Source organism: Oncorhynchus masou, chromosome 11 (assembly GCF_036934945.1).
Source record: "Oncorhynchus masou masou isolate Uvic2021 chromosome 11, UVic_Omas_1.1, whole genome shotgun sequence".
Taxonomy (NCBI): Eukaryota; Metazoa; Chordata; class Actinopteri; order Salmoniformes; family Salmonidae; genus Oncorhynchus; species Oncorhynchus masou.
Genome location: NC_088222.1, coordinates 30596019 through 30740197, shown reverse-complemented (window position 1 = coordinate 30740197; position 144179 = coordinate 30596019). Strand labels below are relative to the sequence as shown.

At 43.0% G+C, this 144179-nt stretch overlaps 5 protein-coding genes, 1 long non-coding RNA gene and 4 pseudogenes across 7 annotated transcripts; 5 read left to right on the top strand and 5 right to left on the bottom strand.

Moving 5' to 3' along the window:
• The window catches only part of LOC135547853 (NLR family CARD domain-containing protein 3-like), a 10415-nt pseudogene extending 9274 nt beyond the window's left edge, over positions 1-1141 (top strand).
• A 2164-nt stretch (positions 1142-3305) lies between these two features.
• On the bottom strand, positions 3306-11281 carry LOC135548504 (E3 ubiquitin ligase RNF121-like). The gene is made up of 9 exons (XM_064978185.1): positions 11152-11281; positions 10205-10242; positions 8182-8323; positions 7748-7902; positions 6211-6318; positions 5886-6006; positions 5639-5772; positions 4941-5042; positions 3306-4174 (listed from the first exon to the last, which is right to left on the bottom strand). The coding sequence occupies exons 1-9, from the start codon at positions 11227-11229 to the stop codon at positions 4054-4056; spliced, it is 999 nt and encodes a 332-aa protein (XP_064834257.1). The 5' UTR covers positions 11230-11281; the 3' UTR covers positions 3306-4053.
• Positions 11282-32905: 21624 nt separating this feature from the next.
• Positions 32906-41548, top strand: LOC135547958 (short transient receptor potential channel 2-like). Its single transcript, XM_064977163.1, has 13 exons — positions 32906-32920; positions 34369-35061; positions 35359-35559; positions 35740-35904; positions 36054-36228; positions 37441-37641; positions 37888-38050; positions 38200-38292; positions 38400-38592; positions 38792-38919; positions 39216-39288; positions 39377-39509; positions 39710-41548. The coding sequence occupies exons 1-13, from the start codon at positions 32906-32908 to the stop codon at positions 40894-40896; spliced, it is 3420 nt and encodes a 1139-aa protein (XP_064833235.1). The 3' UTR covers positions 40897-41548.
• A 2748-nt stretch (positions 41549-44296) lies between these two features.
• On the bottom strand, positions 44297-58515 carry LOC135548503 (ribonucleoside-diphosphate reductase large subunit-like). The gene is made up of 18 exons (XM_064978184.1): positions 58286-58515; positions 56489-56577; positions 56211-56388; positions 53636-53796; positions 53503-53542; positions 53146-53308; positions 51364-51505; positions 51028-51111; positions 50650-50811; positions 50431-50510; positions 50145-50346; positions 49154-49303; positions 48814-49035; positions 48604-48680; positions 48321-48456; positions 48092-48187; positions 47738-47926; positions 44297-47483 (listed from the first exon to the last, which is right to left on the bottom strand). Exons 1-18 carry the CDS (start codon positions 58302-58304, stop codon positions 47295-47297), a joined length of 2379 nt encoding a protein of 792 aa, XP_064834256.1. The 5' UTR covers positions 58305-58515; the 3' UTR covers positions 44297-47294.
• On the bottom strand, positions 51211-51330 carry LOC135548967 (small nucleolar RNA SNORA17; annotated as a pseudogene).
• A 12316-nt stretch (positions 58516-70831) lies between the features above and the next one.
• LOC135547852 (sodium-dependent proline transporter-like) lies at positions 70832-85090 on the top strand (annotated as a pseudogene).
• On the top strand, positions 84344-112996 carry LOC135547851 (retinoblastoma-associated protein-like; annotated as a pseudogene).
• On the bottom strand, positions 92213-95009 carry LOC135548500 (lysophosphatidic acid receptor 6-like). The gene has a single exon (XM_064978180.1). It carries the CDS (start codon positions 94191-94193, stop codon positions 93108-93110), a length of 1086 nt encoding a protein of 361 aa, XP_064834252.1. The 5' UTR covers positions 94194-95009; the 3' UTR covers positions 92213-93107.
• A 303-nt stretch (positions 112997-113299) lies between the features above and the next one.
• LOC135548502 (uncharacterized) lies at positions 113300-117643 on the top strand. The gene is made up of 3 exons (XR_010456837.1): positions 113300-114473; positions 114771-114811; positions 115008-117643. It is a non-coding gene; the product is annotated as an uncharacterized LOC135548502 (long non-coding RNA).
• A 5931-nt stretch (positions 117644-123574) lies between these two features.
• Positions 123575-130530, bottom strand: LOC135548501 (uracil phosphoribosyltransferase homolog). Of its 2 annotated transcripts, none has more exons than XM_064978181.1 (4): positions 130235-130530; positions 126058-126127; positions 125862-125924; positions 123575-125635 (listed from the first exon to the last, which is right to left on the bottom strand). In XM_064978181.1, the coding sequence occupies exons 1-4, from the start codon at positions 130277-130279 to the stop codon at positions 125466-125468; spliced, it is 348 nt and encodes a 115-aa protein (XP_064834253.1). In that variant the 5' UTR covers positions 130280-130530; the 3' UTR covers positions 123575-125465. The 2 variants fall into 2 exon arrangements, with proteins under 2 accessions (XP_064834253.1, XP_064834254.1); XM_064978182.1 differs by lacking the exon at positions 130235-130530 and adding an exon at positions 130151-130227.
• Between the last annotated feature and the right edge of the window lie 13649 nt (positions 130531-144179).

Below are 144179 nucleotides of genomic sequence, written 5' to 3'. Positions count from 1 at the left end.
TTCACTGACGAACAGAAGGAGTACTTCAGGAGGAAATTTGAGGACCTGGCGCAGGCTGATACGGTGATCGCTCACCTGACCTCCTGCAGGACCCTCCACATCATGTGCCATCCGCCCATGTTCTGCTGGGTGGTGTGCAGACTATTCCAGCGCACGTTCAGGGAGAAGGGGCCGGATGTAGAGCTGCCCATGGGGCTGATGTACACCCACTTGCTCTTGGTGCACCTACGTGTGCGTGGCGCCAGGGGCTCGGCCTCTCACACCCCAGAAGAGGAGAGGGACTTTCTGATGAAGCTGGGCAAGCTGGCCTTCACAATGCTCGAGAAGAACCAGATGGTCATTGGCAAGGCCACCTGGAAGGACTGTGGGGTGGAGTTCGCTGAGGCCGTCACTAAGAGTGGCCTGTGCAATGAGTTCCTGATCGAGCAGTTTGTCATGTACCAGGAGAAGATCCAGACCTTCATCCACCCCACCATCCAGGAATACCCGGCTGCCCTCTACGTGTTCCTCATCTGGAGGTGCACAGGGAAGAACATCCTGGAGCAGCCGCTGAAAAGCATGCTCTCACTCATGTTCAAGAACCCCAGTCTGCAGTGCCATAGAGAGGAGCCTGCAGAGCCCCGATGGAAACCTGGACGTCTACCTGCGTTTCCTCTTGAGCATGGCCCTGAATGCCAATCAGAGCTGCTGCAACGCTTCCTACCCAATAAGAGCAAGTGCTCGTCAGTCTCTGAGGACTGCCTCCATTATCAAAAAGAAAATCAAAGAAAACCATCACCCTGACAGAACGCCAACCTGCAGTGCTGTCTAAAATTGCTAGGGGTTGGTGCTGAAGCTCACAGCCACAGTCGCTCTAACTTTGTGAATAACCACTGACTGGTAATACTCTGACGACAGTATTTATAAAGACATAGAGTGTTGTTAGGTTAAGGGAATTGGGGAAGAAACATATGGATACTTCAGGGTTGCTTTGTAACAAAAAAGTGATAACTGTGGAAAAGTGCAAATCTGTAATGTGAAAAGCAGCCACAAGGTGGCAGTAGCATTACACTATACTACGAAGAGAGGAAGTGAGGTCACTGGGCTACAGTGAGGGGTTATCAAAATAAGAGTCAAAGGGACGTGTGAAACCAATTAAGCCATTGAAAATGTATATTTATAGGCCATTACACATGTATTGACAATACACAAAATATAACATTGTCATTATGATGCTTTACATAAATAGTGAGCTAATGTAAACACACTTATCAATGATTGGGATGTGTTTACAAGGTATACACAAATGACATGACGCAATCTTATTTGCAATGGCTGCCTACTTCCAGGTATGGTGTTGCTTTGTCAAGATAAAACACAACTTAATCCATTTCTAACAGAGATGTGAAAGAATAGATGAACAGTAGATGAAGAGAAGTTCCCTTGAATTAAATTGTCTTTAACCTAGGTTACAGTTGTGAGAGTCAGTTCATTAAATAAATGTGTATGGTCACAATTTTAATGTATTCTTTTTCATCTGTTTTTTTTTATCCTCTAGATTATTGCATTATAATCCATACTTGACTATTGCCACAAGATACAGCAATAGAAGGGATTGTTGTCAAGTGTTCACTGTCTTTTTCACTTAACTATGGATGATACATGAGTGGACTAAGTCCATCCGTCTTCTCATTTCTTGCTCGTGTGTTTTGCTGTGATCCTTTTTCCTGTGTCTTTTCTCATTGTTCTCTCCTCGGTTTTGGGAGTGGGTGAAGGAGGGGGAAATAGAGCCTTGTGATTGGCCAGTGTGAAAGTCCTTTGGTCAAGCCCAGCTGGGCTGTTTATCACACAGGTAAAGGTGGACTTGAAGTCCTCTGCAGTCACGCTCTTAAACACCAGACTCCTCTGGATCACCCTGCCGTCCTCTGAAACTGACCTGAAACCAACACATTTATAACACTTAGCCAACACTCCTTCCACATATTATATAGTACAAGAGCTGAACAGAACACTTTGCCTACTCTACGCGTGTAAGAGTCATGGTTTGGCATAGGTTTCAAAGCTTCCAATAATGTCTGCATGTGATGCAAACCCCAGTACTTACTCTTCTGTTTCTGATACTCTGCCATCAGTGGAGGCTACATCTGGGAATGTGCCGTTGACCAGCCAGTAGACAAGGGCAAATTCATCAGGAAGGCCTGGGTCTGCCTTACATTCAATAACCAACCGCTTTCCTGTGTATGACAAGCACATCCTGTTTGCCAAAAACTGGTCCTTATCTACACCAGAATATAATGATCAGACCATACACCCAGAACCCAAGTTCTAAATCTCGGTGGTGAAGACTAGGGGTTCTGTGATTATAAACACTTCAGAGTATCCATGGCCATGATTGAGATTACCATTTTAATCAAAACTGTGAGATAGCAGAATTCCTTACCTAGAACAGCTCCTATTCTGGACCTTATGGGCTGGATAATTCTGGGAGACGGCATCTGTGTGTTATCTAGACAATAACAATTGATGTTAGAGACATTAGGAAATGTTGAAAAATCATGTAGGCAAGCAGATAAGACACACACCTGTAGAGACCTCTGAGGGCAGGACCCAGAAAAATCCCATGAAAGCTGTAGTGAAGAGATAGAGCACACCCTAAGCCTTTGCGTAACAGGCACACAGACACAGAAATGTAGATGCACACGCAGCAGAAAGTAATCATATACCTATAGCCAACATACATCAGTGAAGGTGTGTGTGAGAATGTTAGATCGCTTACCTGTGAGAGAAATTGTTAACTTCATACTGGGCTTCTGTCTGACTGCTGTGAGATGGTCAACAAATGCTGGTTCTAACAACGCTACCTCATGTACTATATATACACAATCACTTCCTCAACCACCCACCCTAAATAAACATGCACTCTGGCACACACACACACAGGGAATTCCCTGTGCGCAAGTTATTATGCTCATTCATGGCAGACTGAATAGGGTGGCTTTTGACACAATCAAGTCATGTTCATCATGCGTCCTAAATCATAAGCATAATATGAAGTGTGATTCATTTAACACATGAACATGAATCATTTAACAAATGTGAAATACTGGGGTTGAATACAGACAAATATTTTTTTAACATGCTGTATTTTCTCACAGAACTGACAACACAATATTTCAGTGGGCGACCCCCAATCCTGATCCAGTGGTTTCGGTTTGGTAAGTTTCTTTCCCAGAAATAGACATACAGGAAGGTATATACAAAATCCCCCAGGTCATGGGCTATTCTAGTAAATCGGGTCTAAATTAAGTAAATGTCTATACCTGATCTTGACTGTGTCACGTTTATTAACAGAACAAAAACATGACAAGAAAGTAAACCCAACCAAAATGATCAAATGTTATTCACCTTCTTGCAAACACTGTCTTTTACAGTATCTGTTCCTGAAGAGCCATCTGGGCTGAATAGACAGGAGAGGCCATCTGAGGGAGGCGCGAGGAGGGTATATTGGAGAAAGCAGTGCCCTTCTTAAAATTATGACTGTAGTAGGATAAGATACACTGTCTGAGACTAGTGCTCCTGAGGAACCAGAAACTCTCCCCCCAGCAGCCACATTCAACCAGGACCTTCACTAACGAAAGGCGCAGATTTAACACACAAAACGACTGTCACTCTGCAATGCTCCACTCATTCATCTGAGCAGTGTTAACTACTCGTTGCCATAGAATCCAACAAATATCAACAAGAAAAGTTAAGACAAATTATTTTGGGAAAAAGCATCTCCATGAAAAAACAACCATTTTACTAAGCTAAGAAATGTACACTGCATTTGGTTTAGTTGCGACTGACTAAACAAAAATGAAACCGACATCTAAACCCAGATTACTTGTAAAATTCAAATAAATCTTAAATACAGATACTATGTGCCTATAAATCTATACAAATAGTACAGGTATAGACACAGTTTATAATAGATGTTCGTAGAGTCCATGGTGAGGCCTCCAAGTCTCCCTCAGTCAGACCAGTGCAGTATCTTCTCCATACGGCTTGTGTGTCCCTCTCCTCCACTTTCCCAGATCACTCTAGGCCCAGGATATAGTTGATGCCTTGCACAAGTCCAATGATTACGGGTTGCCAAGCAACAAGGTAGCGGAGCCAGTCCAGGAGTTGTCCATACATGACATGTGGCTTCTCCCAGCTTCATATTATGCGTCAAGGAGATATAAACAAGTGACGATCCCACCCCCGAACCAAACCAATTCACATATCCAGTCTGTGATAATATATTGAGATATCTTTCAGGACCTTAATAGAATCAGGCTTGATAGTGGAGAATGGACAATAACATATTCCAATAACTATATCCTACCCTTTTTAAAACCATAGGAAAAATCTCTTGGCCCTAGGGTGTTGTTTTAATTCAAAGTGTGTGAAATTAAATATGTATGCTATGTTGTCAAGAAAGGATTTGGGAGGTGTATTGCGTGTTTCCCATGGTAACACGATGTGTCACCTCTAAAGCAGAAGAGGCAGCAGCTACTAAATGTTGACAGTTTCTACAGCCGCTAACAGGAACTGGGTTAAATAACTCAATGTGTCTCCATGGAGACAAAGCCACATCTGTCCCATAAAGCCACCCTTCCCAAAATGTCCTGTTCCAGTTTGTGTTTACATGTAAATGTAGGTCAAAGTTCCCATGAACAACATCAGCGTAAACTTCCCAAAACTGCAGCAATTATAGGCAACACAACCTATTCCCATCATGGTCAAGCAGAGTGAAACTAACAACCTCTGTACTGTGACCCTTTGTACTGAGTGACCCCCTGTCGTGCTAACCAACAGAAACAATGAGTCGCAATGACAGACAAATTGCAACATGAAAGCAAAAGATAGAGACATACACAATATGATAGAGAAACATATTAGACATCAAACTCTCATGAGAGCAGAAGAGCAAAGGATACGGGTTACTGAACATTCTCTTCAGGTCCACCTTCTCTTTACAGTACGGGCATGTCTGCTTCTTTCCCACAATGCACCATCCTCGTATGCAGAACTCATGGAATCTGAGGCAGATAGAGTTAAGGAGCCAGGTATAAGGTGGAGGTGTGGTGTATTCAACCCTAAAACAAAACATGAGAATAACTGCAAAATATGGCCAAATATGACTTCAGGACATATCTGGTCAAATGCTGTAGGCATAGCTCACTGCTTGGTAAAATACAGAATACTGGACGTTTTTTTCCTACTTCCCTGTGGCACACTGTAATAACCATATCAGTAAGCTCAGACCAGTAAGCTATTCAAATATGACGTCATCAATGTAAACATAGAAACCACAAATGCCATAAAACATGTGACAATTCACCTCATGGAAGACTTTTACAGGGAATCATTACAGGAGACGACATAGGGCACCATTATTTATAGAAACAGGAAGTGAGATGGGCACATGGTACAGTGTTACTGATGTTCAACAGTCACATCTCATGCGCATGTTTGTTCGGTCAATTTCCCTTTGGCTTTTGTATTCGTACACCACGTTTTCCATGACAGACTGACAGTTACAGCTTTTATGCAACAGACAAACCAGTTCTACCACAACATCACGCTCCAACATGCATATTTATCGAGAGACTATTTCTTAGATGATAAAGGATACACATGGTTGCAGGATAGTCTGTAGGTGTTCTCAATGATTCCCTCCTCGCTGACGTCGACCAGAATGGGCTGGCCACACACAGCGCAGATACTGTCAGAGAGGTGCTTGGTGGGCATTCCAGACGCACTGTAGTACTAGAGAAGACAGGGACAGACAGAGATACAATGTAATGTTGCTGGACAGATTCACAGCTTTTACAACAAATAATGTTATACAACTATCAACTTGACAGGCCCTGGATACTTACCCCCACTGTCGATGCCATGACGTCTGCACACATTTCAGCAAAGTCCCTACCCAGGACACCATAGTACAGACCATAGAACAGCAAGGACACACCAAAATCCATTGCGTCCTCTGGCTTTATTCTGAAAATAAAACAGCAATATCAACACTATTAACATGATTAAAACGTTACAACTTCTCAAATAAAGCTCTGGCGCCTCTTCTATAAATCAAAACGTATTTAAAAGATTCTGAGATAAAATGACTAACAACACAAGGATGATCCTTGTTAACCACAAGTATTGTCCATAAATACACAATTGTTCCAAGTAGTAACTAGAACTTACCTAAATATCAAGTTGATGCCAAACAGTGTAAACATGACGACAGAGTAGCCCACTATCCCTGTGGCATAGCTGATCTTGTAGAGGAGGAGGAACCATTTGTAGACCAGCCTGTCCACAGAAACAAGTGAACATTCAGACATATTTCAGCTAACTGAGGTGAATGTGAAGAGACATAGATCCGTTCTTTGACTAAAGTAGCACTTACTGCAAGACAGGTTGGGTTTGAGGCTTTTGACCTCTTACCATGACCGTTTAACCAGGCATCACCTTGGCATTCTGTATATTATGAGGTATCCAGACCTGCCAACATTTTAGAGTGCGAGACGCAATTGGCAAATTAAACTAACACGCATTGCCCTCGCCGAATTGGGGGTTCTCTTTCCCCTAACGTTTTTCTTAGCACATGCCCCCAAGTTTAGTCCCTAAAGTAGAGGAATGCTTGTCACCTCTCAAACAGGGCCAATCACTAGGGACAGCTCACAAGTATTGGGGCGGCAGTGTAGCCTAGTGGTAAGAGTGTTGGACTAGTAACCAAAAGGTTACAAGTTCAAATCCCCGAGCTGACAAGGTACAAAATCTGTCGTTCTGCCCCTGAACAGGCAGTTAACCCACTGTTCCTAGGCCGTCATTTAAAATAAGAATTTGTTCTTAACTGACTTGCCTAGTAAAATAAAGGTAAAAAATAAATTGGCTTTTTAAACACGGTTCCTAATCAACACTAGAAGCAAAATAATTTGAAAACATAAAAACAAAAACAAACGAGCCCAATGACACAGACCGCAAACTGGCTACACAAAGCTTAAGTAGGCTAGAGCAAAGAGGATCTGAACACTTCACTAGAAGAGTCTGCTGTTTCAGCCTATGTAAAGGTGCCTATTGTATACATCATTTCAGATTTGAGAAATTGATAAAATCTCAAATCTAGTGGAAAGGTATTTTAGAAGAATTGCCTCTATAGCTAATACCGAACAATCATTAATTCTTCATCTTCTAAACTCCAGACTCCATTTATTGTCAAGACATTTAGATTTATTTTGGATTATACTTCTACTTTTTTAACTTTATACTTTTTTGCTTACAGTTACAGTCTATCAGTGATAGACTGTGATCCTCGTAATGTTACGTGGAAAATACAACGAACGGGACGCAGAATTAAATATATATCACACTCGCTCAAATGTGTCCAGTTATTTTTCGCATTTGTATTTAATTTTTTCACTAGCAAATGTGATTAGTGTTTACCTTTCCACAACACAGTCAAAAATGGATTTGTCCATGCGTTTACGTACAGCTAACAGTCGGCAACAAACTCTGTACATGTCTGTGTGTTGCAGCTCGGGAATCAGGATCCATGTTAGATTTACTCAGTGGATTTTAAAACATTCAAAAAAATAAGGCCCTATTTATTTCTGCATACTTTTAACTCGGATCTTGTACATGGACAGAGAATTGCGTAGTTGGTACGCAAAATGCATGCATGTTGGCAGGTCAAATGAGTGTGTGTAGACACTACTTGGCCTTGTGTATGGGGCCTTACCTAGGCGTAGTGCACTCCAGTGGCTTACGTGTGGCCCGGTAGGTAACGTATGCAGTGACCACAGAGAAGATGAACCATGTGACAAGGAACCTCCACCAGTGAAGCTTGGTGGTGAAGTACAGAGGAACCACCCACATCTGGAACAGAGTCACCAGCTAGAAGAGAACACACATTTTAAAGTACAGACGCACACAGACACTTATAGTTCAATTTGAGGCTGAATAACAGAGAGAACCAGACTGTGTAGAGTTGAAGAAGCTGGTCTGTGGACGTTTTGTCTGTACAGTAAGTGAACTGTGATTTGGATTATTTGCCTGCAGGTATTTGCAGAACATGCTGTGGGCTTCCTCTTTTGCACGCAAGTCAGCATGTGTTTATGTGTCTGAGTGAGCATGACTGTGCAGTGTGTAGGAGAGATTGTCTGTGTGTCTTACATTGTAGGACTTGGGGTGCCTCTGTTTCCATTGCACAAGGACCAGCTGGGCGATGACCAGGGTGACAATAAGGATCAGCACCATCTCAGCGTGCATGGCCTCATGACCCTTGTGTTTTGCATGCATCCTGGCATGCTCCAACCTATGAACACACACACACATACTACAATCAACCTAGTGCTCAGGCCTGGGTATCCAATATGATCATTCACTAAGTATCTGGATAGATTCTTATAATAGTTACATTCATACTAGTTTCCATTGGTAGAAAACATTTATAAACTAAGGGTTCTACAGTACATCAAAAATCTGACTGCATCAAAACAAGATAATGTTGAACCTGACTTAACTTTTGTGACGAATAGTTGAAGTCAGAAGTTTACATACACTTAGGTTGGAGTCATTAAAACTTGTTTTTCAACCACTCCACACATTTCTTGTTAACAAACTATAGTTTTGGAAAGTTGGTCAGGACATCTACTTTGTGCATGACAAGTAATTTTTCCAATTGTTTACATACAGATTATTTCACTTATAACTCACTGTATCACAATTCCAGTGGGTCAGAGGTTTACAGACAATAAGTTGACTGTGCCTTTAAACAGCTTGGAAAATTATGGAAAATTACATCATGGCTTTAGAAGCTTCTGACTTTGAGTCAATTGGAAGTGTACATGTGGATGTATTTCAAGGCCTACCTTCAAACGTTGTGCCTTTTTGCTTGACATAATGGGAAAATCAAAAGAAATCAGCCAAGACCTAAGAAAGAATGTTGTCGACCTCCACAAGTTTGGTTCATCCTTGCGAGAATTGTCCAAATGCCTGAAGGTACCGCGTTCATCTGTACAAACAATAGTACGCAAGTATAAACACCATTGGATCATGCAGCCGTCATACTGCTCAGGAAGGAGACGCGTTCTGTCTCCTTGAGATTAACGTACTTTGGTGCGAAATGTGCAAACCAATCCCAGAACAACACAATAGGACCTTGTGGAGATTCTAGAGGAAACAGGTACAAAAGTATCTATATCCACAGTAAAACGAGTCCTATATCGACATAACCTGAAAGGCCGCTCAGCAAGGAAGAAGCCACTGCTCCAAAACCGCCATAAAAAAGCCAGACTACGGTTTGCAACTGCACATGGGGACAAAGATCATACTTTTTGGAGAAATGTCCTCTGGTCTGATGAAACAAAAATAGAACTGTTTGGCAATAATGACCATCGTTATGTTTGGAGGAAAAAGGGGGAGGCTTGCAACCCGAAGAACACCATACCAACCATGAAGCATTGGGGTGGCAGCATCATGTTGTGGGGGTGCTTTGCTGCAGGAGGGACTGGTGCACTTCACAAAATAGATGGCATCATGAGGAAATAAAATTATGTGGATATATTGAAGTAACAATCTCAAGACATCAGTCAGGAAGTTAAAGCATGGTCGCAATTGGGTCTTCCAAATAGACAATGACCCCCAGCATACTTCCAAAGTTGTGGCAAAATAGCTTAAGGACAACAAAGTCACTGTATTAGAGTGGCCATCACAAACCCCTGACTTCTATCCTATAGAAAATGTGTGATTTCAGAACTGAAAAAGCGTGTGCGAGAAAGGAGGCCTACAAACCTGACTCAGTTACACCAGCTCTGTCAGAAGGAATGGGCCAAAATTTACCCAACTTATTGTGGGAAGCTTGTGGAAGGCTACCCGAAACATTTGACCCAAGTTAAACAATTTAAAGGCAATGCTACCAAATTCTAATTGAGTGTATGTAAACGTCTGACCCACTGGGAATGTGATGAAAGAAATAAAAGCTGAAATGAATCCCTCGGCTATTATTCTGACATTTCACATCCTTAAAATTAAGTGGTGATCCTAACTGACCTAAGACAGGGGATTTTTACTAGGATTAAATGACATGAATTGTGAAAAACTGAGTTTAAATGTATTGGCTAAGGTGTATGTAAACTTCCGACTTCAACTGTAAATCTAATTTGCAGTCAGAATGAATAATTGGGAAGAGACTGACCTCCACTTCTCCTCCGGTGACAGATGGGACAAGTCGACCTAAAGTGAAAGCAAACCAAACAGACATTCACAATTATTCCAAATGCTTCTAAATCAATTAGTTAGAAATCTACATACAAATACAGTCAAATAGAACTTCTGAATTAAACAGTCACAATATATCTACAAACTACAATTATTGCATCAAAAATAGTAATTTTAAATCAGTCTGTATTCTGATCATGTGGGTTGGGAGGCTGTTGGTAGTGGACAGACATGTGAATACTAAAAGGGATGAACACTGCTGGCCAACAAAGAGCATAGGCACGGTTTCTGTCCATTATAGTTAAATGGTGAGAACACTAACTAGCCTTTGGTCCAAAACAGTTTTTAGAGAGCTCAGGCTACCAGGACAGAGGATGGATTATGCGTCAACTAGATGACCTTTGACTCTGTCTGCCACATCATCTATTACATGGCGTGACATCTAATGAGTACTAGCTACATCATTGATGCTATTGCAATAGGAAACGGGTTGTCAAGCAAAGGCAGCAATTTGGGGGCAGCTAAACCAGAATTATCAATTTAGTTAGCTATCTGTGGCTACTTATATAGCAACCTAGCTAAATAGTTAGCTTACGTTAGCTATCAGCTACCACGTATAAGACAAGGGCGTGATGATGATGGCCCTTGAAGTTGTACGTTTGTGTTTTAGCTGACTGCACTATAATATTACTTGGTTTCCTAATGCACTCAATAGAGAAATGCACTCAATGATATCCTACCTGTCTAGCTAAAAGGGAAGAGAACTGGGAAGTTAACTAGCAAAGCTAACATCGTGTGACGTTCACTTGCCGGTGCAAGAGGCAGGTCTCGTCCATATTGGCTGCAATGCAATGTGAGCACTTTACAATTCACGCTGTTCGTTGTTTTCGGATTCTACAACGGTAACACATGTGGTACCCTAACCTGATTTGGTTCATCGTGATGTCCGAGTCCATGATCGTGTTCTACACCATCAACCTCCACCTCAAACACCCCCGCCATCTTCGGGAGTGCTGTCAATTCCGAACGGATGCCATTTCCGGTTTGGAAAACACGAGGGCCAATCAAAACACTGCACGCGAGTTCTTTTCCGTTTGTAAACAGGTTAGACGAAGATTTTTTATAACTAACCCAAGATTAATGTATAATTGTGAGAATAAACGAGAATGGAGAAGGGCAGAGCCAAGCACGAGCTAGTCAGATCCTATTGTCGTATTCTAGCATTTGTTTGCATATGTCCGTTTGGGAACGCATACTCTGAGAAGCGCGTGTGTGGAATAATCCCTGGTCATCCAAATTGACACTGATCTGGTGGACTCACTAAACACAAATGCTTTATTCGTAAATGATGTCTGAGTGTGACCCTGGCTATCCATACATTTTAAAAACAAGACAGTTGTGCCGTCTGGTTTGCTTAATATAAGGATTGTTTTAATTATTTGTACTTTTACTTTTGATACTTAAGTATATTTCAAACCAAATAGTTTTAGACTTTTACTAAAGGAGTATTTTAGTGGTTTACTTTTACTTGAGTCATTTTCTATTTAAGTATTTGTACTTTTACTCAAGTATGAGTTTTGGGTACTTTTTCCACCACTGTGAATAACTCAATTCGCCCTTGCACTCCTTGTAAAAATTGCAATTTTTAGAAACTGTTTACAAAATGCAGTCCATTCTGTTACATATTCTAGTTTTGGAAACAGAAAACTGCATGGAGATCGATGAAAAATGTGCAAAATGTCGGCAAACATCTATCTGCTTCATCTTCTTGAATTGCCGGCCACTGGGCTTCAGCTCATCACCATATTGCCATATTTGGAAGTGAGTGGAAACACCAACCGGATGCTTCACATGTATACATCTGGTGAAATATTGTTATTTTATTTATATTTTGGAGAGAAACCACACAATAAGTATACAAACAGGCAATGATAACATACACTAGGGGGTACAACAAAGGACAGATTATACAAAGACCTTATAAAATACACACATATTGATTGTTTTGAAAGCTTTCTTATTTTAAGAATGTAGAATAGTCTTAATGTACTGCTCAAATTCCTCATAGAAAACATGGAAGAGTGTTTTTTTATTAGTGAATTTACATTTATGAATATGACATTTTGCCATCAGCACAAATACATTTATGAGGTAAAATTGTTTTTCGTTATCCTTGCTATAGCTAAGGAAACCAAGCAGCACATTCTCCCATAAAAAAACAAAAGTCATCAAGATTATTAACAATGATAAAACTATGAATATCTTTCCATAATTTCTTTACATGTAGACAATGCCAAAATAAATGCAAAACTGTTCTGTCTCATTGTTCTATCTGTGGTATAGATGGGTTAGCTGACGTTGTCACGAAACGATGCGCGCGCTTCCGTGGGGCAGAAGTCAGCGTGTTGTTGTGATTCTGGATAGCCAGATTGCTAGCAAGAATGTCAAGAATGTGCCATGTGGGGAATCGTAAGTGGCTGGTTTAAACTCGTTTCATCATGTTCTTCATCCCCGTCTAGTTTGACTGATTTCATGTCAATTGCTAATATGGCTAACTAGCTAGACTACAACTGTAAGGATGTATTTCAGAGACAACAAGTACTCATTACGCAAATGTATTTATGTTTTCAATAAACATTGGAGACTAAATATAGCTTACTCACCAGATAATTTTCCATCAATGGATGTCGATTTAACTTGACTGCTGATTAAGCACTAAGGCATGAGGGGATATTGTATATGGCCAATATACTATGGCTAACGGCTGTTCTTAAGCATGACGCAAAGCGGAGTCCGTTAGCTGTGGTATATTGGCCATATACCACATCTCCTCCTGCCTATTGCATAAATAAATCCCCTTTGCGCATGTGCATAACTATAGATAAATCCGACAGGAGAGTTTGGGTCATGAAAGTTGGACATAGGATCTCAAAATCTCTGAGCAAGAAACACTTGGACAAACTTTTTTTTAAAACAATGTTAGGCTATTTTCTGGCAATTATGCCGTTATTATGTGCCAGATTTTAAGACTACAAAAAGTTATAAAATTGCCCATTTCCCGAGGTTGACTTGTCATTTCAATAGGCATAGGCAGGCTACAGACTAAAATCTTGGTTTCTGATTGTAATTCAACTTTGCCATGGTTTGCTTAGATAGATGCAGATAGCTTAGAGCCTCTTATAGGCCTACTGTACATCTTCAGATAGTCTACAGTAGCCTAGGCAAAATGTATGTAAGATGAAACTGAATGATTTAGCAGCTTGCTTAGTTCAAATTAACAGACTGAAAATGAAAATGTGTCATGGATGGGTATTCCAACATGACAATGACCCAAAACAAACGGCCAAGGCAACAAAGGAGTGGCTCAAGAAGAAATACATTAAGGTCCTGAAGATTCCTAGCCAGTCTCCAGACCTTAATCCCATAGAAAATCAGTGGAGGGAGCTGAAGGTTCAAGTTGCCAAACGTCAGCCTCAAAACCTTAATGACTTGGAGAAGATCTGCAAAGAGGAGTGGGACAAAATCCCTCCTGAGATGTGTGCAAACCTGCTGGCCAACTACGAGAAATGTTTGACCTATGTGATTGCAAACAAGGGTTTTGCCACCAAGTACTAAATCATGTTTTGCAGCGGGGTCAAATACTTATTTCCCTCATTAAAATGCAAATCAATTTATAAAATTTTTGTCATGGGTTTTTCTGGATTTTTTGTTTTGTTTTTCTGTCTCTCACTGTTCAAATCAACCTACCATTAAAATTATAAAGTGATCACTTCTTTGTCAATGAGCAAACGTACAAAATCAGCAGGGGATCAAATACTTTTTCCCTCACTGTATATGTACTGAATACGCTTGTCAACAACAGCATAAACACTTATTTATTTTTGTTTACCTGAAGACTAATCTGTTACCGTCAATCTAATACGTTCTAACAACTGATCGGCAATTGCGACAGAGCTCTGATAACTTCCAATTGAATTAACTAAACATGGCCATTAACAGCCTGCCTCATTGCCTGATAGTCAACAGCAGCAGATCACAGTGAACTATATTATTTTTTAAAGAGAAATGCCATGGTGGCCACAGTGCAACTTACTGTAGAAGTAGGCCAAAAACCCACAACCCATGACCAACACATTTTCACCCACGACATCAATTTCAAAGTAACCCAATTTCCAGGAAAACCGCAAACATGGCAGCCCTGTTTTTGCCCCATAGTTGTACAGGCCTCGGTTTTGTTGCTAAACAACCAATCCGAAGACTCTGTGGCATGTATTTGTTTTCAGGTGGAGGGAAAACTGTACAAGTATGAAACTGTTCAGCTGAAGGTGTCTGACATTTTAGACAGCTAATTCATTTGACCTTACTATGGCCAAAGTGAAAATTAAACATCTTGTTTCATTCACTTCACAGGTAAATTCTTGAATTTAACTGTCAACTAGCCAGCAGATCCAACCCGCTTGCTTACAGCTGCACTAGGGTCGGACAGGCTTCCTGTTTAGATTAAGACACTGCGGAGCCGGGGGCAAGGTATGGCTCGGAAATCGTACCTCAATCCAGGGATGAGACATGCATTGTACTCCGAATTGTCCCATCATCCTAACTGTTAGACCAAGAAGATTGAACGACTGGTATCCTGTGCAAATTAACCTGCTCAATCTTCTCTGTCGAGGAAGGGGGCAAAATCGGGGATTATGCCAAAAAAGGAGAAAGTGGGGGACAATAAGCAAGAACACACCCCTTCAACTGTAAATAATGCATAACTAAGTAGCCATGTGTTATGTTGCTGTGACACAGCCCTAGGAACTGTAAATTACAACCAACATTTAGATTAAACAGTAAATTACTAGTTGAGTTTAGATTAAGCTTGAACCCGGCCATGGCTGCTCACAGCTATATTGTTAATTGGTTTTGTATTATGATGTCCAACAGGTGTCTAAATTAGTGACAGTTGCCTTGTGATTGAAATCTGGACACAAATGTAATTAATTAAACACCAATTTATCAAAGATAAATAATACTTCACATTTTCACATGAGGGGAACATTGAACATCAGGTCACACTAGATGCCATATCTGTACAAAATGTGGAAAACAACACAATGAAAGAAATGACAGGATAATGTGTGTCTCATTTTGTGCACAAGTTTGTTTACATCCTTGTTAGTGAGCATTTCTCCTTTGCCAAGATAATCCATCCACCTGACAGTTGTGGCATATCGGCATAAGCCGATTAAACAGCATGATCATTACACAGGTGCACCTTGTGCTGGAGAAAATAAAACACCACTCTAAAATGTGCAGTTTTGTCACACAACACAATGCCACAGATGTCTCAAGTTGAGGGAGTGTGCAGTTGGCATGCTAAACTGCAGGAATGTCCACGAGAGCTGTTGCAAGATAATTGAACGTGCATTTCTCTACCATAAGCATTTCTCTACCAGAATTTGGCAGTACCTCCAACCAGCCTCACAACCGCAGTATGGCATCCTGTGGGCGAGTGGTTTGCAGATGTCAACATTGTGAACAGAATGCTCAATGGTTGCGGTGGGGATATGGTATGGGCAGGCATAAGCTATGGACAACGAACACAATTGCATTTTATCAAAAGTAATTTGAATGCACAGAGATACAGTGACGAGATCCTGAGGCCTGTTGTTGTGTCATTCATCCGCCGACATCACCTCATGTTTCAGCATGATAATGTGCAGCCCCATGTCGCAAGGATCTGTACACAATTCCTGGAAGTTGAAAATGTCCCAGTTCTTCCATGGCCTGCATACTCACCAGACATATCACCCATTGAGCATGTTTGGGATGCTCTGGGTTGACATATACAACAGCGTGTTCCGGTTCCTGCAAATATCCAGGAATTTCGCACAGCCATTGAAGAGGAGTGGGACAACATTCCACAGGCCACAATCATCAGCCTGATCAACTCTATGCGAAGGAGACGTCGCGCTGCATGAGGCAAATGGTGGTCACACCAGATACTGAATGTTTTTCTGATCCACACACCACTTCTTTTTTTAAGGTATCTTGTGACCAACAGATGCATATCTGTATTCCCAGTCATGTGAAATCCATATATTAGGGCCTAATGAATTTATTTCAATTGACTGATTTCCTGCAACTCAGTATAATCTTAGAAATCGTTGCGTTTTTGTTTAGTATAGTTGTTTTCATTAACTTACCAAGTGATTAAACATTTTTTTACATTTAGAATGTTCGCATAGAAGATCGATGTGACAATTGTCTGCTAGAGTATGTTTCCATTTAAGTATCATGTGTCGATAAATACAGGTGGACGTAATGACGTCAGGGTCGAATAAAAATGTAGTGGTTATAGTGTTTCCATTACCCATTTAGGCAAATTGAGACAGCCTGTGTGCCCTCCCACCTACAGTGCAATTGGAAAATATTCAGACCCCTAGACTTTTTCCACATTTTGGAACGTTACAGCCTTGTTCAAAAATGTATTACATGTATTTTTTCCTCATCAATCTACACACAATACCCCATAATGAGTATGCAAAAACAGTTTAGAAATGTTTGCAAATGTATAAAAAATACAATATTACATAAGTATGCAGACACTTTACTCAGTACTTTGTTGAAGCACCTTTGGCAGCGATTACAGTCAAGTTTTCTTGGGTATGAAGTTACAAGCTTGGCACACCTGTATTTGGGGAGTTTCTCCCATTCTTCTCTGCAGATCCTCTCAAGTTCTGTCAGGTTGGATGGGAAGTGTTGCTGCACAGCTATTTTCAGGTCTCTCCAGAAAACATATCGCGATGGTGAAACTTGAAAAAAATTGGATGGTGAAACTTGCCAGCCAACCAGAAAAGCAAGGCGAAGCAATTCAGGCATTCTTGAAAGTCAAAACAATCCTTGTCCTGCAAAGAAAAATTATTTTTAAAGTCATTTATTTTTAATTTTGCAAGCAGAATTTTTTTAATTTACCTTAATTTAACCATGCAAGTCAGTTAAAAACAAATTCTTATTTTCAATGACGGCCACGGAACAGTGGGTTAACTGCCTGTTCAGGGGCAGAACGACAGATTTGTACCTTGTCAGCTCGGGGGTTTGAACTTGCAACCTTCCGGTTACTAGTCCAACACTCTAACCACTGAGCTACCCTGCCACCCCAGGCATTTAGCATTGTGAAATATGGTCTCTGATTTTGCACTAGCAGATATATGGAGAGCATAACCCACAGCTGAAAGAATATACTTTTTACTCCACTATGCACCAATTATTTTCAAAGATAAATTACATATTACTTTCATCACAGTTATTCCATTTAATTCAGAAGGTGTAAGTTGTATATGTCTATGCCTGATCATCATGCAAATTTATACAAATTATCAAAATGTATAACTAATGTTCCAAATTATAAAATGTATAACTAATGCTCCAAATTATAAAATGTATAACTAATGCTCCAAATCATGCAACAAAGTGGAGATTTAAACTCACTCTTAAGGATCAGCCCCCTTTTTTCAATTTCACCTAAAATGACCCAAATCAAACTGCCTGTAGCTCAGGCCCTGAAGCAAGGATATGCATATTATTGGTACCATTTGAAAGAAAACACTTTGAAGTTTGTGGGAATGTGAAGGGAATGTAGGAAAATAACACACTAGATCTGGTAAAAGATAATACAAAGAAAAAAAAACTTTTTTTTGTATTTCTTTTGTATCATCATCTTTGAAACGCCATAATGTATTATTCCAGCCCTGGTGCAATTTCGATTTGGCCACTAGATGGCAGCAGTGTATGTGCAATGTTTTAGACTGATCCAGTGAAGCATTGTATTTCTGTTCAAAATGTATTATCAAGACTGCCCAAATGTGGCTAATTTGTTTATTAATAACTTTTCATGTTCAAAACTGTGCACTCGCCTTAAACAATAGCATGGTATTCTTTCACTGTATTAGCTATTGTAAATTGGATTGTACAGGTAGCTTAAATTCTTGTTAATCTGTCTGCCAATATCAGATATGTCTATGTCCGGGGAAATGTTCTTGTTACTTACAACCTCATGCTAATTGCATTAGCCTACGTTAGCTCAACCTTTTCGCAGAGGACCCACCAATCCTGAAGAAGTTTTCATGTTGATTTCTGTAAGCAATTCAGGTCTGATTTACATCCATTTATCCTCCTCAAAAATCTTAACTAAAATAAATATTACAGAACTGGAGTCCACTTTATCCGTACTAATTTGACAACAGCATAACAGTTTCTCCGCCGAGGAGGAGACGTAATGATTAATTATCAGATCAATGTTTCATTCCTCTGAGAATTTCTAATTCATAGAGTCAGCCAAACTGATTATCTGGACGGTAATAGACCTGGCCTCCTCTTAGCTAGTAAATTACGCAATAATGATAGTCTTGCTGACATTATTTCCATTCAGTCCGATGATTGTGTTCTCTTTCAAGATGCACCATCAATCAATCTACATTTTTTTTAATTATATGAAAAATACAGTTCTGATGTACAAAATACCTCAGACAGCATTAGATCCTTTTTCAAGGGCTTGAATCTACTGCAACTCTCCTCCGATGATGCACCTATAATGCTCAATGGACTGCACAATGCATTAAAAGACATGAACCAAGGTAAATCCACTGGATGGGATGGCAACCCACAGGAATTCTATTTAACCTTTTGGTCTGAACTTTGCCCGATTATTAAGGGTGCATAGCTGGTGGCAGGGAAGTCAAACGCAGGAGAGCAGAACTTGATATTATATCCGGAGCCATTTAATATTCATAACTACCGGTATACAAAAACAACCAACACATGGGCACAAAACCCGTAACGCACCAGGCACACAAACTTACAATAAACAATGCAGGACAACGACATGGGGAAACAGAGGGAACATATACAACATGTAATTAGGGAATTGAAACCAGGTGAGTTGACAACCAGACAAAACAAATTGAACACGAAAAATGGATCGGCGATGGCTCGAAGACCGGTGACGTCGACCGCCGAACACCGCCCGAACAAGGAGAAGAACCGACTTCGGTAGAAGTCGTGACACCGATATTATTAGAAATGGTACATTCATCTATTAAAATGGGGGGTTTTCAATAGATATTAATACTGCAATTATCTCTGTTACATAAAAAAGGTAAAGACCCAACTCTCTGTTCAAGTCATAGGCCTCTCTCCCTCAGATTCCAGCCAAACGTCTTGAAAATATTTTTATCCAAAATAGTTAATCCTGATCAAACAGGTTTTGTCAAACATACTGTAGATTGGCGTCAGACAATCTAAGACGTCTCCTACATGCATTCTATATTCAAAAGTATGTGGACACCCCTTCAAATTAGTGGATTCTGCTAAAACAGCCACACCCGTTGCTGACAGGTTTATAAAATCAAAAACACAACCATGCAAACTCCATAGACAAACATGGTCAGTAGAATGGCCTTAGTGAAGAGCTCAGTGACTTGGCACCGTCATAGGATGCCACCTTTCCATCAAGCCAGTTCATCAAGTTTCTGCCCAGGAAAACTGTAAGTGCTGTTATTGTGAAGTTGAAACGTCTAGGAGCAACAACGTCTCAGCAGTGAAGTGGTAGGCCACACAAGCTCACAGAACGGGACCGCCGAGTGCTGAAGGTGTAGCACGTAAAAATCGTCTGTCCTCGGTTGCAACACAGTCTACCAAGTTCCAAACCGCCTCTGGAAGCAATGTCAGCACAATAATTGTTTGTCAGGAGCTTCATGAAATGAGTTTCCATGGCCGAGCAGCCACAAGCCTAAGATCACCATGCACAACGCCAAGCGTCGGCTCAAATGGTGTAAAGCTCGCCACCATTGGATTCTGGAGCAGTGGAAACTGGGAGCTCTGTAACACCCTGATCTGTTCCACCTGTCCATGTGATTGTCTCCACCCACCTCCAGGTGTCGCCCATCTTCCCCATTATCCTCTTTGTATTTATACCCGTGTTCTCCGTTGCCAGTTCGTCTTGTTTGTCAAGTCAATCAGTGCTTTTGTTTTCAGCTCCTGCTTTTCCCAGTCTCTTTTTCTCACCCTCCTGGTTTTGACTTTTGCCTGTCCGGACTCTGAGCTGCCAACCTGACCACTCTGCCCTGACCCTGACCCTGGGCCTGCCTGCCGGCCGGCCTGTACCTTTGCCCCACCTCAGGATTGTTGACCTCTGCCTACCCTGACCCTGAGTCTGCCTGCTGTCCGGTACCGTTGCCCCACCTCTAGTTTACTGACCCCTGCCTGCCTTGACCTGTCTATTGCCAGCCCCTGTTGGAATATTAAAACATTGTTAAATTGACGTGTCTTCATCTGGGTCTTACCTTGATTCCTGATGAACTCGCCAAGGCTGTCCAACATCCAGCCTCCTATTTGCCGTATCCCTGCAGCCTTTAGCTCCAAAAATGTCAATCACAAGATATAGGACAAATAGTAAGGACACGGTTCACCAAATCTCATTATATGCAGATTACATATTGTTGTACCTTGAGAATGTATCACAATCCCTCCATAATCTGTTAAGTATATTCAGACAATTCAGCAGTATATCACGTTATAAGATCAACCTCACTAAATAATCTCTGCTCACACTCAAAGCAATGTTCAATCTCAATATAAACTCAGAAAAAAAAAGAAACGGCCCTTTTTCAGGACCCTGTCTTTCAAAGAGAATTTGTAAAAAATCCAAATAACTTCACAGATCTTCATTGTAAAGGGTTTAAACACTGTTTCCACATGCTTGTTCAATGAACCATAAACAATTAATGAACATGCACCTGTGGAACGGTCGTTAAGACACTAACAGCTTACAGACGGTAGGCATTAAGGTCACAGTAAAAAAAAAATAACTTAGGACACTAAAGAGGCCTTTGTACTGACTCTGAAAAACGCCAAAAGAAAGATGCCCAGGGTCCCTGCTCATCTGAGTGAACGTGCCTTAGGCATGCTGCAAGGAGGCATGAGGACTGCAGATGTGGCCAGGGCAATACATTGCAATGTCCGTACTGTGAGACGCTTAAGACCGCACTACAGGGAGACAGGACGGACAGCTGATCGTCCTCGCAGTGGCAGACCACGTGTAACAACACCTGCACAGGATCCATACATCTGAACATCCCACCTACGGGACAGGTACAGGATGGCAACAACAACTGCCCGAGTTACACCAGGAACGCACAATCACTCCATCAGTGCTCAGACTGTCCGTAATAGGCTGAGAGAGGCTGGACTCAGGGCTTGTAGGCCTGTTGTAAGGCAGGACCTCACCAGACTTCACAGGCAACAACGTCACCTATAGGCACAAATCCACTGTCGCTGGACCAGACAGGACTGGCACAAAGTGCTCTTCACTGACGAGTCGCGGTTGTGTCTCACCAGGGGTGATGGTCGGATTCGCGTTCATTGTCAAAGAAATGAGCGTTGCACCGAGGCCTGTATTCTGGAGCGGGTCCGATTTGGAGGTGGAGGGTCCGTCATGGTCTGAGGCGGTGTGTCACAGCATCATTGGACTGAGCTTGTTGTCATTGCAGGCAATCTCAACGGTGTGCGTTACAGGAAAGACCTCCTCCTCCCTCATGTGGTACCCTTCCTGCAGGCTCATCCTGACATGACCCTCCAGCATGACAATTTCACCAGCCATACTGCTCGTTCTGTGCGGGATTTCTTGCAAGACAGGAACGTCAGTGTTCTGCCATGGCCAGTGAAGAGCCCAGATCTCAATCCCATTGAGCACGTCTGGGACCTGTTGGATCGGAGGGTGAGGGCTAGGGCCATTCCCCCAAGAAATGTCCGGGAATTTGCAGGTGCCTTGGTGGAAAAGTGGGGTAACATCTCACAGCAAGAACGGGCAAATCTGGTGCAGTCAATAAGGAGTACTTGCAGCTGGTGGCCACACCAGATACTGACTGTGACTTTTGATTTTGACACCCCCCCCCCCTTTTGTTCAGGGACACATTTTTCCATTTCTGTTAGTCACATGTCTATGGAACTTGTTCAGTTTGTCTTAGTTGTTGAATCTCAGTTGTTATGTTCATGCAAATATTTACACATGTTGAGTTTGCTGAAAATAAACGCAGTTGACAGTGAGAGGACGTTTCTTTTTTTGCTGAGTTTAGAATCTAAGATACCAATTATGACCAATTTTAAATACCTGGGCATAGACATCTTTCATTCTCTAAATAAAAAATGATCGAAGAACTACAAACAAGTCACAATTGAACTTACAGCAGATCTTGACAGATGGCTTAATCTAACATTTATCTTTATCAGGTCAAATTTCGATAGTTAAAATGAATGTCTTGCCTAGACTCTTTCTTTGTTAGCATGTTTCCTTTGCCCAAGCCATTAGGGTACTGGGAAAAGATTAAAAGTTGTCTTTGAATTTTTTATGGAAAGGGAAATGTCCCATAATTAAAATGACTACACTCCAGCAACCTAACGGTTTTGGGGTCTAGGTTTATCCAACTTCAAATCAAATGCTTTGTCTCTAGTGCTCTGCCCACTTAAGAAATGGTTTGATTTAGGAGTCCCATTGAGTCAACCACTCTCATTCCATCCACTTACTGAGTTTGTAGGTAGCCAAAACAGTGGAGGTTTTGCATCCAATCTATATTAGAAGCCCTCCGTAAACCAATAGGAATAGTTACGGTGTGGAATGCAGATTTTAAAGACTACAAACAAAATACAGATTGGAAAAGAGTCTGGAACAATATCCCAAAGTCCTCTTGAACTACAAATGAATTCATAGATTTTATTTGACTACGCGGAAACGCTGCCAATTTAAACGTGCTCCTATTCCAAATTGTCTGTTGTAATCACAAATAAATATTGGAACCTACATGCATGCACATGAATGCCCGAGCGTGAAGACCTTTTGGTCACAGGATGCCAGGTCTGTGTCGAGCATAGCTGGTCCTGCCATTCCCCATCTCCCCAATATATTATTGTTGAACAATGATTCTTCACTGACTCTCACAGTACCTCAGAAACTACTGTGGTTGTCGGGACTGAATGTGGCAAAAAGAACGTTAGTGACCAGATGGAAGCCCCCATATAAACTCAGCATAACTCAATGGCTACAAAACATCCTTGACGTCCTTTCACTAGAAATTTCCATAGCTTGTGTGAACAGCGCCAAGGAAACAACATTAACTCATCTATTGAATGTATCTAATCAAAATCAAATCAAATTTTACTCGTCACAAGCCTTGAATACACCAGGTGTCGTGTCTTTACTATCATTAAACTGAAGACTTCATTTTTATTAAAGATTCTCTGTAATTAGTTACTCGATTAAACTGAATAATCATGTAACTATAATTAACTTGGAAGTTGGGCCACCAAGGAAAGTATTCAGATTACAAAGTTATAATTTCCCAATATAACCTTTCAGATATTTTCATATCTGATCAATAGTCTTCTGATTAATGATTTATTTATTTTACCTCACGTTAGTCTCATTCCAAATGTTGTAAATTGTTGGTTATCTGCACGAACCCAGTCTTCACTATGAGTCATCCATACATCAATTACTAACTAAGTCATTCACAGAAATGCATAAATAAACAGTAAATATGGTTACATGAAATGATAGGAGAATGCACCCTAGTGGGCTGAACCGGCATGGTGGCTTGTTTGACAAAAGGGGAGTGGGGGTCAACTAAGAAGTCACGACAGAGTTAATAATTATAACAATTGAAATGCTAATCCTTACACATGAACGCTCACTCATTCGGGAACAGTTGCAAACAATATATATATTTACGCTCAGTGTGTCGTCTTGATCGCTGGTGAAAAGTTAATTTATTTTGCAGAATTGTCCGTCTCTCTCTCTCTCTGTTGTGGTTAGAGGGGATTGTTCAGAGTGATACAATGGATGTACAATGGATGTTTCGGCGGTTGCCGTTCTTCATGTTCAATGATGCCGAATTCCTAGCTGCAGACTAGTAATTAGTATCAAAGACTTGTTCTCATTCTGTCGGTATCGATAGTCTAAGAGGTTAACCAGGTGGTATGGTTAAAAGATTCAGCAATGGTCTACAACCTTTAGTCCCCCTCCTAATGGAGAAAAACATGGTCTGCTGATAATTTCTCAAAGTTGGGCGTTATTCGGAATGACAGAGAAGGGCTGTCCCAGGATGTCTGACCCTAACTGGCTCAGGGGCGGTCCTTTGATTTAGTTCAAAACAAAAGGGAATTGTATTTTTCTTCATTAAACAGTCCACAATCATATTACACCATTATTCAAACAGTATCATCCTCACTCATTCATCTTATAAAACAATTAGATGTAAACCTCATATCTGAGGCTATTATATAAACAGCGTTATGGGAATGTGGCCACACCGTCTCTCTTGAGCTTCCCAAGGTGTGACAAACGCACCAGTTCGTAGCTGGATTCTTCACCGATCTTTTACACTTTCTCTGGAACATGACATTTGTTCGTACCTCACGTTCTCCTTTGTCTCCATGAAAACTATTCTCTATAACTGTGTGTCCATGAGGCAGGGTCTTCCTTAGGAATTTATGACCTCACTCTGCCCACAGCAGTCTGGTTGTAGAACCAAGAGAGCGGGGGGTGGTGATGTACTCAAAGAGGGCAACATCATGACACAGGTGTAGACCTTACCGTGAAATGCTTACTTACAAGCCAACAATGCAGATCAAGAAATACAGTTAAGAACATATTTACTAAATAAAATAAAGTAACACAATAAAATAACAATAACGAGGCGATATACAGGGGTAGGGGTACTGAGTCAATGTGCGTGGGAACAGGTTAGTCCCTTTTTTACTTTTTTCAGTTTATATTTATTTTTGTTATACTTATTTATTTATTTATATTTATTTTTTATTTATTAATAATTTTGTCCAATATTTTAATTGTATTTTCTTTATCCCAGTCCCCGTCCCTTCAGGAGGCCTTTTGCCTTCTGGTAGGCCGTTATTGTAAATAAGAATTTACTTAAGTGAAGGTTAAATGAAGGTGGCCATTTGATTAATTTTTCAGCAGTCTTATGGCTTAGGGGTAGAAGCTGTTAAGGAGCCTTTTGGACCTGGACTTGGCACTCCGGTACTGCTTGCTGTGTGGTAGCAGAGAGAACAGTCTATGACTTGGTTGACTGGAGTCTTTGACATATTTTGGGCCATCATCATCGCCACAGGGAGTGTGCAAATGGATCCCGGGAAGGTGAGAGTGGTGGTGGACTGACATCGCCTAATATATATGTCCTGGATGGCAGGAAACTTGGCCCCAGTGATCTACTGGGCTGTATGCACTACCCTCTGTAGTGCCTTACGGTCGGATGCCGAGCAGTTGCCATACCAGGAGGTGATGTAACCGGTTAGGATGCTGCAGCTGTATAACTTTTTGAGGATTTGGGGACCCATGCCAAATCTTTTCAGTCTCCAGAGGGGGAAAAGGCATTTTCGTGCCCTCTACACAACTTTCTTGGTGTGTTTGGACCATCAATCAATCAAATTTATTTATAAAGCCCTTCTTACATCAGCTGATGTCAAAGTGCTATACAGAAACCCAGCCTAAAACCCTAAACAGCAAGCAATGCAGGTGGCTAGGAAAAACTCCCTAGAAAAGCCGGAACCGAGGAGGAAACCTGAGAGGAACCAGGCTGAGGGGTGGCCAGTCCTCTTCTGGCTGTGCTGGGTGGAGATTATAACAGAACATGGCCAAGATGTTAAAATGTTCATAGATGACCAGCAGGGTCAAATAATAATAATAATCACAGTGGTTGTAGAGGGTGCAACCTCAGGAGTAAATGTAAGTTAGCTTTTCATAGCCGATCATTCAGAGTACCTCTACCGTTCCTGCTGTCTCTAGAGAGTTGAAAACAGCAGGTCTGGGACAAGGTAACACGTCCGGTGAACAGGTCAGCGTTCCATAGCCGCAGGCAGAACAGCTGAAACTGGAGCAGCAACACAACCAGGTGGACTGAGGACAGCAAGGAGTCATCAGGCCAGGTAGTCCTGAGGCATGGTCCTAGGGCTCTTATCCGAGAGAAAGAGAGAGAAAGTGAGGGAGAGAATTAGAGAGAGCATACTTAAATTCACACAGGACACCGGATAAGACAGGAGAAATACTCCAGATATAACAGACTGACCCTAGCCCCCCCCCATTGAAAATGTCAGTGAAGACATTTGCCAGTTGGTCAGCGCAAGCTCGCAGTACACATCCTGGTAATTCATCTGGCCCTGCAGCCTTGTGAATGTTGACCTGTTTAAAGGTCTTACTCACATTGGCTGTGGAGAGCGTGACCACACAGTCATCCGGAACAGCTGGTGCTCTCATGCATGTTTCAGTGTTATTTGCCTCGAAGCGAGCATAGAGGTTTAGCTCATCTGGTAGGCTCGTGTCACTGGGCAGCACTTGGCTGTGCTTCCCTTTGTAGTCTGTAATGGTTTGCAAGCCCTGCCACATCCGACACGTGTCAGATCCAGTGTAGTACGATTCGATCTTCGTCCTGTATTGATGCTTTGTCTGTTTGGTGGTTCGTCGGAGGGCATAGCGGGATTTCTGATAAGCTTCCGGGTTAGATTCCCGCTCCTTGAAAGCGGCAGCTCTACCCTTTAGTTCAGTGCGGATGTTGCCTGTAATCCATGGCTTCTGGTTGGGGTATGTACGTACGGTCACTGTGGGGACGACGTCATCTATGCACTTATTGATGAAGCCAATGACTGATGTGGTGTACTCAATGCCATCGGAGGAATCCCAGAACATATTCCAGTCTGTGCTAGCAAAACAGTCCTGTAGCTTAGCATCTGCCTCAACAGACCACTTTATGGATCTTAACACTGGTGCTTCCTGCTTTAATTTTTGCTTGTAAGCAGGAATCAAGAGGATAGAATTATGGTCATAGCGTCTCTGTGTATGGAGTAAACGTTTTTTCCCCTTTGGTTGCATATTTAACATGCTGATAGAAATTTGGTAAAACAAATGTAAGTTTCCCTGCATTAAAGTCCCCGGCTACTAGGAGCGCTGCATCTGGGCGAAAGTTTTCTTGTTTGCTTATGGTGGAGTACAGCTCATTCAATGCTGTCTTAGTGCCGGCCTCAGTCTGTGGTGGTATGTAAACCACTACAAAAAATACAGATGAAAACTCTCTAGGTAGATAGTGTGGTCTACAGCTTGTCATGAGATACTCTACCTCAGGTGAGCAATAGCTAGAGACTTCCTTAGATATCGTGCACCAGCTGTTATTTACAAAAATACATAGTCTGCCGCCCCTTGTCTTGCTAGACGCCGCTATCTATACTGCCGGTACAGCGTATAACCAGCCAGCTGTATGTTGATAGTGTCGCCATTCAGCCACGACTCCATAAAGCATAAGATATTACAGTTTTGAATGTCCCGTTGGTAGTTTAATCTTCCATGTGTTGTCATCAATTTTATTCTCCAAAGATTGCATGTTTGCTAGCAGAATGGAAAGAAGTGGGGTTTATTCGATCGCCTACAAATTCTCAGAAGGCAGCCACCCTCTGGCACCTTTTTTCTCTGCCTCCTCTTCACAGAAATCACAGGGATCTGGGCCTGTTCCAGAGAAAGCAGTATATCATTCGCGTCGGGCTCGTCAGACCCGTGAAAGGAAAAATAATATGGTGAGTAATCTCAGTCCTGATGTCCATGTAACGATTTACGCTGCAAGTCGGGAAGCAAGTTCAGGGAGTGAAAACATTTAATTAATAAGTTAAACAAACACGTAACACAACCAGCGCACCAACATGAAACAGACACAGATACAATGACGACTGGGGAAGAAACCAAATGGAGTGACAATTATAGGGAAGGTAATCAAGGAGGTGATGGAGTCCAGGTGAGTGTCATAATGCGCAATTGCGCGTGACAATGGTGACAAGTGTGCGCCATGACAAGCAGACTGGCGACCTAGAGACCGGAGAGGGATCACACGTGACAGTACCCCCTCCCCGACGCCGACCAAAAATGGCGATCCCGGGGATCAGGAGTGGACCGGTAACCTCTGCTGAGGCGCGGGAAACCTGACGATCCAGCTGAGGCACGGGGGCATGGCAACCTAGAGTGCCAGAGAGAGAGAGCCAACGTTACAGAACCCCCCTCTCCGGTGCGTTTGGCTCCAGCTGTAGGACGCCAACCACAGGGACGATCCCGGGGAACAGGAGCGGACCGGTCACCTCCGCTGAGGTGCAGACACCTGACCGGCTGAGACCTCCCCAGTTGCCTCGGTCGAGGCATGGGAATCCTTCGAACCCACCGGCTGAAGCCTCCCAGGTAGCTCCGGCCCAGACACTCGGACCCGATCATCATCAATCTTGTCAATGCGGAGTTATATGGAGCCCTTTGCACAGCGATGCTGTACGGAGCTTGTTTTGGTCTCTGCATGCCTCCAGAGGTTCCACAATTACGTCACACCCTCCATACGGAGACTCCGACCACATTTTTGAATCAAGCATACACTGGCTTTTAAAGTACAGCATTTACTGCAGATGCCAGGCCTTTCATACTTCTTGCACTTAGCAGAGCAGGGCAGAGCTGTTGTCAAGGAAGTGAATTCGTGTTTATACTGGACCTCATGCCATCACCTAATGTCAACCAATCATGTCAATGCGGAGCTATAGACCCCTTTCCAGTACACAACACACTGACATCACCCACAGATGTGCAAGACTCTTGGCTGCAGTAAGAAAGCTATCACCATCTGTGCCCATTCAACATAGCCTAGATTTACGTTTTTATTACTTCTAAACAAAATAACTTTTTCGGGTTCTCATATGCTTACAAAGATGTGTTGATTCTTACTTGAACAGTTGCTAAGATTATATTTGGCTGTGATCTCTGCAAAATAACTATTTTGGATGCAGACATTGTTAGCTTGACTGCTAACGCTCATTAATATAGGCTGTAGCAAAAGCTAGCCGAAGAGCCATTTTACTGGTTGAAGTGTTAAGTGTTTTTTATTTTTTTAAACTTTATTTAACTAGGCAAGTCAGTTAAGAACAAATTCCAGTTACTAGTCCAACACTCTAACCACTAGGCTACCCTGCCGCCCTGTAACTATAAAGCAGTTGATTTGTGATGATGACACAAACATTATATTAAGCAGGATATTTATACAAGCCTTAAAATCCAATTATAGTCCAAAAGTAATGTGAAATGCACTCATAAACAACACGTAAATTGAGGCATTTTTGCTGGCATTCTATAAGAACTCCCCATGTTCTGCCACCAACTTGCATGCATTGCCCTCGTGCATCAATGTTTGCAAACACAGAAAGGGGTCTATATGGAGCCCTGCACGTTGTTACAAAATTTGAGAGGCTTATGACGATTCACACCTTCCGACCACATTTTCGGATCAAGCATAAATGGGCTTTTACTCACCTGCTTCTCTCTGTCCGCTCTTCATGCGTGTCTATTCCGCCGTCAGTCTTTTTACACTGAACAAAAATATCAACGCAACATGTGAAGTGTTGGTCCCATGTTTCATGAGCTGAAATAAAAAAAATCCCAGAAAATTTCCAGATGCACAAAAAGCTTATTTCTCTCAAATGTTGTGCACAAGTTTGTTTACATCCCTGTTTGTGAGCGTTTCTCCTTTGACAAGATAATCCATCCACGTGACAGGTGTGAGATCATTAAACAGGTGCGCCTAGTGCTGGGGACTATAAAAGGCCACATTAAAATGTGCAGTTGTCACACAACACATTGCCACAGATGTCTCAAGTTTTGTGGGAGGGTGCAATTGGCATGCTGACTGCAGGAATGTCTACCAAAGCTGTTGCCAGAGAATTCAATGTTCATTTCTCTACCATAAGCCTTTGTAGAGAATTTGGCAGTACTTCCAACTGGCCTCACAACCGTGTAACCACGCCAGCCCAGGACCTTCACGTCCGGCTTCTACACCTGCAAGATTGTTTGAGGTGAGGGTGGAAGGTGGTCAGGAGTATATCTTTCTGTAATAAAGCCCTCTTGTGGATAAATCAATCTGATTGGCTGGGCCTGGCTCCCCAGTGGGTAGGCCTAGGGCCTGTCCTTGCCATTCTAGTGTAACCAATGTGAAATAGCTAGCTAGTTAGCGGTGGTGCGCGCTAATAGCGTTTCAATAGGTGACTTCACTCGCTCTGAGACCTTGAAGTAGTTGTTCCCCTTGCTCTGCAAGGGCCGCGGCTTTTGTGGAGCGCTTGGTAACGATGCTTTGTGTGTGTCAGTAGTTGATGTGTGCAGATGGTCTCTGGTTTGAGCCCAGGTAGGGGCGAGGAGAGGTACGGAAGCTGTACGGTTACACTTGCAGCTTTACAGCAAAGAACAGCTTTTCTCTAGCCTAAACCATGCTTCAGGCTGTTTTAAACTAATCCTGGGTCGCTAATTATTGATTTGATAACAAACAACGTTGTTAAGTCTTGTTACCTAGCTATAAACAACTTGGTAACTTGACAGTAGGTTTAGGCAATTTTGTATGGCACAGGAAGAAAGACCAAGCGTCTGCTACTCAAGAGATGTGTTTCAAAGGTAGGATTCATTTAGGTATAATATAAGCCTAAACTATATTAAAACTTGATTTATTTATTGCGCTCCTTCAATTCTTAATGGTGCCTATGTAACAGTACTCTTCTTGCGTTGTGTACAATCAGTCATCGACACGGAACTCCAATATGTAGCACCAGTCATGTAGCTTTATTCTGTTAGGAACGGCACAAAATTGCACGTCATGCAATGCACGTCTCACCACCCAACTCTGCACTCACGCACGCTGGTCTGGTGCTTGTTCACTGGGGTAGTTACCAAAAGAACACAATTACAATATAATATCTTTAACAATGTACCTGTTAGGAACGGCACAACATTGCACGTCATGCAATGCACGTCTCACCATCCAACTCTGCACTCACGCACTGTACAAAATATATGAACCCCCCCACCAGACACAGTAAGTTGCTAGCTAGTACTGGCGGGAATTCTTTACAACAAAATGCACAACAAATATTCTCCAAAAACCGCTGCATCTTATATGTGATGTTCGAATAACATTTACAAACAATTTGATACAAATTGTACATTTAAATCATCACTTGAGAGTATAAAAATCACTTTTGATGTACAGTGCTTTGCAACCAATAACTTACCGCTGGTTTGGTGCTTGTTCACTGGGACGATTCTAACTGGAACATCCCCCCTCGTAAGCAAGCTACGCAAACCAGCCAATATGATGCCATGTTGAGTAGGTGAAGGCAAGACAAACTCAAACCAAAAACCCATTGGCTTAACAATAAAGTGGCTAGGGGAATCACCAATATAACCCTGTTACACCTAACGAGAGAGAGGTGTGTGTTTATGAAAGTGAGGTAGACAGAGGGAGTGTGTCTGTGTTAACTGAAGCGTAAAGCTTTAATTCAGTGTTTTCCCCTTACTGACACAATGACATGCTTGTATATTCCTTCCTCTCATTCCTCCAGCCAAATCACAGGTAGGTCTTTGCACAAATGAGCAAATCACCCATTCTATGCAGTATCCTATTATATACTGAACAGCGTGAAGTTAAATTCAATGTGTTGTATTGAGTAGAAGTGTACATTTCAGTGAGCAGGTTTTTTGAGAACGTTTAGAAAATGTGAACAAGCGGCCGGGGGACGGGGCGAACAGGATGCTAGGCCAATTTTTTTTTCTTTCACTGTGGTATTTGCGATACTACTTGGTATCGTTTGTAAAAATGTTGGTATCATGACAACACTACTGCCCTTTCTGCTCCTTCAGGTTCCCTCTGTCCCACATCCAGATGGAGACCATGTGGACTCCCATGTCAAATGGGTGGACTAGGAATGACTGCATTGTATATTTACACGTTTCTGCTTTTATCTAGTGGGCAGTGCTGCAAACGTGGATATGCTATCGTTTTTAATATACTGTATGTACATTTGTATTTTACTGACTATTTCTGTAGATATATACCCGTTGAAAATAATCTCTCTCTGCCTCCCTTTATTCCCCTCTCTGCTCTGAGTGATTGGTTCTCTCCTGAGCTCATTGAAGGCTCAGTTTGTTCTTGCTTGCACTGTTTACACATGTCTGCTAATGATTATCTATTGCATATTGTATAGTATAAACAACAACAATAGACTGTGTTCAGTACATTTATTTCGGAAGTAATCAATCATAATCGGAATGATCAATTCATTGATTTATCTTGTCTTGTTGGCTGCTCCTTGTTTTTTTTCACCACTCTGAACTTGTCCCACGGGGAACTTTAATGACTGCTGCTACCTGTTAGTTAACAGCCATCTCACCTGCAGCGTTTCCACTGGGGAACATTGCAGTGTTCATTTTAATAGAGGCTTGGTAAGGAAGGCAAGGGCCACTGCCTGGTTTGGGCCTAGCCAGGCATGAAACACACTGAAATGGTTGCTTTTTAATTGGTCCTGTCCCAGGGGAGTAGAGATGTGTTATTTGGTTTGTGGGGAGTCATTCTAACCTAGCTCTGTGTAGTCAGCCGAGAGCACATGACCACAGTGATCCATTTTCTGCACACTGACGGAGCCCAAAACAGCAGTCAGCGGATCCCACTGCCGTTCTCGTCTACTCTTCTCAGCCTCAAGAATAACCGGGGAGCTTGGATTTCCACCAATAATGTGAGGTCATCTTCACACTAGGGACAATTACTCCATTATCGGTCAATTTTCCTGAAGAAACATGGAAAACCTCACAGTGAGTGTATTTGAAAAACTTTTCATAGAAAAGAAAGATGATGTTAAGAAATCGATTTGAAATGTGTCTGTATTCTAACATAATAAAAACAATTATGTAATAGAATTTGTCTGCTTATAATACTCTAATAAACTTCAATTGTAACGCTCCTTTCTTACATTATTTGCACGTTGCAACCCAAAGTGCTCTACAAACGATTAAAAAGATGCAAATATTTGTTGTATGCAAATAATGAAAGAAAAGGGCATTGGGAATTAATATGACAAGATGTACTAGAATAGAAACCATTATCACTGATGGTCTTGGCGATATCTTTCCATTCTATCTAGGGATTGGCCTCAAAATAATATTACATGTTTTCTACTTATGTTCTCATAGTATATATTCCTGTTAAATGCTCAGATAATAATTCATTTAATTTGTAAAGTGATTTTTTTTCACACCCAAGGCACTAAATTATTAATTGCATTATAATGCAATTGTCCTACTGTATAATACCTGCTTGGTAATCCCATTTATGAATGTGAATGTTCTTGTTTAGGCTACCCAGGGCAGACAAATTATTAGTGATTTGTGTCCTATTGTATAATACACATTTGTATTAATTAAAGCTAGAATCCTTAATTGGAATCAATAACAAAGCATTTTCCACACCCCTGTTAAGCAAAAAACTTAAGGGATTTGGATGGAGAAATGTAACCACCCCCAAATGTATAGACGGAGCGATGCACGTAAGGACTGACTACCCATGATATCAAATCTATAGACGGAGCTATGCACGTAAGGACTGATTACCTATGATATTTAATGTATAGACGGAGCTATGCACGTAAGGACTGACTACCCATGATATTTAATGTATAGACGGAGCTATGCACGTAAGGACTGATTACCCATGATATTTAATGTATAGACGGAGCTATGCACGTAAGGACTGTCTACCCATGATATCAAATGTATAGTTTTTACTATGTATTTTTTTTTTTTACCTTTATTTTACTAGGCAAGTCAGTTAAGGACAAATTCTTATTTTCAATGATGGCCTAGGAACAGTGGGTTAACTGCCTGTTCAGGGGCAGAACGACAGATTTTGTACCTTGTCAGCTCGGGGATTTGAACTTGCAACCTTTCGGTTACTAGTCCAATGCTCTAACCACTAGGCTACACTGCCGCCCCACTGCCGTTTTGAAGATATACAGTGATTGTTTACATTTACGTTGTTTACAAACAGGAGTAAAACAAGCTCATATTTAGGGTTCTGATGGGGTACGATAGTTAAACTAAGCTCATGAGGCAGTTATAAGTAATTTTTTTACAGAATCAATGGGTATAAATCATTAATTTATACATTAAGCAAATTGATGTAGCAACTAAGGATTCTAGTTTGGATGAATGTCATTTAGATTTGGAGACATTAAAGCATTAAGCTCCTCTCCTTGTGGTTTTAGCCAGAGCAATGGCGGGAGATAGTGAACAAGAAGATGCGCTTCCCTCTGGAGCTGATCAGTGCCATCCAGGAGGGGAACATAGTGATGATGTGTGGCCTGCTGAATACTGGTGACGGTATCATCCGCCAGCTGGACGACTCCGAGGACCGGCTGTGGAGAGAGGCCCTGAACCTGTCCATCCGCCTGGGCAACGAGGACACCATGGACGCCCTCCTCCAGGGCATCAAGTTTGACTTCCGCCAGATCCATGAAGCTCTGCTGGTTGCCGTGGACACCAACCAGCCCCGCGTGGTGAAAAGGCTCCTCGACCGCCTGGACCAGGAGAAGGGCAACAAGATGGATGTGCGATCCTTCTCCCTGGCCATCTTTGACCACTCTATCGACGACTCACAGTTCGCCCCAGGCGTGACCCCGCTGACCCTGGCCTGTCAGAAGGACCTGTATGAGATTGTCACCATGCTGACCCAGAAGGGCCACATCATCCCACGGCCACACAAGATCTCCTGTGCCTGTCTAGAGTGTAGGAACGGGCGACAGTATGACCTGCTGAAGTTCTCCCTGTCTCGCATCAACACCTACCGTGGCATTGCCAGCCGGGCCTACCTGTCCATCACCTCAGAGGATGCCATGCTCAGTGCCTTCGGCCTCAGCAGGGAGCTACGCAAACTCTCCAAGAAGGAACCTGAGTTCAAGGTTAGATCCTGTTTGTGCTTATGCCCATATAGTCCCTCTGCACAAAGTATGTGGTGCATTACCCTGGAACAAATCTCACGTGGACAGACTACGTAAACATAAATGACGCACAAATGTAGTTCTGGGTTCACTGAGATTACCCTTGAACATGAATATATCTATCCTGGGAAATAAATGTTTTCATTGTGAGTAACTATAACTTGTTACCATACCGTTACCATTTTATTCGGTGCTGTAATGTGAAGTGCTATTAGATTGTTTATCTGCGTGATTGTTTGTGTTCTCTCTCTCCCCCAGCCTCAGTACTTGGGTCTGGAGGAGCTGTGCCAGGAGTTTGCGGTGGAGCTGTTGGGGATGTGCCGTAACCAGAGTGAGGTCACCACCATCCTGAACAGCTGTGGAGATGAAAGCCAGGACGCCCTTGACCAGCAGGCCTTCGAGGAGGGCATCCCCAACCTGACCCGCCTGAGGCTTGCCGTCAACTGCAACCAAAAACAGGTAGAGCCACTAATATACAGAGCTAGTAGACAAGACCATCCCTGGGTATTTTATACTGTACATAGACCTAGATTCTGAGTGGCGTTATTTGGGTTGCTGAACATGTTCAGTGAGATGAAAGGTGCATTCCTCTCCATATGTCCTGTTTGTGAATTGTGGCCGCTCTTTCTCTCTTTCTAGTTTGTAGCCCACCCTATCTGCCAGCAGGTGCTGTCCTCTATTTGGTGTGGGAACCTGTCTGGCTGGAGAGGCAGCAAGACGGCCTGGAAGCTGCTGGTGTCTGTGGGGATCTTCTTCACCATGCCCCTACTCTGCCTCGTCTACTGGATTGCACCCAAGTCCAAGGTCAGATGGCCTCAAGTTCTGTAAAGGTAGTGATGTTGTATGGGCCTTGTGTGACTCTGTGTGGGTCTGTCTTGGGCCTGCAGATGTATGGGTACATTTTCTCATGTATTTGATTTTACTTTGTATGTACTCTACTGTGTTTCTCTCAGGTGGGAAAGATACTGAAGATTCCGGTGATCAAGTTCCTTCTTCACTCTGCCTCCTACATGTGGTTCCTTATCACATTGTTGGGAGAGTCCATCACCATGGAGTTGTACAGAGATCAGTTTGCTTCGCGTCAGCAGAATATTCTGCACAGCTCATTCCACATGGTGTGGGTGGTCGGTGGGTTAGCTATTTCTCCCTTAACCTGTTGAAACTCCCCATCCCGGATCCGGGATCGTGACTAAAGCCTCAGGCTCATTAGCATAACGCAACGTTAACGATTTCTGAAAATCGCAAATAAAATGAAAATAATGCGTCTGCTCTCAAGCTTAGCCTTTTCTTAACAACACTGTCATCTCAGATTTTCAAAAAATGCTTTTGAACCATAGAAATTGACTAATTTGTGTAAGAGTATGCTAAGCTAGCTTAGCATTTTGAGTAGCATTTAGCACGCAACATTTTCACAAAAACCAGATAACCAAATAAATAAAATCATTTACCTTTGAAGAGCTTCGGATGTTTTCAATGAGGAGACTCTCAGTTACATACCAAATGCGCAGTTTTTCCTGAAAGCGTCTGTGTGTAGGAGAAATCGTTCCGTTTTGTACATCGCATTTGGCTACCGAAACGAACCGAAAATTCAGTCACCTACAACGTCAAACTTTTTCCGAATTAACTCCATAATATCGACCGAAACATGGCAAACTTTGTTTGGAATCAATCCTCAAGGTGTTTTTTCACATATCTCTTCATTGATATATCGTTCGTGGAAGCTTGCATTCTTCTCTAAATTCCATGGAAAAATACTTGCAGCTGACTTTTGCGCACCAATTTCGGCGCAGGACACCGGGCGGACACCTGGTAAATGTGGTCTCTTATGGTCAATCTTCCAATGATATGCCTACAAATACGTCACAATGCTGCAGACACCTTGGGGAAACGACAGAAAGGGCAGACTTACTCCTCTCGCATTCACAGCCATATAAGGAGACAATGGAAAACAGAGCCTCAAAAATCCTGCTCATTTCCTGGATGCCGTCTCATCTTGGTTTTGCCTGAAGCTCACGTTCTAGGGCACGCACAGAAAATATCTTTGCAGTTCTGGACACGTCAGAGTGTTTTCTTTCGAAAGCTATCAATTATATGCAAAGTCGAGCATCTTTTTGTGACAAAATATCTTGTTTAAAACGGGAACGTTTTTCATCCAAAAATGAAATAGCGCCCCCAGAGCATCAAGAGGTTAACACAGACTCTGTTATTACTATGAATATTGAAATACCAATATTTATACAGTTTTTCCTTTATGGTCGAATGGGGAAATTGACAATTGGGCATACAGCAGTTATCAGTCAAGTGACAAGTCCTCCATATTGTACTGTCTATCATCTACAGGGTTCTTCTGGTATGAATGTAAGGAGGTGTGGATTGAAGGTCTGCGGAGCTACTTCCTGGACTGGTGGAACTGCATGGACATGATGGTGCTCAGCATGTACTTGGCCTCCTTCACTCTGCGTGTCCTCATCATGCTCAAAGGTCACTTCCTGTGCCAGGCCCCTGACGGGACTGAGGAGTGTGCCTACTTCACCCAGACTGGTGAGAGAAAGAGGCTTTATTCAACCAGAGACATGGATTTGGGTCATTATCATGGTGTTAGATTTGAAATTGACGTTTTACCAGGATGGGGGTCCATTCCATTTCAATTCAGGAAGTAAACAGTAATTTCAGTTTATTTCCTGTTCCAGAATTGACTGAATTGAAATGGAATTGACCCCAATCTTGCAATACATGTTCATGTTTCCTGGAGTAAACTGGCTAATATTGTTTGCCACTGCCCTGTAGTGCGCCAGGACTGGCATCAGGAGGACCCCCAGCTCATAGCTGAGGTACTGTTTGCAGTGACCAGTATGCTGAGCTTCACCCGCTTGGCCTACATCCTGCCTGCACAGGAGTCCCTGGGTACACTCCAGATCTCCATAGGGAAGATGATCGATGACATGATGAGGTAGGATGAAATGCTCAGGCTATGCTGTCCACTGAGATGTTGTGCAATATATACTGTGAGGTACTGTCTGTATGTGATTGTGCTGTTTTCCTCACAAAATGAACCAATATTGGTTGGTTGATAGATACGAGTCTCTTTTCTCTCCCTAGGTTCATGTTCATATTGATGATTATTGGAACTGCTTTCCTCTGTGGTATCAATAACATCTATGTTCCTTATGTCACCCAACCATATCTTGGAAGGTAAAGAATATTGTAAAGTAAACTATACTTAACTACATAGCTCCATAATTATCTTATTAAATCATTATGACAATCATAAACCTCTCGACCCTAACTCCATTCCTTAGGTTTAACGAGACCTTTCGTTTCCTGTTCTGGACCATGTTTGGGGTGGCCAACCAGGACTATGTGGACATGCCCGAGTTTGTGGTTGCAGAGTTTGTGGGCAGAATCCTTTACGGCATCTTCACCCTGGTGATTGTGATCGTGCTACTCAACATGCTCATTGCAATGATCACCAACTCCTTCCAGAAGATTGAGGTGAGAAAGATTGCACTCAGGAAACTTGGCTCTGAGTTGGTCCACCTCAAGGGCAGGACAGATGCCTTTGAATGGAAGAAACTGCATTCCACAACTGTTTCAAAGCTCAAACTCTAGACCTTTATGATTACACAGTAAAGTTTAGAAGGGATTCTAGAATGTGCCCTGACTGCTGCTTTCTGTACCTTTCCTCTCTCAGGATGATGCTGACGTTGAGTGGAAATTTGCCCGATCCAAGCTCTATCTGAGTTACTTCCGAGAAGGTCTCACTATGCCTGTCCCCTTCAACATCATCCCCTCACCTAAGGCCTTTTTCTACCTCATACGGTAGGTCAGGGGTCTCCAACCCAGTTCCTAGAGAGCTACCCTTCTGTAAGTGTTCGCTTCAACCCCAGTTATAACTAACCTGGTTCAGCTTATCAACCAGATAATTTTTAGAATCAGGTGTGCTAGATTAGGGTTGGAGTGAAAACTTGCAGAACGGTTGCTCTCCAAGAACAGGGTTGGAGAGCCCTATGGTAGGTTATACTGTTATACAGCCAACTTCCTCTACCTACAATAGAACAACCTCTATCTCAAAGGTCAGTTTCGTCTCATATTTCCTGTTTTCATGTTTATCCCAGGGGTATTTTTCGTCAGATCTGCTGCTGTTGTACTTTGAACTCGACACCAGACTATCCCCCCATAACCTCCATGGTAAGAACTCCACCTCAGCTCATTTGACATGGCCTTGACATACAGAATGCAGACCAATGAGAATGTGTCTGTTCCCTTCGTTGTCCAGTCGAACGGGAAGGAGGTGGATGGTGGAGGGTCGGGGGAGAACCAGATACCTTATCGCCAGCAGGTGATACGGGCTCTGGTGCAGCGCTACATTGAGTCTGAACGTCGGAAGTTTGAGGAGACCAAGAGAAAAGGTAACACATCATGTTTCCTGACCCAGCCTTAGGGCCTTCAAGTCTTCAGTTAAGACATGTTTATGTGTTAAAGGTCAGTTAAACAGGGAGGAAGTACTGACTTGGCCTCACACACGCATACTCTGTTTAGTACTGTATGTATGTAAATAGCATTGTGGTGCATTCAGTGTCATTGGTTTGGTCTGTTCTTACCTCCTCAGATGTGGGTAATCGGATCACAGAGCTAAACAAGGTGGTGGGCAGGCTGCATGCTGAGATGAAGGCCATCATGCAGGTTCTGGTGGACTCTGGCCAGGCTGCAGGAGACATCCCCAACACTGATGGCTCCTCCATCCTGGGGAAATACATAATGGGAGCCAAGAACAACTTCAGGGGGTTCGACAACAGGCTGGACAACAAACACACACCTCTACAGGTGTCTGTGGAGGTGGGGCAACAGGGAAAAGTAGCGGAAGAGAAGGCTGGAGCAGTGGTGATGCTAGATGACAAAGGGATGGAGGTGGAACACGACAGAAAGGTGGATATAGGAAAGGATGGAAGGACAGCAATGGGACTAGACAAAAAAGTGGAGATGGGAAAGGAGGCAAAGGATGGAGGGATGGTGGCAGAGGGGACGGCAGAAGAGACGAAACAGGTAGGAGACATGGATGTTGTGAAGATGGAGGAGGGGAGAGCTGATGGAAGGAAGGGAGAGAGAAGGGTGGAGGAGGTAGTGAAGGAGTCAGAGCAGAACATGGAAAATGGAGGAAAGGGAGAGGTAAGAGTGGAAGAAATGGTAAAGGAGACAGAGCACAAGATGGAAAGGAGAGGCAACAGTGACGGGAAGGGGGAGAAGGGGATAAATAAGGCATGCACCAATAAGATGGTGGAGAAAAGGGTGGAGGGAGAGGCCAGTCCGGGTAAGGCAGAAGTAAGGATGGAAGTGAAAGACAAAGGGAAAAATGTAGATAGCAGTGTGGATAATACAATCAGGGACAAAGGAGTTGTAGGAGGTGACAAAACAGTTAATGAAATGGGAGTATGTGGGAATGAAAGTAAAGTAGACATGGGATTGGAAGATGTGAAAGAGGTAGAGAGGAAGGTCAAAGCGATGGAACTAAAGGAGAAAAGAGTGGTGGGGAAGATCAACGTGGCAGAGAGGTGGAATAAGGGGGAGGGGAGGGCAGTGGAGGAGAATGTGACTGAGAGGAAGGCTGCCAAGGCTGGCATGGTGGTGGTGGAGAATACTGCCAGGGCTGGGGTGAATATCCTGGGGGAGAAGGTGGTTCCTTCCCCGACCGGCAGCAGCAGCTCACAGGACACTGGCTTCGGCTCACAAGAAGGGGAGGGGTCCATCAATGGAGGACCAATGAGACCCGCATATCTGAGTGCATCATCTCCAGATTAGAGGTGTCAGCCAGTTAGCATTGTTTCAGTCAAATCCATAGTACAGTAATTGGTTGACCACATGAGATGCTTTACATCAACGCAGCAATATACACTTGCAGTTGGTAGCATAGGAACATTTTGCTGTAAAAGGAGGTACAAACCATTCGAAGGTGTGTATACTGAACAAAAATATAAACGCAACATGTAAATTGTTGAATGTTCATTTCTCTACCATAAACCGCCTCCAACGTTGTTTTAGAGAATTTGGCTGGACATCCAACCTGCCTCACAATCGCAGACCACTTTTAACCACACCAGCTCAGGACCTCCACATCTGGCTTCTTCACCTGCGGGATCATCTGAGACCAGCCACCCGGACAACTGATGAAACTGAGGAGTATTTCTGTCTGTAATAAAGCCCTTTTGAGGGGGAAAATGCATTCTGATTGGCTGTGCCTTGCTCCCAAGTGGGTGGGCTTATGCCCTTCCAGGCCCACCCATGGCTGCGCCCAGCCCAGTCATGTGAAATCCATAGATTAGGGTATAATTTATTTATTTCATTTGACTGATTTCCTTATATGAACTGTAACTCAGTAAAATCTTTGAAATAGTTGCATGTTGCGCTTAGATTTTTGTTTAGTATATATTACAAACAGCTATCTCACTTTAAATACAACTTTTCAAACCAATATTAAAATACCCCAAATATACATTGTGTCCTTGTGTGTTTATTATAAATTAAAAAGTAAATTATTTCAGGAAGACTGGCTACAGTGCATTTGGAAAGTATTCAGACCCCTTGACTTTATCCACATTGTTATGTTATGTTCGACATTGTTACGTTATCTACACACAATACACCATAATAGGTTTTTAGACATTTTTGCAAATGTATTAAAAATTAAAAACAGAAATACCTTATTTACATAAGTATTCAGACCTTTTGCTATGAGACTCGAAATTGAGCTCAGGTGCATCCTGTTTCCATTAATCATTCTTGAGATGTTTCTTCAACTTGATTGGAATCCACCTGGTAAATTCGATTGATTGTACATCATTTGGAAAGGCACACATCTGTCTTTGTAAGATCCCAGTTGACATTGCATGTCAGATCAAAAACCAAGCCGGGAGGTCGAAGGAATTAACCGTAGAGAGCCCGAGACAGGATTGGGTTGAGGCACAGATCTGGGGAAGGGTACCAAAAAATGTCTGCAGCATTGAATGTCCCCAAGAACACAATGGCCTCCATCATTCTTAAATGGAGGAAGGTTGGAAACACCAACTTTACCTATAGCTAGCCGCCTGGCCAAACTGAGCAATCGGGGGATAATGGCCTTGGTCAAGGAGGTCCTCTGTGGAGATGGTAGAATATCCCAGAAAGACAACCATCTCTGCAGCACTCCACCAATCAGGCCTTTATGGTAGAGTGGCCAGACTGCCAACCATCACGTCTGGAGGAAACCTCGCACCATCCCTATGGTGAAGCATGGTGGTGGCAGCATCATGCTGTGGGGATGTTTTCAGTGGCAGGGTCTAGAAGACTAGTCAGTAAGTTGTATTGTCATTTTTATTTTGTATTTAAATGCTACTTTAAATGTGTACATGACACTGCAACAAAATTTCCCCATGAGGACAATAAAGTCAGTAACTAAGTCAGGATCGAGGGAAAGATGAACGGAGCAAAGTACAGAGAGATCCTTGATGAAAACCTGCTCCAGACCGCTCATGCCCTCTGACTAGGGCAAAGGTTCACCTTCCAACAGGACAATGACCTTAAGCACACAGCCAAGACAACACCAGGAGTGGCTTCAGGACAAGTCGTTGAATGTCCTTGAGTGTCCCAGACAAAGCCCGGACTTGAACCCGATCAAACATCTCTGGGGAGACATGAACATAGCTGTGCAGCACTGCTCCCCTTACAACCTAACAGAGCTTGAGAGGATCCGCAGAGAAGAATGGGAGAAACTCCCCAAATACAGGTGTGCCAAGTTTGTAATTTCATATCCGAGAAGACTCGAGGCTGTAATCGCTGCCTAAGGTGCTGAGTACTGAGAATACTTATGTAAATGTGATATTTCAGTTATTTTTTTAAATTTCTAAAAAACAGTTTTTGCTTAGTAAATATGACGTATTGTGTGTAGTTTGAGGGGGAAATTATTTAATACCTTTTAGACTAAGGCTGGAACGAAACAAAATGTGGAAAAGGTCAAGGGGTCTGAAAATGTTCCAAATGCACTGTATACAGCTCTGACAGTCTCTTCCTTGTTGGTAAAGATGATTAATCTTTCCTCAGTCCCCCTTGCCCCCTCATCAGGCTGTGTTAGTCTGTTTGTATCTTTATGTTGCCTTGCGCAGGTCTCAGCTTGCAGAACACCTTCCTCTCCCCAGAGGTTGCCGCAGCAGCTCATTAATTCCTCACCTGGAGCATCACATTCCCTCCTGTTCCCAGGCTTCACAAAACACCGGAGTTCCTCCACTGTGGAAAAACCCCACCTGGCCTTTAGCTCCCAGTGGCACAGTAGGCTGATGTAGCATCAGGGACGGGCTGATATCATCCCACTGTTCCCATCACGGAGCTCTAGCTAAACATCTAGACCCTCCCTAGATTTGATCAGCACTTGCACTACTATGTATTGGATTATTGTAGGCCTTCATATGCGGATGTATACATAACTTCCAACCAATAGGACATCTTACAATACATTTCTAGGAGATGCCGCCATCTGTACATTATGTTGAGTCTCACTTGTAGAATGTCTCACACAATTCTGGGCTTTTACCTAGGGGGCTTTGTTGTTTTAGCTATTATCTACTTAATCCATGTTTATCTTTATTGCTGCATTGGTCTCTAAGGTCCAGTTGTATATTTTTTCTTAATTTAACATTTGTCTAGCAATGGTTTCACTTTTTATTTTTGCTAAGCACTTTAAACTGCATTTAAAAATAAAAAAATACGTGTGCTTGATAAAGTTATTTGAATACCTTTGTTAGGGTTTTGTCATAGAAATGAATGCCCAATCCCAAATGGATCCCTTACCATTTATGAAGATCAGAGGATTTGACAAGTGTAAGCAATATAGTAATAGCTCCAACTTGCCCTCTGATATTCTAGGTGGAAGTTTTGCCATATTTCTGTCATGGAAATTTGTGCTTTTCTTATAACTAATTTCTGTGTTCTATTTAAGTGCTGTTCTATAAACCAATTTCTGTGTTCATGCAAGTGGTTGACTGAACAAATCCTCTTATCAGTAGCTGCAATTTGGCAGTATGCCCAGACCTTGTTTTGAGAACAAACTCACATTATGAAACCGTATTGGTCGGTCGCATGAATGAAAAAAAAAAACGGTAATGATGAATTAATTATTCTAAATCATGTGTTAGGTTCTAAATATCAGAGTAAGAACTCTACAGACACTATGAAAGCTTAAACCAAGTTTATTCACGCCAAAGGATCGAACAGCTGAACAAAGACATATCTCCACCGGTGGTAATACATACACCCCAATTTGAGTGGTCTCCTCCTCTTTAAACATTACATCTTTATTACTAGGCAGGAAATGGTTATACAGGCAATAAACTGTTCCTTCTCCCGTAAGGTGACCTGACCTCTACCCCCTTCCTCACTCATCCACAGGTCTCTCCCTTTATCAGTGCTGCCACATGTGACTTTTTTCCCCTGCACCCACCATAAACATTCCTCCTACAGATAACCATTAACTTCTGGTATAAACCCTATGGCACTGCTCATGTATCTAACATAACTAATGATTAATAATATTTAAAATCCAAACCCATCACATGCAAATATAACTTGTCTGTTTATAGCCGTATAGAAGACAACTGCTGGGTCTACCCAGGAAGAGCTTCTGACAGACGTGTACTATGGTGCATTGAGTTGATTGGAACCTCTCCAGCATGCTGATAATTATTCATTTACGATTGACTTTGAGTATCCCGGTGTAAGAACCTTTCCATGACATTTCTAATATCAATAACATTCTCAGATCTCCACAAGTGCATAGGGGTCCATTTGGGATTGGGCCCAACACCCACTATAGCACTTCTGGATTTCGGTCTAGAAGATCCAGAGTGAAAGAAGCCCCATCTTCCTAATGCAATGCCTCCCAAGTACCTTGTGCCCATGTATTGGTATTGCTTATCAACTGCAGTGGTGACCCGTCATTCAGGGCAGAGCCCTACCGGTTTAGCTAAAGTAATAAATAATAATTAAAATTCAATTTATTTTCATGTTACCTGTTTTGCATGTTATTTTGGCATTAATACATGTCACATATCAGTTTGCAATAAAAAATATTCAGTTAATAAAGTTGCATACAAACATGGTCTCTTTTTTGCTTTCTTGAGTAAGGCAGCTACAAAATGCATGTGTTTCAGCCTACCGCAGTGCTTTCTGTGGTGGTTTGGCAGCCAGAGGAAAATACAGAGCATAGGGGTTGGTAATGTTCTCTAGTTGCGCCGTGATTGGCTCAGTGTTCTGTCACTCATGGGGACACTACGTCACTGCAAAATCTACAGGGAGAGCTCGAATATTCAAGCAAGCCCCTTGGGTGCTGCCAGAGTTACATTAGAAGTGCCCAACTAAGAAGGCTCAAGGTCATTGGCGACAGATAAAATTACATATCTACAGTAGGTTTGATTGGACTGATCATGTCAACATCATACTTTCAAAATCTTAACTAGCAAGCTAGCAGTCATCTTGAATCAAGTCGACAATCTACTGGCAAATCCTTTTCAATCCTTGTCATATCAAGAGAAATTATAGCTAAAATGTATCAGTGCTCATCGGGCATAAACATTACACAAGTTAGAAATCGCAAATTCAATAATGAGTGGTTTGGAAGGAATCATTGGCTAACTGCAAGCATCGCAAAGCAATCACTAACATGCTATTCAGTGGAGTGGATGTGTGGTCCAAGTCTGGGTTTATGGGCCTCTTTTCCAATCTTAATAAGGATAAACATTCAACATTGGCCATGCTGTCATTCCATCATGACTTCTGCCGCTTTCAAAACTGGAAACTCGGAACTGTAAAATCTCTTTCTAGAGCTCAGATTTGAAGATCACTAACGTCATGATTCAACCTTGTTTTATTCCAAGTTCCCAGTTGTTTTGAAAGCACCAAAAATCCAGAGAATGCCAGACTTATGACAGTTTGACACAATTTGCCCACAAAGGACAGCCACGCCACTTTCCTGTTCAAGTGAGCACAGTACAATAAGGTGAGTCCAAACATGTATACCGCTGCATAAATGTAATGTCAGGGAGATAGTATTACTTAGCTACAGTCTGTTGTGTAATAAGCTGTTAGTAGCCCATGTTTCTCACCCTAATAATTTGGTCTTTTTTCACCTCATAACATAGCCTACAGTTCAGACTTGGTGATGCACATGTAGCCTATAGCCTCTTTTAGAGTAATGTAATCAAATATTGTAAGAGCTTTCATGGTCTACTTATATGTCCCCTTTATTTATCCTACGGTTGACTTGGTACACATGGAGAACACTAAGGGCCCATGTTTTGAGTTCTGTCGCTGAAAATTTCAAAAGTGCTGAGCAAATAGATTGACTAAGTCCATCCGAGCTTGTTCATTGTCTTAATCGGAATTATGGATTGCCTCTTATCCGCTCGTTGTCCCCTTATGCCATAGTTTGTAGATCTCAATTGTCAGTAGAACCCACATTTGTTTAAGCAAGTCAGCTATGTTTATAAATTATTATTTTTATTTTTTAAAAACAGGTCAGTAAATGTGCCTGAATGAACTGTTTCGCTGCCAAACAAGGCTCCGCTGATAGCTAGGTGAAGCAGTGGTAACATGCTAAAATGGTCACTGAAGTACTGTATACCTTACCATAAGTACCACAGGACATTGCATGAATGTCAAAACTTAATTACAAAGCACCCATCCCACAGGTAAAATACAAAGAATACACCACTGAAGTTCTCCTTGAATGAAATTCAAATTATGAAATCCTTAGATTTCCTTAGAAATCCTTAAATTCAAATTATGAAATCCTTAGATTTACATACTAACAATGGAGTTCACACTTTCATTATTTTTTTTTTTAAACACAGAATTCTATACAAATCAAGCAGACAGTATACCCAAGAGCAATAAATAGAAAACTGCTTACAGTTAATAATCTGTGATAAGGCAGACAAAAGCGCACCATGTACAGCACTACATAGGCTACAGTAGCATGCCCACAAAACAACCATAATAGCCTGATCTATAAACCCCAAGCGTGAGCCGATAATCTGACATCAGGGCAGATAACTATGCCATTAACTGGCCTAAAGATAATCAGAGTGGGGTTCAATGATATTGAGGAGTTCAGGGGTCCACCGCAATAGTTAATTAAGTAAAAGTGAGGATAGGAGAAGGAGTTAGGGGCCGGTCTAAGAGCCACACATCAGGCAGTCGTCACGGTTCTCCAGGGAACACACCATAGCGGCTCTGTTGAGCTCCTTGATCTCCTCCTCGTTCTTCACCGACAGAGACTCTTTCAGCTTCTCCTTGTTCAAGGTGAACTGGATGGGGTTGGCTGCAGGCTTGGTCCTCAGGTAGTACATGCCCGTCTTCAGACCCTGAGAAAAGAACAGCAGCATTCGGTTTATATTTAGCACTGCTTTGACCCCCCCCCCCTGTAAGTGCTATCAATCACTCCAAGTGCCAGCTGTCCAGGGTCCTCGGTGTAGATGTCGGCCTGTCACTCATGACACAGGCTCGACACTTAGTCGGACTGCAACGCCTCGAGCAGCCATTTTAGCCCAGGGTTGAGGATAGCCCTGGGCTGGGACCACGTAGTGTTCTATAGATTTCAATAGTCAAGCAGACTCACCTGCTTCCAGCCGTAGAAGTGCATGCTGGTGAGCTTGCCGTAGTTGGGCTCAGCGATGTGGATGTTGAGGGACTGGCTCTGGTCTATGAAGGCACCGCGGTCAGCAGCCATCTTCAGAATAGTCTTCTGGGAGATCTCCCACACAGTCTTATACAGCTCCTTCAGGTCATCTGGGATCTCAGCAATGCCCTAAATAACAAGTAACAATGTAATTAGAACAATGACTACTGAAAAGGATAACACTTCAAATCTAACAAAAAGTCACATGACATAACATACAGTCAATAGGGCATAATTGCACTCCAATTGCTCTTCATTGATTAGAGCTGAAATGTGATGGGTCTGGGTTCTCACCTGGATGGATCCGTTCTGACCAATCAGCTGGTTTTTCATCTCCTCGTTCCACAGCCCTCTCTCTGTTAGGTCCTTCAACAGGTGGGGGTTCACAATCTGCAGGTGACACAAAACCAAAACATTAGCGCTCACACACACCCCCCTACTCAAATCCTTAAAGTGTTTGAGTATGCTGTGTATGTCAGCAGAAGTCTAAGTGTCTGTGGAACCCCCAGAGAGTGATACTGACCTGGAACTCCCCAGAGAGGACTCTGCGGGTGTAAATGTTACTGGTGTAGGGCTCGATGGACTCATTGTTGCCCAGGATCTGGGCTGTGGAGGCGGTGGGCATAGGGGCCAGCAGCAAACTGTTCCTGACACCATGCCTGGAGAAGGGGGGGGGGGGGGTAAGTGAAGTTGTGATGAGACAAAGGCTAGGACATAAGTCCACATGGAGGGCTTGGTTGATAATGTATGTGTTGAGACTAACTGTCGTTGCATCGGTAAAATGGAGGACAAGGTTGATAACTTACTTGGCAATCTTTTCCTTGAGAAGTTTCCAGTCCCACAGGTCAGTTGGGGTTTTGTCCCACATGTCATACTGAAGGATCTAAGGAAAAATGATAACTGTTTAAGCACAAGACACCAACCAGAAAGGCCTGAAATTAACAAGTTAGCCAAAAACAGAAATCCTACACACACTATCTAACATCCCAGTTAGGTTTTAGTGTGGTGGTACTCACTCCTTTGCTGACAGGGGAGCCTGGGTAGGTTTGGTAGGCACCAAGCTCAGCAGCCAGCTCACAGCTGGACTCCAGAGAAGCGTAGTAGATGGTCTCAAATATCTGAGTGTTGAGCTTCTGGGCCTCAGCACTCTCAAAGGGGAAACGCATCAGAATGAAGGCATCAGCCAGACCCTGGACACCAATACCAATGGGCCTGTGGCGCTTGTTGGAGTTCTCAGCCTAGTTAGAAAGAACCGGCATGGGAAATCAGTTACAGGTCAACATGAAGACATAACTTGTAGAACCATCTGTCTTGCTGATCATTATTAGTACCACTACATTTAATTATAGACCATACCTCAATCACAGGGTAGTAGTTGATCTCGATGATCTTGTTGAGGTTCCTAACGATGACCTTGGTGACATAGGCCAGCTTGTTGAAGTCAAATGTTTTCTCTGGGGTGACGTACATGTTGAGGGCGATTGACGCCAGGTTACACACTGCCACCTGAGATTGGGAAACAGGAGCCAGATAGATTAGCATCACACTTTAAAAACAGCTGTTTTGTGTGATCAACATTTATATTCAACAATATACAAATCGAAGGACGTCATTCAAAATGTTTTGGGATTAAGTATGGATATTCTCAGAAAGCAGCCTTGGGTGATAGATAGTAGGGATGGGCATTTTAATTTTTGACTGAGTACTCGCATAATTTTCTTCGGTGTACTAGAGCAAAAACAATTACATAAAATCTACAGTGCATTCGGAAAGTATTCTGACCTTGACATTTTCCACATTTTGTTATGTTACTGCTTTATTCTAAATTTGATTAAATATTTCTCAACCTACACACAATACCCCATAATGACAAAACAAAAACAGGTTTTTAGAAATGTTTTCAAAATTAAAAAAATATGACATTTACATAAGTAGTCAGACCCTTTACTCAGTACTTTGTTGAAGCACCTTTGGCAGCGATTACAGCCTCAAGTCTTCTTGGGTATGACGCTACAAGCTTGGCACACCTATATTTGGGGAGTTTCTCCCCACATATTTTTGGCAAGTAGGCAAACATGCTGCCCCCCAAAAATACACAACACGCACCCTCTATCATATACATACACACATCACCTAGTGCCTTTACATGACATTACATTCACTGAAGGGTTCCAGCCTTTAAAGGTTTCCATTAGCCGTTAATAGCCAGCTTTTGAGGATAATAATCATTTAAAAAAGCCGATGAAAAAAATTGGCACCTGCCAATTGTCTGGGAGAAAATACATTTTGTGCCATTTCAGACACAGCCTCAGTAGTTCCAAAAGTTGAGGTAATCTGTTTCCCTCACCTCATCATGGCTGGTGTACTCTACAATCTCAGTACAGAGGTTACTGGACTTGATGGTTCCCAGGTTCTGATGGTTACTTTTCCTGTTGCAGGCGTCCTTGTAGAGCATGTAGGGGGTGCCCGTCTCAGTCTGGGACTCAATGATGGCGTGCCACACCTGTTGGGCCTTTACCACCCGCTTCACGCGACCCTCTTGCTCATACCTGGGGTAAGACAGGACCAGTGAGACACTGCACACAAAGCTGAAACTGGTATATATCTGGTATGTATCTCTATACCAGTCTTACCTGGTATAGAGATTCTCAAACTCCTCCCCCCAGCACTCGTCCAGTCCAGGGCAGTCACTGGGGCACATCAGGGACCAGTCCTGTGGGTACAATACACCATGAGTACTGATATCTTGAAGATATCAGAAAGAAATAAAACCATTCAATATTCCTTTCTTTATCACTAAATTCCATATCCCGTTTGAACAATTCAGTTTGTACACGGATGTTGCTGCATACCTGGTTGCTCTCCACTCTCTTCATAAAGAGGTCAGGGATCCACATGGCGTAGAACAGATCTCTGGCCCTCTGCTCTTCCTTCCCCGTGTTCTTCTTCAGGTCCAAGAAGTCAAACACATCAAAGTGCCATGGCTCCAGGTACATGGCAAACGCACCAGGTCTCTGAGGAGAGGGGAATGAGCAAGGGAGTTAACTGCCTGATGAATGTACAGTAAACACAGGCCACAGTCTGAAAGACAGTATGCATGTTCTCAAAGCCATCAGCCTTGGGTGTAGAGGATGGGTTATCTCTGCACAGAAGGCTAATGCACATCTGTGAGGTCATCCTGTGGCCAGAGTCAATAACACAAACTCTAGCAAAACTAATTTCTTTCTCACCTTGTTGCCTCCCTGGTCCACGTAGCGTGCTGTGTTGTTGTACACTCGTAGCATGGGAACAAGCCCATTGGAACTGCCATTTGTCTGAAAAAGAAACATGTAAAAAGCCTTAGTTAATGAGAGACTTGCCAAGCGTTACAATGAAAAGGCATTTCTGGTTATTTATAAAACGCCTTCCCCCACCATGTCGGAGCAATCAATCGTCCACTGTTCTGGTTCGTTGGAGTAGACATAGCCATCACTCTCTGCCCCTCATGACACAGGCTCGACACTTAGTCAGACTGCAACGCCTCAAGGGCCAGTCTTATTTATAAAACGCGACCGTGTGATCCTCACCCCAGCGATGTAGCTGCCCGTGGCTCTGATGCAGCTGACTGCCACTCCGATGCCCCCTGCTGATTTTGAGATGAGGGCACACTGCTTCAGCGTGTCGTAGATGCCCTCGATGCTGTCGTCCTTCATGGCCAGCAGGAAACAGCTGAAAATCAACAAGGACAACCCATATAAAACCCATCAAGCACTTTTCTGGTTTGCACCTGAAACGGTCAATGTCTATAGTTTCTAAACTCAGCAAAAAGAAAAAGAAAAAAAGAAACGCCCTCTCACTGTCAACTTTACTTTCAGCTAACTTAACATGCGTAAATATTTGAATGAACATAACAAGATTCAACAACTGTGACAAACTGAACAAGTTCCACAGACATGTATGTGACTAACAGAAATTGAATAATGTTTCCCTGAACAAAGGGAGGGGGGGGTCAAAATCAAACAGTCAGTATCTGGTGTTGCCACCAGCTGCATTAAGCACTGCAGTGCATCTCCTCCTCATTGACTGCACCGGATTTGCCCGTTCTTGCTGTGAGATGTTGCCCCACTCTTCCACCAAGACACTTGCAAGTTCCCGGACATTTCTGGGGGGGTGGCGGCCCTAGCCCTCTGATCCAACAGGTCCCAGACATGCTCAATGGGATTGAGATCCGGGCTCTTTCTTTGCTGGCCATGGCAGAACACTGACATTCCGGTCTTACAGGAAATTATGCACAGAACGAGCAGTATGGCTGGTGGCATTGTCGTGCTGGAGGGTCATGTCAGGATGAGCCTGCAGGAAGGGTACCACATCAGGGAGGAGGTCTTCCCTGTAATGCACACCATTGAGATTGCCTGCAATGACAACAAGCTCAGTCCGATGATGCAGTGAAACGCCGCCCCAGACCACGACGGACCCTCCACTTCCAAATCGATCCCGCTCCAGAGTACAGGCCTCTGTAACGCTAATTCCTTTGACAATAAACACAAATCTGACCATCACCCCTGGTGAAACTAAACCTTGACTCGTCAGTGAAGAGCACTTTTTGACAGTCCTGTCTGGTCCAGCGATGGTGGGTTTGTGCCCATAGGCGATGTTGTTGCCGGTGATGTCTGGTGATGACCTGGCTGACAACAGGCCTACAAGCCCACAGTCCAGCCGCTCTCAACCTATTGCGGACAGTCTGAGAACTGATGGAGGGATTGTGAGTTCCTGGTGTAACTTGGGCAGTTGTTGCCATCCTGTACCTGTCCCGCAGGTGTGATGTTCAGATGTACCGATGTTGTTCCACGTGGTCTGCCACGGCGAGGACGATGAGCTGTCCGCCCTGTCTCCCTGTTGAACTGCCTTAGGCGTCTCACAGTACGGACATTGCAATTTATTGCCCTGCCCACATCTGCAGTCCTCATGCCTTCTTGCAGCATGCCTAAGGCATGTTCACGCAGATGAGCAGGGACCTAGGGCATCTTTCTTTTGGTGTTTGTCAGTCAGTAGAAAGGCCTCTTTAGTGTCCTAACTTTTCATAACTGTGACCTTAATGGCCTACCGTCTGTAAGCTGTTAGTGTCTTAACGACGTTCCACTGGTGCATGTTCATTAATTGTTTATGGTTCATTGAACAAGCATGGGAAACAGTGTTTAAACCCTTTACAATGAAGATCTGTGAAGTTACTTGGATTTTTACAAATTATCTTTGAAAGACAGGGTCCTGAAAAAGGGAAGGTTCTTTTTTTCCTGAGTTTATAATTCAGTAATCATAGCCATTACACTGAGGAATGGTTTATAGTAGGATGGCTGTTAGTAAGCGCTTACCTAGACAGCTGTGGGCGGTTGGTGCCAGCATTGAAGAGTGTGGGGGAAGCGTGAGTGAACCACTTCTCTGACAGCAGGTTGTAAGTCTCAATGGCAGCATCAATGTCAGTCTTATGAATCCCAACTGCCACCCTCATTAGCATGTGCTGTGGTCGCTCAGCAACTACACAATAACAGGACAGATCAGCATGACGGCTGGAGCTCATCTGAACCACATATTTCCACAAGTTGCTCCGATAATGTGTCTGTTTGACCAAGTGTCACTGGTGATGAGCCCTAATCCAACGTAGCATATGTTCATGTCATGAAAATAAGTCAATTCTGACAGGGAGGTAATATATCTATGAGCCAACTCACCTTTCCCATCAATTTTCAGCAAATAGGACCGCTCAAGTGTCTATGTAGAAAAACACACATTTGTTTACTCTCCTACAATTGCAGAATTGACTTAAATTGCTATTGCTCATAAACCATGTACTGTAAAAATTACCTTGAATCCAAAGAAGTTATAGGAGAAGTCCCGGTCAAAGATAATGGCCGAGTTGAGGCGGTCCTTGTTTTCTAGGACAATGTCGAGTGTTTCCTTGGCGACCATGGGAGAGTGCCGTTTGTTTAGCGGGTTGACATAGTTGTATAGATCCTCCACCACATCTGCAACAGCATTGACGAAGAAAATAAGATGGTTAAAAATTGATTTTCCGGATACACTAGTTTGCAGTGCTGTAGTACGCAAGCCCAGGACTGACTCGAGTTCCGATTTTCATGACTTTTGACTACCATTGGTGAATCGGACTTGCATTTGCACTGGAAAGGCTACTATGATAAGCAGAATATTAGCAGCATTTGGGTACGCAGAGCAGCGAGGGTTGTTCTCTAGCTAGTAATAGGACTGATGCGCCACACCGGCACATGCAGCCCATATCAGAAGGTGAACTTCGGTGACACAAGCAATGAGTGTGGGCAGACAGGCTCCACTCCACCACCAACCGTAGGCTAGACATTACGCAAGCAACTCACGTCCCTGTAACCACCAGCCTACTATTTAGCATTGCCTAGTTAATACTATTGTTTTACATTTCATGAAGCTGTTTGTTTCTTGAGTTTAAAAGTAAAAGTCTCTTCCCATAAGTATTGAAAAGTAGGCTGTCTTTGAATGTGTAGTGTCTCTCTACGCTCCCACTTCCCCATGTCTCCCTTTAGTTCACACTCTGGAATAAACATAAAAGAAATATAAATAGCAGAGCGAGCGCCTGTTACAAATATTGCAAATAATACTCTAATCAATCTGACAGGAGAAATAGCCAATTCAGTCTAGAGAACATTCATCCCATCAAAACACCTGTACAAATTTGACATAACTATTGAACATTATATTGGGGCGGCAGGGTAGCCTAGTGGTTAGAGCGTTGGACTAGTAACTGGAAGGTTGCAAGTTCAAATCCCCGAGCTGACAAGGTACAAATCTGTCGTTCTGCCCCTCAACAAGGCAGTTAACCCACTGTTCCTAGGCCGTCATTGAAAATAAGAATTTGTTCTTAACTGACTATATAATCATTTAAATATGTGTGAGAACGTGATTTTTTTCATAAGCTATTGCATATTTCAGGCAAATATGACCATTGTGCAACAGAAGGAAATGCTCACATGAAAAATCATCCCGCCACTAGTTGTTGACAGACACGATTTCTGCCAAATCAATACAGGCACAAATCGAGCAACAGATGATCATCGAGCCAGCAAACAAGCAAGCAAAAAATAAAACAGCAGTAGGCCTAACCAAAACACCAAATGTCTAAAGAACAAACAGTTGTTAAATATTAATGTGGTATACTTTGTTAAACTCAGACTTGAGCACTTGGACCAGAACTTGAGCACTAGGCCTGACTTCAGCCATTGGGACTCTTAGGTGCTTCTAGCAACGCAGGTGTATTTACAGTGCAGCCAGAAAGTATTCAGACCCCTTGCATTTTCCAAATTATGTTACATTAGCCTTATTCTAAAATGTATGCATTAATTCCCCCCCCCCTTCAATCTACACACAATGACAAAAACTCAAAATATATATTTTTTATTACAAAAAATATCACATTTACACAAGTATTCAGACCAAGTCCAGACCTGAATCCAATCGAGAATCTGTGGAGCTGTTTTGCAAGGAGGAATGGGAAGAAATTTCAGTCTCTCGATGTGCAAAACTGATAGACATACCCCAAGCGACTTACAGCTGTAATCGCAGCAAAAGGTGGCGCTACAAAGTATTAACTTAAGGGGGCTGAATAATTTTGCACGCTCAATTTTTCGGTGTTTGATTTGTGAAAAAAGTTTGAAATATCCAATAAATGTCGTTACACTTCAAGATTGTGTTCCACAAGGTGGTGATTCTTCACAAAAAAATACAGTTTTATATCTTTATGTTTGAAGCCTGAAATGTGGCAAAAGGTCGCAAAGTTCAAGGGGGCCGGATAATTTCGCAAGGCACTGTATGTGTATATATATATATATTTTTTTAAAGTCAAGGGGTCTGAATACTTTCCGAATGCACTGTACATACACTAGCATTGGTTTCAATTGTATTGGGTTTCACAAAAACAGTCAGTGGGAAGCCAGAAATTAAATACAATTCCATTTCAATTGCGCCGGTGGGCAGGATTGTTGATCAATATGGTGCAGGGAATTTGAGTCAATATCTGAATGAGCATATTATTAAACATACTTTCCAAGCATGGGTCTGTTATATACCATATTCCCCTCTGCTTACCTCCTGACAAAAATAAAAGTCAATTTGTGAACAAAAAATGTGTACCTGGTCAGAGCTTTTTTCCCTTCTTGCATGAAGTAAGCAGAGATACAACAGGGCACACCCATGGCTTAGACTTACTTTTACACACCATGTTTTTCAAAAACCAAAGTGAGATTGTCAGCTCACTGGCAAGTTAGATATCTGAGCCAGTGAATGTGGTGGCTTAAAATATGCTACTTTGACCGAGCCTGAGCAGTACGCATAACTTTTAGAACAAAGGTCAGAAGAATTAGTTTGAGAGAGAGCAAGTACGAGAGAGACTTACCGCTGAAAACCTTCTTGGTCTCCTTGTGCAGGTTGGAGACTGCGATGCGGGCAGCCAGGATGGCATAGTCTGGGTGTTTGGTGGTGAGTGTGGCAGCGATCTCTGCAGCCAGCGTGTCCAGCTCCACTGTGGTGACCCCATTGTACAGACCTTGGATGACTTTCATGGTGATCTGGGTCTGAAAGGTTTAACAGGCAGAGTATAGGGTTATGGCGCACACAGAAAATGCTACAATTGACAAACATTAGAAATACATTGAACATAAAATGTCAACTTACTGGATCGACAAAGTCAGAGTTGAGTCCATAGCACAGCTTCTGGATGCGGGAGGTGATCTTGTCAAACATGACACGCTCTTGGCGCCCATCTGAAAATTATGTGAAGACTGAAGTGTTAGTCAGAAATCACTTCAATAACATGAATGTCTGCCATGGAAAAAGAACATTGAAGTGAATGTCAGTCACATTTTCCCAAAGCTTTAAAACTCATGACTAGTATCTATGCAGAATAAAAATATAAAAACACAACATGCAACAATTTCAAAGATTTTACTGGGATACTGTTCATAAGGAAAATCAGTCAATTGAAATAACCTCATTAGGCCTTAATCTATGGCTTTCATGTGACTGGGAATACAAATATGCATTTGTAGGTTAAATACCTAAAAATAAAAAATAAAGTAGGTGCATGGATCAGAAAACCAGTCGGTTTCTGGTGTGACCACCATTTTCCTCATGCAGCGCGACATCTCCTTCGCATAGAGTGGACCGGGCTGTTGATTGTGATATGTGGAATGTTGTCCCACTTCTCGTCAATGGCTGTGTGAAGTTGCTGGACATTGGCGGGAACTGGAACACGCTGCCGTACGCGTCGATCCAGAGCATCCAAACGTGCTCAATAGGTGACATGTCTGGTGAATATGCAGTCCATGGAAGTCACTTTCAGCTTCCAAGGATTGTGTACAAATCCTTGCGACATGGGGCTGTGCATTATCATGCTGAAACATGGTGATGGTGCCGATGAATGGCGCGACAATGGGCCTCAGGATATCGTCACGGTGCCTCTGTGCATTCAAATTGTCATTGATAAAATGCAATAGTGTTTGTTGTCAGTAGCTTATGCCTGCCCATACCATAACCCCACCATGGGGCACCTTGTTACCGACGTTAACACCAGCAAACCGCTCACCCACACGCCATACACATTGTCTGCGGTTGTGAGGCCAGTTGGACGTACTGCCAAATCCTTTAAAACGACGTTGAAGGTGGCTTATGGTAGAGAAGTGAACATTCAATTCTCTGGCAACAACTCTGGTGGACATTCCTGCAGTCAGCATGCCAATTGCACACTTCTGCAAAATTAACAGGGATGGTAACACATTTGTGCAAATTTGAGAGAAACACATTTTTGTGGCATATGTACATTTTCTGGAACCTTATAACACTTTACATGTTGCGTTTTTATTTGTTCAGCCAGCTAACGTCCTGTTTTGTAAACCAGAAAGCTGTTTTGGGGAAAAGTAACAAAATTGAAATACTTGAAAATGTTAGTTAGCTACTGTATATATGACTACTTAAGTGATGGGATAATAAATCACTACCAATCCAATGTAGAGGTTAGCTAACCAACATTTCTAACAATTAGGCGCCAAGTTTGACCAAGACTGAGCATTCCTGTCTTGATCTAGTTAACGCGTTCAGTTCGATTTCTGAATTGGTGGGTGAAGTTACCTAAGCAACTAAATTAGCTACGTGGTCTTCAAAAAACATTTTCAATTAATACTGACATGTGTTGACTACTGTAAGCCAACAACATTACATGTGTTATATTATAGCTAACTAACCTTAGCTAACTAGATTACTAGGTTAGCATTATAGCTACGCAGAAAGCTAGATTAGCCAACTGACAGTAGCTAGCAACCAAACTAGGCGAAGTCATTCAACGTGATTAATTTGAAAGTATATACTAACTACAGTAAAATACTCAAGCTTGCTTGTATGAAGAAGCATGAGATCAAGACACAGACGAATGACAAGTACAGTAACTTGCTATAATTCCTACCATAAAGGACCTACCTCGCTTGAGCACATGCATGTTGACAAGGGTTGTTTTCTTGCCAGAGAAAGTGCGAAATATAAGAATAACACTAATACTGTATACAGCTTAGAATGTAGCGGTACAATAATACAATATTTTACGCTAGCAACCACCGCTGACTTCAAATGAGGAGGATAAAGCGCGAATAATTGAAATAACCCGCCACAAAATCCTTTTGCACAACATTTGTAGCCAATCAGAGGAAGGAGGAAGAACGACGCCACAGAACAATGGTTGGTTATAAAACATATTTGGAGAGGCCCAACTCGGCGTAAAATCTGTCTCCATCCAGCAAGTGATATTTTTTTCGTCCACCAAGCAAGGAGCTGTTGTATGGAGGTCAATGAGTTTTTCGAATTTGTTCAACAACAAAAAATGAATGGCTTCTTTTCTACGTGATGTTTATTTGATCAAAAATAAGTTTGGTAATGCTTTACATTGTTACGAGTGTACTGATATAAGTAGAACACGTGACAGTCTACAGCATATTAATGGCATGCGGCTAGTAGGATAGGATCTCTCCATGGAATACAGATAGTTTACAATAATGAGATGTATCCACCAATCCAAAGAAATTATAGGCGGGCGCTAGACACCCCACCGTGCCGTTTTGTGGACAACGACTCCCATTCGTATCTTGTCAGTTTAACCAAAATCTTTGGTTAAACCAATTACAGCGGCTAGTTCTTGTTAGTTTCCGTGTTTCAGTCAGCTGTCACCATAAACAAAATCTGGCGGGATATTTTGAAACGTAGGCTAGGTAATTTGCTTTGTGGGTTGGTTATCTTTGTTTGGCAAACACTGAATTAGACGACATCATCAACCTACTCTACTCAAATAAGGATGATGAATGCTCAGAGACATTTCTTAGAAGACATCTTACAGTAAGAGGACCATAAAACTATTTTAATAAGTTACACCCTTGAACAACATACCGGTATTCACCTTTGCACAAGTCTACTTTAAAATGTTTCCCAGCAAATACACAAATTGTTAGATTCTTTGTTATTCTATCTAAAAATGGGTATATTACAATAGACAATGTGGTTATGGTTAATTTTTAAAAAACGTAGTTAGTGACTGCATTGCTCCTCGTTTTGACAAAATGAACATGGACTCACATGAACAGTGAATTGGGAACATGTGTAATTTTATAATGAAGGTACAATACAACTTTATATTATAAAATACTGTAGCGACCCGCACAGACAGCTGTGTGTTATGTGTTAGGCTAGGAGGTGGTTGTGTTGTACTGACCAGTACCCGGTTTTCGTGGGGTCCGACATGTCAATCAACCTGCTATCTGCCAATCACGGGAATGCCTGGAATGTTCTGATGCCGGGCATCCTGGTGGTTGGCGGAGTGGCGTGGAGGGGGGTTGGGCAGGGGGGTGGAGCATTGGAAGTTAAGACCAGGTTCAGCTTGTGTTCTCTCTCTCTTACATCTGGGCTTCCCAAGAGAAGGTCACGATTGGCTTGTGGGTTATCTGTTATCTTTTTGGCGTGTGCTACGGCCCAAACAGTAGCCTGTGTAAAGTTGGTTTAATAAACCGTCAATTCGCAAACTCAAGCCTCTGTCTGGACAATTGTTAATTTATGATCTAGTCAGGTCATTACATTGGTGTCAGAAGTAAAAACGTTGATACAAGTTAGCCAGCTAGCTAGCTGACTTATGTGGCTAGCTACCGTAGGTGAGAACGGGGATTGAAAATGCGTCGAGGGAATCCGAAAGTGAAGGTGGAGGTAGGGGACGATTATGGCCAAGGAGGTGCGTGTGAATGGACGTCGGGGGTTCTGTCTGAGGAGATCGCCAGGGCGTCGGAGCGCAGAGGCCGCTTGAGGGAGAACGTTAGAGCGATGGCGGCTGAAGCGGGCATGAGTGCTTCGTCGACTGTATTTCGCGCGGATTCTGGTGGGCGGACCGAAGTGGCGACGTCGACGCGGCGTGACGAGGAATCTGGGGCTCAGGATGTAAACAAACATGGCGGCGCCCAGTTCCCGGCTGCGTCCGTATCTGTTAAGACCCCGAAGTATTCCGGTAAGGCGGATTGGGAAGCTTTTCATGCTCAGTTTGAACTGTTAGCTCATTTTAGGGGGTGGTCGGATGAAGAAAGGGCGCTGCAGTTGGCTTTATGCCTCACGGATGAAGCTCTGGCCTGTTTGATATTGATTAGCCCCGAGGACAGGCATGATTATGGTGCTTTAGTGGGAGCACTGAGGAGGCGCTATGGACAGTGTGTACAGCCCGGGCTACTGCGCTCCGAACTGAGTAATAGACGCAGGCAGCCTGGAGAGCCTCTACGGGTGCTAGCTAATGACATTGAGAGCCTCTCTCGGCGGGCATATGCTAACATGCCCCCCTCCGTGCAGAGCGAGCTAGCACGGGACCAGTTCATACAGGCGCTCTCTCCTACGGAGCTGCGCATACAGACCCAGCTGGCTCATCCTGAGTCATTGCAGACAGCCTTGGAGATGGCTTTGGAGAGGGAGCTGATGTGGGCTGGGGCTTCAGCTGGGGCTTTGGTGGGGGTGCAGGGAGACACACCCTCTGTGCGAGCTGGGGGGCAGAGCAGCCCGGAGCCGGAAAAGCCTGCTTGGGTGGCCGAAATGACAAAACTCATTCGGGGTGTGTCGCTACAGGCGGCACGAAACACAAGCCCTGGTCCCAGGGTCTGCTGGGGTTGTGGCCAGCCAGGCCATCTGCGCCGAGATTGCCCCATGTCCCCCAGAGCTCAGGGAAACGCTTCGGGGTCCGCATAGACCGGGTAGTGCAGACCCCTGGCTTTCTATCCCAACCACCATCATCTTCAGGAGGAGCCCACCGGCACAGACGGGGAAGCAAGGCTCCACTTCCCCCAGAAGCAGACGAGGGCAAGCGGATGGAGCCTGTTGTTGTGGTGGGCCGGACCTGTGTTGGGGACTTTTGTCATGTCCCTGTCACTGTGGAGGGGGTGCCCTGCTCCGCCCTGGTGGACACTGGGTCCACAGTAACCCTGGTGAGGCAAGATATTGTGCCAGGTTGGACTCAGTGTGAGCCTACAACTGTGCAGCTCCGCACAGTCACAGGTGAGCTGGCACCCATGAAAGGGAAGGGAATAATGACTCTGACAGTAGGGGGCAGGACTGTGCGTCATCCTGTGTGGGTGGCGGCTGTGCAGGACCCTTGTATCCTTTCTTAGGAGCACAGGCTGCCAGTTAGACCTAAATAGGGGCACACTGAGCTTCCAGGGAGGGACGGAAGTCACCATGGCCCCCCCTAATGTCACATTCACTCAACCCAACAAACCCTTTACTCCAACAGTTAAAGCAGCAGAGACTCATGGCTGCGCCCCCTCCCCCACAGCTGTGTGTGACTTTTCCCCAGTCCCCCTGTCACCTACGGCGGTGTGTTACATTCCCCCAGCTACCTCCATGACACAGCCCTCTGTGAGCCCGGGCCACAACCCCCCAGCCCAGCTACCCCAGATGGGAGAGGAGAGGACACTGTCTGCAGTGAGGGAGATATGGGGGAGGAACTGTGTTGGTCTTGACCCCGAGCAGCAGGAACGGTTGTGGCAGTTGCTGTTTGAAATCAGAGACAGCTTTGCGTTGAGTGAGGAAGAGGTGGGTCAGACTCATCTGGTGCAGCATGAGATCGACACAGGTGATGCTTGACCCATCAAGATGCGTCCCCGCCGCATCCCGCTGGCACGCCAGGAGGCGGCAGACAAGGCTGTGTTGGAGATGCAGCGGGCAGACTTCATTGAGCCCTCAGACAGCCCCTGGGCGGCGCCAGTCGTCATGGTTCTGAAGAAGGGGGGCAAGCTGAGGTTCTGTGCGGACTACAGGCGGCTGAATGAGGTAACCAGGAAGGACTCATACCCCATACCACGTATCGATGAGTCGCTGGACCTGGTTAGGGGGTCCTCCTGGTTCTCCTCACTAGGCCTCCGCAGTGGCTACTGGCAGGTGCCCCTCTCCCCAGAGGCCAGAGCCAAAACTGCGTTCTCCACTAACAGAGGACACTGGCAGTTCAAGGTCCTGTGCTTTGGCCTGTGCAACGCTCCAGCTACTTTTGAGCGTTTGATGGACAGGGTGCTGGATGGCATCCCCCGACAGCAGTGTCTGGTATACCTCGATGACATCCTGGCCCATGGCAGCTCCTTCCAGTCAGCCCTGGGGGCGCTACGGCGTGTGCTGGAGAGGGTGGCTGCCGCAGGTCTGAAGCTCCACCCCGAGAAGTGCCACTTCATGAGGAGAGAGGTGTCCTTCTTGGGCCACCGAGTGGGGAAGGAGGGGATCAGCACCATGGAGGACAAGGTAGGGGCTGTCAGATACTGGCCCACCCCCACCGACCAGCGTCAGCTGAAGAGCTTCCTGGGCCTGGCCTCGTACTACAGGAGGTTTGTACGGGGCTTCTCAAGCGTTGCTGCTCCACTGAACCGCCTGCTGCCGAAGGACAAGGCTTTCACTTGGACAGTGGAGTGTGAGGAGGCGTTCAACACCCTCAAACGTGCACTGATCGAGGCCCCCGTGCTCGCCCCCCCTGACCTCACCTTGCCCTTTATCCTGTACACAGACGCGAGCAATGTGGGCATGGGTGGGGTGCTGGCCCAGGTGGGGCCAGAGGGGGAGAGAGTGGTGGCGTACTTCAGCAAAACATTTGACAAACATGAGCGCCGCTACTGTGTCACCCGGCGGGAGCTCTTGGCTGTTGTGGCTTCCGTCAAACACTTCAAGTACTACCTGGGTGGACTGCCCTTTACTGTAAGGACTGACCACTCTGCTCTCCAGTGGCTCATGTCTTTCAGAGAGCCAGAGGGGCAGGTGGCACGCTGGTTGGAGGAGCTTCAGCCGTATGACTTCACGGTGGTGCACAGGGCAGGGGCACGCCACTCCAACGCCGACGCCATGTCCCGTCGGCCCTGTACTGCAGACGGCTGCCGCCACTGTGAACGGAGAGAGGGACGGGAGAGAGAGCTGCGGGCAGAGGAGGGTGTCTGTGCCACAGTGTGTCGGGCGAGCGGGCCTGTCTACTGCGAGCTGCAGACTGTCGACGTGGCTGAATGGCGGCAGCAGCAGGGACGGGACACAGACCTACAGCCAGTGCTACAGTGGGTAGAGGCGCAGGTGAGGCCACCATGGGAAGAGGTGACAGCGCTCTCACTCGCGACCAAAGGGTTGTGGTCGAAGTTTGAGAGACTGCGGCTGGCTGATGGCGTGCTACAGCGGGCATGGAAGGAGTCAGCTACGGGAGAGGTGGCAGGTGGTGGTCCCAAAAGCATTGCGGGAGGCTGTGCTCCAGAGTACTCATGGGGGGGTGGGGACTGGACACTTTGGGGTCACAAAAACACTGCGCCGTCTCCGTCAGGGCTTCTACTGGGGCAGCACAAGAGGGATGTGGAGGACTTTTGTCGCCGCTGTGACAACTGCACAGCGAGAAAGGGCCCCCAGGCCGCTCTCATGCTCAGCTCCAACAGTTCCCAGTGGGGGCTCCCATGGAGAGGGTGGGAGTGGATGTAGTTGGGCCGTTCCCCACCACAGACAGTGGAAACCGCTGGGTGCTCACGGCCATGGACTATTTCACAAAATGGCCCGAGGCCTATGCTCTGCCTGACCAGGAGGCAGAGACCATCGTCGACGCCCTGACAGCGGGGATGTTCAGCAGGTTTGGAGCTGCAGAGTCCATCCACAGTGACCAAGGCAGAAACTTTGAGTCCCGTGTGTTCGCCACCATGTGAGAGGCTGGGTATGCACAAGACCCGCACTACTCCTCTCCATCCTCAAAGTGATGGCCTTGTGGAGCGCTTCAACAAAACGCTTGGACAGCAGCTGGCCATCGTCTCTTCCAAACACCAGCGTGACTGGGACAAGCACCTGCCTATGGTCCTCATGGCATGCCGCTCCGCTGTCCAAGACTCCACCTCCTGCACGCCTGCCCTCCTCATGCTGGGGAGAGATCCGCACCCCTGCGGAGATGGCGTTTGGTCGGCCCCTGGATAGCCCTCATGTTCCTCCGGGGCCGGAGTATGCCCGGAGACTCCAGGACCGCCTGGAGACAGCCCACACCTTCGCCAGAGAGCAGCTGGTGAATGCAGGTGTGAGGCAGAAAAGGAACTATGACGTGCACACCCGGGGAAGGCACTTTGTGGCTGGGGAGCTGGTCTGGGTCTACAGCCCCCTAAGGAAAAAAGGCAGATGCCCCAAGTTGGACAGTCACTGGTGGGACCCTGCAGTGTCCTGGAGAGGGTAGGGGAGGTTGTGTACCGGGTGCAGCTTCCTCCCAGGGGGAGAAAGGTGGCACTGCACCGGGACAGGTTAGCCCCATACAGAGGGGCCTCTTTTCCCCAAACCCCAGGAACCCCCACAATTCCCCTCTCTGGCAATGACATTCTCCAGGCACCCACCCTCAGGTGCCGCAGACAAGGCTCCAGACAGCCCACTCCCCCGGTCTCCCCCCCTGTGTCACCGCGTGGTTCCCCAGAGCCACGGACTGTATTACCCGTTCCCGCTTCCTTGTCCCCTATATCCCTGCCTTCATCCCCTGGTTCCCAAAGGGGCACTCTGCGACCATCACGGCCACGCAGGCAAAGGAGACCTCCGGGTCGCTTCAGAGACTTTGTTTGTTCCCTCGGGGACGAGGGACTTTGTGGTGGGGGGGCTGTGTAGCGACCCGCACAGACAGCTGTGTGTTATGTGTTAGGCTAGGAGGTGGTTGTGTTGTACTGACCAGTACCCGGTTTTCGTGGGGTCCGACATGTCAATCAACCTGCTATCTGCCAATCACGGGAATGCCTGGAATGTTCTGATGCCGGGCATCCTGGTGGTTGGCGGAGTGGCGTGGAGGGGGGTTGGGCAGGGGGGTGGAGCATTGGAAGTTAAGACCAGGTTCAGCTTGTGTTCTCTCTCTCTTACATCTGGGCTTCCCAAGAGAAGGTCACGATTGGCTTGTGGGTTATCTGTTATCTTTTTGGCGTGTGCTACGGCCCAAACAGTAGCCTGTGTAAAGTTGGTTTAATAAACCGTCAATTCGCAAACTCAAGCCTCTGTCTGGACAATTGTTCATTTATGATCTAGTCAGGTCATTACAATACTAATATAAATATATTATAACCTTCATGAGCATATCTTCCACAATGGCTCCCCATCTCTTCCTGTCCTGGGCTATTTGAATTAGGTGAGTCTTATCTGGTCATGAGCTCAGGCTCAAAAGTTTGCTGCTAGGTCATTCTTGGGCTTTTCATCTTCATCTGCTGTCTGTCCCCAACAGAGGTTACAGACTCGTAGCTGATGGGTTAAGACGGGGATCAGCAACAAGATTCAGCCGTGGGCCAATTTTTTTATTCAGCAGATGGTCGGAGGGCAGAACATAATTACAAATCATATGACCGCAAGAATCCACAAATAAATATACAGGGCATTCGGAAAGTTTTCAGACCCCTTGACTTTTTCCACATTTTGTTTCGTAACAGCCTTATTCTAAAATGTATTTGTTTTTCCCCTCAAACTACACACTATACCCCATAATTACAAAGCAAAAAACGGTTTAGACATTTTTGCTGAAATATCACATATACGTAAGTATTCAGACCCTTTACTCTGTACTTTGTTGATGCATATTTGGCAGCGATTACAGCCGAGTACGAAGCTACATGCTTGGCACACCTGTTTTTGTGGAGTTTCTCCCATTCTTCTCTGCAGATCATCTCAAGCTTTGACAGGTTAAATGGGGAGCGTCGCTACACAGCTATTGTCAGGTCTCTCCAGAGATGTTCGAACTGGTTCAAGTCTGGGCTCTGGCTGGGCCACTCAAGGACAATCAGAGACTTGTCCCGAAGTCACAGATATCGGGTGCACCAATGGTAAAGGTGAGTCTGCACAAAGAGGGCGTGTTATATATACTGCTCAAAAAATAAAGGGAACACTAAAATAACATCCTAGATCTGAATGAATGAAATATTCTTATTAAATACTTTTTTCTTTACATAGTTGAATGTGCTGACAAAATCACACAAAAATTATCAATGGAAATCAAATTTATCAACCCATGGAGGTCTGGATTTGGAGTCACACTAAAAAATTAAAGTGGAAGACCACACTACAGGCTGATCCAACTTTGATGTAATGTCCTTAAAACAAGTCAAAATGAGGCTCAGTAGTGTGTGTGGCCTCCACGTGCCTGTATGACCTCCCTACAACACCTGGGCATGCTCCTGATGAGGAACTCCTGGACAGTCTGTGGTGCAACGTGGCGTTGGTGGATGGAGCGAGACATGATGTCCCAGATGGGCTCAATTGGATTCAGGTCTGGGGAACGGGCAGGCCAGTCCATAGCATCAATGCCTTCCTCTTGCAGGAAATGCTGACACACTCCAGCCACATGAGGTCTAGCATTGTCTTGCATTAGGAGGAAACCAGGGCCAACCGCACCAGCATATGGTCTCTCAAGGGGTCTGAGGATCTCATCTCGGTACCTAATGGCAGTCAGGCTACCTCTGGCGAGCACATGGAGGGCTGTGCGGCCCCCCAAAGAAATGCCACCCCACACCATGACTGACCCACCGCCAAACCGTTCATGCTGGAGGATGTTGCAGGCAGCAGAACGTTCTCCGCGGCTTCTCCAGACTCTGTCACATGTGCTCAGTGTGAACCTGCTTTCATCTGTGAAGAGCACAGGGCGCCAGTGGCGAATTTGCCAATCTTGGTGTTCTCTGGTAAATGCCAAACGTCCTGCACGGTGTTGGGCTGTAAGCACAACCCCAACCTGTGGACGTTGTACCCTCATGCCACCCTCATGGAGTCTGTTTCTGACCGTTTGAGCAGACACATGCACATTTGTGGCCTGCTGGATGTCATTTTTCAGGGCTCTGGCAGTGCTCCTCCTTGCACAAAGGCGGAGGTAGCGGTCCTGCTGCTGGGTTGTTGCCCTCCTACGGCCTCCTCCACGTCTCCTGATGTACTGGCCTGTCTCCTGGTAGCGCCTCCATGCTCTGGACACTACGCTGACAGACACAGCAAACCTTCTTGCCACAGCTCGCATTGATGTCCATCCTGGATGAGCTGCACTACCTGAGCCACTTGTGTGGGTTGTAGACTCCGTCTCATGTTACCACTAGAGTGAAAGCACCGCCAGCATTCAAAAGTGACCAAAACATCAGCAAGGAAGCATAGGAACTGAGAGGTGGTCTGTGGTCTCCACCTGCAGAACCACTCCTTTATTGGGGGTGTCTTGCTAATTGCCTATAATTTCCACCTGTTGTCTATTCCATTTGCACAACAGCATGTGGAATTTATTGTCAATCAGTGTTGCTTCCTAAGTGGACAGTTTGATTTCACAGTAGGGTGATTGACTTGGAGTTACATTGTGTTGTTTAAGTGTTCCCTTTATTTTTTTGAGCAGTGGATATATATATATTTTTTTTTTTATTATTATTTATTGTTCAATGACTGCACCTGCGCTCTAGCTTGGCTGACGTTAGCAAGACTTCCTGTGCTCTGCGCTCAACTGTAATTTCCCGGTCATTACCTAAAGTGCCCATTTCAATCATCATTGACGAAAATATTACAGACGCCTGTGTGTCTTTTGACACTATATAAATGATTCATCCCGCAATGTTTGTCATTATACCTTGATGAAGACGGCTCTCCTTTTTTTTAAGCGTTCCACTCCGCTAGCCAGCACCTCGCTATTTCTTTCGCCTCTAGATTAGTCTATTACCCAGGAAACAGCACCCTACCGACAAAAAGCTCTACAACGATGCCGAATTATAATTATTTTCCTGACACTGGTCAAAGACCTAAACAAGATTACTTTGAATATAGCCAAAGGGAACGTGATAAGATAATTGTATCGGAGTCCCTTTTTGACATGCCAGGGGTAATTATGACCTCTCGAAAGAACTGTTACATTTATCTAAGCGCCAGACGAGAATGCATCAACATATAGTCACTCTTTGTGATTACGTGCGTCAAGGCATTATTCCACGGGGACTCAGGTGAAAAAGAACCATCATTGGGACAGCGCACAGATTTGTGAGCGCTGGTGTGCCATCCTGAACAAATGTTCCATTGATTTAATGACATTAATTGTTGACCAGTTGAAAAATGATATTATTGAAATGTATAACACGATTGAAGAGAAATGCACAGCTCTGCAAGGAGCTGCTAATGATGATGGCATATTCCATGAACTGATAAACTAACCAAGCGTTCCAGGACAAGCTGTCTCAGAAATTAAGGAACTTAAAATCAAGAAATTCAATAAAGACCAGGCAGAGGACAAAGTCTACTTCTGGAGAAACTCTGACAAACGAGGTCCTGCTCCTCTCCATGACAGACGCAGGAGAGATGCCGCTTACTTCTATCCACCCCCGTCTGACCAACGCTCTACAACCTGCGCTTCCAGTGGCACTTTTTCATCCAACGAGAGACTGGGCGGACGGAAGGGCGGAGGTGGCCGCGAACACACGCACCGACGAGATGTCGCACCCGACAGGGTAAGAAGAAGCTACTAGGGGTAGAGGGGCCTGTTCACAAGGTCCCAGAACCTATGGGACTGGGTGTCTTTAATTTATCAAGCAAGATAGAGCACTGCCCAGATCTCCTTGCTTAATAAAGGGTTATCTTTTGTGCCTACTGACACCAACAGTGTGATCTCATTGAATCTCTTGATCCTCTCCCAGAGAACACTTTGTTAGTTACTTTTGAGTTGTCATACACAAATTCCACACGAGGCCGGTCTTGAAGCTATGGAACATTTTCTTCTGCAACGTGACCCTAATGAACTACTCATGCATTATAACATTGGCTGAAATAGTACTCACACACAACTATTTCATGTTTCTAAATTATTTCTTTATTCTGACAACGGGTATTGCTATGGGATCCCTCATGGCTTCTAACTATGCTAATTTGTATGTGGGTTACAGTCTATTTCCAACCCTCTCAAATGTTTTCTTGCCTAACATCATTATTTGGAAACGGTATGTGACGCAAAACAGCTCCAGGCGTTCCATACTTTTATTAACTCCTGTTCTGAGCATCTGAGATTTACGATGCAAACTGATTTGACGTATCAGATTTCTTGATTTTGTGTGACGATAATGTTCTATACAATGATCTTTACAGGAAACCTACTGATCGTAACAGTAAGAGGGATGATAGTTGTCACCAACTTCCCTTGAAAAATAGTTTGCCCTACAGCCAATTCTGTCGAATCAAAATAATTTGTAAAAAGCAGATGTCGACAGAAATATGGCTGAGACTCAAATAAAATTCATGGAAAGGGGGAACAAAAATGGTCAGATTAATACTGCCGATGAGAAGATTCAGAACGAAACATGACCTTAAGGTCGGTCTCGCAAAAATAAGCATTCTTGCGTTCTAACTACCCGCTGTTCAAAGTACTCTGAACAAATGAAGGGAATCGTTCAAACTTTGGCATATTCTAAGATCCGATGATGTTAATGTGTTTTCGGACCTTCCCTTGGTTGTATTGTCGCGGGGCAGAAATCTCAAACTTAAACTCTGATTTACCACCCCACGATATCCATGCACAACGTATTTGCGCCCCTACTGGCTGGAAACTACAAGTGCTCAATGCAATGGCACTTTCAATGTTGATCCTCCAAACACGGAAACCGATCGCAATCAAAGGTGTTATCATGTGCTTCACTAAGGCAGTTATTTATCTTAACTTGTCCCTGTGGTGTAAATTGTGGGTAAAACAAAGCGCGAATTAAAAGTACGTATCTTGGAGCATCATAGCACCATTTAGAAGCAAAAACTTGCCCACTTTTTGGAAGAAAACCACTCGATTTCGTCTCTACGTTATATTGGCATCGAACATGTCACCCTCCCTAAGAGAGGGGGTGACCTCGACAATTTATTTTTAAAACGAGAGGCTGCTTGGAGCTTTAATTTAAAAACCCTTGCTCCCTGTGCAACTCTAGTTAAAAAAATGTTTGTTTATATCAACTACCTGTAGGTACTCTTTATTCCCCTTGTATGACATACACTGTGTCATGATGTTGAAGGGAGGCAGATGGTAGTGGCCTAAATCAAATTATTTGCTGTTACAAAAACTGAACTACCATTTTTAACCTGACCTACTTCCAGGTCTTGTCCTTAGTTAATCTCTTTGCATTCTTTTTACTGGTCCACTGACAACTCACACTTCCTGATGTGTGAACCACACCCATATCTGTTGATCTGGACTACATGGCAATTCCTACCATTGTCGCTGACTGTATTAACCCTAAACAATGTGCAGTCCCAGTGTCTCATACAAGTTAAAATGGAGAGGGAGTACTAAACTTGTGACATGGAATTATACTTTTCAAAATCAAGGCATGACACCGTTATAGGATCTGTCTGACAGTTTTAAATGTGTTATCAGTTCTAGAGTCCAGCACAGCTGACTGGGTTTAATTTAGCTCACGATGTCACCAATCCCTCATCCCAGCCACAGTTTGAGTCCCGCCCCCTGTACCCGCACCAGACCCAAATATTCTCAGTAGAGAGCAGTGGGGTGGGAAGTATGAGGTTATGCTCTCCTGTATCGGCTACTGTGTGGGACTGGGGAACGTGTGGCGTGTTCCCTTCCTCTGCTACCGCAAACACATCCTAGTCAGTCTACTGTTGGTCTGCTTCAGCTCTCCATGTGAAGCTAGTACATGCTGATGCTTCAATAGTTGAATGATGAATCCTCTTGGGTTGGCTGGCAGCATTCCAGATGTAGTAAGTGATTATAAAGCCATAGTGCTGTTTGTAGGAACTGTCCTTACATGCAGTGTATGTGTGAATCAACTCAGTGTATAAAGAAACGAATGAGGAATGTCTCCGCTTGAATTATCCAGTTTCCCCAGCCTAAAACCCCAAACCGCAAGCAATGCAGATGTAAAAGCACGGTTGCTAGGGAAAACTCCCTAGAAAGGCAGAACCTAGGAAGAAACCTAGAGGAACCAGGCTCTGAGGGGTGGCCAGTCCCCTTATGGCTGTGCCGGGTGGAGATTATAAGAGTACATGGCCATTAAGGCCAGATTATTCTCCAAGATGTTCAAACGTTCATAGATGACCAACAGTGGTTGTAGAGGGTGCGACAGGTCAGTACATCAGGAGTAAATGTCACTTGGCTTTTCATACCCGGGCATTCAGAGGTCGAAATAGCAGGTGAGGTAGGGAGTGTTGAAAACAGCTATGTACTTGAGCTGTTACTCTAACTTTGTAGGTGGTTTACGTGACTGGTTTACGTGATTTAGTGCTGATCGTTTTGATCATCAGAGGTGCTACACCGGAGGGGTCCCTTCAGGGTGTTGCTTTCTACCTGACAACTGACTTGGGTTGGCTGACCAGTGCACCGGTATGTCCCGTAGGGGAGACAACTCTAGATATACCAGCCTAAGTTTAGGCTGTGTGTGTGCCTACCTTTAATGATGTGTGTCAAGGCCCTTGCTGCTGGCCAACAAAGTAAACCGAATGTCTTATCTGTCACCGTTACCATGTAGGTAACGATGCTCCTCCCAGATCTTCTACTCATTGGGGATTGGTGTTGGGGGGGCTGCTCTTCCACGGCCTCCTACAATAAGTTTGATAACAATGTCATCAGCTCAGTAGTACTCTTCTATGCACTCTGAGGCTACAGGCATGCTGGGAAATGGAGTCAATTCTAACATTGTTCTGCTTTCAGGGACTGTCTGGTCATCACCATAGGGAACTGCAGCACCAGCCTCTGTGGGCTTCGCCATATTTTCCATCCTGGGTCACATGGCTTGGCGGAAGGGAGTGCCTGTTCGAGAGCTCACAATGAGCAAATCACTCTTGAATTAACAATACATTTATTTTATGTTTATGACATGGTAATCACAATACATCCAGTTATTATCATGGCAAATATTAGCTCATTATTCTTCCGCCAGGTCCCGGTTTGGCATTTGTGGCATACTCAGAACCTCTTACTCAACTGCCAGGCTCTGTTTTGGTCGATCCTCTCCTTTTTCATGCTGGGGGTCGACACTGTTAAACCACAGTGCTTTAAACCCACCAAACACAGACATCTAACACCCTGCTCCCTGTTTCTCTGGCCCTCATCCCTGTAGTTTGGTGACATGGAGGGTATCACCATGGCCATGCTGGATGAGTTCCTACAGCTCAGAGCTAACATGAAGGAGAAGTCTCTGTTCCTGGGAGTTCTGTGTTTCGGCTTCTGTCTAATGGGACTGCTGTTGATCCTGTGTGTATTAGTGAGGAAGGGGTGTGTGTGTTTTTTAGTGCTGGTGTCCGTCTCTCCATAGGGAGGGATTTACTGGTTCACCCTCATCGACTCATTCGCCACTAGCTTTTTCCTCATTACCCTCTTCATTGGCATCTCCTTCTATGGTACACAGCAACATGCACCTCAACTCCAGTTTTGCCAGGACATCATTGCAATGATCTGTCTCTGCCCTTCCTGGTGCCGCAAAGTGCTGCTCTACTTCAAGCATGCTGGGTATTCTGCACCCCATTTCTCCTATTGGTGAGTCAGGCAGATTTTTTTATTTTTATTTTTATTATTTTTTTACCTTTTATTTTACTAGGCAAGTCAGTTAAGAACAAATTCTTATTTTCAATGACGGCCTAGGAACAGTGGGTTAACTGCCTGTTCAGGGGCAGAACGACAGATTTTGTACCTTGTCAGCTCGGGGATTTGAACTTGCAACCTTTCGGTTACTAGTCCAATGCTCTAACCACTAGGCTACACTTCCGCCCCGATTTATTTGACTCTTGACCTTTACATTATATCTCTGGGAAAGCATCCCTCTGTCTGAAATTCACCCTCAGTGGTGAATAATTGAAAGAAACTGCCATCCTTTCACCCCAGCTGTGTTCTCTATGGGCTTCTTTTCAATCACCACTCAGTATGTCTGATGTGTGTGTATTTTATGAGCAAATTCTTATTGCTGAGGTTTTCATTTCTGTTGCCTTTGTTTCACCTCACCTCTGTTTCTGTGTCCCTGTGCTTCCAGTTCATCTTGACCGATATCTTCATTGAGATGTACAACACCCAGCTGCACTATGGTGCCTACGTGTATCCCGCTGGGGCAAGGAGCTGGGTGTGTGCATGGGCGCCAGCTGTTGTCTGTAGATCCCCATATGGGCCATCGTGGCCATCAGCGAAGAGTCTGGGACACAGACATCAGTATCTTCCGCCCCATTTTCTGTCTGTCATCACCCAGGCCATGTTACACTGCTATAGTAATTGCTCAAAGGCAGTTGTGGGGAACCTTTTTGCCATCAAGGGCCATTTGGATATTTTATACATTTATTCTGGGGTTGAGCTTGTCATTGCTTTGCAGCTCAATGACTTCGTGTTGGCCATCCGGCACATCTGCTGGTTTGACATTAAACGGGGTTGCAAATATGTTCAACTCCAGTTTACTTTTCACATCCTTAAACCGCTCACAAAATTACTTTTGCGAGCTTTCCACACTCCCCAGCATATTCTGACGTCATCTCAGGCTCTTGTCCTTGCAGAGTAGGAACATGTACTGTTACCCCTTTCTAGTTGGACTTGCCACAGCTTTTATTTAGCTTCGAACGATTTCATGTTTGACAGCAGATTGCTGAGAAGCTGGTTCGGCCTTCGGAGCTTGATGTTCAAGTCAGACAGCTACTTGGTTATGTCCACCATGAAGGCCAAATCACATATCCGCTTGTCATCACTCAGTTCCACAACAGCTTTCCCACTTCATGAATTGTTTTACGTCATCCTTCAGCATGTTTCCACGGCTCAATCAATCATCACACCTCACAGTGGTAAACCAGATCACCATACTCCGATTCAAGATCACTCAGTAGCTCCTTAAACTGGCAGTAGTTCAGCCCTTTATCAAAAGATAACTTGATGGACGACACTACAGTTGCCATTACATTGTTTGGCTTCACCGACTGCGCACAGACTTTCTTGCTGTATGATGTAGTTGCATACAATTAAATCACTTTGATCAAGACTGAGAACTAATTAATTTTTTTCACTAATGCGGTTAACCCCTTTTTTGAGCCAACCATGGCTGTCACTCCATCCGTATTAAGGCCACTTAATTTTTCAAACTGTCTCTCAAATTTGCTCATAGCCGAGACAAGTCCTCACCTCTGGTGGTGCGATGCATGGCTTCCAAAGACAGCAATTCCTCCCTTGTGTCAAACTCCTTTGTAATACCACACACAAATTGGGCATTATTTGTTATGTCAGTCGTTTTCATCACATGCCAAAGAGAAACTCAATTTCTTGTGAAGTTCTCCAATGTTTTGTGCCATGTCAGTTATCTGCTCCGTGACGATTCTTCGAGATAAATTGTTCCAAAGTGTCAGTTTAACTTTGTCTGGTGCTAGGAACTCTGCAGTGGCAAGGAGACACTTACAAATTCTCCTTCCGAATGAGGCTTCAGTTTCTTTGCGATAAGCTTGCGCACCACAACTTGCTTGCATAACCTCATTTGGATGGGGAAATGTTTTAAGGTGGCTTGTTGGGCACCAAAACCCCGCTGAAGAGCAATGACTTTATGCACAAAGAGTTGTCCTTGCAACTCATTCAGTTTAGTATGGTTTGAGCTGTAATCATGCTCCAAATTTGCCTTTTTCATTACTGCATGTGTATCCCCACAAACTAGACATACAGGTTTGCCTTTCTATATTAATTTGTCTTGGAAAACGTTACACTCTGCATTGACCTTTCTTTACTGTAGCCATTTTTCTGATGTACAGGTGCTCGATGATGAGCTGTCTGGTAGCGCCAAGGCTTTGGGGGAGGTGGATGGATTTGTAAAAATTAATTTTTGTGTAAAAATGGTGTAGAGCTTTTTTATATAAATGTATTTATGAATTGGCTCGGTGGCCTGATCAAACGGTCTTGAAGGCCATATCAGGCCCAGAGGCCGGATGTCCCCCACCCTTGCCCTAAGGGGACAAATAAAGCTGTATTGAAATGGCTTGAATACTGGAGCCACACTAAGAACACATGAAACCCTTGATAGTTTAAAGGCTGCCAGTGTGCAAATAATGTAGGACAGGAGTCACAAATTACATTCAGCTGTGGGCCGTTATTTCCTCGAGCGGATGGTCGGGAGGCCAGAACATACTTAAATAATTTGTACACTGCAAATTTACTGCAGTAATACCAAACAGAAAGTATTTGACAAACAGATGGTCCGGGATGAGTTGGACCGCAGAGTGAAGGAAAAGCAGCCAACCAGTGCTCAGAATATGTGGGAAATCCTTCAAGACTGTTAGAAAAGCATTCCAGCTGAACTGTCATCAAACCAAAGGTTATCTACTTTGAAGAACCTCAAATATAAAATATATTTTGATTTAACACTTTGGTTACTACATGATTGTTATTTCATAGTTTTGATATCTTCACTATTATTCTACAATTGTAGAAAATAGTGAAAATAAAGAAACTCTTGAATGAGTAGGTGTCCAACATTTTGACTGGTACTGTATGCGTTTTTGCTCAGAAAAATCACCCGTCGACCGCCTATTGTGAAACCCTGGGTTTAGATCAGTAAGGAAAATGTACAAAGTCAAATCCCATTCATTATAAAAATCTATTTATTAATATTCCTCTCTCCATTCATTATTGTAAGAAATATATTTGACCTCTAAATTCCTGGAGGGTGAATAACTTGAACAACAATGGAGGGGGAGAGGAACGAGTAGAGGGTGAAGGCTCTATTCACGGTAAACCTGACAGACACGTTCAACCTTGAGGTGGATTTCGCAGCTATGACCTGGGAAAATGGGACAGGCATGACCCTCCTTCGCTGGTGGAGAGTGTATCATCACCTTGTGACGACCCTCCCACTCCGTCTGCTGTATTCTGTTTGTTCTTGTTTCCTTATTAGGATGCCGGTGGGCGGAGTTGGGGAGGGTCGTCAGCTACATGGGAAACACCTGGGCCAGGTGTGTCCCAGGATAAATAGACCTCCTCTACATTCATGGAGGAGACTCTCTCCATGCAGACACCATTGTAGATTGTGTTGTGGTTCTTGGTGGTCTTTTGTTTATTTGCTTTGGCACCTTTCAACAACCTGCATTATCACATTCATGCATGCAAAACACTCACTTACACTGCTGATTACTGATTACACACACCATTGTATATTATACTTAGTTACTTATTTAATAAATATATATATATTGCTACTCCTTATCTCCACGTTGTCTCCCTTTGTTACGGGCTTTGAGCCGGTTCGTGACAAGTGGGGGCTCGTCCGGGATCTTTTGAACTATTGGTTTGGGAGGCCGTGGAGGTACGTGTTTGGTTTGCATATTTTGTTTGCGTGTGATAGGCCCAGTATTGGTTGCCTTTGTTATTTTGTTTGCGTGCTGTGTTGGAGAGAGTATAATGGTTAGTTTCCAGGCCCTGCTTAGCCTGAACTCTTGTTCTACTTTCTGTTGGGACGTCGGTCTGAGGTGAGTAATCGGCTGTGTACCTCAGTGGGAGATTTGGGTAGGGTAGTGGAACTTGCTACCTGGAGCTATAGCCTTTTTCCCCTGATAGGTTTAGCGACGTGTTTCATTTTTTGGAATATGTTGGGCATGGTTAATGTTTGTTATTTTTGTGTGGTGTCTGTGGACTGAGCAGTTGTCTCGGGGGCACATCCGTGGCTTGGTGGAATTTACCAGCATGCTGGGGAGTTTTCCTTGCCAGCGGGCTACAGTGCGTAAATTCCCACCGCAAATCTGCACGAAGACTAGGGTTGAGTTATTGTAGGTTTTGGGGAAGCTCCATATCTCATCTCTCTTCTGTGGTGCTCAGGGTGATTGTCAATTCTCGGGTTGTAGTCTGGTTTGCTCAGCAGAAGGGAAGAGCGTCATGGCGTCTTATGTAGATGAGTTCATTCGCTCTCCATCGGAGGGATTGTTAGATTTAGGTACTAAAGAACAGCTGTTGAAGGTCGCGGAACACTACAAGGTTGAGATTAGTGATAAACGTCTAAAAATTCTATTAGGTTGATATTGAAGGCCAATCTGATGGAGAGTGGTATTCTTGAAGTTACCACTGGGCCAGCCTCTGCTGAGGATTGGTCGTCTCCCAGTAATGTTACAATGGCCATTCCATCGGTTAGTCCTAGTAGCCTTCTTTTTGAACAGCAGAAAGAACTGCTTCTGTTACAGCTGGAGCATGATCGTGAGAAGAGAGAGCATGATCGGCAGCATGATCGTGAGAAGCTAGAGCATGATCGTATAAAATATGAAAAGGAATTGGCATTTAAACAAGATATGGAGCGTGCAAAGCTCAAGTTGCAACAAGAACGTATAGAGTTGGTTAGGGAAGGAAAGATCTCAGGGGAGAGTTTGTTTTGGGAAGGTGACCCAGATTTACCTAGGGGTTGTTCCGTTTTTGGTCGTGCCCCAGAGACATTTGATATTGTTGGGAACTTACGGTTATTGCCTCAGTTTAATGAAAGGGACCCCGAGACATTCTTTTCGTTGTTTGAGCGGGTTGCTGACGCTAGGAGTTGGCCTGATTCTGACCGCACTTTAATGTTGCAGTGTGTGCTGACTGGTAAGGCGCAGGAAGCATATTCAGCTCTTAGTGTACATGACAGTGCCAGTTATGATAAAGTTAAAACAGCTGTGTTACAGATTTATGAATTGGTCCCTGAGGCTTACCGCCAACGATTTAGGACTTTAAAAAGGGATGATAAGCAGACTCATGTTGAGTTTGCGCGACAATTATCTTTACAGTTTAATCGCTGGTGTTCCGCCTCTGCAGTTGTGACTTTCCAAGGGCTGTGTGATCTGATTATGTTAGAGCAATTTAAAGACACAATTCCTGATCGTATTGCCACGTATATTAACGAACAGAAAGTAAAGAATGTTGCTGAAGCTGCGGTTTTGGCGGACGAGTATGTGTTGACTCACAAAAGTGTCTTTGCAGAGCCCCGTATTCGGAAAGAGTGGGGGCGTTCGGATAGATTTGGGCTTCGCTCACCGAGATACTTTGGTTCACGGGCAGAGTTCTATCCAACTCGGGTTGAGCCTGACTCCCATGGTAAAGCTGACTTTGGGCAGGAGTGTCACTACTGTCAAGGTTCAGGTCATTGGAAAAACAAATGTCCACTTCTCAAGGCAAAGGGTGCTTACGCTAAATCTAAGCCTACCGCGTTAGCTGCACATGTTCCACATCAGTTCACCCATGACTCATTTCCTCAGGCCCAAGAGAATGTGAAAGTCCATATTGATCCAGACTATTTACCTTTCATTACGGAAGGTTTTGTGTCTATGTTAGGAAGTAAAGACCTAGTGGCAGTGAAGATCCTGAGAGACACAGGAGCCTCTGAATCATTTGTGTTGGAGTCTGTGTTACCCTTTTCTGCTGAGACTGATTCAGGGAATAGTGTTCTAATTAGGGGAATAGGTTTGAACACTCTGTCAGTTCCATTGCATAAACTGATGTTGGATTGTGGGCTGGTGAAGGGTGAAGTTGTTATGGGGGTGCGTCCTTCGTTGCCTATTGAGGGTATCGACGTGATCCTTGGGAATAACTTGGCTGGTGAGCGTGTATGGCCTGTCGTGTTTCCATCTCTAGTGGTTTCCACTAAGCCGTCATTTGTTGGGATTCCTGATGAGAGTGTACAGAGTTTCCCAGAGGTGTTCTCTGCGTGTGCAGTGACACGTTCTATGGGTCGTGGCGAACTGGTCACTGCTCCAACTAATGATAATAATACAAAGTATGTCACTGTTTTCCCTGTTATCCCGTTATCTGTAACCCGCTCAGATCTAATCAATGCACAACGGAATGACCCCACGTTAGAAGAGTTGCGTGACCAAATTGTGCCTGTGGAACAGTTGGGAGATGTCGCCCATGGCTATTTTCTCCAAGAGGATGTCCTGATGAGAAAGTGGGTGTCTCATGATAGTAGTTTTCTAGGGGAGGCAATTAGTCAGGTTGTTGTACCAGTTAAGCTTCGTGAGTTGGTGTTGGAAACTTCTCACAGCGACGTTGCTGGACATATGGGGGTGAGGAAAACCTACAATCGCATATTAAGACATTTCTTTTGGCCTAGATTAAAGAGGGATGTTTCTGATTTTATCAAAACTTGTCACACCTGTCAATTAACTGGTAAGCCTAATCAAGCTATTAAACCAGTTCCATTGTTTCCTATTCCTGTACTTAGCCAACCTTTTGAGTATCTGATTATTGACTGTGTGGGTCCTCTGCCTCGTTCTAAAAAGGGTAGCAGTTACCTGTTCACTGTGATGTGTCAGACCACTAGGTTTCCTGCTGCCTATCCTCTTCGATCTATCACGACTAAATCTGTGTTAAAAGCTTTAACTCAGTTTCTCTCATTGTTTGGAATCCCTAAGGTCATTCAGAGTGATCAAGGCTCTAATTTCACCTCTAATCTGTTTAGTCAGGTTCTTCAACAGCTCCATATTAAACACAATTTGTCTAGCGCCTATCACGCGCAAAGTCAAGGAGCACTGGAACGTTTCCATCAAACTCTTAAGTCTTTGTTGAGAGCTTATTGTACTGAGATGGATAAGGATTGGGAGGAGGGGTTGCCTTGGTTACTGTTAGCTGCTAGGGAAGTTTCACAGGAGAGCACAGGTTTCAGTCCAAATGACCTTGTGTTTGGACATAGGGTGCGTGGACTTTTATCCGTTCTCCAGGATGACTGGAAGTCTCCCGAGCCTCCTCAGTCCCTATTATCGTATGTGTGTGATTTCCGGCGACGGCTGTACGCCGCTGGTGAAATGGCTAAAGAGAAGTTATCATCTGCACAGGAGAGGATGAAGGGCATATTTGATCGCCGAACTGAGCCTCGTCACTTTAGTCCAGGTGACCAGGTTCTTGCTCTGCTGCCAATTGTTGGTTCTCCTTTACAAGCTAAGTTTCAAGGTCCATATACAGTGGTGCGCCAGTACACTGAGCAAAATTATCTAGTTGCCACTCCAGAACGGAGGAAAGCACACCAGCTGTGCCATGTAAATCTGTTAAAACCCTATTATGCACGTTCCTCTGAGACTGAACAGTGGGATTCTACAGAGGATGGTAAACCTGTTCTTTTGGCTGATACCGTTGTTTCCTTGGGTTCTTGTCGTGCTAGATCTGGGCATGAGGAGGAAGATGTTCCTGGTCCTGACGATTGTATATTGCAGGGTAGATTAAAAAATTCAGAAACACTGGATATTTTAGACAGTCTTCTCACTCACCTACCTGATGATGGGCGTGAAGAGATGGTTGGTCTGATTCAGAGCTTTCCAGGTTTATTTTCAGATACACCTACACGTACAAACTTAATAGAACATGATATTGACATTGGAGGTGCTGACCCCATTCGTCAGCGGTTCTATAGAGTTTCTTCAGAGAAACTACGTTGTCTGGATGCTGAGGTCAAGTACATGCTGGAGAGTAAGATAGCAGAGCCTTCTTTCTCCAGTTGGGCTTCTCCCTGTATCTTGGTCAGTAAACCGGATGGAACAAACCGATTTTGTACGGACTACCGTAAGGTAAATAGTGTCACAAAGCCAGATTCATTTCCTCTTCCTCGAATGGAGGACTGTGTTGATCAAGTCGGTGCAGCTAAGTTTGTGAGCAAATTTGACCTGTTAAAAGGCTATTGGCAGGTGCCACTGACGAGTAGGGCACGTGAAATCTCTGCCTTTATTACACCCTTTGGTCTGTACTTGTATTCGGTTATGAGTTTCGGTTTGCGCAATGCACCTGCCACTTTTCAGCGACTTATGAACAGGGTTGTCGCCGGTCTGACCGGGTGCGCTGTTTATTTGGACGATGTAGTGATATATGCAGATACTTGGGAAGAACATCTGTCCCGTATTCAAGCCTTGTTCGAACGTCTGGCTGCGGGTCGCCTCACAATCAATCTGGCTAAATGTGAGTTTGCTCAGGCGACCGTTACATACCTTGGAAAAGTGGTTGGGCAGGGGGAAGTGCGTCCTGTTCGGGCTAAAGTGGTGGCTATTGATGCTTTTCCACCACCAACTACTAAAAAGGAACTAATGCGTTTCTTGGGCATGATTGGTTATTACCGTAGTTTTTGTAGTAACTTCTCCACTGTGGTCGCTCCCTTGACAGATCTGCTGAAAGCTAAGGCTGTTTATGTGTGGTCTACTCGTTGTCAACACGCTTTTGAAGATGTAAAGAGGTTGCTTACCTCAACTCCGGGGCTGGCTGCTCCTCGCATGGATTTGTCATTTACCTTGCAGGTGGATGCTAGTCATGTGGGGGCAGGTGCAGTTTTGCTGCAAGCAGATGTGTCTGGGATTGAGAGGCCTGTTAGTTTTTTTTTCTAAAAAGTTTAACGATTATCAGTTGAATTATTCAGTTATTGAAAAGGAAGCGCTAGCACTCATTTGGGCGCTACAACACTTCGAAGTGTATGTCGGGTCGGGGTAGTACCTATTGTGGTCTACACCGACCATAACCCCCTCACTTTTTTGAGGTCCATGATGTGTCCAAACCAGAGGATAATGAGATGGTGTTTATTTTTACAATCATTCCATCTCGATGTGCGCCACATCCGGGGAACTGAAAACGTGATTGCTGATGCTCTCTCTCGTGCGCCCTGTTCCTAAATGTTTACGTGACTGACCATTGTTACGTATTGTCATGTTCTCTCTGTCCTGTCTGCTCCCGCCTGGTCTTGTTTTCTTCTTTCCTCTTAAATGTTGCTTCCTGTGTGAAGGTTGCTGAGGTCTGTGGAGGAGGTTGGCTAGGGTGGACACATAGACCCTCATCAATTTGTGATGCAGAAGCTGTGTCAATTTGGAACTTAGAGGCTGGTATTTTCTTCCGGGGTCCTTGTTGGTCCCCGGTTTTATGGGGGGGAATGTGACGACCCTCCCACTCCGTCTGCTGTATTCTGTTTGTTCTTGTTTCCTTATTAGGATGCCGGTGGGCGGAGTTGGGGAGGGTCGTCAGCTACATGGGAAACACCTGGGCCAGGTGTGTCCCAGGATAAATAGACCTCCTCTACATTCATGGAGGAGACTCTCTCCATGCAGACACCATTGTAGATTGTGTTGTGGTTCTTGGTGGTCTTTTGTTTATTTGCTTTGGCACCTTTCAACAACCTGCATTATCACATTCATGCATGCAAAACACTCACTTACACTGCTGATTACTGATTACACACACCATTGTATATTATACTTAGTTACTTATTTAATAAATATATATATATTGCTACTCCTTATCTCCACGTTGTCTCCCTTTGTTACGGGCTTTGAGCCGGTTCGTGACAACCTACAGAGCTGTGTGTATGCTCCTTCACTGGTGGAGAGTGTATCATCACCTACAGAGCTGTGTGTATGCTCCTTCACTGGTGGAGAGTGTATCATCACCTACAGAGCTGTGTGTATGCTCCTTCACTGGTGGAGAGTGTATCATCACCTACAGAGCTGTGTGTATGAAGAGTCCGATAAAGGATTTCACTGTCCAGGAATCTTGCCCTGCCAGCCAGAAGGATACTTTTTTGTCATTTACTGTAATGAAAGGCCTCCTGCAGGGATGGGAGATGGGATTAAAAAAATAGGACAAAACACACTTCGCGACATGAAGAGAGCCCTAAAACATTATAGCAAGGCTGCAACACATGACTTGCAGCTGTCTGGGTTCAGGTCTTGATTTGCAAAAAAGTTGATTTGCTTTTCTGATGTAATAATATACGGCTAATCTGTAAAGAATATGTTACTCCTGTTGTCTCTTGTTAGAGCAGCCAAATCTCGCACAAATAATAATTTTAGGTACTGTTACCATGCAGTTGTCGAAATAATTGATGCGGTGGTCTTCCAACATGGCCGCCAGGAGGCCTCGTACGTCAACCTTTTTTTTGGGAGGGGGGGGGGGGGACGTTTGGATGTGCGTCTGCAACCTTTTTCTGCGGTTTCTTTCTGCCGCGAGTCAGCGGACAGGTGAAAACCGGGGGTTGTACGTATTCGGATTGAGATAAAATAGAAGAACGACAGTTACTGATTTGTATTTAGTGTTAATAACCTGATAACACACCAAGATGCCACCCAGAAAACGCAACTCTGGAGCAGCACAGGACAAGGAAATTAAACCCAGAATAGAAAATGCCTCCTCGGACAAGCCTGATTTATCGATAGAAAGGTAAACTTCCCATCTATCCATCGTATTTAACAAGATACCGAGTCAAATGAATTGTGTAAAACACCAGCTACCCTGTTATGTTACTGTCTAAAATATAACGTTATTTTCTGTACGTAAAATTATAATTGGTAATTGTTTGCGAGCTAGCTACCAACAACATCCCATACGAAAACAGGTCGAGTCGAACAGCTGGGAAAACATGTTACTGTTACAGCATTTGGGAATATGTGGCATGCCACTCGTTTTGTTAGCTATTGTACGCTAAGGATCTTGGGTACTGTTGTCTTGCCAAATAAATGAGCTAATATGATGGGGCTTTCATATGCCCCCCACTAAAATGACTCCAGTCGATTTGATCTCGGTTCATAGATATTATTTCCCACTTCAGTAATCTTGTTCAACATTAGTAAGTAAGCATGGACACATTTGGGACTGGGTTACGCTTCCTACCATTAAGTGTTAGAATTATGGCGTTAAAACTAGCTATAATCCTTAGTTGAAACAATAACAGAGCAGTTTACCCTGCCTCTGTTTTTGGTCAAAAAGCTGAGGGGTTGGCCTGGAGAAATGCAGAGGCTAAATGTAACCACTCTCAAATTCAGAAACCGCTATGGATGCAAGGACTGGCAATCAATGATATCAAAAGTATAGTTTTTTTTAAGGCATTTTACGCTTACATTGGAGTAAAACAAGCTTCTATTTTGTGTTCTGGTGTGGTATGACAGTTGAACTAAAATCAATGGGTTTTTATCATTATGTCCAAAAGGTATGTATCAACTAAGGTTTACAGACCATGACTAAAAAGCACACAGATGCCACAACAACTAACTACCTGTACTCATTTCTCCCCTCACAAATCATGACTGTCAAAACAGTGTATGGTTTATCTAAATGTGTCTAACTGTCTTTCTTTTTTAAATTTCTTTTTTTGAACCATCAGGCACAAAGAGAAGGATGCTGACTTTGTGACTGACAGATACAGTGTGATCGTGCCTGGGCAATATGGAAGGCAGTTCAGGCCTCAGTGGACAAAGTCCCTGTACGTATCCACTCATTGTCCTCAAGTTACTAGTAGAAAATAAACTTTAAAAAAAAATCTACTAATACCATTTCTGTATGCTCTGAACAAGAACTATTTGTCTCTAATATACATTTTATTCAAGGTTATTCACAGAGTGACGATACATTCCATTTTTCTTCTCTCTCTGTCAACAAAGAACACTCAAAGGCTTTGTGGTGCTTGCTTGTTTGTGGCTGTGACTGACTTGGAAGTTGCAAGTTTTACCTTTCACTCAAGTCCAGAAGGCAGTGGATCTGAAGTAAGTAGTAGATCCTGGAGTACCAGTGGGACCTTTGTCAGCGCCAGTGCCCAGATCAGTTCTTTGTTCCAGGTGGAAAGAAATCCTGCCGGGCTGCTGGATAATGTTCCCTTTGGCAAAAGGTGGGTCAGTGCTTGTTGATCACTAATGTTGCAAATTTTGTTTTTTTGCAAGGCAAAGAGCAACAAAGACATACACTTTCCCTCTTCATGCCTAGTCAGAGTTCTGGCGAGGTGAGCATCAGGTTTCTATCCATGGGTCTGTTTTCCCCCATGACGCTGTTAAGACAGGCCTGAGTTATGATACTGCTGCTGATGTGCATTGTCTGTGCTATCTGCAGGAATGGTTCTAGCAGATGGGGGATGACCTGGTCATATCCTTCCATCTGATGGCATGTGTGTTCTGGAGTTCTTCATCAGGTGCTGCCCTCCTAGCCTGCTGCAGCCACTTTACATTAAGACTTTTTGACCTTCAGTCTCGGACTTCCCCTTCCTACTGCAAGCCTCATGCCCTCACATTGACATTCTCTTTCATTTACTTAAGACAAACACCCAATCCATCCACTTATAAGGTTGAGACGTTGTCATTTGTCACACAAAATAGGTGAGGTTCAGACAGTAAATTTACATGGCTGAGAATTCTGTGTTTGGGTTTTCTGTGTCTGTCATCTCATTGGTCATCTGTTGTACTTGTGTTCCAGGTGAAGAATGTGTACCAGACCAGTTTCTCTGCTTTTCTGGACTCCATAGGCCTCTCTGGGACTCAGGACCTTCCCCAGGTAGGATGCAAACACTGCATTAAACGCTGGAGCTTATTGCTATTCCCCAAGTTATATAGAATAATGTCAACAAACAATGGCCTCTATGGGACGGAGACACACAGACTCAGGACCAAGCACGTACCTATTCACATCGACGGGGCAGCAGTGGAGATGGTCGAGAGCTTCATGTTCCTCGGTTTCCACACCACTGATGACTTATGGTCCAATCACACCGACACAGTTGTGAAGAGGCACGACAATGCCTCTTTCCCCTCATGAGGCTGAGTAGATTTGACATAGGCCCTCAGATCCTCAAAGTTTTACAGCTGCACAATCGAGAGCATCCTGACTGGCTGCATCACTGCTTGATATGGCAACTGCTCAGGATCTGATCGCAAGGCGCTACAGAGGGTAGTGTGTATGGACCAGTACATCGCTGGGGCCGTGCTCCCTGCCATCCAGGACCTCTACACCTGGCCGTGTCAGAGGAATTCCCTAAAAATTGTCAGACAACGGCCACCCAAGTCAGTCTGTTCTCTGCTACCACTTGGCAAGCGGTACCAGAGTGCCAAGTCTGGGACCAAAGGGCTCCTGAACAGCTTCTACCCCAAAACCATAAGACTGCTGAACAGTTAATTTAATGGCTACCTGGACTTTCTGCTTTTCACCCACTACCTACATAGTACTTCAATCAATCACCTAACCAAACCTACATGTACATATTACCTCAATCAATCACCCCAACTACCTCGTACCGGTACTCCTTGTGTATATAGCCTCTTTATTGTTACTATTTTAGAATATACACTACCGTTCAAAAGTTTTGGGTCACTTAGAAATGTACCTGTTTTTGAAAGAAAAGCACATTTTTGGTTAATTAAAATAACATCAAATTGATCAGAAATACAATGTAGACATTGTTAATGTCGTAAACGACTATTGTAGCTGGAAACGATTTTTACTGGAATATCTACGTAGGCGTACAGAGGCCCATTTATCAGCAACCATCACTCCTGTGTTCCAATGGCACATTGTGTAAGCTAATCCAAGTTTATCATTTACCATTTTTATCATTTTGTTATTGACCAAATACTTATTTTCCACCATAATTTGCAAATAAATTCATTAAAAATCCTACAATGTGATTTTCTGGATTTTTTTTTCATTTTGTCTGTCATAGTTGAAGTGTACCTATGATGAAAAATTACAGGCCTCTCATCTTTTTAAGTGGGAGAACTTGCACAATTGGTGGCTGACTAAATACTTTTTTGCCCCACTGTATATATGTGTGTATGTGTGTATGTGTGTATACCACCCCCTTTGTCTCAAGTAGAGTAATTCCTCAGTATAGTGTGTTGTATGTAAGCACTGCACACAGACTTGACAGAGATAATAACCATTCCACTTTGTGAAACTGACCTATGATATTTGGTTGATACACCCCAGTGTGTGCAGACTACTATATGACATACTGATGTAGTCCATATAACTTATTAATGTATTTTCCTTCTCTTCATCAGAGGTTCGCCCTTGGTGTCCGGTTGTATTACAGAGTCATGGTGTCCATGCTGAAATCGGTAAATTACATGGTCTTATTTCAGTTTTACCTCCATATTTTCTTAAATGTCTGACAAATCTATTTTTTCCCCTATAGGAAGAGAAGAGCCTGTCAGGGCAGAATTTCAGGTATGCAACATAACAAAATATGCTAATCTCACATGAATTAAAATTATTAGTTCTTAAATTAGACTTAAACAAATACATTTAAAAAAATGGTTGCAGTGTATACACAGTGAACTGTTAATCTATGGAGTGTGCTATTGCCCATTTTCTCTGACCTTAGTCATGTGATTTCCATGACCATAAACTCCTGAATGAATGCACATTCCACACCTCACTCCTGGCTTGTGCTTTGGAGGTCATAATGGCAACCTATGGCGGTAAGTCTCTCCAGTACCACATTCACTCACTGCTAACAGATAGTCATCTGGATGATCCTAGTATTGATCATTCTACCAGCCGTTAATAGCCATGTACTAACTTCTCATTAAACATTTCTAATAATATTGATATAATTAGCAACAAACATGCATGTTACAATGTACAGTATATAATTCCCCTTTAATAACATGTATATACTGGATCATAATCAATTGGACACAGATGAGCTATCAATTGTCCAGTGCTCCTTCAAGAATAGTGGCTACAACAATGGTGGTAGTGTCCCCGTGAAGACGGCCCTGTTTTTCCCGTGGATCCTGGATGTGTTCCAGCTGACAGCGTTTGACTTCTACAAGGTGATTGAGAGCTTCATCAAGGCTGAGCCCAGCCGGGGTAAAGACATCGTCATGCACTTGGAGCTCTGCAAACACCTCATCATGAAGACTTTCCTGGAGAAGGGTAAGTTACGTCACTCACAGCCAGTCTCATCACCACATGGTACTAGGGCTGGTCGGTAAACCGTAAAAAATATATACCGGTATTCATTCATGGACCAGTTTGGATTTTTACTTTACCTTCTATAATGGTGTTTTTAATGTTTGATTTGTTACATTAAATAATTCAGTAATGACTCTGGGGAAAAATGATGGCAATCATGTGTTTTTAGTGCCAGTAAGAAACTGCTAACAACTGAGAACTGCTAGCGAGCACAACAAGTCAACAACTTCGGGAGGGTAAGCTTGCCAAATAATTGAAAACAGTCGGGAGAATAGTCTGGTTTTTTTGGGGGGGGGGATAGAGGAATACTAAGACAAAAGAAATGTGACACCGCGTGTAAGTTATAAAAGAGGAAAATTAAAGTGAATGCTGTAATTCAACAAATAACTATGCAAATGGAAACCATTGGTTGAGTACAAGATTGAGGCTACAAAAGAGGATTTAGATTCCTATGTAATGTTCTACAAATTGGCCTACTTCACTGTCAGTTTTGTCCTATTATTTTTGGTTGAAGTTTGGTTGAAAAGTATAAAGCAATCATAATGGAGAAAGCCCATTGAACACTTACAATTAATTTGTTGTCATGTCCTATCCATAAAGCATGTTTAGAGGTGGATTACTTAGAAACATCAAATACCGTCAAAAATTGGGAATATACCATGATGATATTATGGCCATATCGCCCAGCTCTACATAGTACACGTCATATAAAGTTAAATTATGGCATATAATTACAGCACTCAAGGCCAGTGGCATGTCTTGTGGGGTATGCATGGGTGTCTGAGCTGTATGCTATTATTTTAAACAGACCGCTTGGTACATTCACCTTACAAAATCAAGTAATGAGGAAGTATCTCTCTCTTCCACTTTGAGCCATGAGAGATTGACATGCATGTCGTTAATGTTAGTTCTCTGTGTACTTTTAAGGGCCAGCCGTGGTGCCCTGTTCTGAGCCCACTGCAATTTTCCCAAGTCCCTCTTTGTGGCACCTGACCACACTGCTGAACAAAACCAGGGCCTGTAGGACCTGCCTTGTTGATAGTGTTAAGTCAGAGCAATGCTTTATTATGGACTGACTTTGCCCCCGTCTTAGTTGTATCTATGTTTTGACCATGACAGTTTACAATGTAGGGTTACTCCAAGCAGATTAGTCACCTCAACTTTCTCAATTTCCACATTATTCATTACGAGACGTAGTTGAGGTTTAGGGTGTAGTGAATGATTTGTCCCAAATACAATGCTTTTAATTTTAGAAATATTTAGGACTAACCTATTCCTTGCTGACCATTCCGAAACTAACTGCAGTTCTTTAAGTGTTGCAGTCATTTCAGTCGCTGTAGTAGCTGACGTGTATGGTGTTGGGTCATCCGCATACATGGACACACTGTGTTCTGTTAGACAAGTAACTCTAACTCTTTATCCACATTATAGCAGGGGGTATAAAGCCATAAAACAAGTTTTTCCAGCAGCAGACTCTGATCGACAACGAATCAACCAACAACGACGAGACAGCCTACAGGGAGGAGGTGAGGGTCTTTGGAGTGTGGTGTCAGGAAAATAACATCTCACTCAATGTCAGCAAAACAAAAGAGATGATCGTGGACTTTAGGAAACAGCAAAGAAAACAGCATTGGAGAAGGTGGAAAGTTTTAAGTTCCTCTGTGTTCATATCACTGACAAACTGAAATTGTCCACGCACACAGACAGTGTGGTAAAGAAGGCGCAACAGCGACAGAAGCACAATTGAGAGCATCCTGTCGGGCTGTATCACCGCCTGTCACGGCAACTGCACCGCCCACAACCGCAAGGCTCTCCAGAGGGTGGTGCGGTCTGCACAACACATTACTGGGGGCAAACTACTTGCCCGCCAGGACACCTAAAACACCCAATGTCACAAGAAGGCAAAAAAGATCATCAAGGACAATAACCACCCGAGCCACTGCCTGTTCACCCTGCTTACATCCAGAAGGCGAGGTCAGTACAGGTGCATCGAAGCTGGGACAGAGCGATATCCTCAGTCATTTTCCACCCAGATTGTCAGACTCCGGTGGCTTATCATTGTTGATAGACGATAATCATTGTTTCACCTCTTCCACACTGACTTTATGGAATTCAAAAGTACAATTCTTGTCTTTCACAATTTGGTCTGACATACTTGGATGTATAGTGTCAGTGTTTGTTGCTTGCCAATGAAAAAGTAATTAAAGTAGTTGGCAATATCAGTGGGTTTTGTGATGAATGAGCCATCTGATTCAGTGAATGATGGACACGAGTTGGATTTTTTTTTCCCAAAATTGAATTTGTGTTCCAAAGCTTTTTACTAACATTCTTTTATATAATGTATTTGTCATAGTATAGTTTATTATTTTTCTTTTTCTTAATTTGCAGTACGTTTGCCAATCAGTTGGGCTGCCAGACTTATTTGCCATACCTTTTTTGTTACAACTATCTGGAGTTTGTCGGTGATTTACTAGGAAAGAAGACAAATTCCTCCAAGATTGTTGTGTGTGTCTTTCAGAAAAACCCAACACATGCTCCAGGCAGAGAAAATATTTAGAAATGCCCAGACTTGATGCACTTAGCATTACCCTGGAGAACAAGCCTTTTCCTTAGTGTCTCTCCTTCCTAGTTCCTTGGAAAAGGAACTCTTACATTCTCTGTAGACTAGAACTTCTATAGCCTAATATTCTTAGCTGCACAATATCTTAATATTTTCTTCAGGGATTTGAGATTCAAACAAGGATATTTCTGTAAATCCCATGCACAAAACTGTCTTAAATGACACTTCAGATTTTCCCGTCTTTTGAGGCTATAATAAATGTGTGTAAAGTGTCATCTTTTGAGCGCAAGCAGGGTGTTGAGTACATGAAGACATTCACTTATGTTTTGGAAAGATTGTGATAATCCAAAATTCTCTTATTCCACGTTAAGTAGTTTTCAAAGGAAATATTGTGTTTTGGTGTCCAACCTCAGTCCTCTATTGAAATGATGCTTGGTTTGATTTGACTGTGTTCTTGGTCCATTTGAAATGGTCTACGGTAACCATTTCAGTTTATGCCCATGTTCGGACACCTTGATACCCACATACAGTACATGCAGTCTCTCTCCAACACACACACACATTCTGTCCTTTGGTTACACTGCAATAGTGGTGTTTAACTTCACCCTCCCAGGCAACCCTCTCAATGCGTCTCATTGACCAGTTAACTAGTATGGCATAATTAAAGCAAGGCAATATCCCGGAGCTGCTAGTAAAGTCTACATACTGTAAGACAATTTCTCTGGTGCCTGTTATCTTCTATACATTTATACTTGATCTAGTTTCAGTGTTGTTAATTTGGCTGAGTACTGTAAAGGACAGGAACAACCTATCATTCTTCCAGTGTTTTTATAGATGTGTAGGACTGTTTGACTTGTTTTGTGTTTATCACCTCTTGTATGTTTGAGGATTGGTGCCAAATCCCAAGTCAGCACACTTTCCCCACAAAAGCGTGTGCTCACTTGACTGCTTTGGTTTCACAATCCTTCCCATCAGGTGAGTGAGTAGTGAAGAGCAGTGTGTATGTCATGTAGTTTAACCCCCAGGGCCCAAACTGCATGGTGATCTTTCAGCTGAGAGAATGGGAAGTTTACCAACATAGATATTCTCATAGTAAAGCCATGGATTGCTCATATGTATCACCTTACATGGTGTTAACAAAGAAACCCAGATATGAAATACTGAGTTGAAACCCAATCTATGAATAAATATAACAGTCCAGATGTTTCTCACATTTCCCACATGGCTGATGCTGTTGAGCAGTTTTCTGGTTATAGCCCTCGGATGTGGTTGTCTGGTTTTCTATGTATCTTAACAGGGCCAGAATGTGTTCATAGCCTTTTCTCTTTGGTTTAACTTTGGGGGGTTTCTATGTAAAATAGCTAACCAGTGATCTTAGATCAGGCTTAAATCCACTTTCTTACTTTGTTTTTGTTTCACACTCTTAGTCATTGTTATGGTCTCTATGGTGACATTGGTTTTGGTGTGCCACTCCTTAAAATAATGATTCAACCAGTTATCACTGGCTAGCCAGACGTCCGTTAGCCAGACGTCCGTTATCATGCTTGGTAATGGTTTGAGGTGGTTTCTGTGTGCACTAGCTATTTGTTGTTAGTTGTATGATTCATGTGAGCAGCGGAGGATGTATTATTGCTATGCTAGTGAGGCAATGTCATAAATATGAAAGACTGATAACCACCTACCTTTTGTAAAATGCTCTAAATATCTCAAGATATTTATTACCCACAAATCAATATATGGCATGCAAAGGTAAACCTGGGTAATGTCATACATTTACCACCATTTTGTTCATAGTGACTTAAGAAAACAGATGAGAACTTGTTTGCTTTCTTTTTATTCATTCAAGGCACCGTCACTATTGGGAGAAATAGTTTGCAAGTCAAATATCTTGCACTATTTGCTATTGTGCTATTTCATAATTTTGGTTGTTAATCTACTGACTTTAGTCACAGGTAAAACACTGACAACTGCCTGGTATCAAGTCTTTCAATAGAGCAACATGTAGGGCCCCCGGCCACTGTTTGACAAGTCACAGTGTGTTGTGGGTACATTTTCACTGTTTTGTTTTGTAAATCTGTAGCACCATGCTCAAGGGTTGCCTCCCCCAGACCTGCATCATGTAGGCTAATCCTCACACTCGACACTGCTGTTGATGCAATACTTAAAGGGATACTTCTGGATTTTGTTAATGAGGCCCTTTATCTACTTCCCCATTGTCAGATGAACTTGTGGATAACATATGTATTGTTCTGTGTCCAGTATGAAAGAAGTACGAGGTAGTTTTGCAGGCCTATACTAACTAGGATTTGCACAATGACTGGAAGTCTATGGGTATCTGCTAGCATGCTAGCCAAAATTCCAAAGTACCCCTTTAACACGAGAACACTCAGAGCTGAGTCACTGTACTTAGTGCAAGGATGGTACCCTTAATGCAACCGCTCTTTAGGGTTTTCTCACTTTGTTCCTGTGATGCCATGGTTCCTATAGAATCCACTCAAGACTACTCATCTCCCATCTGTTACGGCTCATCATCTGGGCGTATTGCACCAAATATTGACTCACTGAAATATTGATGTCAAATATCGCACTGATGCCTCATTAATTTGGCTCATGTGGTGATGATGTCACACAGTGGACTCTAGGTAAAATTGAGTCCTTGGGTTGTTCTGAATGATGCTCTGGCTCTGCAGCATGTTTGTCTGAAGACCCTTGTCCAGCTTATTCTTGTTGCGAACCGCCATAGATTTACGTTTGATGGAGTTCTGGATGGTCTCGGAGGTGAAGTAGTAGATGACTGGGTCGAAACAGCAGTTGCTGACCGCAATGCAGAGGGCGATTGGGTAGATGGTCCTCACCACCGACTCCACAGCACAGCCCTTCAGCAGCTTGGTGCGGACCAGGGCATAGAACACCAGGTTGACGTTGTAGGGGATGAAGCAGAAGCAGAAGATGAGAAGATGGACCACGATCATCCTCAGGATGTTGGTCTTGTTGAGCTGGCCCCCACGGCTGATAGCCTGGGGCTGGCGCAGTGTCTGAAGGACCGAAACGGAGCAGAAGATGTTGAGTAACAATGGAATCAGGAATCCCACTGTCTCAATAAACACCACCACCTTGGACAGACTGGACTTCCACTGCTTGTTGGAGAAGTTTTCAAAGCAGTAGTTGACGGAGGAGTTTTTGTACCTGAGCGAGGTGGTGTCGAGGAGGAAGCCTGTCGGAAGGCTGCCAGACAGCACCAACACCCAAACAGCGCAGCAGGCCAGCTTGGCATTCCGCTTCGTCCGCAGCGCCTGCGATCGGAATGGGTGGACGATGGCCAGGAAGCGGTCCACGCTGATGCAAGTGAGGAAGAGAATGCTACCGTACATGTTGGTGTAGAATAGGGAGACAGAAAGCTGGCAGAGCCCCCTGCCAAACGGCCAATCCCGGTTGATAAAATAGAAGATTCTGAAGGGCAGGGTGAGGACGAAGAGCAGGTCGGACACCACCAGGTTCATCATGTAGGTGGTGGTCTCGTTGCGCAACTTCAGTGTGCAGGCAAAGATGTACATGGCAGCCATGTTGAAGAGCAGCCCGACTATGAAGACCAGGCTGAAAACCGCTGTGTACAGGGTGTACTTAAAGCCATCACTCTTAATACAGCTCATGTTGGTTTGGGTCAAACCAAGAGCACTGATGCCATCAGTTTCTAGAGTGCTATTATGCATCTTTAGAGAGGAGTAGAGGATGGGAGTGTTGATGAATGTCAATACAACAATGGGAATGTTTTTGTGGAAAGCATCGATCACTTGTACAAGTTAATTCCAAAGAATGGAGCACTGAAGTGTCCTTAATTTCAGTCCTTAATTTCATCAGTTATGTCATTTCCAATCTTCCCCCAGCACAAGGGAAAACTAGCTCAAAAAATAACCACACCTTCACTCGTATCCAATGTTCATAAGCACAATGTCCTCATGTGAACACCACCATGTCCAGTTTTTTTTAAATAACAGCAAGTAATTCCATCAATACCTGTGCTTGTATCCAAAAAGACAAGACCAGTCCCCTGTTAATCCATTGGTACGTGTATGATGGAGCACGTAATTCTAAGATCCCAAGCCTGTTTTTATGTCCCCTGTGAACAGCCTTGATGTTGGCTTCTCGGAGTCTGGATCATTTCTCCTCTCACCCCAGAGTCAGCAGTGTTTCTTGCTTCAGTGAGAGCGGGGGAGTCATGTGCCTCTCCTTGGGTCTGTGAGCTGAGCGTCTGAGAGGCTCTGTGCTGCCTCTCTGGGTCCCTCCAGGCCTCTGGCAGCCCTCTTCCTGTCTGATCCCGCTGCAGCCCCTGGGGGCATGGTGCTCCTACTGACCCTACACTTGTAGACAGACGGGCTCTGCTGTAGACTGTCTGTTCTGTCCACCAGAAAATACAGCCTTTCCAGGCCTAACAGTCAGTGGAGTCAGTCTTCTGTTCTGAAGCTCTACCACAGACTGGTTAACTGACTACTTGCTTACACACTGGGAGGAGTAGGCTACCACCCATCCAAGGCCCTCCCACATCTGACTGCTTTAGCTATGTAATCACCTTAGAGATTTGTCTCTGGCTGGGCTTGGCGGGAGACGGGTGGGGTTCTGAATGTTTAAAGACGTCCTCCAGTAATAATTTATTTAATTAACTTCTCCTGTTAGTTTATTTATACTTCATATCTCTAATGTACACACACCAAAGGGTAAAACGATATGTTTTGAGAAATCATTTTTTTAGAACACTGGATACTTCAAGGAGTTGGTTTGATGAAGTTGTGATGTCATCGGCCTCCCCCCTTGCTTGAGGAACAACAGTGGCGCAATAGAGAACGAAAGGGGAAAGGCTCACCTCCACACTTGTGCCATGTCAGGACTTACCTGGACTACCTATTGATTTGCCTTTTTTTGTTGAGTAAATCAGGTGTGAGGTGAAAAGGATTTGTTAGCTTGTTTTGGTGCCCTTAGCATTCTTTCAGGATCTCATGAAAATATCAATGAAATGTATGTAAGGTGTTTTGTTCAAACTTTCAAATTCCTTTATATATTGGATTTTCATCTAAGAGCTAGCCTACTCCCGAACAGTGGACATTTTTCAGTTGATTGCTCTATTTGGCGAAAGGAGTCAATTAAGTCCTACTCTCCTGTCAGCCCCAGAGCACAGTGTACTTTCTATTAGTCAATGGTGTCAGTGGGCAGCGGACTCAGAACGACAGGAAGGGGAAGGTTCCAGTGATGACAAGCCTGAGCGTGCAGACTAATGAGATGAGGCAGGGGACTAGGTGCGGTTTTCTCTGACGCAGATACAGATGTGCTGTATGCTTGTATTTATGTGCATGTGGAAATGCATGTATTAAATAAAATATCACACCTTTTTGATTTTCATTCAAAATGCTGCTTGAAAAACAGCCTCATTGTGTCTGTGGCTGGATATAGTTGCTGGTGAAGTCTCACTGTAAATCATGTAGGCCTACTCGTACAAGTACTTGGAAGTATGGCTAGATGGTACACTATCCTTCTCTCATTACATATCAAAGCTGCAGGCTAAGGTTAAATCTAGACTAGGTTTCCTCTATCGTAATCGCTCCTCTTTCACCACAGCTGCCAAACTAACCCTGATTCAGATGACCATCCTACCCATGCTAGATTACGGAGATGTAATTTATAGATCGGCAGGTAAGGGGGCTCGAGCGGCTAGATTTTCTTTATCATTTGGTCATCAGATTTGCCACCAATGTTCCTTTTTATAGGACTATACTCCTCTGTAAACTGGTCATCTCTGTATACCTGTCGCAAGACCCACTGGTTGATGCTTATTTATAAAATCCTCTTAGGCCTCACCCCTCCCCCATCTGAGATATCTACTGCAGCCCTCGTCCTATACATACAACACCGGCTCAGCCAGTCACATTCTGTTAAAGGTCCCCAAAGCGCACACATCCCTGGGTCGCTCCTCTTTTCAGTTTGCTGCAGCTAGCGACTGGAACGAGCTGCAACAAACACTCAAACTGGATCGTTTTAACTCAATCTCTTCAAAGACTCAATCATGGACACTTACTGACAGTTGAGGTCGCTTTGCATGATGTATTGTTGTCTCTACCTTCTTGCCCTTTGTGCTGTTGTCTGTGCCCAATGTTTGTACCATGTTTGTGCTGCTTCCATGTTGTGTTGCTACCATGCTATGTTGTCTTAGGTCTCTCTCTATGCAGTGTTGTGGTGTCTCTCGTTGTGATGTGTGTTGTCCCCACAGGAGGCCTTTTGGTAGACTCATTGTAAATAAGAATTTGTTCTTAACTAACTTGCCTAGTTATATAAAGGTTACTTTTAAAAAATATATTTTTTATCTAACTTTCATAAACACAAACTCTTCCATACAGCTATGAATATATACTACAGGTCAAAAGTTTTAGAACGCCTACTCATTCAAGGGTTTCACTTTTATTTGTACTATTTTCTACATTGTAGAATAACAGTGAAGACATCAATACTATAAAATAACATAAGGAATCATGTAGTAACCAAAGAAGTGTTAAACAAATCAAAATATATTTGATATTCTTCAAATAGCCACCCTTTGTCTTGACAACTTTGCACACTTTTGCACACCTTCTCTCAACCAGCTTCATGAGGTAGTTACCTGGAATGAATTTCAATGAATAGGTCTGCCTTAAGTTCATTTGTGGAATTACTTTCATTAATGTGTTTGAGCCAATCAGTTATGTTGTGACAAGGCAGGGAGGGGGGGGGGGGGGTATACAGAAGATGGCCCTATTTGCGGTGTGGGTGAATGGATGATCTCTGCATGTGTATTTCCCACCGTAAAGCATGGAAGAGGTGATATGTTGTGGGGGTGCGTCGCTGGTGTTACTGTCTGTGATTTATTTAGAATGCAAGGCACACTTAACCAGCATGGCTACCACAGCGATATGCCATCCCATCTGGTTTGGGCTTAGTGGGACTATCATTTGTTTTTCAACAGGGCAATGACCCAACATACCTCCAGGCTGTGTAAGGGCAATTTGACCCAGAAGGAGAATGATGGAGTGCTGCATCAGATGACCTGACCTCCACAATCCCCCAACCTCAACTAAATTGAGATGGTTTGGGATGCGTCGGACAGCAGAGTGAAGGAAAAGCAGCCAACAAGTGCTCAGCATATGTGGGAACTCCTTCAAGACTGTTGGAAAAGCATTCCAGGTGAAGCTGGTTGAGAGTGCTGAGTGTGCAAAGCTGTCATCAAGGCAAAGAAGAAGCTCAAATTTAAAATATATTTTGATTTGTTTAACACTTTTTTTTTTTTTTTGGTTACTACATGATTCCATGTGTGATTTCATAGTATTGGAGTCTTCACTATTATTCTACAATGTAGAAAATAGTAAAACCCTTGAATGAGTAGGTGTTATAAAACTTTTGACCGGTAAGGTAATTAAAGTGAATAATGTTTCTGATAAGATCTGACAACTGTGTTCCAAAGGTCAAACTCAACATGACCAATGGCAACAAGGAACAGGGGTTGTTAACCCTATGGGTTAAGCTAGCCTCATTGAATAGGGGTGTGAAATTCTCTTATTATAGGAAGGAACACAGTCGGTAACAATTTTTCAAATGTGTCAATGATGAATTCATCTATTCTTCACAGTCCGTTGAAGGCTAAACAACATTGTTGACCCTGAGAGTGGCAATAGTCAACTTGTTCTGGATGGGGTAGGGCAATATAAACTGCTTGTTCCATACGAACACACAATGTTCAGGATTGTAAGGTCAAAACAGACACATTCTTTCCCTTCTTGCAGTTGAACCCTTTGTCAGGACAGCATACTTGAGATTGAGCGAATAGCTGAAACCAGAGTCATTCAGTGTTTTCTTCCCTCAGTGCAGTCTGAGGACACAGCTGGGCTGTAGAATAACCATTAAAGAAGTCGGTTCCGTGTCTAATTTCGAGTCCTGTTATGTGGACCACATAACAGTGAAAACACAGGTTAATTCCAAACAACTGTCACTCACTGTGCTCCCATACATTAGCGCACACATCCAAATGAACTTATGGCCACTTCGCTTCAGGGGTTAGTTTTCAAAAGTCTGCATTTGGAAAATGCAGACCCTTCCGGAAATCTGTGTTTTTAATAGATTTCACCTGCGTTCTAATTAAACACTGACAATGAATACATGGGTCCACTCTGGAAAATATGGGTCAGTTGAAGAGGGTGCTATGTGGAAACAACTTAGATTAAAGAAAACAATGTCATTGTAAAACCAGCAGCATACCACTGCATCCCACTGCTGGCTTGCTTCTGAAGCTAAGCAGGGTTGGTCCTGGTCAGTCCCTGGATGGGAGACTAGATGCTGCTGGATGTGGTGTTGGCGGGCCGGTAGGAGGCACTCTTTTCTCTGGTCTAAAAAATATTCAAATTCCTTAGGGTAGTGATTGGGGACACTGCCCTGTGTAGGGTGCCGTCTTTCAGATTGGACATTAAACAGGGGGCCTGACTCAGGTCATTAAAGATCTCATGGCACTTATTGTAAGGGGTGTTAGACACTAGGGGTGTTAACACTAGGGGTGTGAATCCCGGTGTCCTGGCTAAATTCCCAAGCTGTCCCTCATACTGTCATGGTCACCTAATCATTCCCAGTTTACAATTGGCTCATTCATCCCTCTCCCCTGTAACTATTCCCCAGGTTGTTGCTGTAAATGAGAACGTGTTCTCAGTTAACTTACCCGGTTAAAAAATCATCATCTGAATGATATAATAACCTCCATTCTTGTACTCAACAGTGTTGATGAAATACGAACGCTGTAGGTGCATTGGAAAACTTACAAGCTCGCCATATGCATTTAATGAATTCATTATTCAAAAGGCACTCGCACATCTGAGCAATCTTTTTTGCAGGTGCATGGTAACAGTTGAACAAGATGAAAAGGGAAACCGCCCACTGTATTCGTCAGAGCTTTTGTGTGTTTTTTATAAATAGCACCCTTCTGTAGACCGAGCCCCACCCTCATCCGTTCCACGCATCGAAAGGGGTTGGATTTCATTCTTTTACATTCTTCATTGTAACCACAATGTAACAAATAATCTAACTCTGGTTCAAACAAACTAGTGTGAATTGCTACAACATTGTCAACATTAAATATGCACACTTACATGCTGACTAGAGCGAGCATGCACGTGCGTTCCTGTTGATTTTTGTCCATCCACAACAGATGCATTCAGGACGTGCAGGTTGAAATATCAAAACAAACTCCACCACCTATATTAATTTGGGGAAAGGTCAAAACGCATGAAACATTCATGTCCATTTAGACAGCTAGCTCGCTTGCTGTTGCTAGCTAATTTGCCCTGGGATATAAACATTAGGTTATTTTACCTGAAATGTAGAAGGTCCTCCTACTCCCGACAATTAATCCGAGTTAGTTTCTAGTAATCCCTCCTTCAGTATGGCGGTTGGCAACCAACTTTAAGGTGCATTTCCTCCTCCAACTGAGCTGGAGTGTGAACCTCAATTCAGCTTTCAATCACCCATGTGGGTTAATGCTCCTAAAACCAATGAAGAGATGGGAGAGGCGGGACTTGCAGTGCATCGAGCGTAAAAAAAATGGGACCAAGTTGTGTTTCACAGACATGTGCGAGCAGTTTGGATTAAATGATGGTGTAAATGTATTTTTGTAACGCTTGCGTTGTGGTCAGCATGTTAACCCATCTTACCTCATCTCACTCTGGCAGCTGAATCCCCTTTCAGCGGGAACACTGGACAAAGGGAGGATCACAGCAAGAGCCGCAAGCTGAGCGTGTGCTGGAAACACGTTGCAAATGCCACTGACAGACTTCCGGCACACACACCCTCCCTGGTTTTTTTTTTCCAGCGTGGAAAAATAACAATTCTGCATTAACATGGCCCCTGTGCTTTAGGAACAAGTTCCATGACCTTGGGATTACATAGTGTTGATGTTTTCGTAACGCTGTAGTGCCTATCTTATGAATACTCTTCCATGTGTGTTTCTCCCTAGGACTGTCCACTGTTTGAGCTGCTGAGACAAACTCGTGAGGAGGGTCCAGTGGAGCAGGCTGAGCCACCCTCAACCAGTGATGTGATTTAAACCAGACTTATGGTTCCATTCATCTTCCCCTCTGTCATTTGGTTTGTTTGAATTAAACTTGTAAATAGGCCAGTGAATTAGAACTCTGCCTCTACGAGGAGCATCTTGGCTTTGAGGTTTTATTTGTATGAGAAAAGCCTGGGATGCAAAGCTTTACAAAATACAGGGCGGATGAGTTCGGAGAAGACACACCCTGACTGGAAAAGTTGTGTACACAATTCTCTGGTGTTGGAGAAAAGCCTGGTACTGTACAGTAATCATCTTAACCTTTCACTGGAAGTGCCAAGACCATTGATTTTCCTCAAGTCTAATGGTGTCACTGTGGTACACCTATTTGTAGGGCCCTGAGGTTTACCTGGTCAGAACTTTAGTCCACCTCTTTCTCTGATTATTTGTAGGTAGGATGAAGGGGAAGGGGGCCTGGGACTTCATCTAGGAAAGTATTGAGAGGAAAGTAGCCTCCAGTCCTACTCTGAAATCTCCTTGGTATTTTATGGGCAATGTTCCCCCCTAAGCTGTGCCCATGTGCAGACTGCTGCACAGAAGAAATATCAGCCCACGCAGAGAAGCACGAGATTGAACCTCACTCAAATTTCTGTTGTTTTCCCCTTAGTTCACATTATCAACATTTCTCTTTACTGTGGGAATTGGGATCGAATCAATGCAATATTAGCCACTTTCAATGCAACATACCAAAACAAAACGAACTAGACTTAGTATGCAAAACTAACAACACAAAAGATTTTGTTGTAGGCAGAGCACATTGGAGTAGGATTATGTTGCATTGACACACATGACTCAGCCCGTACTCTACACAGACCGGTGCCGTATAACCAATCAGAACTGCAGTAGGTCTATATGCAAATAGACCATTGCCATATATGGATCTGTGCCATTCTCCTTGAATTGGACTGTGTTTATAGCATGAGCGGTCGTGAGTAGATGCACTTGTTTTGAGATCAAAGCGAGAGCTGCATATAGCCACGTGCACATTTGTTCATATCCTTTGCTAGTTAGTAAGTTTTTAGACCTTTTTATAGATTATTTGTAGTCAGCAATAGGGGAGTGATCGCTTCCTACACTAGCACAAAACATGTACATTTCTAGTACATGTTGAAAAGTGAGTCAGGTAAAGAGTTGTTTTGTCTTAAAGGGGCAGTGTTGTAATTTTGAGAATGAGCTAAGTAGCAAATAGGCAGAGGATAACATAATTTGTCTGATTCGCTGTGATAATGGTATGGGAATAATAATGCATTTTTATTTTGTAAAGTGGTTTCTTGCATCAAACAACATTTTCAGTCACCTCCTTTGTCTGAAGGACAAGTGGATAAACAGGTTAATTGCAAGCTCTGCATGTTTTATTTTTTTAAAGTCTCGTACAATTTTGGCCTACATTGAACACCACACATGGGCTGATGGTAGGCTTAGATTATGATCAAATAGCCATAGTGGCCTACTTGACCACCGTCTGTAACGTAAAGCGGGTACAGCCTCAGTGTTCACAGTAAACATGCGCTGTAATTTTCAATGTTCAATTTGCTCCGTGCCAAAACACATTTGAGGGAACATTGTTTATGAGTATTTTCTGTTATGCTCGCTATTTTTTATGTAGGATTGGGCGATATTACGGTGGCATAGTCTATCAAGGATGATTGACAGCCATCGTCAATGGTGACGACATTGTGATGTGACGACAGAAGATACCTATTTCAACTTGACTGGCACCATGCAGTAAAGAGCAAGGCAGTGCATGGGTGACATTCACAGTAAATTGCCTATATTGCTATTTGCTATAGCCTATTCAAATAAATGTTATATTTACAGAATGCAAGAGAACAACGTAGCACCAGCTGTTCTGGATGACTGTGTGATAACGCTCTCGGTAGCCGATGTGAGTAAGACCTTTAAACAGGTCAAGATTCACAAAGCCGCGGGGCCAGACGAATTACCAGGACATGTACTCAAATCATACATGGACCAACTGGCAAGTGTCTTCACTGACATTTTCAACCTCTCCCTGACCGAGTCTGTAATACAGTTGAAGTTGTAAGTTTACATACACTTATGTTGGATTCATTAAAACTCGTTTTTCGACCACTCCACAAATTTCATTATTTCACTGTATCATAATTCCAGTGGGTCAGAAGTTTACATACACTAAGTTGACTGCCTTTAAACAGCTTGGAAAATTCCAGAAAAGGATGTCATGGCTTTAGAAGCTTCTGATTGACTCAAATGATGTCAATTGGCCTATTGGAGGTGTACCTGTGGATGTATTTCAAGGCATACTTTCAAACTCAGTGCCTCTTTGCTTGACATCATGGAAAAATCAAAAGAAATCAGCCAAAAACATTGTAGACCTCCACAAGTCTCTTTCATCCTTGGGAGCAATTCCCAAATGCCTGAAGGTACCACGTTCATCTGTACGAACAATAGTACGCAAGTATAAACACCATGGGACCACGCAGCCATCATACTGCTTAGGAAGGAGACGCGGTCTGTCTCCTAGAGATGAATGTACTTTGGTGCGAAGTGTAAATCAATCCCAGAACAACATCAAAGGACCTTGTGAAGATGCTGGAGGAAACCGGTACAAATGTATCTATATCCACAGTAAAATGATACCTATATCGACAAAAGCTGAAAGGCCGCTCAGCAAGGAAGAAGCCACTGCTCCAAAACCGCCATAAAAAACCCAGACTACAGTTTGCAAAGATCATACTTGTTGGAGAAATGTTCTCAGGTCTAATGAAACAAAAATAGAACTGTTTGGCCATAATGACCATCGTTATGTTTGAGGAATAAGGGGGAGGCTTGCAAGCTAAAGAACACCATCCCAACTGTGACGCACGGGGGTGGCAGCATCGTGTTGTGGGAGTGCATTGCTGCAGGGGGGACTGGTGCACATCACAAAATAGATGGATTCACGAGGAAAGAAAATTATGTGGATATATTGAAGCAACATCTCAAGACATCAGTCAGGAAGTTAAAGCTTGGCCGCAAATGGGTCTTACAAATGGACAATGACCCCAAGCATACTTCCAAAGTCAAGGTATTGGAGTGGCTATCACAAAGCCCTGACCTCAAATCCTATAGAAAATGTGTGGACGGAACTGAAAAAGCGTGTGCGGACAAGGAGGCCTACAAACCTGACTCAGTTACACCAGCTCTGTCAGGAAGAATGGGCCAAAATTCACCCAACTTATTGTGGGAAGCTTGTGGAAGGCTACCCAAAATGTTTGACCCAAGTTAAACAATTTTAAATGCTACCAAATACTAATTGAGTGTATGTAAACTTCTGACCCACTAGGAATGTGATTTAAAGAAATATAAGCTGAAATAAATAATTATCTACTATTATTCTGACATTTCACATTCTTAAAATAAAGTGGTGATCCTAACTGACCTAAAACATGGAATCTTTACTAGGATTAAATGTCACGAATTGTGAAAAACTGAGTTTAAATGTATTTGGCTAAGGTGGATGTAAACTTCAACTGTATTTACATGTTTCAAGCAGACCACTATAGTCCCTGTGCCCAAGGAATCGAAGGTAACTCACGTCGGTAGCCATGAAGTGCTTTGAAAGGCTAGTCATGGGTCACATCAACAGCATCCTCCCGGATACCCTAGAGCCACTCCAATCGCACTCCACACGGCCCTTTCCCACCTAGACAAAAGGCACACTTATGTCAGAATGCTGTCCATTGACGACAGCTCAGCGTTCAACACCATAGTGCCCACGAAGCTAATCACTAAGCTAAGGACCCTGGGACTAAACACCTCCCTCTGCTACTGGATCCTGGAATTCCAGATGGGCCGCCTCCAAGTGGTAAGGGTAGGCAACAACATGTCTGCCACTCTGATCCTCAACACTGGGGCCCCCCATATTATTTTAGTAATGTGCAACCTACCTCCATCGCATAGTAGCCTAGGCCTAATAAGTGAGGAGGATGTGAATCAGTTTAATTACCCAGTTCTATGGACAGCAGAGTTGCTTGCTCTGCAGACTTGTAGCCCATGATTTTACAACCCATCACACGACTCGCAGGCAGCGCCAGCGAGTTTCGTTGACTGTATATCCCTCGCTCCATCCATGCGCTTCGGCACTCAGGCCTACTTATCTCTTTTGTGCCACGGTTACACCAGAGTGGAATAGGCTACTAGAAGATATTTGGCTACACTATACTCCCTATTTTTTGTCAATGTCATGGTTCCTCTTGTGCCTCTCATAGCATGCGAGCTCGTGCTAGCTGACTCTTATTATTATTATTATTTTTTAATGGATGGCCACTAGGGGGGCGATAATTGTCTACCAGGCGATCATGATAGGACAAAAGTTGACATTGCCCAACTCTAATCTTATGTCAACCCAACTTATATAGACTAGTAAAACTCATAGCCCATACTCCTACTGGCTGCCCCTCACTCGGTTAGCAGCTTTGGGCCTGTGCGTTCTTATCTGGTTTAGACCATGCTCTGAATCGCCCTTTAGTTGTAATTGATGCTGGCTTATAAGCGATTGGCTCAAACACTCACAAACTTTGTTTACATGCAGTCAATGAATGTTAGCATGTAAACAAAGCTGAGGTCAAGCTGTGTTGCAGGGATGAGTGCCAGAGATCTGAGTAGTAAATGTTTGTTTTTCAAGTGGCATACCTTCCAGGCTGGGGATGGCAGGCAAGTGTTGTAATTCTGCCCAACTGATTGATAATTTTTTATTTTCCTAGGCAAGTCAGTTAAGAACAAATTCTTATTTTCAATGACAGCCTAGGAACAGTGGGTTAACTTCCTGTTCAGGGGCAGAATGACAGATTTGTACCTTGTCAGCTCAGGGATTCGAACTTGCAACCTTTCGGTTACTAGTCCAACGCTCTAACCACTAGGCTACCCTGCCGCCCCAATAATCACCAATATGAGGTTAAAAAGATGCATTGATTTGCACTTGAATTCTCACAAAAAGGCACTGTCCTTGCCTTGTCCTCTTGTAACTGCATTTAGGAACAACATTGCATTTTATTAAAGTTGTTGAGCCCTGACAAAGCAGAAACTGAGTAGTTGTGGAATGTTAAGTATGTGAGTGGGTGAATTGAAAAGGGTGGGGGGGGGGGGGGGGGGGGGGAGTAGGCTTGTCTGGCCACATGAACACTGACCGACTGTAACACATATCAAAGCCCGGAGCTTTAAGAAAGACTGGTCAGAAGTCCGGTTGAAAACCTTTTCAAAGTTTTCTCTAGGATATTGACCATTTAACCTTTTACATTGTGGTTTAAGAAATCGATGTGCATCACTGATCCATCTCAATGTTATGACTTAATGCTTGTGATATTGTTTTTCTAATATAGTTTCTCTCTCTCAGGTATTTTTCCCCTGTGCGCCCCAGAAAGACCCCAGCCGGCACCTGAATCTCCAGGCCCTCCCACCTCTCAGCCCCCTGCCACGGCAAACCATCAGACCCCTTGGCACCCCAAGTCAAACTCTCTCAGCCTCTTCTACAAAAAATGTAAACATTTCACTAGATAATAGTTGGGTCTACAGTAGTCCTCTGTGAGGTGTTTGTGTATGACTGTCTGTCTGTCTTTGTAACGGGTTTCTAACTTGTTGTCTGTGTTCTGTAGTGTACCGTCTGGCCTACATGAGGCTGAAGATGCTCTACACACACCTGCTGACCTCTCACCCTGAGCTGGAACCAATCATGTGGACTTTGCTTCAGCACACACTACAACATGAGTATGAACTGATGAGAGACCGCCACCTGGACACACATACTTGAATGCAATTCAGACATGTAATCAAAACACACTAGACATTAGTGTTGTCATGATACCAAAATTATATTAATGATACCAGGCCAAGTGTCACGATGCTGAGTAGTATCGCAATACCACAGGGAATTCAGTGGCCCCTGACACTTGTTCTCGTTTTTTTAAAGTTATGTGCATGTGCTACACAACACATGTCACTGATATTCACACTTGTACTCAATACAACACATTGAATTTAACTTCACACTGTTCACTGTGTAATAGAATTCTGCATATAATGGATAATATTTGCAAAGACCTACCTGTGATTTGGCTGGAGGGATGGGAGGTGGGAATATACTGTGGCAAGAAAATTTGGACCCTTTGGAATTACCTGGACTTCTGCATAAATTGGTTATAACATTTTATCTGATCTTCATCTAAGTTTCAACAATAGACAAACGCAGTCTGCTTAAACTAGTAAAACACAAACAATTATATGTTTTCATGTCTTCATTGAACACACCGTGTAAACATCCACAGTGCTGGGTGGAAAAAGTATTTGAACCCATGGATTTAATAACTGGTTGACCCTCCTTTGGCAGTAATAACTTCAACCAAACATTTTCTGTAGTTGCGGATCAGACCTGCACAACGGTCAGGAGGACCATTCCTCTTTCCAAAACTGTTTCAGTTCAGCAATATTCTTGGGATGTCTGGTGTGAACCGCTCTCAAGGTCATGCCACAGCATCTCAATCGGGTTGAGGTCAGGACTGTTCATCTGACTTTTCTTCTGTTGATATTCTTCTGTTTTGGGTCGTTGTCCTGTTGCATCATCCAACTTCTGTTGAGCTTCAATTGGCGGACAGATAGCCTTACATTCTCCTGCAAACTGTCTTGATAAACTTGTAAATTCAATTTTCTGTCGATGATAGCAAGCTGTCCAGGCCCTGAGGCATCCCCAAACTATGATGCTCCCTTCACCATACTTTACAGTTGGGGTGAGGTTTTGATGTGGCTGTGCTGTGCCTATTTTCACCACACAGTGTTTGAGTTCCTTCCAAACAACTCCACTTTTGTTTCATCTGTCCACAATATTTTGCGCTACTGGAACATCCAGCTGCTCTTGCGAAATTCAGACGTGCAGCAATGTTGTTTTTTTTGACAGCAGTGGCTTCTTCTGTGGTGTCCTCCAATGAACACCATTCTTGTTTAGTGTTTTACGTATCGTAGACTTGTCAACAGAAATGTTAGCATGTTCCTGAGATTTCTGTAAGTCTTTAGCTGACACTAGGATTCTTCTTAACCTCATTGAGGTTTCTGCTCTGTGCTCTTGCAGTCATCTTTGCAGGACGGCCAGTCCTAGGGAGAGTAGCAACAGTGCTGAACTTTCTCCATTTATAGACAATTTGTCTTACCGTGGACTGATGAACATCAAGGCTTTTAGAGATACTTTTGTAACCCTTTCCAACTTTATGCAAGTCAAGCATTCTTAATCTTGGGTCTTCTGAGATCTTTTTTGTTCGATGCATGGTTCACATCAGGCAATGCTTTTTGTGAATAGCAAACTCACATTTTGTGAGTGTTTATTATAGGGCAGGGCAGCTCTAACCAACATCTCCAATCTCGTCTCAGTGATTGTAGTCCAGGTTAACTGACTCCTGAATCGAATTCACCAAAAGCTAATTGATTAGCCTAGGGGTTTACATACGTTTTCCAACCTACACTGTGAATGCTTAAATTATGCATTCAATATAGACAAGAAATATATACAATACTTTGTTATTAATTGAAGCACACTGTTTGTCTGTTGTGACATAGATGAAGATCAGATCACATTTTATGACCAATTTATACAGAAATCCAGATAATTCCAAAGGGTTCACATACTTTTTCTTGCCACTACATGTGTAATGCTCTACATGTCATTGTGGTAGTAAAGGGAGAACACTGCATGAAACCTTTACTCTTAGCACAGACCAACACTCTCCCTCCTCCCTTCCTCACACCCTCTGTCTCCCTCATAAATGGACACACCTCTCTCTCTCCGGAAGGGCCAGTATGTGTCCATCATCGTTTCTACAACCTGGTGTTCATGCAGAAACTGACGACCAACATCCTGCAGTACGCCTCTAAGGGTGAGAGACAGTCAGTGCCCCCATTTGGCATCATAACATACTTCACATGGTCCTGATCTCTCATATGCATGTTCAAAATGACTGCCTACCTAATGTGCTAGTATTCTCTGACACACTCACTACGGTCTCTCTCCCCCAGTCCCCCACAATGTCTCCCAACCATCACATCCCCTACAAGTTCCCCAATTTCCCCATGAGAGTGCATGGCAGCAACAACGTCTATATCTCTCCCATGAAGAGCCCATCGCGCATGTCTCCAGGGGTCATGACCCCACATACCAGGTCAGTACCCTACCACCCATGAACCAGACTGATTCACTGGGTGGGGATGTGAGTGAGATGCACAGACATGGCTGAGGTACAGCTCATTATACAGACTTTTCAGTTCCAAACTGGCAAAGATACGAATTTGAATTTATATTATTTTGTTATGGTAATGTCCATGTTTGGTTTTAGCCTTATCAAAAAAAAAAAAATCAAATTATATGAATCATTCTTTTTTTCTTTTCTTTTTTAGAATCCTGGTATCGATCGGCGAATCCTTTGGGGTACGTGATCACTTTCATCCACATAGTGGAAAAGATTTTTTCCTAAAATGGACCAAAACATAAATTGTGTCCAGTGCACGAAAATGACGTTCTCTACATCTTGTTTCCTCTGCAGACCTCTAAGTTCCAGAAGATTAATACAATGGTGAAAAAAGTGGCTGGTCATTGAGGAGGAGTTTGGATAAGAGCTCTGCCCCTGAAGAGGTTATGCGTTGACATTGATGGACAGGACGAAGCTGACGGGAGGTAGGTCACTTCCCCAGCTTACTAGCTTGAATTAGGGTTATACTTGACAGCAAAATATTGTGTTCATGCAGAGGTGAGGCATGGCTGGTACATGTTGCTGTCTTCTTGCTCTCTTCTCATCACAGGAAACCTGATGGAGATTTGACACTGATACAGAAGCTTTCAGAGATAAGTGAGTTAGCGTTTTATTTTCATCCTCAAGTGCTGGAGTCTCTTAACTGTAATGAAATTCAATGTCTCTGTTTGTTTCCAGGCTCCACTTGGACCCGAATGCAGGAACAAAATATGAAGGAGGATGCAGAGTCCGAGAAGGACAAGCCTTGAACTTAACCGAAGGACTAACTGTCCAGCATTGTTTGAGAGTATAGATGCCAGATAGAACTTTAAGTTCTTTGTTTAGTGTGGATGCTTTAGATGAGTGCTTTTAGTATATTTTTATCCTTGTTATTGAAGATCCTGTGATTATTACTATGTTTTATACAGAGACACTAGTTTTAAGGGTCTGCTACAGTTGCAGCCAAATATATTGGTTCCCTTGCACTTTTCTTAAATGATTTCCTATTTCTTCTAAAATAAGTTGAACTTCAAATGAATTTGCTCTCCACACCTTTTTGAGGTGTGTTTGGGGTCACAACCTTAAGTTGAGATCCTGTTTTTAGACACTATGTAGAACTCCAAAACACCTTGATAATCTGTTGATTTCATTATTCCTTGCACATGTTCAAGGCCTCCAGTACCAGAGGCAGCAAATCAACTCCACATCATTATCAATCTTCCCCATGTTTGATTGTGGGTAGGGTTTTCTATTAATTGAATGCTTAATATGGTCATCGATAAACAGCTGAACTGTATTTTTCAATGGTCCACAGAACATTTTCCCCGGGATTTAGAAGTTTGATCAGGATTTGTGTATCCTTCAGTATTGTGGTCTATATTTACCAGTGACCCAAATGAAGCATTCAAAGAAAAGAGCGCCCTCCCTGCAATCAAACATGGGGGAAGTTTGATAATGCTGTGGAATTTCTTTGCTGCCTCTGGTACTGGGGGCCTTGAACGTGTACAAGACATCATAAATTGGTAGATTATCGAGGTGTTTTGGAGTGCAATGTTCAACCCAATGTCCAAAAACGGGGTCTCTGTTGAAAGATGTTGGTCTTTCAGCAGGACAACAACACCAAACACATTAGAAGCACCCCAAAATGGTTCAAGAAGAAGCACTGGACTATTCTGGAGTCCAGATCTGAACTACATCCAATACCTCTGGCAAGAGCTGAAAACAGCAGTTGGTGGAGGCACCCCTCAACCGTTGAAGAATTATAGCAGTTTTCTGCTGAAGAATGGGCCTCATTGCCAGTTGAAAGGAGCAGCAAGCTCATTGATGACTACAAGAAGCATTTGTCGGGAGTTATCTTGGCCAAAGGCTGTGCAAACAACAACTAACTCCGGGGAGCCAATCATTTTGTCCATGCCATTTATCTTTATTTTCTAAAATAAATATGAAAATTTAAATAGACAAAGAATCCAATAACCAGGTGTTTGAGAAGAAATGGGGATTTCTTTAAGAAAAGTGCAAGTGTGCCAATATATTTGGTCACAACTGTATACAAAATCCTTGTTTCTTGAAAAGTCAGGATGTATAATTTTGTATAATTTCAGCCACTAGTTTTGAAAGTGGTGTTCACGAGCCAAAACAGACCCCTTTTTTCTTGAGTACTACGTCATCCATTTTGTGTGACGTTACAAATTTTGCAATTTGTATGATATACAATTTTTACAATTCGTGTGACATGTTATGAATCCAATTTGTGCAATATGATAATTTGTGCAATATGATAATATGAATTGAAGTAACCTCATAATTCTGAACAGGCACACCTGCATATGTTTTTGACAAACTATACGCATCTTAAGTTCATGGACATCCTGACATGTTTTATAAATCATGTTACAACCTTTAACTCAATTTTCTTTCTAAAGCATTAAAGATTGCAGCCTTGCTATAGTAACAGTTACCTTTTCAATATATCAAATTCATATCTGCTTAAATCTGTCAACATCAAGGAAGGTAAAACAACTGGCAACAGGACAAGAAAAGGGGCTTTCGATATATTTAGCCACACATGCAGTCGTCACATCCCATTATTAATTAAGAGTCTACATAACTCAACATCATTAAGAGTCTACATAACTCAAAATAAAGTGTCATGTAAAATTGATTCATTTGATCTAACTAGGATGAGGTGTACATTTTTTTAAATTGTATTTAACTAGGCAAGTCAGTTAATTACAAATTCTTATTTACAATGACAGCCTACTGGGGAACAGTGGGTTAACTGGCTTGTTCAGGGGCAGAACAACAGATTTTTACCTTGTTAGCTTAGGGATTTGATCTAGCAACCTTTCGGTTACTTGCCCAATGCTCTAACTTCTAGACTACCTGCTGCAGATGTAATAGTTGTTCCCCTTTCAGAGTTACTGCTGAGGTGGTGTAGTCCCTTGAATTCCCAAAAACTTTTTACATCCATTTCATTTTGTTCAATATCAATCATTTTCTAGAAGGAAAAACACTGGTGCCCTGTGGGTTCTTGAAAGGCTCACACATGATGTACTGTATATATTTACCGAAAACTGAAAAAAGTCCTCAGTTTGAATTACCGGGAGGAAACGAGAAGTCTCTGAGATCTTCAGGAGGATCTGCTGTTGGCTCTCTAGTCTCTCCTCGATCTCATACCTCAGTCTGTCTGAATAAGAGAGCTGGAACTGGGGCCATACATATCAAAGGAGATTGATAATAATTAACAATTGTAATAACCAGTATGATATGGTAATTCAAACTGAGGACTTTTTCAGCTTTTTCACCGAAAGCTGAAAATGTCCTCAATTTGAATTAACATATCGAAGAATTACCACTTCGAGGAAAGACTAGAGAGCTAACAGCAGATCCTCCTGGAGATCTCAGAGACTTCTCGTTTTCTCCCGCTCTGTGTCCGGAGATACAGTAAGCAGGCTGATAATGATACAATAGAAATATAAAGCAGAGTACCTCAGTCCAGCCATTTGAGTCTGGTTACCTGGACACAGATTAAGCCTTGGACTAAAATCATGCTCGAAGGTGCATGATCTGTTGAAAGAGTCTCACATCCCTCCTAACCTAGCACTATAGCCCTGAATGGATACTCTCCTCAATGTATGTTTTCCCTAGAGGTTCAGGTATACTTCACCTACAGTAAACGGGTGCAATTAATGGGATAGACACCTCTTGAGTGGAGGGTGCGTTACAATGTGGCAAATAATATCTCGAATCCCCATAGTAATTCATGTTAGTCTGTGTCCCAACACTTCTTCCCCTCAGGTGTAGCTGAACCACTTCAGTCCACAGCTTCCTCTTTCATTTCAAGCGCTCAAAACACTCAATTGGGCAAATGAATATCCTAACTGACAGAGAAATCTGAGCATGCCTCCCTCTTTCCTCCCACCCTGGCCCTAAGGGCTCTATGATTTAAAGATGAAGTGCTGTGTGACATCAGAGGGCAGGATAGCATGGCCGCTACCTAGCACAGAGGAATCTAGCTGTGCTTAGGGATCAGGCTTGCAACATTTGTATCATGGGGGTGGAAGGGAGTGTAGGGTGTGGGATCTTATAGCCCCCTCTGGCTGCATTTTAATCCCAAGCGGAATGTCAATTTTATTTGTATAACATTTAAGTATATTAAATAAACTTACAATGATCTAAATGCTGTGCGTCTGCAGCCATCAGGCTCTGCCAAATCTGCCACCACTGCTCCGCCTGTGAAATGTAAGTCTTCTGTCCTTGTTCTTTGCCCCCTCTCCTCTTCGCAGGGGAAGTAAAAAGAGGATATCTCTCTCTCTCTCTGTGCCTGTGTCCAGAGCCCTAGAAAATGGTTGCAACATTTATCTGTGTCAACACAAGAAATCCTGGAAAAGTGTTTGATGAGGGCAGGAAGCAGATGCTTTGTGTCTTACTACATCCCATCTACAGCATACTGTATGTAGTAAGACACAGAGCATCTGCTTCCTGCCCTCAAACACTTTTCCAGGATTTCTTGTGTTGACACATAAATGTTGCAACCATATTTGTGCCTTAAATTCAAGTGCTGTTTCATTTCTCTGCCTTTCAATCCCAATCGGAATGTCAAGTTTATTTGTATAACATTTAAGTATATTCAATAAACTTACAATGATCTAAATTGGGACACTTTTATACTTAAGTATATTAAGAGGGGAGGGGGTAGATCAGCCTTAATATTGCTGCATCATTACCAATCCCTCCTATATATTTGTGTCTGTATATATGCATCATTTTTATTTTTGTAAATATATTTTCCTTTATTTTCCCTGAACCCTACCACCCCTCCCTAATTGGAGTAAACTAATGGACAAAAACACTTAGGCTTCTACTTCCAGCTTATACATATTCGATGTACTTGTGCATGTGACATAAATTGAAACTGTATACATTTTACAGACCGTATATTTTACAGTAGTTTTTTGTATTTTTTAATCCCATCCTTCAGCGACCCTCAACCCCTCCCGTCTACTGTGTCTCTGAAGAGCATCCAGTTTTAATTTGTATTTGCCATATTTTTGACTGTTACACAAAAGATCTGAACCTGTATACATTTTACAGACCAGCATGTCTTACATGAGTTCTTGTTGTTATTAACCCTTCAGCTCCACTCAACACCATCTATCTCTTAACACCATCCAGTTTTGATTTCTATTTGCCATATATTTTTCAACTGTGCTGTGACTTAAATATATTTAGTATAGTATATTAGAGCAAAAAAATCTATACTTCAAATACATTTTATGTATATTTCTCAAATTATACTGAATTAAAATATAAATGCAACGATTTCAAAGATTTTACTGAGTTATCGTTCATATAGGGAAATCAGTCAATTTAAATGAATTCATTAGGCTCAAATCTATGGATTTCCCATGACTGGGAATACAGAAAAGGCAAGGGGGTGGATCAGAAAACCAGTCAGTATCTGGTGTGACGGCCTCATGGAGCACGACACTTCCTTTGCATAGACATGACCATGCTGTTGATTGTGGCCTGTGGAATGTTGTCCAACTCCTCTTCAATGGCTGTGCGAATTTGCTGGATATTGGCGGGAACTGGAACACGCTGTCGTACACGTTAATCTAGAACATCCCAAACATGCTCAATGGGTGACATGTCTGGTGAGTATGCAGGCCATGGAAGAACTGAGACATTTTCAACTTCCAGGAATTGTGCACAAATACTTGCATGGGACCGTGCATTATCATGCTGAAACAGGTGATGGCAGTGGATGAATGGCACAACAATGGGCTTCAGGATCTCAAAAAAATCCATTTTATACTCAAACTGCCAAATGTTGATCTACTGTAGAGGAAGTCATTCATTCATTTATTCTCTCTCTCTCACAGGCCTGCTAAGTTACATGTGCTCTTCCTCATGCTGATGGCTCTGATGTTCTTGGTGACTGTTTTTTCTAGGTACCACTACTGGCTGGTGGCCAAAAACAGATCCACATTGGGTAAGTACAAATGCCTTTATAGCTACATCAAACTGCAGCTTAACATGTGAAATAATCATTAATTTAGTTGAATCTAAAATCATTTTAAGCATGAAATACATTTTGTACATATTCTTATCTTATCACAACATGGAGGGGTTTGGGTGTGGTTTTATGGAACAGTTTGTCTGTTTGCTGTTGGGTATTTGTCTCATAGGCAAACAGCCAATCCAAGGCATCTAATGTAGATGGAGGTCTTGGAGCGGTGCCGGACACTATCCAGCAGGGAAGAGCTCCGTAGTGCCTGACTCCTGAGAATCACATAGCCAGCTACTGTTCATCTGCCTGTGACTGGATGAATGGCCCATACAGGGAAGAGCTCCGTAGTGCCTGACTCCTGAGAATCACATAGCCAGCTACTGTTCATCTGCCTGTGACTGGATGAATGGCCCATACAGGGAAGAGCTCCGTAGTGCCTGACTCCTGAGAATCACATAGCCAGCTACTGTTCATCTGCCTGTGACTGGATGAATGGCCCATACAGGGAAGAGCTCCGTAGTGCCTGACTCCTGAGAATCACATAGCCAGCGACTGTTCATCTGCCTGTGACTGGATGAATGGCCCATACATTCAGTGAGCTCTTGGAGCAATAGGAAGGATTGTGGTGAATACTGTAGTTTCTATGTGTCTATGGCAACTGGAAGCTATGTTTTTCTCTCTGGTTATCATTTAATAGGTAATTATAGCACTTGGTAGAAACCGAAGTGGCTCTTTAGGTGCACTGACAATTAGCAGTAATGACGTCATGTCTTGGTGCTGGTCACAACAAATACATGACTGTATATAAGAGCAGTCTTCCATTGGTGAATATTTTAAGCTGTTCTAAATGGGGACTTTGTCTCGGTTGAATCTGATCCCTTGTTTTGGGAAATCACCATGTCTGTTGTTAATGTCTAATTCAACAATGTAAGTGTATGACTACTGGGTGTACGGTAACAACCACACATACTGATTGACCTATGAGGTACAGTGCCTTGCAAAAGTATTCACCCCCTTGGCATTTTACTATTTTGTCATTTAAATCCATTTTATTTGGATTTCATGTAATGGACATACAAAATAGTCCAAATTGGTGAAGTGAAATGAAAAAAATAACTTGTTTCAAAAACATTTAACGGAAAAGTGGTGCGTGCATTTGTATTCACACCCATTTGCTATGAAGCCCCTAAATAAGATCTGGTGCAACCAATTACCTTCAGAAGTTACATAATTAGTTAAATAAAGTCCACCAGTTTGCAATCTAAGTGTCACATGAACTCAGTATAAATACACCTGTTCTGAAAGGCCCCAGAGTCTGCAACACCACTAAGCAAGGGGCACCACAAAGCAAGCGGTACCATGAAGACCAAGGAGCTCTCCAAACAGGTCAGGGACAAAGTTGTGAAGAAGTACAGATCAGGGTAGGGTTATAAAAAAAATATAGACATTTTTAACATCCCACGGAGCAGCATTAAATCCAATAATAAAAAATGGAAAGAATGTGGCTCCACAACAAACCTGCCAAGAGCCGGCCCCCCACCAAAACTCACAGACCAGGCAAGGAGGGCATTAATCAGAGAGGCAACAAAGAGACCAAAGATAGCCCTGAAGGACCTGCAAAACTCCACAGCAGAGATTGGAGTATCTGTCCATAAGACCACTTTAATCCATACACTCCACAGAGTTGGGCTTTATGGAAGAGTGGCCAGAAAAAAAGCCATTGCTTAAAGAAAAAAATAAACAAACACGTTTGGTGTTCGCCAAAAGGCATGTGGAAGACTCTCCAAACATATGGAAGAAGGTACTCTGGTTAGATGAGACTAAAATTGAGCTTTTTGGCCATCAAGGAAAATGCTATATCTGGTGCAAACCCAACACCTCTCATCACCATGAGAACACCATCCCCACAGTGAAGCATGGTGGTGGCAGAATCATGTTGTGGGTATGTTTTTCCATCGGCAGGGACTGGGAAACTGGTCACAATTGAAGGAATGATGAATGGCGCTAAATACAGGGAAATTCTTGAGGGAAACCTGTTTCAGTCCTCCAGAGATTTGAGACTGGGACAGAGGTTCACCTTCCAGCAGGACAATGACCCTAAGCATACTGCGAGAGCAACACTTGAGTGGTTTAATTGGAAACATTTAAATGTCTTGGAATGGCCAAGTCAAAGCCCAGACTTCAATCCAATTGAGAATCTGTGGTATGATTTAAAGATTGCTCTACATCAGCGGTACCCATCCAACTTGAAGGAGCTGGAGCAGTTTTGCCTTGAAGAATGGGCAAAAATCCCAGTGGCTAGATGTGCCAAGCTTATAGAGACACCCTAAGAGACTTGCAGCTGTAATTGCTGCAAAAGGTGGCTCTACAATGTATTGACTTTGGAGGGGTGAATAGTTATGCACGCTCAAGTTTACCATTTTCTTTGTCTTATTGCTTGTTTGTTTCACAATAAAAAATATTTTGCATCTTCAAAGTCGTAGGCATGTTGTGTAAATCAAATGATACAAATCCCCCAAAATCTATTTTAATTCCAGGTTGTAAGGCAACAAAATAGGAAAAATGCCAAGAGGGGTGAATACTTTTGCAAGCCACTGTACATATTAATTTGCACTAATTACAGGTACTCACTCAATCATTGTCAAGACACCCCACATGTTCGTTCACTGTTATACCTATTGGTCATCTACATGTCATAGCAGTCCGGAAATAGGTTAGGTTGGTTAGTATGATGACAGGCAGCCTTGCTAAATGGTCTGTGGACAAGACATCTTTTGCTCTCTAAGCTATTCATGGATATGGAATTGAATCATATTTCCCGATATTAATCTTCTTAGATTTGATTAACTGTTCAAATTAATAGTGGTTCCTTTCCCCTCATTATATTCCAGACTGCTAGAATGCATGATAAACTGGTGACTGTTTGAAATCAAACATGCTCTCTATCTTTGCCACTTAACACACTTTAGAATGACATTCACCACAATGTAATTAATGTGCCTGAAAATCATGCCAGTGCACCAGAAATGATGGTTTGTAGTGCCACCTAGGGGCCAGAGGGTTTATCACGTTGAGCACTTTGTATTATTATGTCTCTGAACATTTTCACGAGAGCCTCAGTGAATGGTGTTTGCAGAGCAGAAGTATTGTTTCTGTCGGTGTTTGCCGTGTTGACATTTCATTTGATTTATTGCATGATTTCAGCTCGAGAGACCTCCCTGACATCCTAGGGAGAGAGACATTCCATGAGGTAGAATCTGGTGATTTCACTCCTCTGTATCAGTGTCAATAAAAATGGTGCACTTAAAAAGAAAAAGTATTTGCATGATGAGGAATATGTTCAAAAGCTTTACTTCTTTTTAGTTATTAGCTAGTAGTAACTTCTGTGTTGTCTCAACAGAATTTCGGCCAGGCACACAGTGCTATGACAAAGTATTTGCCCCCTTGCTGATTTTTTTTTTTTTTTGCACGTCACACTTAAATGTTTCAGATAATCAAACTAAATTAAATATTACACAAAGATAAACCAAGTAAACACAAAATGCAGTTAAGTGATGATTTTATTTATCTAGGGAAAAAAGCTATCCGAACCTTTGGGGCCCTATGTGAAAAAGTAATTGCCCCCTAAACCTAATAACTGGTTGTGCCACCCTCAGCAGCAACAACTGCAATCAAGCGTTTGTGATAAATGGCAATGAGTCTTTCACATCGCTGTGGAGGAATTTTGGCCAACTTCTTTGCACAATTGTTTTAATTCAGCCACATTGGAGGGTCTGAGCATGAACCGCCTTTTTAAGGTCACGCCACAGCATCTCAATCGGATTCAAGTCCGGACTTTGACAAGGCCACTCCAGAACCTTTAAAAAAAAAAAGCCATTCAGAGGAGGACTTGCTGCTCATCGTCTGCTGCAGAACCCAAGTGCGCTTCAGCTTGAGGTCACAAACTGATGGCTGGACATTCTCCTTCAGGATTTTTTGGTAGAGAGCAAAATCACAGCAAGTCGTCCAGGTCCTGAAGCAGCCACAGACCATCACACTACCACCATATTTGACTGTTGGTATGATGTTCTTTTTCTGAAATGCTATGTTACTTTTACGCCAGATGTAACTTGACGCACACCTTCCAAAAAGTTCAACTTTTGTCTCGTAAATCCACAGAATATTATACCAAAAGTCTTGGGGATCATCAAGATGTTTTTTTGCCAAAAGCGAGAAGAGCCTTTGTTATTTTTGGTCAGCTATGGTTTTCGCCTTGGAACTCATGCCATTTTTGCCCAGTCTCTTTCTTATGGTTGAGTCATGAACACTGACCTTAACTGAGGCAAGTGAGGCCTGCAGTTCTTTAGATGTTGTTGAGGGTTCCTTTGTGACCTCTTGGATATGTCGTCACTGCACTCTTGGGGTAATTTTGGTAGGCCTGCCACTTCTGGGAAGGTTCACCACTCTTCCTAACTTTCTCAATTTGTGGATAATGTTCCCTCACCGTGGTTCGCTGGAGTCCCAAAGCTTTAGAAATAGCTTTGTAACCCTTTCCAGACTGATAGATGTCAATTACTTTGTTTCTCATCTGTTCCTGAATTTCTTTGGATCGCGGCAGGATGTCTTGCTTTTTGAGATCTTTTGGCCTACTTCACTTCGTCAGATAGGTGCTATTTAAGTGCTTTCTTGATTCAACAGGCCTGGCAGTAATCATGCCTGGGTGTGGCTAGTGAAATTGAACTCAGCTTTCCAGAAAATGTGATTAACCACAGTAAATTCATGATTTAACAAGGGGGGCAATTACTTTGTCACATAGGGCCATGAAGGTTCGGATTGCTTTTTCCCCTTAATAAATAAAATGATCACTTAACTGCATTTTGTGTTTACTTGGGTTATCAGTGTGTAATATTAAAATTTGTTTGATCTGAAATATTTGTGTGACAAATGTGCAAAAAAATAAGAAATCAGGAAGGGGGAAAATCCTTTTTCACAGCACTGTGTATGAAGATGACTCCGTATCCTCTACAAATGGGATATATTCCATCCTCAAACCTGCTCTGAAAGAAAAGGGGCATGCTTTGTCAATACACTCAATAGACTGAAGAATTTTCTCAGAATGTAGTTAATCATTCATTCACTGTTGTATTTCTATGGGTTTTATCTGTGTATTCCTTGTCAAAGGGGAAATGTATGTCTGAGCTTTTTTTTCTCGACTTTTCCACTCTGAAATGTCCAAATTGTGCATACCATCAAATTCAACTTTAGATCTGGTCAGCGTTTCTCGAGTGGTTTGTTTCTTCTGAGTTTTATGATACATTAAAACAGTTTGTGGCAATAATAATGACAATAGAATACATTGAAAAAACTTTTTTTTGTATTTGACTTTTTTAGACTTTCTGTTGAGGGAAAACAACCTAGAATTAACTACCATAACTGAATAAATAAAATGGCAGCAGTACATGCAAGCTCGCTAAACTAGTTCCTAAAAGACCTGCATGGAATGTGCTTTTCTTGTTTCCAGGAAAATCTTTGCATTGTTTGTGTCAGACTGAGGAGCACAGGTTAAGGCGGAGTACACAGCGAAGCAGCATTCTTGAGCAGGGTAACAAGTCCTTTTGAAATAAGTGGACAAATTGACATCGGACAGAGAGAGGGACAATTCAATCGTTGGTTCTCATAGTGTGGTATCCCAATGAATGGCCCTGGAGGGCTGACTAGTCTGTCCCAAGGTACCTCTGGCCAAAGTGTGTGGGAGCCACAGGGTACACCTCGGTGGTCAGTATGGTGATTTCTGGGAACTCTTGAATGATGGACACAACCATTAGACTTGCAGTGCTTTCAATAAGACTGAGGGCTCTATTTTAACAAACATAATACCATGGTAAATCTTAGCGCTGGCGGAAGCATTATAGGGAGTGTGTCAGTAATAATTGCTATTTTCACAACTGGAATTAAGGGTGCAGTAGCTGGTGATGGCACGAAATGGCTGGGTTTTGATTAAAAAAGGTTATGGGTGTGTCAAGACTTGTGTCAATGCTTGGACCCTCACTGGCCAATCAGAACATGCTCCATGGCTAAATACACTACTGGTCAAATGTTTTAGAACACCTACTCATTCAAGGGTTTTTCTTTATTTTGACTATTTTCTACAGTGTAGAATAATAGAAGACATCAAAACTATGAAATAACATATATGGAATCATGTATTAACCAAAAAAAGTGTTGAACAAATCAAAATCTGTTTTATATTTGAGGTTCTTCAAATAGCCACCCTTTGCCTTGATGACAGTTTTGCACACTCTTGGCATTATCTCAACCAGCTTCACCTGGAATGCTTTTCCAACAGTCTTGAATGAGTTCCCACATATGCTGAGCACTCATCCCAAACCATCTCAATTTGGTAGAGGTCGGGGGATTGTGGAGGCCAGGCCATCTGATGCAGCACTCCATCACTCTCCTTCTTGGTAAAATAGCCCTTACGCAGCGGAGGTGTGTTGGGTGATTGTCCTGTTGAAAAACAAATGATAGTCCCACTAAGCCCAAACCAGATGGGATGGCATAGCGCTACAGAATGCTGTGGTAGCCATGCTGGTTAAGTGTGCCTTGAATTCTAAACAAATAACAGATAGTGTCACCAGTAAAGCACCCCCACACCATAACACCACCTCCTCCATGCTTTACGGTGGGAACCACACATGCGGAGATCATCCGTTCTACTTCTCTGCATCTCACAAAGACACGGCGGTTGGAACCAGCAGACCAAAGGACAGATTTCCACTGGTCTAATGTCCATTGCTCGTGTTTTTTGGACCAAGAAAGTCTATTCTTCTAATTGGTGTCCTTTAGTAGTGGTTTCTTTGCAGCAATTAGATCATGAAGGCCTGATTCATAAAGTCTCCTCTGAACAATTGATGGTGAGATGTGTCTGTTATTTGAACTCTGTGAAGCATTTATTTGCAATTTCTGAGGCTGGTAACTCTAATGAACTTAACCTCTGCAGCAGAGATTACTCGGTCTTCCTTTCTTGTGGCAGTCCTCATGAGAGCCAGTTTCATCATAGCACTCAATAGTTTTTGCAACTGCACTTGAAGAAACTTCCAAAGTTCTTGAAATGTTCCGTATTGACTGACCTTCATGTCTTAAAGTATTGGTGGACTCTGATTCTCTCTTTGCTTATTTGAGCTGTTCTTGCCATAATATGGACTTGGACTTTTACCAAATAGGACACTCTTCTGTATACCAGCCCTACGTTGTCACAACATAACTGATTGTCTCAAACGCATTAAGGAAATAAATTCCACAAATTAACTTTTAACAAGGCACACCTGTTAATTTAAATGCATTCAAGGTGACTACCTCAAGAAGGTGGTTGAGAGAATGCCAAGATTGTGCAACGCTGCCATCAAGGAAAAAGGTGGCTACTTTGAAGAATCTCAAATATAAAATACATTTAGCTTTGTTTAACACTTTTTTTGGTTACTACATGATTCCATGTATTATTTTGTAGTTTTGATTTCTTCACTATTATTCTACAATGTAGAAAATAGTAAAAATAAAGAAAAACCCTTGAATAAGTAGGTGTCCAAACTTTTGACTGGTACTATACATTCAAATGAATACAATTAAATCAATATATTTGACTGGTACTGTATGTTTTAGGTGCAATATACCAAATGGCTGTATGGAAAGAATCAAGGTGTTGTTGTTTTTATGAGGGTTTGAGTTAGAACGTTGGCAAATGCGACATCTTGCTCTGTCAAGCCATAGTGAACCGAACCATGCCCCAACGGTGTCACAACACATGCACAAAAGTTGTCCACAAATCACAATCCTGACCAGCCTTTCCCCAAGTTGTAACCATGCTCATGAAGTGCAGCGGCAGGCATTCTACAATGAGGAAGCCAGCTCAGCCTCTTGTGAGAATGAAATCATTCCCACAAAGGGTAGCAATGTTTGTTCTATCATAAGGAAGTGGTTCAGGTTTGAGAAGTTACATGTTCAGCAAACCAATGTCCTGTGCAGTGTGTCGAAAGACAATTGCTACGAAATATGGTGTGCCATCGCGGGCGTGTTGATTTTGTCCATCCACTCCAGATGTGATCAGGACGCGCAGGTTGAAGTATCAGAACGAAGTCTGAACCACCATTGTTATTTTGGGATAGGTCGAAACGCATTAAACATTCATGGCCATTTAGCAAGCTTGCTTTTGCTAGCTATTTTGACCTGGGATATAAACGTTGGGTTGTTATTTTACCTGAAAAGCACAAGGTCCTCTACTCCGACAATTAATCCACATATACTTAGTTCATTTTTAGTCATCTCTCCTCCTTCAAACGCTTTCTTCTTTTTCTGACTTTATATTGCAGTTGGCAACCAACTTTAAGGTGCATTACCACCACCAACTGGGCTGGAGTCTGGACCTCAGTTCAGATTTAAAATCCCCCATGTGGGTATATGCTCCTAAAAACTAATGAGGATATGGGAGAGGCGGGACTTGCGGCACGTCAATCATAAAAAATAGAACCAAGTTGCATTTTAGTGCCTGTAACATGTACATTTATTTTGTGTCTTTCATAAGAACAGCCTTTAGCCTCGGTCCTTATTGCTTAAATATACCATAGCTGCATAATTTTCAAACATCATCCCATATGACAAGAACTTTGAGGTGGAAGGAGATAACAGGTGCGGTGACCTATCATATAGCAAAATATATGGTCCCCTTCTATACAGTGGAGAAGCCTGGCTTCAAAAAGCTACTTAACACAATTTTTTTTTTCAAATCAAATCAAATTTTATTTGTCACATACACATGGTTAGCAGATGTTAATGCGAGTGTAGCGAAATGCTTGTGCAATTGACCCCAAATATCAGCTACCAAGCCGCAAGTATTTTGCGGAAGAAGCAATGCCGCGGTTATACATTGCTACCCGCCAAAGAGTCACTGAGAAGCTGGCTAATGTGTCTTGCTTTTCCACCACAACCGATCTATGGTCGAGCAGAATGTTGGAGCCATACCTAAGTTTAACAGTCCCACTATATAGATGAAAAATAGACATTGCTTAATGTATGCCTCAAGACGTCATACTTCCCCGATGACCATACCAGTGAAACAATAGCCCAGGGTCTCAAAGACGCACGAAGACAGACAGGTGTGCATGACAACCGACAGCGGGACAACCGACAACATAAAAATACTATTGGTTTCCCCCCATTTCGTTTAATTTGATTAAAAGCCAAGTATAGCCTGCCAAGTATAGCCTGCCAAGTATAGCCTGCCCGCCCCCTTAATCAAGGCTGGTTTAGAAGCAACGCATAGGTGTGTATTTTTGTCCTGGTCTTTAACCAAAAGTAGCCTATAGATAAAAGGGGGTTTAAATGGTCTACTGCGAGTGCTTTGAAATATTTTGGAAGGTTTTTGCTCTAATGCTTTTTAATTATTCACAATTCACATGCCTGCATTTGGTTTGTTCAAGTAGGCTATCCATCACTATTTTCATAGAGTTCCCCTCGACCGGTGGCCATATTTGAGGTGTGTCCTGATAAACAAGCCTCAAATATGGCTACCCCTCCCACCTTAGCGCAAGCAAGCTGATATTATAAATTGCCGAACCGAGCATTAAGGCTGGAAAATGCCACTGTGTCAGTTTTGCATGACGAAATTGCAAACTAACACATGCTTCACACTTGCGCAGTTACAAATAGAGCCCGGAATGAATGGAAAACAGGGTGTAGTATGAAACCCTAGAATGTTGAACCTTATGAAGTCTACTTCCATATTAAAGGTAGGGACTATAGCTGAGGCAGTGTTATATAGGTGAGGCAGTGTTATATAGGTGAGGCAGTGTTATATAGGTGAGGGGTGGAGTTTGGCCCGGAGACCATGTTCAGTCAGAACTCTCACAGCCTCAATCACGGTGTTATCTGTACCTGAAGACAGAACATATGCATATTAGATAGCATAAAAACAGGACAGACATCACAGTGACTTGACCGAGGAACAGGCAACATGAATGACGTCTTGAAGAAAAGTCTGTCCTTAGTATTAGCCTTGAGTGATCGTTACTATGACTCATCTGCTGATACTTTCTATAAAATAATAAAATGTCATTTTGATCTGTCTCAAGGCAGGTTTTCAATCCTCCCAGAGAGGGATGCTAGTTAGTGGACAAAAAGATGACCATTACTTCACTCTCAGTGGCTCCATTTGGCCTATTCATAATTTTCATTGCCGTCCAGTGAGCTCTTTATGGTTTCCCTCAGAAATGTGTAATTATCTGCCTGGGATAAATTATGCTGAAAAATATGAAGCACGCTACCTACCAAGGTCATTTTCAGAGCCGAATAAAAGACACCTTCCCACAATTATCTTAGCTGGAAGGTGTCATTTAACAGAAAACGTGTTGCAAAGAGCAAATCAAGTGGAAGAGTCCCACTGTCAAGTGTTCTTCATAAAAACAGGGGATGCCCATGACTATTACACTATTGCCTTGCTAACGGGAGCAATTTAGTCCTAATTTCTGGTTCATTCAAAAAGTGACTCCAACAGCACAGTTCCTTGGGCCCAGGGTAGAGCAACACTTCACCTGAACTCTTTGTCCCGAGGAGGAGTTAGTACTGTATTGAGTCTGTTGGTGATCCATACTTGACATGATGATCCCTACGTAGTGAGAATGGGATACATTAGGAGGACTTTCCTCCTGTTGATATCTAGGGGGAACTTGGCGTTGTAAACTTTGATCTTCTGGGTGTCCTCGTCACTCTGGATGAGGATCTTACTGATATGGATGGACCTACAGCAGTTTCTGAGTCCCTGCTCCATGGCCTCGCCTACACACACACACACAGAAATGGATAGATGTTGAATTCCACTCAGTTCATTCAAATGAAACCTCATACAAGACGTAGTAATGATGAGCAACTGATAAGTCAAAAAGTGATTGGATAGTACTATGTATGTCAGATGCGTATAGGCAAATCTACCAGTCAGGGATTCTAGTCAGAGACCAATTCAGATGTATTTTTCCTTTAATCTCCTATATAATCAGTGTCTTACCGCTTCTCATAATGCTGACACCGCAGTTGCCTTTCTCAAACTTCACGCCATCATACTTATGCCCTGAAGGAAGAGTTGGGAGAGAGAGCGAGAGATTAAAATAGTCAGTTCTGGTCTTGGTGAGACATTTTACAGTAATGCATAGTATTTGCCCAATTTCTATAATTTCAAACTAATTTCACTCAATATGTCTAACCTGTGGGAGTGGTCACTGTACACTCGCTGTATGGCAGCTGATTGAGTCCCTCTTCAACCACTGCTCTGATCTGTGGAAAAACAGAGTGGGTCAAAACAATACAGTGTGCATTATACAAATGAGTCTTTCACAAAATCTCTAGTGTGAAAGCGACTGTTTTTCTGGAAGCTGTGCTGCACCATTTTCCCCAATGTGGGCCAGCCCCTTAGCAATTAGAGTTCTAGCCAATGAGCTTCAGCTCCTCACCATTTTGAGTGACAGCTAGAAAAATACACACAAAGCAGAGTGAGCAATGACATGGTGCACATCACTCTTTATGCGATGCACACGGCAGAGAACACTGGAAGAAGAATTATCACTGAATTATCACAGTTAATTATTGTGAAGTTTGTCAATTAATCACATAAGGGATGGGCTGCCAACTGGCGATTTGACAAAAAATAAAATGTCATTCATTCATACAGTGCCTTCAGAAAGTATTCACACCCCTTGACTTTTTCCATATTTTGTTGCCATACAGCCTGAATTTAAAATGGATTCAATTTAGATTTTGTGTCACTGGCCTACACACAATACCCCATAATATCAGTGGAAGTTTATTGAAATTTTTACAAATGAATTAAAAACAAAAAACTGAAATGTCTTCAGTCAATAAGTATTCAAGCCTAAATAAGTTCAGGAGTAAAAATGTGCTTAACAAGTCACATAACAAGTTGCATGGATCTGTGTGCAATAAGAGTGTTTAACATGATTTTTCAATGACTACATCTCTGTACCCCACACAATTAATTATCTGTAAGGTCCATCAGTCGAGCAGTGAATTTCAAAGACAGAGTCAACCACAAAGACCAGGGAGGTTTTCCAATGCCTCGCAAAGAATGGCACCTGTTGGTAGATAGTTAAAAAATAAAAAAGCAGACATTGAATATTCCTTTGAGCATGGTGAAGTTCTTAATTACACTTTGGATGATGTGTCAATACACCCAGTCACTACAAAGATACAGGCGTCCTTCCTAACTCAGTTGCCGGAGAGGAAGGAAACTGCTCAGGGATTTCACCATGAGGCCAATGGGGACTTTTTAACAGTTACAGAGTTTAATGGCTGTGATAGGAGAAAACTGAGGATGGACCAACAACATTGTAGTTACTCCACAATACTAACCAAATTGACAGAGTGAAAATAATGAAATATTCCAAAACTTGCATCCTGTTTGCAACAAGACACTAAACTAATATTTAAAAAAATGTGGCAAAGCAATTCCCATTTTGTCCTTGAATACAACATTTTATGTTTGGGGCAAATACAACACATTACTGAGTACCACTCTCTATATTTTCAAGCATAGTGGTAGCTGCCTAATGTAATGGGTATGCTTGTATTCGTTAAGGACTGGGGAGTTTTTCAGATAAAAAAAATAAACGGAATTGAGCTAAGAACCGGCAAAAATCCTGCTTTCTACCAGACACTGAGAGATCATTTCACCTTTCAGCAGGACAATAACCTTAAAGACAAGACCTAATCTACACTGGAGTTGCTTACCAAGAAGACCGTGAATGTGACTGAGTTACAGGGATGGGCAACATTGATGGGGGTGGGGGCAACAACAAAATCTAAACTCATCATCAGGGGCCGCAGTTGCTCCCCTCCTTAGCAATGATCAACAACTGATTTGACGGCGCTTGAAGAACTTTAAAAAGAATAATGGGCAAATGTTGCATAATCCAGGTGTGGAAAGCTCTTACATGCTGACCAGACCGCACGCATGTTGATTTTGTCCCCCCACACCAGACACGATCAGGAAAAAGGTTGAAATATAAAACCAAACTCTGAAACAACTATATTAATTTGGGGGCAGGTCAAAAAGCATTAAACATTTATGGCAATTTAGCCAGCTAACTTGCTGTTGTTAGCTAATTTGTCATGGGATATAAACATTTGGTTGTTATTTTACCTGAAATGCACAAGGGTCTCTACTCCCCTGACAATTAATTCACAGATAAAAGGGGTAAAAGTTTGTCATATGGGGGTTGGCAACCAACTTTAAGGTGCATTACCACTACCGACTGGCCTGGAGTGTGGACCTCAGTTCATCTTTCAATCACCCACGTGGGTATATGCTCCTAAAAACCAATGAGGAGATGGGACTTGCATCACAAATAGAACCATGTTGTATTTTAGCGCCTGGCTACACAGACGCTTGCAAGCAGTGTGGGTGCAATGATTAAATAACATGTATGTATACATTTATTTAGCAATGCTTGCGCACACGACATGAACGGTGTGGTCAGCATGTTAGACTTACCCAGAAAGACTCAGCTGTAATCACTACCAAAGGTGCTTCTACAAAGTATTGACATTGGGGTGTGAATTCTTATATAAATTAGATATTTCTGTATTTCATTTTCTATTCATTGGCAAAAATGTCTTCACATGTTTTGGAGATCCTGGATGCCGATGCCTTCCTGATGTCTCTAAGACGCTTCATTACACCAACGAGGCAAGTCATTCGAGCTTCGATCGGACAGTGGTACGAACTTCGTTGGAGGAGACCGAGAACTGGGAGAGGCTTCAAAGCGATGGCCCCCCACCTGAAGGAACAATTGGCCGAACAGAGGATAACATTCCAGTTCAACCCACCAAGCGCTCCTCACTTTGGTGGAACGTGGGAAAGAGAGGTGAAATCATTTAAGACTGCTCCCAAGGTAATACTCAAGGAACAGATCGTCACTGAAACTGTGCTCTGCACTGTGCTTACAGAAGTAGAGGGAATCTTGAATGCAAAACCCCTCAGGAACATCTCCTCCAATGTCACGGACCCAGATCAATACTTATTTTCCACCATAATTTGCAAATAAATTCATTAAAAATCCCTACAATGTGATTTTCTGGATTTTTTTCCCTCATTTTGTCTGTCATCGTTGAAGTGTACTTATGATGAAAATTACAGGCCTCTCTCATCTTTTTAAGTGGGAGAACTTGCACAATTGGTGGCTGACAAAATACTTTTTTACCCCACTGTAAGCAGCTTTTTCTTATGCTTTGAGCACATCGGTGACTATTAGCCGAAGAGAGCCCCTGAGGACAACAAGGTTTTCGTGGTTACGGTCTCCATGTAGGACATACGTGTTAGCCCTCGCAAGGCCAGACAACATCACTAGCCGCGATCTCAGAACATGCTTAACCAGTTGCCTGTTGTGTTTTTGGCAGGGGTTGGAACTGGTTCAGGGAACAGTAAAATCATTTTATCCAAGGTACAGAAACGGAACCGGGAATGAAAATTATCTATACTGTTCTGGAACAGAACCGTTATTTTAAAAGAAAGTAAACCGGTTAATAACATTATTATACATTCCAGGCATTTTTTTCTAGTCCCACAAAAAAAAAAAAACACAACAAAGCAACTATGCAAAGCCCTCACTCTGTCATTCCAAAAGGTATTCCAGCATCTGCCTGCAAGCTGAAAATCTTTGCCAGTTTGTGTGCGTGTTTAGGCTACGTGCCACTCCCCCCTCTGAAGCATAGGCTACTTTACTGACGTTAGAAGCTTCGAGAAAATAGGGCTTGATTCTTTTCATTAACTAGATGAATGAATGACATTTTTCAATGCTAGTTAAGGATACTATAGGCCTAGTTATCACATTGGTATAATTATGTGGACCTAATTCAGATAATGCATGTCATAACAAGATGCCTAGTGCTTCAAGCCTGCTCCTCAACCCTCTCTCGCTTTCTCTCTACCCATAAAATGTTTGTCACATCTTGCACCATAGGCTACCATTATCTGTCCACCACACATGTAAACAACTAGCTTTCCTGTTCTATCCACACTGACGGGTGAAGTAACTTAATGAGCTAAATCAAAAAAACTGATTTCACAGGTTAAAAAAAGAGGAACAGGAAGGAACAATATAAACCTGTACTGTTTTGGGTTCAAACCAGTTCTGAACTTTTTTTGCTGGTCGGAACAGTGGAACGGAACAAAAAAATAGTGGTTCTGTTCAGAACAAAACTATCAGAAAATGATTTGGTCCCGAACCCCTGTTTTTTTTTACATGTTCAATCTCTCTCTCTAGCACAGGCTGATATCCCCACCTGCTTCAGGATGTCCATTATCATCCCCGTGACCAAGAAAGGAAAAGTAACTGAGCTGAATGATTACCGACCCATAGCACTCACTTCCGTAGTCATGAAGTGCTTCGAGAGGCTAGACAAAGACCACATCACCTCCTCCCTCAACGACACACTCGACCCGCTCCAATTCGCCTACCACCCTGACAGATCCACAAACGACACAATCACCATTGCATTGCACACTGCCCTCTCCCACCTGGACAAAAGGAATGCATATGTGAGGATGCTGTTCATCAACTACAGCCCGGCCTTCAATACCATAGTGTCCTCTAAACTCACGGCCCTGGGACTGAACTCCTCCCTATGCAACTGGGTCCTGGACATCCTGACGGACCGCCCCCAGGTGGTGACATTCCATCCGGTACACTGATTCTCAACACAGGGGCCCCACAAGGGTACTTCCTCAGTGAATGAAAAAAATAAAAAATAAAGAAAAACCCTTGAATGAGTAGGTGTGTCCAAACTTTTGACTGGTACTATAAGTCCAGTGTAATATGACAGTTATAAATAGTAACATGGTGTCGATTGACCATTCACTTGGTATACAATGTGTAATTTCCACATTATTAAACAGTCATCATCTGGTGCATGATAATACAGATCAATACCCAGTGCCAGACACGCACTCTGTGGTATTATTATGTACTGACAAAAGATTACTCACTTGTCTCTAATGATGGTCTGTAATTCTTGAATTTGGTCATTCAAAGGAAGCAGTTTTAATTACAGTCCAATCTTCCTCGGTAGTTCATTGTTGAACACATGATCTCAAGTTTCAGAGACCTCTGCATTTCTATGCGATACTGGCAGGACGCTGTTGCCGCAGCTATTAAACCGAACATGCTTGGTGCTGCTCATTGCCACGTGCTCTTGACTGTCATTGTTGTTCAGCTGCTGATTTTGCAAGGCATTTTGATTTCAGTACCAGTACCGTTGTCAAAATACGTTCTCATTGAATAAAGAACACGTTAAATAGTTAAATAAACAGTATCCTTTTGCTATTCAATTTTTGTCTTCCCCATTTCTGGGTGGAGGTAGCAAAGAAATATCCTTATTAGCATGAAGCTACAGGCACATAAACAGGAAATTAGGTCACATCTAATTCTCACCTCTGAATGGCCAGAATTTCTGTCGGTCTGGACCGCTTGAGGGCGCATTCTGTCAATGAGTGCATGAGACTATTTTTAATGCCTACGATACGATGTGCGAGATGATGATGATGATGATGATAGTCAAGTGGCCTACATCGATTTTGTCACGCCCTGACCTTAGAGAGCTTTTTATGTCTCTATTTTGGTTTGGTCAGGGTGTGATTTGGGTGAGCATTCTATGTTCCTTTTTCTATGTTTTGTATTTCTTTGTTTTGGCAGGGTATGGTTCTCAATCAGACACAGCTGACTATCGTTGTCTCTGATTGGGAACCATACTTAGGCAGCTTTTCTCCACCTATGCTTGGTGGGTAGTTATTTTCGGTTTAGTTTTTTCATGCACCCCACAGGACTGTTTGGGTTTCGTTCATTATCTTTGTTATTTTGTTATTAGTGTTCAGTTTAAATAAAAAGCATGAACACTTACCACGCTGTGCTTTGGTCCGATTCCTCCTCTTCAGATGACGACACCCGTTACAGATTTGCCAAAGGTTCACAAGCTTCGGTCCAAAATAAGCCCATAGAAACGCATTGGGCTGAGAGATCTTTCAAATTGATCACCTGACAAAAGTTCAACAAAAAAATAAACTCATCACTTAATTTAGTAGTGATGTTTGGCCTTTGGAGGTTTAGTTTAGAAGGTTTCTTTCAGGAGTGCTTTCGTAAATGAGTTTATTTTTTAGATGAGATATATTAACACCATGTTACAGTTGTAGGGTGCCATATTGCCTGGATTAGAGGATTTTGCACTTGCATCTGCGACCGCAGTCGTCCCAGTGGCAGCTGCGTTAGACAATAGGCGGTAGAGTATATAGTCATGTTGGTATCCCTCTGCCTGCCTGCTTGCTTGCGTCTCTATTAAGTCTCTATTAACAGACAAGTACCTCCGATCATCTGGAACCTGAGTTGCTGTTCTGTCGTGTAGCATTAAGTCTCTATTACAGACAAGTACCCCCGATCATCTAGAACCTGAGTTGCTGTTCTGTCGTGTAGCACTACTGATTCAACTTTCAGAAAGGACATTAGAACTGGTGATATGCTCGCAACAAGTTTTCGGTTGAAGCTCACTAAACACGTTTCCATCCAACCGTTTTATCGAGATTAATTATCTGACGCATGAAAAAAGTCACGACCGGGCTGATGGAAGCATGAAATGCCCGTACAATTTATAAATGCCGATGGATAATTTGGTCGTTCGACATGGTAGGATCTTTATGTGTCGGTAAAATTAATTATGCAAGTAATGGCTGTGGAAACGCCTTTATGCGCAAATATTGATACACATATTTATAACCATCATATCCAAGCAAACTTGGAGTCACGTGATGATATGTTGTGTGGTCCTACCACTACGATTTGGGAAAACATTCAGTTTATTAGGCTACAGATGGAATTAATGATAATGAACTTCACAGGGTGGTGAATGTGCAAGGTAATGAGCTTGGAAAAATATCAATGGTCTTATTCTGGTAAAATGATCGATGCTTGGCTGCCATTTGACAAATACAAATAATATTGCTCATATCCATAATAATCTTTAATAATGTAGGTAGCCGACTCGCACTGTATCTATGAGCTGTTGGCAAGAATGCATGTGCCAAGACAAGATGTGAGGACATTTACAATATAACGCAACAGTGTTTGTGACAAAACCATCAGGAGAGTTGAAAATGTGATGGAAACCCATTTAATTTCTATTTTCATTCGATATATGGGAATTTAATTGTCATAGTTATTTTATGTGCACCACGTCATCACGCACATGCTTTTATCCGCAAACAGTCATTTCATGTAAACACATCTCTGGTGGAAAAATGTTCATATTGTTTTAGGTAGATGAGAATATTCGCATGAAAATCTGTCGCAATTTAGATGGAAACCTAGCTATAATTTAGATGGAAACCTATCCATATTTTCACCTGTTGCTAACTGTGTGTGTGTATGGTTTTACTATCCTTGTGGGGACCAGAAGTCCTCACAAGTACAGTAAAACAAACAACATTTCGCTGGTCTCCACAAGGAAAAAGGCTATTTAGGTATAGAGTTACAGTTAGGTTTTTAATTTACATGTTTTTATTTAACTAAGCAAGTCAGTTAAAAACAAATTCTTATTTACAATAAGAATTTGTTATTTACAATAAGATTGAGACTCCCAATCACGGCCGACTATGATGCAGCCTGGATTCAAATCAGGGACTGTAATGACACCTCTTGCACTTAGATGCTTTGCCTTAGACTGCTGCACCACTTGGGGTTAGAGGTTATGGAACATAGGATTTTGAATGGGAGTCAATTCTTTGGTCCCCACAAGAATAGCGTGTGTGTGTGTGTGTGTGTTGAAAAATCTGATTTGGAATTCTGCCACATGAGAACATGAAGCCAGGAACACCCTTGATAAAGATTAGCAAAAAATATTGTATAATAAAAATACTGAGCTATACTGTATGCTCCATAAAATTGGGGAATTGTATTATTTTATACTCATACAATTGTGCAGAGAAAGAGATTTTGTTTAAAAAGTAATATTTGTTTTTTCTAAAAAAGATTAAGGTAAAAATTATTTGCACCCGTTTTCAATATCTTTCACCTTGCGAGGAAAACAGCACTGAGCCTTTTTCAATATACATGGAGAACACATTGGGAGGGATCTTAGACCATTCCTCCATTCAGAATCTGCACTTACAGTATGTGCTTATGGACTGCCCTCTTGAATTCAAACCACAGGTCCGGAGACAGATGGCCATTGCAAAATGCAGATTTTGTGGTCAGTTAACAATTTATTTGTGGAATTTGTGTGCTTGGGGATATTGTCTTTCTTGAAAATCAACTTGTGGCCAAGATTTAGCCTCACGTCAGAGACAACCAGGTTTTTGTCAAAAATGTCCTGGTACTGGGTAAAGATCATGATGCCGTTAACTTTAACTAAGGCCCCAGGATCCACCTCCATATTTTACAGTAAGTATGGAGTTATTGTCTGCCTATCAAATCCTTCATTCGTCGCCAAACCCACAACTGGTGTGCGTGGCCAAAGAGCTCAATTTTCATTTAATTTGACCATACAACTGGTTTCAATCCAAGTGCCAATGTCGTTCAGCAAACTCCAGGCGTTTAAATTTGTTGGATGACGTGAAAATAAAACTCTTTAGCCATGTACACCAGTGGTGGGTTGGCGCCCCCCCTTGGGTTGTGCCGTGGCGGAGATCTTTGTGGGCTATACTCGGTCTTGTCTCAGGATGGTAAGTTGGTGGATAAAGATATCCCTCTAGTGGTGTGGGGGTTGTGCTTTAGCAAAGTGGGTGGGGTCATATCCTGCCTGTTTGGCCCTATCCGGGGGTATCGTCGGACGGGGCCACAGTGTATCCCGACCCCTCTTGTCTCAGCCTCCAGTATTCATGCTGCAGTAGTTTATGTGTCGGGGGACTAGGCTGTTATATCTGGAGTACTTCTACTGTCTTATCTGGTGTCCTGTGTGAATTTAAGTAAGCTCTCTCTAATTCTTTCTCTCTCTCGGAGGACCTGAGCCCTAGGACCATGCCTCAGGACTACCTGTCCTGATGACTCCTTGCTGTCCCCAGTCCACCTGACCTTGCTGCTGCTCCAGTTTCAACTGTTCTGCCTGCTGCCATGGAACCCTGACCTGTTCACCGGAAGTGCTACCTGTCCCAGACCTGCAGTTTTCAACTCTCTAGAGACAGCAGGAGCGGTAAAGATACTCTGAATGATCGACTATGAAAAGCCAACTGACATTTACTCCTGAGGTCCTGACCTGTTGCACCCTCGACAACCACTGTGATTATTATTATGTGGCCCTGCTGGTCATCTATGAACATTTGAACATCTTGGCCATGTTCTGTTATAATCTCCACCCGGCACAGCCAGAAGAGGACTGGCCACCCCTCATAGCCTGGTTCCTCTCTAGGTTTCTTCCTAAGTTTTGGCCTTTCTATGGAGTTTTTCCTAGCCACTGTGCTTCTACACATGCATTGCTTGCTGTTTGGGGTTTTAGGCTGGGTTTCTGTACAGCACCTTTATATATAAGCTGATGTGAGAAGGGCTTTATAAATACATTTGATTTGATTTGGTGGGTTTGGCATCGAAAGAAGGATGTGAGAAGCAGAAAATAACCCAAAACCTACTGTAAAATATGGTGGTGGATCTTTTGGACCAGACTGTAGGTTGTGTCCTTCAGAGTTGTAATCAGTGAGGGGAAGGAAGGTTACCGTTGTGGTTTATTTAATTGGTAAATGCTCGTCCCCACCGGCACAGCCAGAAGAGGACCCTCAGAGCCTGGTTCTTCTCTAGGTTTCTTCCTAGGTTCCTGCCTTTCTAGGGAGTTTTCCCCTAGCCAATGTGTTTCTACATCTGCATTACTTGCTGCTTGGCGTTTTAGGCTGGGTTTCTGTACAGCACTTTGTGACATCTGCTGACGTAATAAGGCCTTTATAAATACATTTGATCGATTTGATTGATATAATGTGAGGCCATTGATATTTCTGTTTTTATTTTCATTGTTTTTTTCCTGTGAAGCGCATTGCATTGCATTCATGTCTGAAATGTTCTATATAAATCAAGCTTATTTTTGATTTGATACTGATGGAATGCCAATATAGTGCGAAGACTTCCCTTTTACTTATCACAAACTATTAACTATTTAATGTATGATGAACATTCATGTTTTTGATGAATTAACTGTTTTACTGTTTTGAGTAGGATGTCTGCTCACGGTACAGTTGTTTGTATATCCTTTTCAAACCAATATTAAAGCATTATATGTCATCCCCCTGGGGTTATTAGCCCAGTATGTGACAGCAACATTGGCAGTGGGAGTTACTGCTTTTCATGGCACTCTGGTGATAAGAGAAACTTATATTCCATTCACATGTCCTTTACTTTCATGTGGCGTCAACCTTTCTTGTCAAATTGACTGACATGATTGAATTGTATGAATGTTTATTGTATGGAAAAAGGTGGCGACCGAATTTCAAGAATGTGGGAGGTATTGTTCATGGCGTGAGATTATTGTGTGATAAATCTGTAGAGCGCCTTGCCAAAGTAGAGGGCCAAATGAAAATTGACGACAGACCATTAACACCATAGAATGTGCCCAAGGCTCCTATGGCCCCAATCAGGCAGTAGCTCCTAAACGATTAACACTGTACTGCATGTGTGTGAAAAGCCTGTGAATAGACCTGTGCTCTGTTTCAATGAAAGGCCTTCGTTTGGCCGATAATCACAAAGACAACATATTCCTAAACCATTTTCTTTCACCTTTTCACCGTCCCATTTTCATTTTCATTTAGTTGAACGTATTTTTTAATGATATGATAAAGTCTCGATCTATGGTTCGTCTTAAGCAGGGTGTATACATGGAATGAGAAAGGGAGCGAATGAGAGAGATAACAAGCATGTTTTTGTGTAAGGGAATGAAAACTATCCCCCTCTGTTTTATTGATTTCTATTCAAGAGGTGATCAGCATGGTGCCTGCCATGTTTTGATCTGCAGGCAGTGAAGGGCCACTTCCAGATGTCATGTTGAAATACATTGGATTGGCACCAAGTCACCAAAACCTCATTGCTCATAACAACCTCTCCCCTGGCTGGCTGCATGGCTGGGGGGCCAGTTTAGCTTAGTTGTCCCTTGCATGGCTGGGGGGCCAGCTTAGCTTAGTTGTCCCTTGCATGGCTGGGGGGCCAGCTTAGCTTAGTTGTCCCTTGCATGGCTGGGGGGCCAGCTTACCTTAGTTGTCCCTTGCATGGCTGGGGGGCCAGCTTAGCTTAGTTGTCCCTTGGCAGAGGCTGGTTCCAGTCAAAAAGGTTTCTGAATGTTACGCAACAATTGGTTTCTTCCAGAAAAGTCATTTTAATGTTGCTCTTATTTCTGCCCCTTTCCTGTCACTTAATATAGCATGGGTCTGGCTTGCCAATTGTTCACCTACCTGTTAATGTGCTTAATTGTGACTGCAGGGTTGTTTGGTTTCAAAGCCAAATGTACCTGTCGACAAGGGAAAATAAGTGGCTTTGGTATTTATATACAATCCAATTCTATTTTGTTGTTGTTTTGGTTAGAGATTTGGAAAGTATTCAGACACCTTGACTTTTTCCACATTTTGTTACGTTACAGCCTTATTCTAAAAAAGATTAAATAGTTTTTTGTCCCCCATTAATCTACACGGAATACCCCATAATGACAACATAAAAACAGGTTTTTAGAAATGTTAGAAAATTTCACATTTACATAAGTATTCAGACCCTTTACTCAGTACTTTGTTGAAGCACCTTCGGCAGCAATTACAGCCTCAAGTCTTATTGAGTATGACGCTAAAAGCTTGGCACACCTGTATTTGGGGAGTGTCTCCCATTCTTCTCTGCAGATCCTCTCATGCTCTGTCAGATTGGATGGGGAGAGTCGCTGCACAGCTATTTTCAGGTTTCCAAAGATGTTCAAATTTGGGCTCTGGCTGGGCCACTCAAGGACATTCAGAGACTTTTCCCAAAGCCACTCCTGCGTTGTCCTGGCTGTGTGCTTAGGGTTGTTGTCCTGTTGGAAGGTGAACCTTTGCCCCAGTCTGAGGTCCAGAGTGCTCTGGAGCAGGTTTTCATCATGGATCTCTCTGTAATTTTTTCTGTTCATCTTTCCCTCGATCCTGACTAGTCTCCCAGTGCCTGCTGCTGAAAAACATCCCCACAGCATGATGCTGCCACCACCATGCTTCATCGTAGGGATGATTCCAGGTTTCCTCCAGATGTGACTCTTGGCATTCAGGCCAAAGAGTACAATTTTGGTTTCATCAGACCAGATAATCTTGTTTCTCATGGTCTGAGTCCTTTAGGTGCCTTTTGCCAAACTCCAAGCGGGCTATCATGAGCCTTCTACTGAGGAGTGTCTTCCATCTGGTCACTCTACCATAAAGGCGAGATTGGTGGAGTGCTGCAGAGATGGTTGTCCTTCTGGAAGGTTCTCCCATCTCCACAGAGGAACTCCAGAGTTATGTCAGAGTGACCATCGGGTCTTTGTCACCTCTCTGACCAAGGCCCTTCCCCCCGATTGCTCAGTTTTGCCGGGCGGCCAGCTCTAGGAAGAATCTTGGTGGTTCCAAACTTATTCCATTTAAGAATGACGGAGGCCACTGGGTTCTTGGGGACCTTCAATGATGCATACATGTGTTGATACCCTTCCCCATATCTGTACCTCGACACAATCCTGTCTTGGAGTTCTATGGACAATTCATTCAACCTCATGGCTTGGTTTTTGCTCTCTGTCATGCACATGTGGGACCTTATATAGACAGGTGTGTGCCTTACCAAATCATGTCCAATCAAGTTGTACAAACATCTCAAGGATGATCAATGGAAACAGGATGTACCTGAGCTCAATTTCGAGTCTCAAAGCAAAGGGACTGAATACTTATGTAAATAAGGTATTTCTGTTTTTATTTGTAATACATTTGCAAAAATGTCTGAACCTGTTTTTGCTTTGTCATTGTGGGGTATTTTGTCTAGATTGAATGTTATCAATTGCAGAATAAGGCTGTAACGTAACAAAATGTGGAAAAAGTAAAGGGGTCTGAATACTTTCCAAATGCACTGTATATTTGATTTGGATGGCAATATACATGGAGGTCAATAAAGACACCCACTGTAGCATCTGTGCATGCATTCAATAAATTCTGTAACATTTAAATTAATAGTATTCTGTTAATTTCAAATAGCTTAAATTCAATGTAAACAGCATCTATCGACAGCAGCGTTTCTTGATGTATAAATCAGTCTTTTGTAGAATAACATGCAGCACAGCAGCCTCACTTTCAATCTCTGCCTCTGCTGAATATTTTAATGAAACCGTTTTAAGTCTTGTTCATGGAACTCTGTGGAGATTAATTGGTTCTGTGAAAAGGGAGGAATGGCTCTTGCAGGAAACAAAGGCAAAACATTTATTTTTTTATTTTTTACATATGACAGAAAGCCTGGCTCCTCAAATAGAATTCATGTAAGCAGCTTATTTGAAATGCTTCCAAATCACCTCAGCATCTGAGTGGAATTGTGCTGCTGACTTTTCTGTTCTTTAATGACAGTAAACAGGAGAGTTTATTTTGTCAGATTATGTCAGCATGCTGTGTGTTTCATGTCTGAATATGTTACATTTGTGCAATAAAACACTGGGCACAGTGATCCATACAAAGTATGAAATCTCATCACACACTGGTCCTGTAGAAACTTGTGGGTTTTCAGATTTCCATAAACCATCAACACTGAAAGCAAAAAGAGATGCAAAAATCCTGGCTGGCTTCAATGGGACCAGGTCTGAGTAACCAAGTCTGGCAAGGCAGTCCCAGTCAGCAGTGAACACACTTACAGTATTCCAACAGCCAATCCCATATCTACATAATAGGACAGCTTCAGTGCCCATACATCAAGGTTATTATGGTTTTGTGATTTAATATTCGTTTTTTTAAATTCGTTTTGAAATGTATTTTATATTCAGTTTCAATTTGTTTCAATTTGTTTTCAAACTTGATTTACTAGTTTTTATTTAGTTTCAGTTTGATAAAAAAGTTTTGTTTTTATATTATTTGTTTTCAGTTTTAGGGACAGAAAATATTCTGTGTGTCACGTTCTGACCTTTATTTCCTTTGTTTTGTCATTATTTAGTATGGTCAGGGCGTGAGTTGGGGTGGGCAGTCTATGTTTGTTTTTCTATGATTTGGGTATTTCTATGTTTGGCCTGATATGGTTCTCAATCAGAGACAGGTGGGAGTCATTGTCTCTGATTGGGAACCATATTTAGGTAGCCTGTTTTGTGTTGGGTTTTGTGTGTGATTGTTCCTGTCTCTGTGTTTGTTTTCACCGGATAGGCTGTTTAGGTTTTCTCAGGTTTATTGTTTTTTTTGTTAGTTTATTCATGTATAGTGTCTTTATTAAAGTACCATGAATAACCACCACGCTGCGTTTTGGTCCGCCTCTCCTTCAAGTAAAGAAAACCGTTACAGTGTGTGGGAGGCTAGGAGCCATTTATGTGTTGTTGGCCTATAGTTTGGGGATGTCACTTCTTGCCACCGGGGGACTGTAATACATAAGGTGATGGGCCAGGACCATAGACTTAGATAGACATAGCATCTCTGTGTCATGATGGGGTGAGAGCATGGGTAGCACCGTGTCATGGAATATTCTTTCTACAAACGCTTGAGATGCAGAATCCAGATCCAGTGCCACAGGGTACAGCTTTGGATAAATAGCCATTCTTGCCTGCCAGACCTGGAGAGGTGACTTTGTAAACATGCCCCCTTTACCTATACCAGGTATTTTTGCAGTTCACACTGGGCACTTAATCCACTGTCAGGTTGACCCTCCAGCTGCACAGTGACCTCAGACACAATCTTTGATGCGAGGAAGCTATATTTATGAAGCACTGTGGTCGATGTGATTGCTGGATTCATTGTGCTGGCATCTTCCTGGGTTCCTGCTTCTCCGCGGCTGTACTCTCGGATTTGCTAAAGTACATACAAAAGACTGCTTCCCTCATCAGTGGCTCCATCTCTGTTGAGTGTAGTGCCAGAGACACACTTGGGTTCGTCAGACAAGCTGCTGCATCGGTTGGCTCGAAATTGGCTGCCAGAGGATTCAGTATGCATGTGAAGTCCTCATGCAGTGACTTCAGTAGGACCTGTGCCCACTGTTTTGCAGCAGTAATTGACTGCAAGTGTGCCTTCAAGGTTGAGAAGGTACTGTACCACATCAGACAGCGACTGGCTGTCAGTTTGAAGTTGGTTGGTGTGGATTGCGAATGGCTCCAGCAACTTCACAAGCTGTTTTAGTTTGTCCCAGTCACCCTATGCTCGCCTTCAGATTTCTTCCCTGTTAGCTAGTTATAGCTAGTGATAGTTTTGCACAAGCTAGAGCTATTTGAAACATCAGCATTTACTGGCAGCATTTACCCGCCAGATTCAGAAGCTGGAAAACCCATTCAATTTTTGCCCAAAGTTGCGAAAATAAATCCAATTTATGATGTTTTTAGTTATTTTAGTTTTGCAGTCAAAAATAATAGTTTCAGTACAGTTTTAGTTTTTCAAATGTTTTTTGTTTACTTTTTATTTATTTTAGTTTCAGTTTTTGTTTACTATAGTAACTTTGCCTTACATCCCATGTTAGTTGACTGTGAATTAACCTCTTACACCTATGGTGGCGCTATTTCATTTTTGGAAGAAAAACGTTCCCGTTTTAAACAAGATATTTTGTCACAAAAAGATGCTCGACTATGCATATAATTGCTACTGTTCGAAAGAAAACACTCTGACGTGTCCAGAAATACAAATATCTTCTCTGTGCGTGCCCTTTAACGTGAGCTTCAGGCAAAACCAAGATGACTTGGCATCCAGGAAATGACAAGGATTTTTGAGGCTCTGTCTTTCATGATCTCCTTATATGGCTGTGAACGCAAGAGGAATGAGTCTGCCCTTTCTGTCGTTTCCCCAAGGTGTCTGCAGCATTGTGACGTATTTGTAGGCAGATCATTGGAAGATTGACCATAAGAGACCACATTTACCACGTGTCCGCCCGGTGTCCTGCGCCGAAATTGGTGCGCAAAAGTCACCTGCCAGTATTTTTCCATGGGGCACAGAGAGAGAAGCAAGCTTCCACGAACTGCATGTCAATGAAGAGATATGTGAAAAAACACCTTGAGGATTGATTCCAAACAACGTTTGCCATGTTTCGGTCGATATTATGTAGTTAATCCGGAAAAAGTTTCACGTTGTAGGTGACTGCATTTCGGTTCGTTTCGGTAGCCAGGCGCAATGTAGAAAACGGAACGATTTCTCCTACACACAGACGCTTTCAGGAAACACTGCGCATCTGGTATGTGGCTGGGAGTCTCCTCATTGAAAACATCAGAAGCTCTTCAAAGGTAAATGATTTTATTTATTTGGTTATCTGGCTTTTGTGAAAATGTTGCGTGCTACATGCTACACAAAATGCTATGCTAGCTTAGCATACTCTTACACAAATTAGTCAATTTCTATGGTTCAAAAGCATATTTTGAAAATCTGAGATGACAGTGTTGTTAAGAAAAGGCTAAGCTTGAGAGCAAACGCATTATTTTAATTTTATTTGCGATTTTCAGAAATCGTTAACGTTGCGTTATGCTAATGAGCCTGAGGCTTAGTCACAATCCCGGATCCGGGATGGGGAGTTTCAAGAGGTTAAGCCTTATAAATTACATGTTGAAAATGGCAAAAGAAATTGAATGATTGTGAAAAAATCTGCATTAAATTGACCTTTGTAGACAATGATATTGACAACAGGAGCCTTGTCTACAAACGGCCCCTGCATGGACACTGTGTACAGACAACATCCAGGGTCAGAGGTCACCTGAGTCCCACCTCCTGTAACAGCTGCTGCTGCTCCAGTCATAACGAGCTTTGGGTTCACCAGTGTCACCTGACTGACTGCTGTTGCTCTCACTGTCTGTCTGTGCACTGGGTTTCTAAGAAATCTGATGTGGATGGATTAACCCTCATTATTAAGAAATAACCCCTCGGAATGGGGTATGGAACTCTGCAGCTCCAACCTAACTCTGCAGCTCCAACTACAAAATGAGTATAATAGACAGAAAAACTCCCTGGCTCATATTTTATACCTGGGCTTATTAACTTCCACCATGAAAAATAAATAAGATACCTGCACACTCTTCTTCTTCACTGATATAATGGCGTTTGCACTCATTTAATGTGCATGCCGCCACCAAATGTACAGGTAGTGAACTGGAGAAATCCATTGCGCAAAGGAAAAATAAAACAACATCACACAAAAGACAAAAATAGATTAAAAATAAATAAATAAACATCCTAGTCCAATCCAAATCACACCCCTACAGAGACTCAGGATAATCTTCGGTCAGTATTTCCCTGCAATGCTTCAGCTGTTAATTCTTGAATACCCCTAAACCTTGCAGCCGCAAATACAATCATGTCCAGCTTCTTGGACTTCTTGCTCATTTGGGCAGTGCAATTAATCCCTTGCACAATAAACGCCACAAAATCCACCTTCTTCACTATCAATATATATGTATCCTTCAACTGATGAACAACATTCTGAATCTCAACTGGCTGCTGAGCATCCACTGTCATAACTTCCTCAGCTCTACTCACTCCTTCAACCATTTCCCGCGTCTCCGTGTAGGAGACCTGCTGTACAGCTGGATCCATGCTACTTCAAACTCCTTCACCCTAGCAGGCTGGTCCGGGAATTCGGCAACGTGATTTCCACCACAATTGCAATACCTTAGATCATCACCTACTTCACCAAGATATTGCTTCCAAAGGCACACACATGATACATGAGTCATGACCATACCTTTTGCAATTTCGACACTGTAAAGGTTTATTCACAAACGCTCTCACTGTGTATCTTATGTATCCCAGCTTCATATGAGTAGGCAGATACTCTTCTTGAAACATCATTAACACTGATTGACTTTCTTTTTCTATTCATCTACTACATGGTTTAGATGTCACTCCTGGAATCTGTTTCGTCCGATAACTAGTCACAATGTCCAACGAGACTGCAGATATAACACCTTTTATCTGTGATCAAAACTCCTGATAATTTATGGAGACACAATGCCTTCTGCACTTTTGAGATCCAGGAAATCAAACAAAACCACTCCCGGTCACTCTGACTGACTCTACCTTTCCTAGTGCCTCCTTAACCATCTTTGTGACCTCAAATGGATCGCCCAGAAATACATAATTGTTGATGAATCGCACTCCTACAAGAAACTGATGTTCGTTTCCAACTTTTGCTCTTTTTGCTCCATTTTCCATAGCCACTGTCTGCCATTCATTCTC

Bases quoted from the DNA above. Each gene is read 5' to 3' on its own strand.
- LOC135548504 (XM_064978185.1), bottom strand. From the start codon at position 11,229: ATGGCGGGGGTGTTTGAGGTGGAGGTTGATGGTGTAGAACACGATCAT. The intron at 6,319-7,747 runs GTAAGGCCCCAT...TTCTGTGGACAG, and splicing joins CTGGAGTGCACTACGCCTAG to GCTGGTCTACAAATGGTTCC. The intron at 5,773-5,885 runs GTAAGTATCCAG...TGTCTTCTCTAG, and splicing joins TCATGGCATCGACAGTGGGG to TACTACAGTGCGTCTGGAAT.
- LOC135547958 (XM_064977163.1), top strand. The intron at 35,062-35,358 runs GTTAGATCCTGT...TCTCTCCCCCAG, and splicing joins AGAAGGAACCTGAGTTCAAG to CCTCAGTACTTGGGTCTGGA. The intron at 39,510-39,709 runs GTAACACATCAT...TTACCTCCTCAG, and splicing joins TGAGGAGACCAAGAGAAAAG to ATGTGGGTAATCGGATCACA.
- LOC135548503 (XM_064978184.1), bottom strand. The intron at 53,797-56,210 runs GTAAGTCTCTCT...ATGCTGTTGCAG, and splicing joins GACCAAGAAGGTTTTCAGCG to ATGTGGTGGAGGATCTATAC. The intron at 48,188-48,320 runs GTCAGTATCACT...TGTCACCTGCAG, and splicing joins TCCTCTCTGGGGAGTTCCAG to ATTGTGAACCCCCACCTGTT.
- LOC135548500 (XM_064978180.1), bottom strand. From the start codon at position 94,193: ATGCATAATAGCACTCTAGAAACTGATGGCATCAGTGCTCTTGGTTTG.
- LOC135548501 (XM_064978181.1), bottom strand. From the start codon at position 130,279: ATGTGGTCTTTGTCTAGCCTCTCGAAGCACTTCATGACTACGGAA. The intron at 126,128-130,234 runs GTGAGTGCTATG...GTTTTTCCACAG, and splicing joins AGCACTTCATGACTACGGAA to ATCAGAGCAGTGGTTGAAGA. The intron at 125,925-126,057 runs GTTAGACATATT...CTCTTCCTTCAG, and splicing joins TACAGTGACCACTCCCACAG to GGCATAAGTATGATGGCGTG.